Genomic DNA, 113,672 nt, shown 5'->3' with positions numbered 1-113,672 from the left:
ACTAGATCAGTAAAGAAGAAAAATGATCATTGCCACTTCCAGCCCCTCTCCTTGAGTCTCTGGGGCAAAGAGGACTGTCAGTCCAGGAGGCCGTGGCTTTTTTCTTCTGTGCTCTTCAGCGTGTTTTACTTACCCACCAAAAAGACTGCTTAATTCCAGTTGTTCTCAGGGTCAGTTGGTAAAGTGTCCACACCACAGATGATTATTTCTGCTCTCCCAGATTTAAGCAACTTGGCCTTTCCTCAAAAGTTGGAGGTGTTTTTTTTCCTTGTATCTACCACTCACTCTCCCTGTCCCAAGTACAATTGTATCCACTCCTCTGCCTGTGACAGTATTTTACACTCCCATCTCAGTGTGTGCATTATTTGATTAATTTGATTTACTTTTGCCAAAGGGAAACAGTGGAGTACAGTGTTTTCTGTGAAACCAGTTTTGCTTGAGTGAGTATTCCTAGAGTGTCACAATAGAAGCCTGTGGGTTAAGCATCACTTTCATTTATTGCACTGTGCGTGACATTAGTGTTATTTATCGAGTATTTCCAGTTTCCCACCTTCTGGATACATGGTAAGTTGGTCCCCTTGTGGCTGACTGGGTTTATATGGCTCTTACTTTGTTAGCATAGTACTACTCTAAAAAATGTAGGTGGCTTTTTCTGTCTGATTTCAGACAGTTTCATGTGCCAGTAGTTGCCCTTTCCTAGTCATATTTCTTGTGTTTGATATATTTTCTCATTCTCATGCCTCTGTAATTTGGTTATTTTTGAACTTTCAATTGGAGAGCTACACCTTAAGCCTCTCCTCCAAGTGGTTTAGTTGAACCCTTGTGGTTGGATGGGGCCATGTCTTTAGTTCTAGCCAGTGAGCTGAGTGGTAATGACTTGTGTTAATTCTACACGAGAGCATTTCAGTGCTGGAGAAACCTGTGAGGTCCTCTTTTTCTCTCTGCGCAGTGACCAGCAATGCTTCATATGGAACTGTTCCATTAGTGTAGGTCCTGAAATGATGATGCCATGAAGCAGAGCCCTTAATCTGTCCAATCTGACTGGGATGTGGGAGAGAATTCTAGACAGGTTGCTTTCTCTAGGGCATGTTCTTGTATTTCCCCTTACCCACCACCCCTCTGCAAAAGGACTGAGCATGTTTCAGGAAGGTGACTGACACCTGCACTGCAGCACAGGAATTGTGCTACTGATATCTGGGGGTTTTGTTAACTGAAGTGTAACTTAGCCTATCCTGACTGATACATTGTGTACAGCACCTATTGGATGCCAGGCATCAGCTAAGACCTCATCACTACCTGCCTCAAAATGTACAGGAGGTAGTAGGGGGAAAGCATGTGAACAAATAATGTGTCATGGTTTTATGCTAGAAATGTGTATACAGGATAGTGGGTATAAAAAGATATTTGTAAGCAGGAGGGGGATGTTCAGGAAAAGCTTCTTAGAGGATTTCAATTTTTTAAAAATGAGTAGGTTGTAGGCCTCCTGGTCAACTTAGGAAAAGGTGTCTGAGTGGAGAGAACACTGGGAGCAAAGGCATGGAGATGAGCCTATGCACAGCTCATTTAGAAAACTGCATGTACAGTCCAGGCACGGCGGCTCACACCTGTAATCCTAGCACTGGGAGACTGAGGCGTGTGGATCACCTGAGGTCAGGAGTTCATGACCAGCCTGGCCAACATATGAAACCACAACGCTACTAAAAATACAAAAACTTAGCCAGGCGTGGTCGCAGGCACCTGTAATCTCAGCTACTCGGTAGGCTGAGGCAGGAGAATCTCTTGAACTCGGCGGGGCGGAGGTTGCAGCGAGCCGAGATCACGCCATTGCCGTCCAGCCTGGGCAACAGGAGTGAAACTCCATCTCAAAAAAGAAAAAGAAAACTGCAAGTACAGGCCTGGCACAGTGGCTTGTACCCGTAACCCCAGTGCTTGGGAGGCTGAGGCAGGAGGATTGCTTGAGCCCAGGAGTTCAAGACCAGAGAACAGAGCAAGACCCTGTCTCTATTATAAAAATAAAAATTAAAAAAAAAATTTTTTTTCCATTCAGGATCTCACTTTGTTGCCCAGGTTGGAGTGCAGTGGTGCAATCTTGGCTCACTGCAAACTCCACCTCCTAGGCACAAGCAATCCTCCTGCCTCAGTCTCCCGAGTAGTAGGGACCACAGGCGTGCACCACTACCCCCAGCTAATTTTTGTATTTTTTGCAGAGACAGAGTTTCACCTTGTTGTCCAGGCTGTTCTCGAACACCTGGACTCAAGTGATCTACCCACCTCAGCCTCCCAAAGTGCTGGAATTATAGGCGTGAGCTGCTGCACCTGTCCCCGCCTTTTTTTTCAATGTTAGCTGGGCATAGTGATGCACACTTGTAGTCCTAGCTACCAAGGAGGCTGAAGTGGAAGGATCACTTGAGCCCAGGAATTTGAGACTGCAGTGAGCCATGATCATGCCACTGTGCTCCAGCTTGGGTGACAGAACTAGACCCTGTCTCTTAAAAATAAAAAATTAAGGCCAGGCACTGTGACTAACACCTGTAATCCCAACACTTTGGGAGGCAGAGGCAGGTAGGTCATTTGAGATCAGGAATTCGAGACCACCCTGACCAATATGGTAAAACCCCATCTCTACTAAAAATACAAAACTTGGCATGGTGGCATGCACCTGCAGTTCCAGCTACTGGGGAAACTGAGACAGGAGAATTGCTTGAACCTCCAGACTGGGTGACAGAGCGAGACTCCATCTATAAATAAATAAATAAATTTAAAAAGTGCAAGTACAAATTTTAAATCTTACTAGCTTGTGTCCTGAACTCTAGTGCCACCTAGTGGACTCTAAAGAAGGGAATATTTTATATGCTATATGCTGTGTAACGCTTTCTGAATTTGAATGACTGCCTCTAAAGCTTAAGATACGAGAATATTAAGGGCTGGAAGATACAATCTAGCCACGCACTGTCCACTAAAAATTTAATGCAAGCTACATATATAATTTAAAGTTTTCTAGTGTCCACATTAAAAAGTAAAAAGAAACAGAAGGTACTTTTTACATATTTAACCCAATATATTCAAGATATCGTTCCAAAATATCACACAAAGTATTATTAATGAGATGATATTTTAAATACTTTTTTGTGGTGCTAAATGTGTATACTGGTACTTATTATGTCTTTACTTGGATTTTGCACATTTTAGTTAGTTTTTGTTGGTGGTGCTGGTTTGTTTGTTGTGTCTTTGAGAGTCTTGCTCTGTCGCCCAAGCTGGAGTGCAGTGGCATGATCTCGGCTCACCGCAACCTCCGCCTCCCAAGTTCAAGCAATTCTCCTGCCTCAGCCTCCTGAGTAGGTGGGATTACAGTCACCTGTCACCATACTGAACGATTTTTTTGTATTTTTGGTAGAGACAGGGTTGCACCATGTTGGCCAGGCTGGTTACGAACTCTTGCCTTCATGTGATCCACCTGCCTCAGCCTCCCAAAGTGTTCTGATTACAAGTGTTGTGAGTCCCTATGCCCAGCCTGGATTTGCCACATTTTAAACACTCGCTGTTCACATGTGGTAGGTTAGTGGCTACTGCACTAGACAGTGCAGGTCTGGCCCAGTCTTTTCATTTTACTGAGGAGAAAATTGGCAGAAGATGACTATGTCACTTAGACAATATTACTGAGCTGATTGGTAGTCCTAGAATGCAGCTCTATTCCCTCCTGCATGCTTTTTTTTTCTTTTTCTAAAACTCTGAAATGCAGTATAACAAAAATTGTTAATAATGAGCTTTGTTTGTTACTCCTGGGACATTCTTAGGTGGGAACATGGAATTTGACTTCTTTCTTTTTTTTTTTTTTAATTAAAGGAAACCCAGTGTAAAATTTAAAATTATAAAATGGGTATTACTTAGAATGTTTTCATACTGCCTTGCCCATAGACCATCAGCAATGCCTACAGACTTGATTTGCTTTATATGGCAAAGATATGTCACATTAATCACCTATAATTAATCACTTGAACACTGTTTTTATTACTATTTTCTTTTAGACCATGTCCATACACATGGGAATTTTTTTTTTTTTTTGAGACAGTCTCACTCTGTCACACAGGCTGGAGTGCAGTGGTGAGATCTTGGCTCACTGTAACCTCTGTTTCCTGAGCTCAAGCAATTCTCTTGCCTCAGCCTCCTGAATAGCTGGGATCACAGTCATGCACCACCATGCCTGGCTAATTTTTGCATTTTTAGTAGAGATGGGGTTTTACCATGTTGGCCAGGCTGGTCTTGAACTCCTGACCTCAAGTGATCTGCCCGCCTCGGCCTCCCAAAGTGTTGGGATTACAGGCCTGAGCCACCACACAATTTGGCATTTTTTTTTCTTTTCTTTTACTTACCATTATAACCTGCAGAATCAAATAATTAATAAAAGTTAAGTAGTTCAATGTAATCTGAGGAATTCTAATTTGGAGAACATTATACTCATATAAGACCTATTATCAAAATATAATTTTAAATTTAAAAGTATTATATGAAGTTCTCAGACTTTAATAGATCTTAGGTGCCCAGGGGTGACAGAACTCAATAATTGGATGGGAGAATATAGAGAAAGCAAGACAATACATGCTGGAAATGTGCTAAAAGTGCTTCAAAGGGAAACTATTACCTAACTAAAAAGAAACCTGCTTTCCTCTCCCTTTTTATGTAAAGCTTTCCCTTCTTCTTTGTATATTTATTCTTGGTGGTGGTGGGCTGTACTTGTTGGGGTTAGTATATTAGTTGTTGATTGCTATATAACAAATACACATTAAATTAGCAGTTTCAAGCAATTATTATCACATACAGTTACTGATGGTCAGGAATTTGGGAGTGGCTTAGCTGCATGATTCTGGCTCAGAGCCAGAACCTCTCATGAGTTTGCAGTCAAGCTGTTGGCTGGGACTGCAGTCTTCTGAAGTCTCATCAGCAGCTAGAGGATTCATTTCCAAGTTAGCTCACATAGCTGTTGGCAGGCCTTAGTTCCTGGATGGCTATTGGCTGGAGGCCTTAGTTCTTCATCATGTGGACTTCTCCATAAGGCTGCTCATGACATGGCAGATGGCTTCCCCTTAGGTGGAATGATAAGGGGGCAAGGGCCAGGGCAGGGTTGGTATGGAGAGAGAGAAAACTACCAAGATGAAAGCTGCAGTGCCTTTTATAATCTAATATTGGAAGGGACATATCACTACTTGTGTCTTATTCTTTCAGTCACACAGCCCAACCTTGGTACGTAATGGATACAGACTTAGAGAGACTACTCCAAAGACCAGGAGGCAAGGATCACAGTCTTGAAGACTGGCCACCACAGTTGTCTTTTCCTTTTCAGGTCACTTACAAGGGTTTTTGTCACTATGGAGGTGGATGTGGGCATATCGAAGGATACATGTTATACAGGCCTTTATTATGCAAACCTCTCTAGTAAAACAATGAATAACACACCACTGCCAAGACAGTTATACAGTGTTGAATTGGAGTGGAAAGGGAGGAATCAGAGTTTCAAATGATAGAACACCCAAAGTCTGCCTGTGCACATGTATGAATATGCATTAGGGAGAAGTAAAAGAGTGACCTGAAAATCTTCCTAAAGTAGTATTGTCTAGAAAGTTTGAGAGGTTTAATTGTGGCCAACAAGACTTCCTGAAGATAAAATGTTCCTGGGGCCTTAATAGTTACAAGAACTTTGCCAAATCAAGAAAGCAAATATATAGGAGTCTAAAAATTATTCAATTTTGCATAATCATTTCAGAGTACCAATTATAATTTTATTTATTTTTAATTTTTAAAAGTTTCAAAAAAAACCAAGAGAACCAATTACAATATTAAAAGGAAACAGAGGAAGGATAGATTTGGGGCCAATTATATTCCTGTTTGGGTTTTTGTTACTATAAAAATGGAAATATCAAAGATTTTAAAAAACGAGTATGGTAATATAGTACAAATCTGCAAATGATGAATCAGTAATTATATCTTTATATCACACAGGATATGTTTGTGATATCGATGTTGTATTAGTGCACTGTGAATTAATTAATTAATTTTGAGATTGAGTCTTGCTCTGTCACCCAGTATGGAGTGCAGTGGTGCGATCTCAGCTCACTACAACCTCTGTGATATGATTTGGCTGTGTCCCCACCCAAATCTCATCTTGAATTCCTATGTGCTGTGGGAGGGACCTGGTGGAAGGTAATTGAATCATGGGGGCAATTCTTTCCTGTGCTGTTCTTGTGAGAGTAAATAAGTCTTACAAGATCTGATTGTTTTTGTTTTGTTTTTCAAGACAGAGTCTCACTCTATTAGCCAGGCTGGAGTGAAGTGATGTGATCTCAGCTCACTGCAGCCTCTGCCTCCCAGTTTCAAGTGAGTCTCCTGTCTCAGCCTACCAAGTACCTGGGATTACAGTTGCCTGCCACCATGCCTGGCTAATTTTTGTATTTTTAGTAGAAATGGGGTTTCACCATATTGGCCAGGTTGGCCTTGAACTCCTGACCTCAGATAATCCGCCTGCCTCAGCCTCCCAAAATACCAGGATTACAGGCATGAGCCACTGTGCCCAGCTGAGATCTGATGGTTTTAAAAATAGGAGGAGTTCCCCTGCACGAGATCTCTCCCTTTGCCTGTTACCATCCGTGTAAGACATGACTTGCTCCTTCTTGTCTTCCATCATGATTGTGAGGCTTCCCTAGCCACATGGAACTGTAAGTCCAATTAAACCTCTTTTCTCTGTAAATTGCCCAGTCTCAGGTATGTGTTTATCAGCAGCATTAAAATGGATTATTACAGTAAATTGGTACCAGGAGTAGGGTATTGCTGAAAGATACCTGAAAATGTGGAAAGGACTTTGGAACTGGGTAATAGGCAGAGGTTGGAACAGTTTGGAGGGTTCAGAAGAAGACAAGAAAATGTGGAAAAGCTTGGAACTTTCTAGAGACTTGTTGAATGGCTTGGCCAAAAATGCTGATAGTGATATGGATAATAAGGCCCAGGCTGAGGTGGTCTCAGATGGAGATGAGGAACTTGTTAGGAACTGGAGCAAAGGTGACTCTTGTTATGTTTTAGCAAGGAGACTGGCAGCATTTTGCCCCTGCCCTAGAGATTTGTGGAACTTTGAACTTGAGAGAGATGATTTAGCGTATCTGGCAGAAGAAATTTCTAAGCAGCCAAGCATTCAAGAGGTGACTTGGGTGCTGTTGAAAGCATTCAGTTTTAAAAGGGAAACAGAGCATAAAAGTTTGAAAACTTTGCAGCCTGACTGCCATAGAAAAGAAAATTCAATTTTTGGAGGAGAAATTCAAGCCAGCTGCAGAAATTTGCTTAAGTACGGAGAAGCCAACTGTTAGTCCCCAAGACAATGGGGAAAATGTCTCCAGTGCATGTCAGAGGTTTTCACAGCAGCCCCTCCCATCACAGGCCTGGAGGCCTAGGAAGAAAAAGTAGTTTCATGGGCTGGGCCCAGGGTCCCCAGGCTATGTGCGGCCTGGGGTTTGGTGCACTGCATCCCAGCTGCTCCAGCCGTGGCTGAAAGGGGCCAATGTAGAACTCAGGCCCTGGCTTCAGATGGTGCAAGCCCCAAGCCTTGGCAGCATCCATGTGGTGTTGAGCCTGCAGGTGCACAGAAGTCAATAATTGAGGTTTGAGAACCTCCACCTAGATTTCAGATGTATGGAAATGCCTGGATGCCCAGGCAGAAGTTTGCTGCAGGAGTGGGGCTCTCATGGAGAACCTCTGTAAGGGCAGTGCAGAAGCGAAATGTGGGGTCACAGCCCCCACACAGAGTCCCTACTGGGGCACCATCCTCCAGACCCCAGAATGATAAATCCAGCAACAGCTTGTACCGTGCACCTGGAAAAGCCACAGACACTCAATGCCAACCTGTGAAAGCAGCAGGAGGGAGGCTGTACTCTGCAAAGCCACAGGGGCAGAGGTGCCCAAGACCATGAGAACCTACCTCTTGCATCAGCATGACCTAGATGTGAGACATGGAGTCAAAGGAGATCATTTTGGAGCTTTATGATTTGACTGCCCTGCTGGATTTTGGACTTCCATGGGCCTGTGGCCCCTTTGTTTTGGCCAATTTCTCCCATTTGGAATGGCTGTATTTACCCAATGCCTATATCCCCATTATGTCCAGGAAGTAACTAACCTGCTTTTTTTTTTTTTTTTTTTTTGAGAGAGGGTCTTGCTCTATCACCTAGGCTGGAGTGCAGTGGCGCAATCTTGTCTCACTGCAACCTCTGCATCCTGGGTTCAAACGATTCTCTGCCTCAGCCTCCCAAGTAGCTGGGACTACAGGCGCACACCATCATGCTTGGCTAACTTTTGTATTTGTAGTACAGACGGGGTTTCACCATGTTGGCCAGGCTGGTCTCGAACTCCTGACCTCAGGTGATCCACCCACCTCAGCCTCCCAAAGTGCTGGCATTACAGGCGTGAGCCACCATGCCCGGCACCTGCTTTTGATTTTATAGGCTCATGGGTAGAAGGGATTTCCAACTTGTCCAGTTGCCTTGTCTCAGGTGAGACTTTGGACTGTGGACTTTTGAGTTAATGCTGAAATGAGTTAAGACTTTGGGGGACTGTTGGGAAGGCATGATTGGTTTTGAAATGTGAGGACATGAGATTTGGGAGGGGCCGGGGTGGAATGATACGGTTTGGCTGTGTCCACACCCACATCTCATCTTGAATTCTCACATGTTGTGGGAGGGACCTGGTGGGCGGTCATTGAATGATGGGGGCAAGTCTTTTCTGTACTGTTCTCGTGATAATTAAGTGTTATGAGATCTGATCATTTTAAAGAGAGGAGTTTCTCTGCACAGGCTCTCTTTCTTTGCCTGCTGCCATCCATGTAAGACATGACTTTTTCCTCCTCGCCCTCTGCCATGATTGTCAGGCTTCCCCAGCCACCTGGAACTGTAAGTCCAACTAAATTTCTTTCCTTTGTAAATTGCCCAGTCTTGGGTATGTCTTTATCAGCAGCATGAAAACAGACTAATGCACTCTGCCTCTCAGGTTCAAGAAATTCTCATGCGTTAGTCTCCCGGGTAGCTGGGACTACAAGTGTGCACCACCACATGTGGCTAATTTTTGTAGTTTTAGTAGAAACAGAGTTTCACCATGTTGGCCAGGCTGGTCTTGAACTTCTGACCTCGAGTGATTTACCCACCTCAGCCTCCCAAAGTGCTGGGATTACAAGCATGAGCCTCTGGACCTGGTCTGCACTGTGAATTTATAATCCCAGTGATTAGATATAGATATTAATGTTATCCGTTTTCTTTTTACCTTAAATATTTTGTTTGTTTTTAAGAATAATAATTTTTAAATATTTGAAGATATAAATATCCTTAATACTTTTAAAGTCATGTTAAAAATTCTTCTGATTTCAAAAACAATGAAATATTGATAATGTATTTGGAAATTGTAGAAATATGAGAGGGTCCTAATTTTGAAAATGAGGCACTCTGATACAGGTCAGTTGTACAAGGACATCAGTACATTAGTACTGGTGATTTCTTCATGTTTGGCAATTATAGTCAGGTACTTCTTTTATGAATTTAAAATTAGTAATTTATTTTATGACCAACTTTTCAGGAGCTGTGATTGTGAAAGTCTTTTTGCTACTGTGAGTTTTATCCAGTCAGAAACAGAAACCAGTTGTAAGCAATTACTTGTATTGCTGCAAACAATTTTTAAAACCTGCCAAATAAGCAATGCCTTACTATTTAAAAGAAAAAAAATTCATTGGTTTAACTCCATAGTTCTTTTTTTTTTTTTTTTTTTTTTTTTTTGAGATGGAGTCTCGCTCTGTCACCCAGCCTGCAGTGCCGTGGCACCATCTCAGCTTACTGCAACCTCTACCTCCCAGATTCAAGCGATTCTCCTGCCTCAGCCTCCCAAGAGTAGCTGGAACTACAGGCCTGCACCACCATGCCCAGCTAATTTTTGCATTTTTAGTAGAGACAGGGTTTCACCATGTTGGCCAGGCTGGTTTTGAACTTTTTACCTCAGGTGATCTACCCACCTTGGCCTCCCAAACTGCTGGGATTACAGGTGTGAGCCACCATGCCACGAAAGAAAAAAAATTCAAATTTCATCCCTGAAAAATTGTCTCCTTCATGATATCAACACCTGTGGAAAGAAAAGAAAAAAGAAAACATTAACTCCTTCAAACTAACCTGATAAGGTTTACAAATACAATAAATCCTCAATATTTAAAATAGTATAGTGCCAGCATGTGAATAGACAGTTCAAGGCAATGTAAAATAAATTCTGAAATTGGCCCATTGTAGTTTAGACTTTTGATTCTGAGAAAGGTGGCATTGTCCTCATGAATCTCAATGAGGCTTAAACTGACCCCCCTATTTAATAGCACAACCTTCCACCACATCCATCCCCAACATTCCTGCTCCCCCTTATCCTGTTCTTGTCTTTCTATAGCCCTTACCACCTCCTCACACACTGTATCATTTTTTTAATTGTTGGAATCCCCTTGCTTAAATGTAGGCTTTTTATTTCATTCATGATCTATTCCAAGCATCTAGGATAGTGCTCACCATATATAGCAGATACTTGATAAATAATTGTTAAATGAATGAATCTCAAATCAGTAGTGAAAGATGTAACATACTATACTATAAGTGACACTGGACAATTGATAGCCATTTGGGGAAATACAGGCAAACACATTGGTTCTAGACTTTACCTCATACACCAGGAAAAAACCTAGATGGATTAAAGACTTAAATAGAAAGATAATAACCATAAAAGTAGTTCAGGAAACCATGGGGAAATTATTGTATAATCTTAGAATGGGGAAACTTTGTCAAAATATCATACAAAATCCCAAAGCCATAAATGAAAATATTATAAAACTACAATAAACATATTCAAAGACAAATTTAAAACTAGGAAAAAAAAATCACAACTCAATCTTTCCAATATGAAAAGATTGCCTATAAAATAGATAAGAAAAAGACCAGTAGCCTAATAGAAAAATTGGCAAATGGGCCGGGCACGGTGGCTCAAGCCTGTAATCCCAGCACTTTGGGAGGCCGAGGCGGGTGGATCACGAGGTCAAGAGATCGAGACCATCCCGGTCAACATGGTGAAACCCCGTCTCTACTAAAAATACAAAAAATTAGCTGGGCATGGTGGCGCGTGCCTGTAATCCCAGCTACTCAGGAGGCTGAGGCAGGAGAATTGCCTGAACCCAGGAGGCGGAGGTTGCGGTGAGCCGAGATCGCGCCATTGCACTCCAGCCTGGGTAACAAGAGCGAAACTCCGTCTCAAAAAAAAAAAAAAAAGAAAAGAAAAATTGGCAAATGTTGTGAATTAAAAATCCATAGAATAAAAACCAATGAAGGAAATGAAAAGATACCCAATTAAAATTACATTGAGATACTGTCAGCCTGATAAGTTCAAAAGCTTGATGACATACTGGGATGGTAGATCTATGAGAAGTACAAACTCTCAAACATTGTTGGTAGAAATGTAAATTGGTATACTTGTTATGAAGCACATTACAGTGGTATCCATCAGCATATACACTATTTTTTTTTTCAAATTATTTATTTGTTTTGAGACAGGGTCTCACTCTGTTACCCAGGCTGGAGTGCAGTGGCATGATCTCGGCTCACTGCAACCTCTGCCTCCTAGGATCAAGTGATCCTCCCACCTCTGCCTCCTGAGAATCTGGGACCACAGGCGTGCACCACTATGCCTGGCTAATTTTTTTCTATTGTTTATAGGGATGGAGTTTCAACATATTGCCCAGGCTGGTCTCAAACTCCTGAACTCAAGTGATCTTGCCTCAGCCTCCCAAAGTGCTGGGATTACAGGCGTGAGCCACCACACCTGGCTCATACACATCCTTTCACACAAATTCTACTTCTTTTTTTTGAGACAGAGTCTTGCTCTGTCACCAGGCTGGAATGCAGTGGTGTGATCTTGGCTCACTGCAACCTCCCCATCCCTGGTTCAAGCAATTCTCCTGCCTCAGTCTACCAAGTAGCTGGGATTACAGGCATGTGCCACCATGCCCAGCTACTTTTTGTATTTTTAGTAGAGATGGGGTTTCACCATGTTGGCCACGATGGTCTCAATCTCCTGACCTCATGATCCACCTGCCTCGGTTTCCCAACAATTCTACTTCTAAGAATTTATTCTTGTTACCAATCAGGATTAGCTAGGTTAAGTTGAGGTAATAATCTCAAAACATCAATGGCTTAAAATTACAAAGGGCTTTTAAAAATGTCTCTCTAGGGCCATGGAAAGACTATCCTTTAAAACATATCTTAAGTGGCCTTGCCCGGTTGCTCATGCCTGTGATATCAGCACTTTGGGAGGCGAGGCTGGTGGATCACCTGAGGTCAGGAGTTCGAGGCCAGCCTGACCAACATGGAGAAACTCTGTCTCTACTAAAAATACAAAAAAAAAAAAAAAAATTAGCTGGGCGTGGTGGTTCATGCCTGTAATCCCAGCTACTCAGAAGGCTGAGGCAGGAGAATTGCTTCAACCTGGGAGGCGGAGGTTGCGGTGAGCCAAGATCACACCAATGCACTGCAGCCTGGGCAACAGGAGCGAAACTCCATCTCAAAAAAAAAAAAAAAAAAAAAGAAAAGTTTTAATAATTGCTGTGTTTAACAACTGGCTTGTAACATTCCTGAAAATGCAGCAACCAGCTCTTATGACCTCTTTTGGTCTGGCTCCAGCACGCAACTGTGCCACTGCCTTCTCCTTTGCCCATAGTTTCCAAATAAATAAGTAGGGTAGGGAAGAGGAACTCCCTTTCTCCTACCCTTAGACTTCTCTGAGCAGGTGAACAAGTCACACGGAAGTTTTGTGAGAGGCTTCACTGGGAGGCAAGAGAATGAAAGCCTCTGTGTTCCCCAGAGACTTCCTTGCATCTGGCCAGCTCACTGCTGTCTTGGCATAACTTTGGGAGGGTCATATTCCCCATTTGGGGTATGACTGAATGTTTAAAAAGTGGGATAGGCTGCATTACTGCCAGTTTGTAGTTGGTGGAAAGAGGGAGAAAAGAGCCTGGCACATCCTCTGTCCTTCCTCCCCTCTTCTTTTTTTTTTCCTTTTCTGTTGTCACCATCACATTCCTTGATGTCATTCCTGCCATTGTGAGCTGACAGGCCCTCCCGGCCCTGGTGGACAGCCCGTAAGTAAGGAGGGGAGAAAGAGCTGGGGAGGTGGGGGCAGAGCACATCAACATCTTGCCGTTGGGCTGGGTCTACGTGGAGCCCCAGAAATGTTCCCCAGCCCATTCTTCCCAAGAATCAATGAGTAAAATCAGGGGCTTCCCACCTGAGGTCAGAGAACCAGGCCCTGGAGTGGAACTTGGGGTGGAAAATGGCCTTCTTTGTCAACTAATTCATTCTCCAGAATTCAACTTGTTCTCCAACTCAGTGGTGTTTGAAAGCAACTTTATCCAGGTACCCTCGTGGCGCTCAGGGCCAGCTGTCTTTCTCTTTCCAAAACTTGTTCCTAGGGGATGGTTATGAAATGCTGTGGCCTTTAAAAGCCCTGGGGAGGACAAAGAAGCCACCAAAGCTAGAGAAAATCAAGTGTCTGGGTCCCATGTTCACCTCCATTATGTGGTATATTGAGGATTCCTGCAGGTCATCTGCTTTAAGGAAATCGATTTATACCTTACAAAAGGAGAGATCAGAGCTCAGTCTCCAGGCAGGATTCACAGGCCCTTTCTGGGCCACTTGTCCAAACTAGATGGTTACAGGGAATGAAGGTTGCTGTTAGAAACTCTGCTCTGAAATCCAACCTCCTCACTCTGGGATGGTTTAGAAACAGCCTTATTTGAAAGCAAAGACACTGGGTAAATAGGCCTTGCCCAGATCCTACCATTCCCTAAAAGGGTGGTGGTGACATGACTAATGGAAGTGAGCCTGGGATGGAGCCACAGGGAGTGGAGGGTGATCGTTTTCGTAAGTATCAAGTCTTACACAGGTGCTGCCTGCCTCCCTCTAGCGGTCTAGCCGGAACCTGTGCTTCTGCACAGGAGAGCATAACCAGTTAATAAGCCGGTAAGCACACACTAAACATCTACTGCATGCAGAGCTGGAGGTGCAGAGAAAGATCAGAGAGTGTCCCTGGCCAGGAAGCCTATGAGTTTGGTTTACCTGTTACTTGGTAACTGTCTAAGCAAGCTGTATGTCAGAGAATTTGGGCCAGCCGATGCCCCAGGCATGGCTGCAGAGAGAGTTAAAGGCATTCTTTCTGGACTTTGGCAGTTAAGGAAGGCTTTCCAGAAGGGTTGTAAGCCATTCTTTAAGAAACTGCTGAAATTTAGGTAAGTGGAAGAGCAGCGGGGAGTATATCCCAGACAGAGGGGCTTCAGAGTACCTGAGGAAAGGCAGGGAGACTGGAATGCAGGAAGGTCTGCAAGACACAGACCCATTCAAATGGAGGGGGAAAGTGGCCAGAGGTTATAGGAGAGAAGGTGGGAACAGTTGGAGTTGGGTCTTGGGCTTCATTTAGAGACTCTTTACAGAGCAGTGAGCTACTCCCTGATGGAGTCCCCAGATTTTGGAGAGCTGTGTTTATGGCTCCTGCTGCTCCTGTGCTGCCCCCAGGAGATGTGTAGTTGGGTGATCAGCTGGCAAATCTGGGGTGAGCTCATTCCTAACATACCCTTGGTGGAGACAGAGCAGTAACATGGGAAATCCAGTCTCAGGATCTAATTTCTAGTTATTTCTATTTGGGTGTAATGATTTGGCTGCAAATATGTTCTCTTAATGTGTTTTCTGTTTTTTTTTTTTTGTTTTTTGTTTTTTTTTTTTGAGATAGAGTCTTGCTCCATCACCCAGGCTGGAGTGCAGTGACGCAATCTCAGCTCACTGCAACCTCTGCCTCCCAGGTTCAAGCAATTCTCCTGTCTCAGCCTCCTGAGTAGCTGGTCTATAGGTGCCTGCCACCACACCTGGCTAATTTTTGTATTTTTAGTAGAGATGGGGATGGGGTTTCACCTTGTTGGTCAGTCTGGCCTTGAACTCCTGACCTCAGGAGATCTGCCCTCCTCAGCCTCCCAAAATGCTGGGATTACAGGCATGAGCTACAGCACCTGGCCTCTTAATGTGTTTTCTTTGGCCTGATATTAAAACTGTTTAGATTATCTGAATGGACACTAAGTGACCAAGGTAGCAGCAAACTCAGATCCTGCTGGGGAGAGGCTGACTCCCACAGTAAAGTTCAAAGTTAGATTTTTTAAAGAAATGTTTTGATAGAGACAGGGTCTCACTATGTTGCCCAGGCTGGTCTTGAACTCCTGGCTTCAAGTGATCCTCCTGCTTTGGATTCCCAAAGTGCTGGGATTATAGGCATAAACAACCACACACAGCTCAAAGTTTACTTGAAGTGATGCAATCCACATATTAGTTATAGTTATCATTGTCACGGTACAGTTACACTGCTTCCTCTCTCCCGTCTCCTCCACATCACCATCACTATCATCATCCCAAAGCAGCGTCACCCACAAACATTTATTGGGCACTTACTCTCAATGTGTACAATCCTCTGTGTTTTGCAGAGGACATGAATTTCATTCCTCAACATGGGCTCCAAGAAGTGTCACATTTTTTTTTTTTTTTCAAAATCAAAAATCACTTTTCTTGGAACACCATCTGGTCAGGCTGGTGGGAAATTACATTTCAGCCATCCCCTGGGCTTTCCCTTGTCCCCACTTCCACCAAGGACTGTGCAATGGTGTCGATGGTTTTACAAAGTCTAGAACATTAGCTGGGCATAGTGGCTTGTGTCTGTTATCCCAGTACTTTGGGAGACTGAGAGGAGAGGATCAAACAGGAATTTGACACCAGTCTGGGCAACATAGTGAGACCCCATTCTCTATTTTCTTATTTTTTTTTTTTTTTGAGATGGAGTGTCACTCTTGCTGCCCAGGCTGGAGTACAGCAGTGTGATCTCAGCACATTGCAAGCTTGCCTCCTGAGTTCAAGCAATTCTCCTGCCTCAGCCTCCCCATAGCTTGTATTATAGGCATGCACCTCCACACCTGGCTAACTGTATTTTTAATAGAGACAGGATTTCTCCATGTTGGTCAGGCTGGTCTCGAACTCCTGACCTCAGGTGATCCGCCTGCCTCAACCTCCCAAAGTGCTGAGATTACAGGCATGAGCCACAGCACCTGGCCCCATTCTCTATTTTCTAACAAAGGTGTAGAGCATTGGGAGAAGGCCCTCTGGCCTTGGGAACATAGGGGTCCCTCCTCATACATTCCTTACCCAGGTCCCTGTGGCTCCTTAGTGGCCATACCTCTGGTGCTTTTCTGCCAGACATGCACAGTGAGGTGGGGGGTGTCTTAGCTGAGACATTGTGCCCAGTGCCAGGCCACGCATCCAGTCTTTCTGTCCTGCGACAGCCTCCTGGTGCTTTCAGAGAATAGGTCCTCATTCCACTCAAGACCCAGCAACAAGATGGCCCCTTCCTCATCCTGGGATTAGTGCTCCAGACCTCCCTCAACTCAAGCTCTCTGGGTCTTCCCCACTCAACAGCTCTTTCCTCACTTTCCTCCCCTTCTGGACTTTGTTCACACAATCTCCCTTCTAGGCCACTGGAAACCAGGGCCGGCTTCTCCTACCCAAGAGTGGGGGAATGAAAACTTCAATGCCACTCAGCTTTTTCTTGCTAGCGCATCGTTTTACAGTTAGATAAAACAGAGGACACAGAGAAGGATAACACAGGGCTCCTGAGGCCAAGGACCTCGAAGTCTATTTGGGGAAACCAACGAAAAGGATCAATAGCAGGTCAGGACCCAGCCCCGTGTGCCGTACACCTGCCCCCAGATGAAGTGCCCCTTTCCAGCATCTGTATCTTTCCACATCTTGTTTTCTGCTTCTTTCTGACCCACATACCTCGGGCTGATTTCTAGGTCACTAAGCCCGGGAACTGGAAAGATGTCTATGAAAGGTCTACCACGGTGATCCTTGGGGTGACCTCCTCAGTGCCCTCCCTGCCACTCCCCAATGTCCTCCTGATGGCCAATGTTACCTGGCCCCAGGGTCCGTTTTCTACCTGGAACACACCTGGTGATGCCCCAGTCGTCACCCTCAGCAGGTAAAGGCTTGAGGGAGGGGCTGGAAGGGATGGAATGATTGACTGGGACATGCATTGCTTTGTAGCTGGATTTTAGATCAAAAGAAAGGACAGTGTTCTTTAGTACATAAACTCTGTAGAGCTCATTCATTCATTTGTTTAGCAAGTATGTATGTATGTACATATGTATGTATGTATGTATTTAGAGACAGAGTTTCACTCTTGTTGCCCAGGCTGGAGTGCGGTGGTGCAATTTTGGCTCACTGCAACCTCCGCCACCCGAGTTCAAGTGACTCTCCTGCCTCAGCCTCCTGAGTAGCTGGAATTATAGGTATGTGCCACCACAACCAGCTAATTTTGTATTTTTATTAGAGACAAGGTTTCTCCACGTTAGTCAGGCTGGTCTTGAACTCCTGACCTCAGGTGATCCATCCACCTCTCGGCCTCCCAAACTGCTGGGATTACAAGTGTGTGCCACCACGCCCAGCCTAGCTAGTATTTATTTAGTGTCTGTATATACCAAGCACTGTGCTTTGTGCAGGGATAGGGCAGTATGCAGTCTTTGTCTAGAGCCTAGTTTTTGAGAATCTTGGCTTCCTTTTGTGTAAGAGAGAGAGAGTGTGTGTATGTGTGTGTGTGTGTGTGTAAACACATTTCCATGTCTTTTAAAATCTTTTTAAATATCATTTTGATAATTTCTATTCAGTTATATAAATGAATTAAAATTTACTTGACCAGTCCCCTAATATTAGACGTTTAAAAATGTTTCTTTTTGTCAATATAGAGGGGATTTCCAAGGAAAAGGTGGGGATATGAAAGTCAAACACAACCATGAAGTGCTGAGATTAAAAAAAAAATACTAGATCTACAGGAGACATCCAGCCTTTTCCTTGCCCTTTCAACACAGTAAATCAGGATATAGGGAGAAAGAGTCCTAGAAATTGAGTCAGGAAATCTTAGTTCCAGGTCATACTTAATAAGATCTAAACTTGGGCGAATCACTTAGCCTCTCTAAGTCTCAGCCTTGAAATCTGTAAAGTGGAATTAATTATACTTATCTTGGCAAGACACAGTGGCTCACATCTGTAATTCTAGCTCTTTGGGAGGCCAAGGTGGGAGGATCACTTGAAGCCAGGAGTTCAAAACCAACCTGGGCAACATAGGGAGATCCTGTTTCTACCAAAAACTTCCAAAAAAAATTAGCTGGGTATACTGGCACACACCTGTATTCCTACTAAAGTCCTGGCAATTGGAGAGGAGTCAGTCTTAGCAATCACCTGCACTTTCATTACACGAGCTTTTTCCCTTCAGCATTCCCCAAGCAGAGAGGTAGGAGGCCAGTGATGCTGAGCCACCTCTAGGTGGGCACCCACATGGTCAATTGAAGCCACGGGCTCCCCCATGGGAATGTCCTGATTATGCCCAGGCTTCTCCCCTTGAAGTATGTGGAGCTACGAATCTATGACCGGCTCCAACGCATCCTGAGGGTTAGGACAGTGACCGAAAAAATCTACTACCTGAGGCTCCACGAAAAACACCCAGAGACTGTGTTTCAATTCTGGATCCGCTTGGTGGAAATTCTGCAGAAAGGCCTGTCCATCACCACCAAAGATCCGAGAATCGAATTCACTCACTGCCTGGTGCCCAAGATGCCCACCAGCTCCATGGAAACAACAGTAAGTGGGCCTCACTCCGGGACCTGTCGAGAAATAAGTATATATATATATGTAAGTGCGTGCGTGTGTGTGTTTATGTGTGTATAGACACGTTTCCATGTCTTTTAAAAGCCTTTGTAAATATCATTTTGATAATTTCTATTCAGTAATATGAATGAATTAAAATTTAATCAGTTTCTAATGTTAGACATTTAGAAATCAATCTTTCTTTCTTTCTCTCTTTTTCTCTCTTTCTCTCTTTCTTTCTTTTTTTTTGAGATAGAGCCTTGCTTGTCACCCAGGCGGGAGATTAATGGTGTGATCTCAGATAACTGGAACTTCCACCTCCCAAGTTCAAGTGATTCTCCTGCCTCAGCCTCCAGAGTAGCTGGGATTACAGGCACATGCCACTACGCCCAGCTAATTTTTGTATTTTTAGTAGAGACAGGGTTTCACCATGTTGGCCAGGCTGGTCTCAAACTCCTGACCTCAAGTGATCCACCCGCCTTGGCCTCCCACAGTGCTGAAATTACAGGCATGAACCACTGTGCCTGGCCTTTGTTTATTATTGTAAATAATGCTAAAACAAATATTTATGTGTATCATCTACATTTCTGGTAATATTCTCAGATTGGTTTTTAGAAGTAGAATTCAAAGAGCATGAACACTTTCAAGGCTCTTAACACATATTATGAGATTATTTCCATACAGATCATACCAAATTATACTCTCACCAATACGAGTGTCTGTGGGCCAGGCGCAGTGGCTCATGCCTGTAATCCCAGCACTTCGGGAGGCCGAGGCAGGTGGATCACCTGAGATCAGGATTTCAAGACCAGCCTGGTGAACATGGTGAAACCCTGTCTCTACTAAACATACAAAAATTAGTCGGGTGTGGTTGTGGGCCCCCATAATGATACTGGGGAGGCTGAGGCAGGAGAATCGCTTAAACTGGGGAAGCGAAGGTTGCAGTGAGCCAAAATCGCACCACTGCACTCCAGCCTGGGCGAAAGAGTGAAACTCTGTCTCAAAAAAAAAAAAAAATTAGTACCTGTGTCACTGTGTATTCTGTTACAATTGAGCAGTAAATGTTTTAATAAATTTCCTAGTATAATAGGTAAAAAAAAAGGGGGCATCTCTTTGATTTTCAATGAGTTTCAGCATTGTTATGTATATATACATATGTAACAATTGTTACATTGTTATGTATTTATAGCTATATATATATAACACAAGATTGTTTATATATATTATATATATCAATGCCACATATGTATATATATGTATATATACAATGCCATATATGTATATACATGTATATATACAATGCCATATATGTATATATGTATTTATGGCATTGTCTGTTGTATTCTTTGGCCATTTTTCTATTGGCAATCTTGTGTTTCTCTAAATTGATTTGTAAAATAAAACTTTTGATACATCAGAATTTTTGACCCTTTAATTACAAGCTTTTGCAGATATTTCCTCAAGTATTTGCCCTTCTTCTTTGGTTTATTTGGGGTATGTCTTGGACACGCATAAGGCCTTTCCAGGTCCTGCTTGGTGTAGAAGCACAGGAAGGAAGGCCAATAGATGAGACTGTCCAAAACCTTCAGATTTCAGAATCTAAATGCTTTTCTTCTCTTACTCAAGTTGTGTGCTTCACGTATGTTGTCATTGACTTTGAGGGTCAGCAGTTATACAGCCTGACAGCTCTGCCTCTGAATATTCAGATCTGCACTCTGGACAGAGCAGCCACTGTAGTTGACCAGGGAGCGTGTGTGACCCTGCCAGGGGTCCCATTTTTATGTCTGGTGATTCTGGGGGCTTAATGCTGAAGGAACAGATTCCCAGGGCTAGGCTGTGAAACTCAGCTGCGATAGGGGTTTGTGATATTACAAAGTTCTGCCCCGAGGAGGCCAAGAACACTCTCAGCAGACACCTGACTCTAAATTTCTCCATCCAGCCTGAAAACAGCCTCCTGTCAACCCCTCAGCCCAGCGAGACTCTCATGCTGCTGGCGGCTGAGCAAACCAGTGGCAGTTTCTCATGGCTCTCAGGAAAGCCCCAGCTCACAGCAGACAGGTGGGTGCTTCGTGGGGTCAGCTCCAGATCCCTTCCTCCAGTGTGAAGTCATGGGGTCAATGACACCCTCTACCAACCTAGCTCAGTTCCTTTGTATTCTAGATAGTTATGCACATGGCTTTTTCTGTCAAAAAAAAAAAAAAAAAAAAAAAGCCATGTGCATGACCATCTAGAATACAGGCTTACATTTATTGTAAGCCTGTCTTTGAAAACAAGGACTTTGGCTCTTTGATCTCAATATTCACTCCCAAGGCAATCCCCAGTGTTTTCTAATGACAGGTGTTCAATAAAAGGAGTGAGGGATGAGAAAATTAATGCAAAGAAGTGTAAGCTAACAAAGCAGACTCATGGTGGAGTTAGCTATTGACTATTTCCAATCCAAGCTCGCAAGGGTCCCTGGGGTAACACCCTAGTTTTCTCGGCCTCATCTGCCTCTTCTTCTTTTATTTTATTTTATTATCACTATTATTATTATTTTTGGAGACAGAGTTTCACTCTTGTGGCCTAGGCTGGAGTGCAATGGCCTGATCTCTCGGCTCACTGCAACCTCCGCCTTCTGGGTTCAAGCGATTGTCCCACCTCAGCCTCCCAAGTAGCTGGGATTACAGATGCCCGCCACCGTACCCACGTAACTTTTTGTACTTTTTGTTTGTTCGTTTTTGAGAAGGAGTCTTGCTCTGTCGCTCAGGCTAGAGTGCAGTGGCACCATCTCAGCTCACTGCAACCTCTGCCTCCCGAATTCAAGCAATTCTCCTGCCTCAGTCTCCTGAGTAGCTGGGATTACATGTGCCTGCCACTGTGCCTGGCTAATTTTTGTATTTTTAGTAGAGATATTGTTTCACCATGTTAGCCAGGCTGGACTCGAACTCCTGACCTTGTGATCACCAGCGTTGGCCTCCCAAAATGCTGGGATTACAGGCATGAGCCACCATGCCTGGCCATTTTTTTTGTATTTTTAGTAGAGTCTCATGTATTTCACCATGTTGGACGGGCTGGTCTCGCATTCCTGACCTCAGGTGATTTACCCACCTAGCCCTCCCAAAGTGCTGGGAATACAGGCATGAGCCACTGCACCAGCCCTCACCTACCTCTTCTGCAAAATGGACAGAATAAGGGAAACAACTGGTAGCTCCAAAATTTCATTAATTTACTAACTAATAATTATATTAGATTCTTTCTGTAACAAGTGTTAGAAACTCAAAGCAAGATAGTGCAACCAATATGCTGAACAAGTGCAACTTGTAGGGTATCATCAGAATGCAAATTTATTTTGTCTGCCCTTCAAAGCTTTTTCAGTGGGAGAAGTTTTCCTCTTGCCCCTGGATAAAAGCTGGCTTTCTGGGCAGGCCACAAGCATATGGGCTTTCTCTGAGAATATAAAATGTCCTTTGTCCCATTTAAATTGCAAAAGCAGCCTCAATTCTGAAATTAAAATATCTAATGTCTAAAAATTATCAAAACTCTGAACTTATCACACCTTCTCCTTAGCTCCCTATCAAGGTGACCTTTCCTAGAGGGGAACTGGGTTGTCACTTTTCTTTTTCTGTTTCCTGTTTAAAGTTAACTTTTTTCCTCTTAGGAGCGTCTTTCCTTCCTTCCCTCCTTCCTTCCTTCCTTCTCTCTCTCTCTCTTTCTTTCCTTCCTTCCTTCCTTCTTTCTTTCTCTTTTTTCCTCCCCTCCCCTCTCGTTTCCTTTCCTTTCAACGGTATCTCACTGTGTTGCCCAGGCTGGAGTATAGTGCCATGATCTTAGCTCACTACAACCTCAATTTTCTAGGCTCAAGCAATCCTCCTGCCTTGGCCTCCCAAGTAGCTGGGACTCCAGGCACACACCATCACGCCTGGCTATTGTTTTTTTTTATTTTTAGTAGAGACAAGGTCTTGCTATGTTGCCTAGGCTGGTCTCAAACTCCTGAGCTCAAGTGATTCTCCCACCTTGCCTCCTAAAGTGCTGGAATTACAGTCATGAGCCATCACAGCTGGCCAGGAGCTTTGTTGGGTTCTTTGAAATCTCTTTTTGACCCCTCAACTGCAACACTTCCCTTTCATCTGGCCGCCCAGCAACTACCTGCCCCCTCCCCTGGCCAGCTGTGGCCCTGCAGGGTCCATGCCGTCCCAAGCACTAGCTATCCCATCACCCCTTTAAAGAGTCCTCTTGGGTAGGGCTTACAGTGGCTCCAGGCTTGTATGTACTTTCTCTCTCTTTCTCTGGCACAGTCCACATCTGGTCCTCAGGAAACATCCCCTCATATTTTGACCAGGCACTGGAGAGGAAGACCTTGCTTCCTAGACTCAGAAGCAAATATTCTCCCAGAGCCCAGGAGCCATAGCTCAAGCTCCCTGGGTTGTCCCAGGAAGGCCCTCTCTTTCAGCTTGAGGAGAAGGAGCCAGCAGCTCTTTACAAAGGACTCTCCCCATGTGACAGCCCAAGCCCTTGGTTACCAAGGCTGGCAGTCCCTTAGGCAGCCCAGCTCACTCACATTTCCCTGATCGTAAATTTTTGGTCCCCTGGATTTTGTCTTTGAGTCATAATACGTTAGATTCACAACACATTGCAGCAATGCTTAAGGTTCGAAGAGTTGTTTGTTCCTCCAGCAGGGCAGGCCTTAGCTCCGGGCTCCCTCCTCCTCTCCTCTGTGGCTTTCTCTCCTCAGGTTGCCTTTAACATCATTCCATATACACATATTTTTACTGCCCCGCATTTCCACATTTCCACATATGTTCAAGGCACTGGCGCTGGAAAAAGGCATAATTAGAAAGTGGGTGGTTTTTTTTTGTTTTGTTTTGTTTTGAAATGGAGTCTTGCTCTGCCACCCAGGCTGGAGTGCAGTGGCACCATCTTGGCTCACTGCAAGCTCTGCCTCCTGGGTTCAAGCGATTCTCTTGCCTGAGCCTCCCAAATAGCTGGGATTACAGGTGTGTGCTACCGTGCCCAGCTAATTTTTGTATTTTTAGTAGAGACAGCGTTTCACCATGTTGGCCAGGCTGGGCTCGAACTCCTGACCTCAAGTGATCCACCCACCTTGGCCTCCCAAAGTGCTGGGATTACAGGCGTGAGCCACTGTGTCCAACCAAAAGTGATTTTTAAGTTAAATTTTAACAATGTTTTATTTTTCTTCTGTTGCTTTCAATAACCCCAAAATTCCCTGGCCTCCAACAGGAACAATGACACTGCCATTGAAACAGGCAACTGCAGAAGCTACAAGATACCCTCGCCAGTGGCATCTCCAATCAATTTGAATATACCCATGAGAGCTGCTTTGAGCCACAGCCTCTGGGAACAAGAGGACCCTCGTGAGCACTTTCTACAAGTTCCTGCAGCAAGTTCCCTAGGAGAGCACTTCTGGGGACCCTGACACCAGACAAAACATGCTCTTCCTGGCACGTGTGTACTTGCTACCACCTCTTATAACACTCCTTTCCCACTGTGGGTCAGGGGACCATGGGAGAGGTAAGATGGTGTTTCCAACAAGGTGCTTCTGTACTTCCGCCAATAAACCTGCAAGTGAGTCTCTAATTGTTGTAGGTTGTGCTATTGGGAGGCTCCAGTTTGGGAAAGGACTAACTGAGAACAGAAGCACCGTTTTTGGAAAAATAGGTGGGAAAAACTACTGTCTGTGTATCAGTCCATTCTTGCATTTTTATAAAGAAGTACCTGAGACTGGGTATTATTTATTTATTTATTTATTTATGATGGAATCTCACTCTGTCGCCAGGCTGGAGTGCAGTGGTGAGATTTCGGCTCACTGCAACCTCCGCCTCCTGGATTCAAGCAATTCTTATGCCTCAGCCTCCCGAGTAGCTAGGATTACAGGCATGAAGCACCACACTCAGCTAATTTTTGTATTTTTAGTAGAGACGGGGTTTCACCATGTTGGTCAAGATGGTCTCAATATCCTGACCTTGTGATCCTCCTGCCTCGGCCATGGTGGCGCGTGCCTGTAATCCCAGCTACTCGGGAGGCTGAGACAGGAGAATTGCCTGAACCCAGGAGGCGGAGGTTGCGGTGAGCCAAGATCGCGCCATTGCACTCCAGCCTGGGTAACAAGAGCGAAACTCTGTCGCAGAAAAAAAAAGAAAGATGAAGAGAGAGCCAGAATGACAGAACGGCAGCCCCAGGAAGCAGTCAGCTCTTACTAGAGCAAGAGACAGGACTCTGCTAAATGCATCTCCACAAAGATCAAATTGATGGAATACCTGATGTGTTTGAATGCACTAAGAGAGTCATACATATGGCAAAGTTTAGGGGTGTGTTAGGAACAGGACTATTAAACCAAGCAAACAAAAAAGAATATAACTATTTACTCCAACAGGAAGAAGTTGTACCAAAAAAAGAAATATAATTTAAGTATGTACTATATCTTTGACTATTCATAATACTGTATACATTGAATACAGATTGAGTCAAAGTAGAGGATGGTTGAAGGGCAATTTGTGGGGTGGGGGAAAGGGAGAAGGAAAAAACAGTGAAGATTAAATCCTTCTCTTCCATGGCTGGAAGTTCTGTGCCCCAGAATTCCCATGGTTCCTGCATGTTCTCCAAGCTGATCTACATCTAAGGGCTCATTGCCTCTGGTTTCGAGGTGGATTTGGCCAGTGGAAGGCCCAGGCAGGAGATCCGAGAGGATGAGGAGAATGAGGTCGGGACTACTATTCCCTCCCTTGTGGTCACATAAGGTAGGCTGTTAACAGAGGGAAACTGTCAGAGGCATTTGAACCAGAGCAACTCCATCTTGATTGGGAGCTGGGTAAAATAAAGCTGATAGCTACTGGACTCCATTCCCAGGAGGCTAGGATTTCTTAATCAAAGGATGAGATAGGAAGTTGGCACAAGATACAGGTCACAAAGACCCAGCGGATGAAACAGGATGCAGTAAAGAAGCCAGCCAAGACCCACCAAAACTAAGATGGTGATAAAAGTGACCTCTGGTCTCCCCACTGCTCATATGTGATAATTATAATGTATTAGCATGCGAAAAGGCTGCTATTCTCTAATAAACTTGCTTTCACTTTATGCACTCTCCCTGAATTCTTCTTGGACGAGGTCCAAGAACCCTCTCTTGGAATCTGGATCAGGACCCCTTTCCGGTAAGAAAACTGCTCCTCTGGTGGTGGCTTCCTCTACTAGACTCTCCTGGATCCAGTAACCACTCCCTCCCATCACCCTTCAGATCCCTTGTATGGACTCAGCTAACTGGATGCCCCCTTCCTGAATTGTGTAACGTGAGCAGGAACGTCAGTCATCTCCATGCAGGCGTGGCAGTGGGGACACCATCCTGGCGAGGCAGTTCCAGCTGTGAGACAGTTGCTGGGCTTCCCTCCAGCTTCCTGCTTTTTGGTTCTGGCCTATTCTCCGTTTCTCCGTGCCTGGTTCCCTTAATCATCAGTTGGTGTGGAGAGCTCCCCAACAGTCTTCCAATAAATTCCCTTTGGCTTGGGTTGGCTGCACGCTTTCTATGTGTAGAACCATGAAGTCTAATTGATGTGCTTCTGTGCCCAGAGATGTGGATGCTGTGTAGGGAAACATGCCAACCATATGTGTCTATTCATTGTGTATCTGCCAGTGCCTGGGTCCGTCCTCCTAGACTCACCCAGTTAAAGTGTCTGTTTCTTGTTAAATAAATCCATTTCTGCCATAGCCAGCTCTGGCTGCTCCACATCGTTTCTCCCACAAAACAAGGGAAGAAACAACAGCTCTTGCTGACTGGGCTCATCTTTGGGTGTTAATTTCATCTTCAAAGATGAAATTAACACCACACAAAGGATCAGTAAAACTTCTAATGAGCAACATACACACCATTTAAAAGAGAAAAGAAACAAAACATTGTTATCCAGAGTCAAGTAAACTCCGCCAGAACATGACTTGTGCAAAAACAATCCTCAAGACAATGTAAAAATGCTTCTTAAAGTTTCTGAGATGGAATTCAGAGAAAAGAGAAAACACCCTCAAGGAATAACACCCAAATGGACGCTCTTAAAACTGTGATGGAAATGAGACGAAAGCTTCACAAATGCCTCTGTAAGTCTTGAGAAAAATAATAAGCGGAGGGTTAATTTGGGCTGTACGGATGCTGATGAGGCAGCAGGCAGGGAAGCAGAGAAGCTGGGAGCATGAATGCATAGAAACGCGCGGTTCTAGGGGATTCATGAATGACCTCCCAGAAACACAGGTCATCGAAACACAGGGGGCCCATCTCAAGAAATCCAACATCATGGCTTCAAAAGTGGTTCCAATCACTGAGAGTGGTACAGCTTCATAATCTGAAATGAGCATTTAGAGTTATTAAGGCTGAGGCCATTTACAGAAGCTGTAACCTGAGTGGAAACCACCAGAACTACCACAAACTACATAGCCTAAGAGAAGGCGGTTCTGGATTTTGCTCTGTCTCTGATTCCTGCCTGATTTAGAACAAGTCAATTTATTTCCCCATTGGGCATTCTAATAGAAAATTAGATAATTTCCTTTCAGTAAACTATCACTGAATTTTTAAATTATATCCAAACGAAACACTGTTTCTGGTGTTAATAATTGCAATAGCAGCCAGAAACACACCATGTATCCATGACATGCAAATAAATATTCACAGTTGGTGTATTCTAAGTTGCTTTTATAACCTTTCTAAAGTCTCCAAATTAGGTACACTGCCTTGGACAAGGAAGGAAAGGAATGTCTGTGACATCCATCCCTCCTCTCACTCCGTTCGAGGGCCATATCTGGATGCAAGAAGAATGCGGTGTTTTGGGGTCCTGCCACTCTGTCTGCAGCCATCATGGTACCTAAGCTTAAGTTCCGTGAGCGGAAGCTGCTGGAGCAGGTGGACTTCCTGCACTGGGAGGTCACGGACCTGCACAGGCTGCCTCCCTGGCTGCGGAGGGAGGCTGACACGCTCTGCAACCAGCCAAGCCTCCCATGCCAGAGCGGCCCAAGCACTGTTGGACAAGCTGTACTCTCTGGGCCTGGTGCCCACACACAGCTTGCTCAAACTCTGCGACATTGTCAGGGCTTTATCCAGGCCTTGTGCCTGGATACCCACTGCCTCCTGCCCACCGTGCTCCTCAGGCTTCAGGGCTTTCATGGAGCAATGCCATGTGTGCATGGGCCCCTGATGTGGTTACCGACTCCACCTTTCTTTGTCCTGTGCCGCATGGAGGACTTTGTTGCTCATCCAAGTTCATGGCACATGCTGTGGTACAACGAGGAGTGCAACGACTTCGGTCTGGAAGACTTGCTGGTCTCCCAGTCTCCACAGCTGCCTGTCTTTTACAGATGGGAAAACTGACGCTGGAGATTCCGTGAGGGCGCTCTCCCCAAGAGTGTCAGCCAGTTGTAGGTTCTTAGATTACTCAACGGCAGGCCATGCACAGAGCCAAGGCGGGGAGAGGGCGTGGTCCCTATTTCCCAGAAATTTTTCTTAGTGTTCTTAGTACTTGGATTACTGATTATTAAATGACTGTGCCTTGGGAGACAGTGGAAAGTGATTTGGTGCTGCACTGTAGAATTCTTAGCTTGTGTTGGAAACTTTGTAGCATAAAAGCAAGAACTCCAGCCTGGCATGGTGGCTCAGCCTGTAATCCCAGCACTTTGGGAGGCTGAGGTCAGCAGTTCAAGACCAGCCTGGCCAACATGGCGAAACCCGTCTCTACTAAAATACAAAAAATTAGCTGGGCATGACAGTGTGCACCTGTAATCCCAGCTACCCGGGAGGCTGAGGCAGGAGAATGGCTTACACCTCAGAGGCAGAGGTTGCAGTGAGCCGAGATTGTGCCACTGCACCCCAGCCTGGGCGACAAAGCGAGAATGTCTCAAAAACAAAAAGAAAGCAAGAACTCCACATATCCCCCAACCCTGCCCTGCCCCACACACCCCCGTTGCCCTTCATGGTCTTGTAGCAGGACTGGTTCAATTGACTCAATTACTGCAGAGATTTGAACCCTTCTCTGATCCCAGCACGATCCCCTGACATTGCCCTGACTGACTCCAGAGGCCTTCCCTGGACAGCTGGACCTGCTTCCCATATTCCTTGATATTATCTGTTCACGTTTTTCCAAATATCTTTCACTTTCTCTCTCTCTCTCTCTCTCTCTTTGTTTTTGAGACAGAGTTTCACTCTTGCTGCCCAGGCTGAAGTGCAATGGCATGATCTCGGCTCACCACAACCTCTGCCTCCCAGGTTCAAGCCATTCTCCTGCCTCAGCCTCTCAAGTAGCTGGGATCACAGGCATGCACCACTGTGCCTGGCTAATTTTGTATTTTTAGTAGAGACGAAGTTTCTCCATGTTGGTCAGGCTAGTTTCAAACACCTGACCTCAGATGATTCACCTACCTCAGCCTTCCAAAGTCTTGGGATTACAGGCGTGAGCCACCGTGCCCAGGCTCTCTCTCATTTTAAACACCAGACAACTAAATCTTATCACTGTAAGCATTTTTTTCTTTTCTTTTTTTTTTAAGCATGCTTTTAAAGAAAATATTTGCTGGACATGGTGAATCATGCCTATAGTCCCCGCTACTCAGAAGGCAGAGGTAGGAGGATCACTTGAGCCCAGGACTTCAAAGCTGCAGTGAGCTACGATCACACCAGGGCACTCCAGCCTGGGCAACACAGCAAGACCTGGGCAAGACCCTATCTCTTAAAAAAATAATAAGATAAAATATTTAATCTTTTCCCTGAAAAATTTTCTAGAACTCAACATGTTCTTCCAGCCTTCTTAAATCTGTGTACCTGATTAAACAGCCCTCTGCATGGCCCTAACTGAATCCCTTGTTTCCAGGAAACCAGGTAAGTGCATTTCTTAAAATATTTGTAATCCAGACATAGCTCAGGCCTCTTTCCCCTTTGAAAAGGCAGATATATATTTCTCATTCCCTCCGCTGATTTCTGCCTCCAGCATCAATGCATGCATCACTGTTTTATACCCAACCATTCTGACCACAGAACTCAGTCCTTTGTTGACTTCTAAAGAAATCTATACCGAGAATTTTGTGAGTCTGGTGGACTCTATTAAAGATTAAGAGGTCACCTAAAAGGGCCTCCCTCATCTTGACACCTCCTCCTCCTACCTCCCAGCCCATCTGGCTTCCTATCCCTTCCTCCCAGAGTCCCTCCCAGCTTCCAATTCTTCTTCCTCTACCATGCAGAGAATTCAGCTCTTCCAGCTTCTATACGTAAACTAGATACACAAGCTCACCAAGGTGCTCAGCAATCAAGAGACTCACCATCAAGAAGAGCTACCTTCTTAGAAGACGTTTGAGATTGTACATACCTTTTTTTTTTTTTTTGAGACAGGTCTCACTCTATTGGCCAGGCTGGAGTGCAGCGGCGCGACCATGGCTCACTGTAGTCTCAAACTTCCAGGCTCAAGCGATCCTCCCACCTCAGCTTCCTGCGTAGCTGGGAATACAGGCATGTGCCACCACACTTGGCTAATTTTTTGAGGTTGCAAATACTTTTTAAAAGTAAAGAGGAGGGCTAGTTTCTGTAACATATTTCTAAGATTAAGTAAGTTGACTGAATAAGGATGAGAAACCAGCATGTGGGGCAGGCACGATGGCTCACGCCTGTAATCCCAGCACCTTGGGAGGCCAAGGTGGGCAGATCACCTGAAATCAGGAGTTCAAGATCAGCCTGGCCAACATGGTGAAACCCCATCTCTACTAAAAAATACAAAAATTAGCCAGGCATGGTGGCGGGCACCGGTAATCCCAGCTACTCAGGAGGCTGAGGCAGGGAGAATTGCTTGGACCCAGGAGGTGGAGGTTGCAGTGAGCTGAGATTGCGCCACTGCATTCTCGTCTGGGTGACAGAGCGAGACTCCGTTTCAAAAATAATAATAATAATAATCAGCACATGGGCTTTAGTGCACATGTAACATATAACCCATGATAATGTAAATAAACTTGAATAGGGCAATTCTATAAGGGGTACTGATCACAAGCATTTTTCCTCTCTGAGCATAAGAATTCAGTCCACCCGGTCCATGCATCTATATATAACAATACTTTGAGAGGTTATAAGCACAGGAAAAGGATTTGTTGAGAATGACTAACCTCACAAACTGAAATGGAAACTAAATATATTTCGCAAGGCAGTTAATTTAGGCATAAATATAGTCACTCAACTGTGAATACCATGCATGGAGTTCTGAAGGCTGAACTTCCAGCCTTCTTCACTAGAGACTGAAATTGGCTTTGCTCATATCTTTCCTGGACTCCTTTCTTCCCAGATCCCTTGGTCTTTGTGTACTCACATTATCTTCACAGCAAGTGGGCTTCTTGCTTTAAGGTCTGTATCAGCCTCATGTTTAGCTGCAAACAATGAGAACCCAGTCAACAAGGGGTTAAGTCACTCTATTCACTATGTCTAAACTTCAAAGAAAAAGATGTATGTTCCTTGCAGGCTGTGCGAAGTAGAAAAGTTCCCTTTCTTGTTAAAGAATAAGTGTGCTAATAACTTTGTTAAGCCCTGTCCTATGTAGCTGTTAGGCATGCCATGCTTACAGGCACATAGTACATTCTATGTCCTTGTACTTTAACCAAGATGTCTGTGCTGGACGTGTTCACAGGCACATCCCAGCTCTCCATTGCTTTCACCTGTTTAGAAAAGTTTTAAGTTGTTAGCCAATCGAGTTTTAGTTTGGATTGTGAGGTCTGGCCCCAGCCAGTGGAGATCAGACATAGCAGTAAGGATGACCACCAATGTGTAAGGGATAAATTTGTGTTTTCCTTTGTTCATTGTACTCTTAAGTGACAATGGCTAGCAAGGATACCCTTCCTGCAGTCCAGGAAATAAGAATTGTGTTGCTGAAAAATCCTTTGTCTCACTGCTAACTTTTCTTTGCAGCACTGAGCATCTATTTCCAACACAGGCCTAGCCAAGTCTTTTTTTTTTTTTTTTTGAGACAGAGTCTTGCTCTGTTACCAGGCTAGAGTGCAGTGGCACGATCTCAACTCACTGCAACCTCCAACTCCTGGGTTCAAGAGATTCTCCTGCCTCAGACTCCCAAGCAGGTGGGACTACAGGCATGCACCACCACGCCCAGCTAATTTTTCTATTTTTTAGTAGAGACAGGGTTTCACCATGTTGGCCAGGATGGTCTCTATCTCCTGACATTGTGATCTGCCCACCTCGGCCTCCCAAAATGCTGGGATTACAGGCGTGAGCCACCATGCCTGGCCCAAACCAAGTCCTTGGTAATATGCTGGGTATCTTCTCTATGCTTCTGCCCCCATCCCACCCCAGGCCAGGCCAAGCCACTCTCCACCCTCCTCCATCCTGCTGTCTGCCCCAGAGGCTGGGAACCTCTATGGACTGTGTCAAGGGAGGCCCATACTTTGCAGCTTTGGTTGGATTTGGCCAGTGGGAAATCAAGGAGGACTGGGTAGGAGAGTCTCAGGCTGCAGCACAGTTCCAAGAAAGTTTCAGCAGACTGACAAGGAACCCTCAAACCCAGTGTACATTAGAGGAATCTGCATGTCCCTGGAATGGGGTTTCCCCACAGCTGGAGGTCTGAATACAGCATCTTTATGGTCACCAAAAGAAGAAGTATAGATTATACCACTGCCAAGTCCTCCTGAACATTTTTAAATTTTATTTTTATTTTTTTCTTTGAGACAGAGTCATGCTCTATTGCCCAGGCTGGAGTGAAGTGGTGTGATCTCAGCTCACTGCAGCCTTCTCCTCCCAGGTTCAAGTGATTCTTATGCCTCAGCCATACCAGTAGCTGTGATTACAGGTGTGGGACACCATGCCTGGCTAATTTTTGTGGATTTTTTATAGAGACAGGGTTTCACAATGTTGGCCAAGCTGGTCTTGAACGCCTGGCCTCAAGTGGTTGGCAATTGTGAATAACAATTGTCTGCATGCTGGAAGAGGTTGAGAGTTTCGGAATTGACTCCATGCTAAATGTCAGTTACTAATTTGGATTGATGAAAGTGATTTTTCTGCTTTACTCCTTTCCTGTCAGAAAGGTTTTTCTCTGTGGTTCCCTTAAGTTGAGGATGAGCAGACTATAACCATGAAAGGAGGAAAGATATCAGGGATTTTTAAGTTTGTTTAGAGAGCAAACCATACTGTGCCTCTTCATCTTGACCCAGGCTATTATAGATAGTTCCTAAACATTGCTGTTCACCAGATTATCTTAACAAATAATACTCAGCTAAATATTTGCATTTAGGAATACTCCTAAAACAGATATTGCCAACTAGATACACGGCCTCAATCTTGACCAGATAAGAGAACAGTTAAATTCTCGTAGATGGGTAGTAAATTGAATACCAATCTATCAGTTTGTTTCAACACAGAGGTTTCAGATGGAAAGCCAATCATCTTATAAACTGAACAGAAAAAAACACACATTACACCTGGCCTTTTAGAAAATGAAGTTGTAGAAACAAGAAACCTTTAAATTATTAGTATGGTACTCTAGCAGACCTGTAAAGCAATCTTTACCTTAGTTTTTGAGTTGTTTTACCTTTCAGCTCAATCTGAAAAGTTTTAATAAATGCTGAGCTTATTCTTAGGGTATGATCTGGCATTATTTCCAGTGACTAGTCAGGCATTATGCCTGATCCATACGCCCCCTGTGTACCCTTCTCCAGCCTTCAGATGCCCTCCGCTGCAGGTCACCTCAGGAGATAGCATTATTAATATAGCCTCAGTCTTGTTTATAAAGATTCTAAGTTGTCTAGTAAAGAAGTCTCCCTGAATCTTTTTTTAGTTTTTAATTTTATTTTTTGAATGTTTACAGAAACTTTATTCACAATTGCCAAAACTTGGAAGAAATCAAGATGCCCTTCCATAGGTGAATGAATAGATAACACGTGATATGTTCATACAATACAATATCATTCAGTGCTATCAAGACACAAAAACACATGGAGAAACCTTAAATGCATATTACTAAGTGAAAGAAGCCAATGTGAAAAGGCTACATATTGTATGATTCCAACTGCATGACATTCTGGAAAGGACAAAACTAGGGAGACAGTAAGGGGTTGATGAGGGAGGAACAGATAATTTTTAGGGCAGTGAAAATACTCCGCATGATATTGATATTGTGATGATATAATACATATCATTATACCTTTGTCCAAACCCATAGAATGTACAACATCAAGAGTGAATCCTAATGTAAATTATCAACTTTCTCTAGTTCTCTAGTCTCTCTGTCAACACCGTTTTTTGTCTAGACTGAGACGTGTAACAAGATTATTAACTTTTTTCAGGTCTAACATTCTAAGTCGGGCCCGGTGTGGTGGCTCACGTCTATAATCCTAGCACTCTGGGAGGCTGAGGCAGGTGGCTCACTCAAGGCCAGGTGTTCAGCCTCCTGGGCAATAGAACAAGGCCCTGTCTCAAAAAAAGAAAAAAGAGAAAGGATTCTGAGTCAATGAGTCTCAGTGGGCAGAACCCCACCATAGGAGGTGTTTGGAGTTTCTTAAATGATAGGGTGTTTGGGGAGTCACCATGGCTGGAGGGCTCTAACGGCCTTCTAGCAGTTGAGGCCCATGATGCTAGAAGCCCTGCAGAGAATAAATAATGATCTCCTTATGTGAAGAACCTGTTTACAACTACTTGAGTCTAGACCTTAACTTCCCCCACCCACTCACCCAATTTTAATATACTCAGAATTGTCCAGGAATGTAATCATCATGAAAATCAAAGGAAGATGCTACTTTGAGGGGTTCTTTTGGTGCTTAACCAAAAGTTGTTCACAGTTTGGAAAAACATTACAAAGTTGCTCCTAGGACAGTAAAATCTATTTAGTAAGTGGGTTCAGATTCCTTCACAACCCTGATTTTAGCTGGGGCTTGGAGAAAAGAGCAAAGCCAGCAGGAAAAGGCAGGCCGCTCCTGCAGGGCCACTCCTCTGGGTCCAGAATTCTCCCTACAGGTCTCCCCAGATCAAACCAAGAAAACGGGCGCCAAGTAACCAGAAACTGCTGGAATCATTACCTCTGGTCGTGGGAATCCCAGCCAGCCTCAAAACCTCAATTTCTTTCTTTCGTTCTTTCTTCTTTCCCTTTCTTTCTTTCGACACAGTCTCGCTCTATCACCAGGCTGGAATGCAGTGGGCGATCTCAGCTCACTGCAACCTCCACCTCCTGGGTTCAAGAGATTCTCCTGCCTCAGTCTCCAGAGTAGCTGGGATTACAGACGTGAGCCACCACGCCCAGCTAATTTTTGTATTTTTAGTAGAGACAGGGTTTCACCATGTTGGCCAGGATGGTCTCGATCTCTTGACCTCGTGATCCGCCTGCCTTGGTCTCCCAAAATGCTGGGATTACAGGCGTGAGCCACCGCTCCTGGCCAAGACCTCAATTTCTTCACCCGGCCACGTAAGCAGAGTGGACAACTGCCACCAGGTGGCGCCACGCCACAGTTGGGACCACACCAAATTGGCCCTGCCCCTCCCAGCCCCCTGGCGGAGCCAACTCACCCCAGCATTTCATCGACTTCGCAATAACGCCACCCCACCCCGATTGACTATTTTGAACCGCACTTACCAATCTGTAGGGGATCTTTACTGTTTTTGAGTAGTAAATTCAATAAACTTTATGGGTCTATTTTTGTAACTACTGCATTCTGGATACAAGCTTCTGATTTTTTTTTTTTTTTTTTTTTTTTGACGGAGTTTCACTTTTGTTTCCCAGGCTGGAGTGCAATGGCGCGATCTCGGCTCACTGCAACCTCTGCTCCCCGGGTTCAAGCGAGTCTCTTGCCTCAGCCTCCCGAGTAGCTGGTATTACAGGCATGTGTCACCATGCCCGGCTAATGTATTTTTTTAGTAGAGACGGGGTTTCTTCATGTCAGGCTGGTCTCAAACTCCTGACCTCAGGAGATCTGCCCACCTCGGCCTCCAAAAGTGCTGGGATTACAGGCATGAGCCACCGCGCCGGCCACAAGCTTCTGATTCTATTTCATGACTTTGAATGAAGTCATGCACAAGCATTTACATATTGATTTATGCACTGTTTTATATTTTCCTTGTATATACAGTTGGGGCAGGATATCAGTTTTTAAAATTTATATGTATCGGTAGGTTACAATCACTGCGATTTTTATTTCAGGCTGGTGAAAGGGTGTGACAAAATATTTGTCATAAAAAGAGGACTTGGGTCTTGATAGGGTTGAGAACCACAACACTGGAGGAATGTTGACCTCCCCAGTACTTCTCTGTTGACTTTGGTGGCACTTAGACAGTTCCTGCACCATCTCTGCCTCCCCTCCCCTCCCCCAACACTGGGGCTGCTTCTCTAGGCTCCTCTGCTCTGCTCTTCCCACATCCTCTCCCCAGCTCTCAGAGCAGAGAGTGCTGGGCAGCCTCTCCTGCTCCCTGGTTCAATCCCAGTCATGGCATCACCCACACCTCAGTCTCTCCCGCCCCTCCCTTGTCCATGCCACACTGACTCCAACTAGGTCCTATAATCTTCAATTTCTTCTGGGCTGACTGTGGGAGGGACGGTTCCTGCCTAGATTCCTGTCCTGTTCATAGGATCAGGTTCCAAAGCCCCCTCGTTTTTATTTTATTTTATTATTTTATTTATTATTTTTGGATGGAATCTCGCTCTGTCACCCAGGCTGGAGTGCAGTGGCACGATCTTGGCTCACTGCAACCTCTACCTCCCAGGTTCAAGCAGTTCTCTGCCTTAGCCCCCCAAGTAGCTGGGACAACAGGATTGTGCCACCAGGTTCTGCTGATTTTTGTATTTTTGGTAGAGACAGGGCCGTGTTGGGCAGGCTGGCTCAAACTCCTGACCTCAGGTGATCCACCAACCTCAGCCTCCCAAAGGCTGGGATTACAGGCATGAGCCACCATGTCCTGCCAATGCCCCCTCATTATACAGCCCCTGCTCCAGCCAGCTGAGCCCTGGGGGTTCCCTACCATGGTCCTGTCAGGGAACAGGGGAACATCCTATACCAGTTAACTTACTGTCTTCTCCTGAGGGCTCAAATCCTGAAATCCTGGTTTCTGTCCTCACCACAGTATTCCAGGGCAGCCAGGTTCCAGTCCTCATAGCCATCTCTAAGTCCTTGTCTCACACTTAGCAAGGCACCAACTGAATTAAACTCATGAACATTTCAATGAATTTTTTAATAAAAATTTTAGATATGTATTACAAAAAGATTCCAATAATTCAGAACTAAAGCAATTTTGGGGCCTGTTTATCCCCTCTGCCTCCCCCGCCAAAAAAAACCACTTCATTGAAACAAACACCTCGATTGCTTTTTATTTAATAATTCATTTGTTCTTGTGTAATGTGAGGGTGTCAACTTCTGTAACCTGCTAAGGTCACTGATTCTTTTATTATCTAAAGGAGGTGACTCAAGCCCCTAGGCCACTCGCTGTCATTCCTGAGCATTTTCGGGGATGCTTGCACTCTCCTGATTTACAATCACTTTGATGTCTGAATCCTACTGAATCCCATAGTCTAGTAATTTTTTGTGTGCTTTCTAGCTTAAGGGCATTGTGGTCTAGATTTGAATATTGCCTTTATTGCTCATAAAGCATTTTTTACTTGTAAATTTCCCTATGTACTCAAAATTAAAGCATATTCCGCAATTGTTGGGTGTAGTGTGCTCTGCCTATGGTCTATTAAATCAAGTTTGTTAATCATGTTTAAATCTATATCCTTACTGATCTGGTCTGCATTCTCTGTCAATTACAGAAAGGCATTAAGGTCACCTTCTGTGATTACAACTTTGTCCATTCCTACATGCAGTTCTGTCAGTTTTGCTTCATGTAGATTGAGACTATTATACATTTAAGATTTTTTTAATGTTCCTAGTGAATTGAACTTTTTATCGTTACACAATAGTCCTTTTTCTTTTTAGCAATGGTTTTTGGCTTAAAGTGCATTTGACTGGGCCAGGTACAGTGGCTCACACTTGTAATCCCAGCACTTTGGGAGGCCTAGGCAGGTGAATCACCTGAGGTCAGGAGTTCCAGACTAGCCTGGCCAACATGGAGAAACCCCGTCTCTACTAAAAATACAAAAATTAGCCAGGTGTGGTGGCGGGTGCCTGTAATCCCAGCTACTAGGGAGGCTGAGGCAGGAGAATCGCTTGAACCTGGGAGGCGGAGGTTGCAGCAAGCCAAGATGGCATCATTGTACTCCAGCCTGGGCAACAAGAGTGAAACTCCATCTCAAAAAAAAAAGTCCATTTGACTAACATTTATGTAGCTCACTAGCTTTCTTTTGTTGGCACTTATATGGTATATTTCTCTTTCATTCTTTTACTTTCAAGTTTTCTTTATACTTTTGTTTTCCTTTTTCTTTTGGAGATGGGGTTTCTCTCTGTCACCCAGGCTTGAGTGCAGTGGTGCGTCATACCATATTTTCCTTTTGACTAATTAGCATGTGAATTGCAGTTATATAGAATTTGTAATTTTCAATTATTCTTGCTTTCTTTAATACTCCCATTTAGTAAGATTTTTTGTTTCGTTTTGTATTTTTGGGGGGAGTGTTTTTGGAGACGGGGTCTCTCTCTGTCACCCAGGCTACAGCACAGTGGCACGATCTCAACTCACTGCAACCTTCGCCACCAGGGTTCAAGCCAATCTCCTGCCTCAGCCTCCCATGCAGCTGGGATTACAGGCATGCACCACCACACCTGGCTAAATTTGTATTTTTAGTAGAGACAGGGCTTCGCCATGTTGACCAGACTGTTCTCGAACTCCTGATCCCAGGTGATACCCCCACCTCAGCCTCCCGAAGTGCTGGGATTACGGGCATGAGCCATTGTGATGTTAAAATCAATATTAAAACATGAGCTTGAAACATACACACATAGCTGGAATCCCAGGAGAAGGGAAGAAATATTTGAGGAAATAATGGCCAAGAATTTCTCAGAATTAAGGACAGACATCAAACCACAGATCGAAGAAGCTTAGAGAGCATAAAGCAAGATAGACGAACACAAGCATGCACACACACACACACACAGTACTACCTACACATTTTAAGTTCATATTGCTGAAAACAAAACAAAAAGGACATCTTGAAGGAGCCAGAGAAGAAAGAAACACATCCACAGAGGGCTTGGTTCCCCCACAGATACCAAAATCCACACATTCCTAAGTTCCAGTGGAACCCACTGATAGGAAATGTGAGCCCTCCATCTAGGCGGGCCTCACATCCAGCCAATACCGTGTTTCACCGTAATGAATCCTGTGATACCCTTCCCCTCCCCAAAATAGATAACCACCTTTAACTGACCATTTGCCCCAACCTATATAACCAGTCCCCATTCCTACGCCCCTTGCCTAACTCATTTCTCAGACTTGGCCCACTTGCACCCAAGCGTGAAATAAAACCGCCTCGTTGCACACACAAAGCCTGCCTGGTGATCTCTTTACCCAAGCAATGCAACTAACAGAATCTAATGCCGCTGCTGATCTGGCAGGAGGCCGAGCTCTGGTGATAATGTGAGCAATGGGCAGAGGCTGTAAATACAGATGAGGGCCACTGTCGGCCACTCACCTCCTGCTGTGTGACCTGGTTCCTAACAGTCTGCAGCAGTCTGGGGGTTGGGGACTCCGCATTAGTTGGTAAATTTGTTTCTCACACAATATGGGTTAGCAATTCTGAAACTACATTACATTATAATGGTCAACATATTAGGATGGAACAAATAAGGAAACATCATGAGAGGCAGCTTTCTCACTGTCAGAGGAAGGAGTTCAAAATAGGTCAATGGAACCCTGTGATATGGAGCCTTCTGTCTTCTTTCACTTAGCCTTATTGTTGCATGAATCAATAGTCTGCTCCTTTTTGTTGCCAAATGGTATTCTACTGTGTGGATGTAATGCGGTTTCTTTATCAACTCACCCGTTGAGGGACATCTGGGTCGTTTCCAGATTGGGTGATAAAGCGGCTAGAAACATTTCCCTCGGGAATATACGTGGAATTCGGTTTCCATGTGTTGTCAGTATGGTCTTCCCCTCCCCGCTCATCCCCCAATCCCGAATAGTTTCCTGGCCTTTCCTTGCCTTTCTTGTTCTCTTAGACAGCACAGACTTTATGTTTTCGCCTGGGTCTGTCTGGTGTTTCCTCATGATCAAACTTGGGTCTTGTTTTCTCGGCAGGAGTACCCTGGGAATGGAGCTGTGCTGTCCTCAGAGCCGCACATGGGAGGACTGATTTTGTTGTCTGCCAGATTTTTCTACCACAATATTATCATTTCTCCCTCTGTAATTCAGTAGATTTTTCCAAAAATATGTCCCAAGATTGCATTCATCAAACCTCCTCTATTCTCTAGCTTTAGCCTCTATTGAAAACTTCTGCCTGAATCAGCTGCAACTCTGATGGTGCCAAATGGTGATTTTTTTGGTGTTTTTTTGTTTGTTTGTTTTTGAGACAGGATCTCACTCTGTCACCCAGGCTGGGGTGCAGTGGCATGATCATAGTTCACTGCGACCTCCACCTCCTGGGCTCAGGTGATCCTCCCACTTCAGCCTCCCAAGTAGCTGGGACCACAGGCGCACACCACTACAACCCGCTAATTTTTGTAGAGACTGGGTCTTGCCGTGTTACTCAGGCTGGTCTTGAACTTTGTGCTCAAGTGCTCCATCCACTTTGGACCCCAAAATGTTGGAATTACAGGTGTGAGCCATTGCACCCTGCCAAATGGTGATTTCCTACTTCCATTATCCCTTCTACTATGAAGAGTTGGCATTCTACTGTAAAGAAGAGGTCCCCCCACCATCAGTATGACTCATAGGTTCCAATTTTATTCAAGAGTTTGTAACTCCTTACTGTCATTATCTGCTTTGATATTCAAACAGTCCCAAATTTGGCCAGTGGGGGCACCTTCAGGCTGTCTTCTGCATTCTTTTGACTTGTCAGCTTCATTCTTAGAGCACTTCCTTCCTTTCTGGCAAACAAGAGGTTCCACTCTTATCTTGTTCTTTTCCTGCCCCGATCTTGGAATCAGCATTTCTCCACGAAATCCTGGTAATTTAGAGTGGAAGATGGTATTTAGAAAACCAACCTACACACTTAATGCACTTCCTACTGTGATGTCACTGCTTCTAGGCCCTCTCAATGAACAGAGTTAGAAAAACACACACACATGCAGACATGCACACACAGGTTGTTTTTTTTTGAGATGGAGTCTTACTCTGTGGCCCAGGCTGGAGTGCAGTGGCACGATCTTGGCGCACTGCAAACTCTGCCATCCGGGGTTGAAGTGATTCTCTTGCCTCAGCCTCCCAAGTAGCTGGGATTACAGGTGCCTGCCACTGCACCCGGCTAATTTTTGTAGTTTTTAATAGAGACAGGGTTTCACCATCTTGGCCAGGCTGGTCTTGAACTCCCGACCTCGTGATACACTCACCTCAACCTCCCAAAGTGCTGGGATTACAGGTGTGAACCACCGTGCCTAGTCGCACACGCATTTTTATATACTCATGCACCTATAACTATATATCTCCATCTATCTATTTTTTTTTTTTTTTGAGACAGAGTCTGACTCTGTTGCCAGGTGCCAGGTTGGAGTGCAGTGGCATGATCTCGGCTCACTGCAATCTCCTCCTCCCGGTTTCAAGCAATTCCCCTGCCTCAGCCTCCTGAGTAGCTGGGACTACAGGCGCACACCACCACACCCAACTAAGTTTTTTTTTTTTTTTTTTTTTTTTTGAGACGGAGTCTCGCTCTTGTTACCCAGGCTGGAGTGCAATGGCGCGATCTCGGCTCACCGCAACCTCCGCCTCCTGGGTTCAGGCAATTCTCCTGCCTCAGCCTCCTGAGTAGCTGGGATTACAGGCACGCGCCACCGTGCCCAGCTAATTTTTTTGTATTAATAGAGACGGGGTTTCACCATGTTGACCAGGATGGTCTCGATCTCTCGACCTCGTGATCCACCCGCCTCGGCCTCCCAAAGTGCTGGGATTACAGGCTTGAGCCACCGCGCCCGGCCCCAACTAAGTTTTGTATTTTTTTAGTAGAGACAAGGTTTCACCATGTTGGCCAGGATGGTCTCGATCTCTTGACCTCGTGATACACCCACCTCGGTCTCCCAAAGTGCTGAGATTACAGGCATGAGCCATCGCACCCCGGCTCTCTCTCTCTTTATGTATTTTAAACTGAGTTCATTTTGATATCTCCAATTTCAGTCTACCACCTCTGGGTTCTTTCTAGCCTTCCCAATCTTGCCATGCTTATAAGAACCTTCTCCCACAGTGAGAAACCTGGCTACCATCATCCTCAATATGCTTACTCATTTGCTCATGTAACCAGTCTCCCAACTACACTGGCTGACTCCCTCACCTGCCACTGCCCCTACTGAGCAAGCCCTCTGTCTTTGAGAAGCTCTCGGATCTGCCTTATCCTTCATCCCTGGGCATCCTGCGATCTCAGAGCCTAATGGGCTCACCTTTATCTTCTTCCCTGCTTGCTGCCACACTGCAGGCAGTAAAGCAACGCCTCATGGGAAATTTAAAGGGCTACAATGGGGTTGGAAGGCTGCAGGTTGTGTTATTGACATTCATTCTTCCATAGGGTGAAGGTCCTGGGGTGATGAGGACTCAGAGGAATGACTGAAATGTAAAAAGCTGTGTATAGTTAATGTATACAACTTGATGAGCGTGGGGATAAGTATACACCTGTGAAGCCAACTCTACTACCATCAAGGCCATAGACATACCCATCACCTCCTGAATTTTCCTCCTGCCCTATTATTTTGTGTGTGTGTGCACGTGTGTGTGAGTGTGAATAATATTCAATATATTCAATGTCTACCCTCTTGGGAAATTTTTTTTTTTTGAGACAGAGTCTTGCTCTGTTACCCAGGCTGGAGTGCAGTAGCACGATCTCAGCTCACTGCAACCTCTGCCTCCTGGGTTCAAGCGATTCTGCCTCAGCCTCCCAAGTAGCTGGGACTACAGGCACATGCCACAACGCCTGGCTAATTTTCTCATATTTTTAGTAGGGACAGGGTTTCACCATGTTAGCCAGGATGGTCTCAATCTCCTGACTTGGTGATCCACCTGCCTTGGCCTCCCTAAGTGCTAGGATTACAGATGTAAGCCACCACGCCCTGCCTGGGAAATTTTAACCATATAATACAGCATTGTTAGTGGCAGGCATAATGGCGTATATTAGATCTCTAAAACTCATTCATCTATCCTACAACTGAAACTTTGTACTCTTAACTATCATCTCATCTTCACCCCCACCCAGGCCCTGGCAACCACTGTTTTACACTCTGCTTCTATGAGTTTGACTATTTTCTTTTCTTTGAGACAGGGTCTCTCTCTGTCACCCAGGCTGGAGTACAGTGTGGCACAATCATGACTCACCGCAGCCTCGACCTCCTGGCCTTAAGCAATCCTCCTGCCTTAGCCCAGGAACACAGGCTCCGCTAATTTTTATTAGTTTTTTTTGTAGAGATGAGGTCTCACTATGTTGCTGAGGCTACTCTTGAACTCCTGGTTCAAATGATCCTTCTGCCTTGGCCTCCCAAAAGTATTGGGATTACAGATACGGGCCACCCTACCTGGCCAACCATTTTTTATTCCATGTATAAGTGACATCATATTTGTCTTTTTGTGTCTGCTTTATTTCACCTAGCATAATATCCACCAGGTCCACGCATGTTGTTGCCTATGGCAGGATTTCCTCCCTCCCTCCCTCCCTTCCTTCCTTACCCCCCCTTCCTCCTTCCCTTCTTTTCTTTTTCTTTTGAAACAGGATCTTGCCCTGTTGCCCAGGCTGGAGCGCAATGGTGGGATTACGGCTCACCGCAGCTTTGCTCTCCCAGGCTCAAGTGATCCTCTTGCCTCAGCCTCTCAGGTAGCTGGGGCTACAGGCACATGCCAATACCCCTGGCCTTTTTTTTTTTTTTTTTAAATTTTTAGTAGAGACAAGGTCTCACTGTGTTGCCCAGGCTGATCTCAAACTCCTGAGCTCAAACAGTTCTCTCACAACCTCTGAAAGTGTTGGGGTTACAGGTGTGAGCCATTGAACGGAGCCAATTTCTTTCTTTTTTAAGGCTGAATTGTCTCCTGAAAAATTTTTAAATGCCCTCTTTTCTGTTTGTAGATGTATCCTATTCTCATGGGATAATCCTTCAAATCAGCCTGAAGAACTAAACAATGGTGAGCCCAGCTGGGCTTTTCTGTCTCTAATGAGACAGTGCTGTGAATGATAGGGGATTTACAAAGGTTTTTCTTGAATTATTTTATTCTATTCTTGAAGGGTTTTCTTGAATTGTGTCCCTGAGCTGATTACTCACTCCTTGAGACTGCTCTTCTCCAATTTGGGGAGGAGGAGGGAGTAATTTGTGAGAACTCTGCACAGCGTTTTTTTCTCTATTACCAGGCTATCTCCAGATTTTATGTCTTCCCTACCCTTAGGCCACCTAACTTAACCATTTTCTTTGTTAGGTTATCAATAGTTAATCTTTTGTTATTTAAAAAATGATATACCTAATGTGCATGGCAGGGGAGTCATTCTATGACAAAGCTTCTTTGCACAGGTTGCTAATTGTCCATCAATAGCTCTCATCCTTAAATAATAAATAATGCTCCAGTTCTAGGTGGGCTCATGGCCACCCAGTGAAAAGTCACATTTCCCAGCTTCCCTTGTACCTGGGTGTGGCCATGTGTCTGAATTCCGACCAATGGGATGTGAGCAAAAGTGATTATGCCATTTTCAGGTCATAGCCTTAAAAGGAATGAGTGTGCACTCCCCTTTCTTTTCCCTCTTCTCACTGGCCAGGATGCAGACATAATGGCAGGAGCTGCAGCAGCCACCTTAGGACCCAGAGCTCAAAGTCGCATGTTGAGAATGGCAGAGATACTGTATCCGCTCTGGACTGCTGACCTTTGAACTATTACGTAAGAGAAAATCAAAATTCTATTTTAAGTCACAATATTTTGGGGTCTTGGACTACCTGGACTACATCTTAAGTATTATAGCTTCATGCCACTACCTTCACCCAGAAACCTGCACCTCCCCTTTATTTGCACATAGTTATGTTTTCTTATTTAATGTTATATGTCCATGTTTTCACAAAGTAAAATGTTTAGTGAGCCAACTAATTTTTTCCAAAGAACCAGCCTATGGATATATTTTGGTGTGCTTAGTGTTTTGAGATGATTTTTGCTACATTTGGATGAATTTTAAGCCATTTATAGAATTATGGGGTCACATACTTTTCTTCTCAACATTCTTTCTCCATTGTTTCACTGTCCTATGCCGTGTAAAATTGCTGGAAAGAGGTCTGAGGCCAGTCTCCTTTTTTCCCCTGGGTAGACTGTCAGCTTCTTCTATCTGGATGTTTGTAGTACAATGCTTTTTTTTTTTAAGTATGGGGTTTTCCAGTAGAAACTGGAAAACCTGCTAGACAAATTCTTCTTTTTTTTCTTTTTCTTTCTCTGTCACCCAGGCTGGAGTGCAGTGGCATGATCTCAGCTCAGTGTAGCCTCCGTCTCCGGGTTCAAGCCATTCTCCTGCCTCAATCTCCTGCGTAGCTGGGACTACAGGTGCTTGCCACCACACCTGGCTAACTTTTGTATTGTTTGTAGAGACAGGGTTTCATCTTGTTGGCCAGGCTGTTCTCAAACTGGCCTCAAGTGATCCACCCACCTCAGCCTCCCAAAGTGCTGGGATTACAGGAGTGAGCCTCCACACCCAGCCCTGCTAGATAAATTCTAAAAGAGTAGTAACACTTAGCTAATGCATTCTTTATCCCTAAGATTTAGGAACTTCACAAGAGCTAGACTGGTCTCAGTGGCTTCTTGACTCGCTTTATCTGCAATATAGTGAATTCTGTTCTTTTGTCAAATCAGGTCTTTTTTTTTGTTTGTTTTAAAAATGGCTCTTTCTTTTTATGTTTTTTATTACTTTTTTGAATTTCATTTGTTCCCTAATCGCCAAGGACTCAGTCTGTGTGTTGGATCAACATAACTATTTTCTATATCTGTAATTTCATCTCTCTCCCCAGCTTTATTGTATGATTTTTTTTTTTTTTTTTAGATAGAGTCTTGCTCTGTCACCCTGGCTGGAGTGCAGTGGCATGATCTTGCCTCACTGCAACCTCCACCTCCCGGGTTCAAGCAATTCTCCTGCCTCAGCCTCCCGAGTAGCTGGGACTACAGGTGTGTGCCACCATGCCTGGCTAATTTTTGTACTTTTAGTAGAGAGGGTTTCACCACATTGGTTAGGCTGGTCTTGAATTCCTGACCTCAGGTGATCCGCTTGCCTTGGCCTCCCAAAGTGCTAGGATTACAGGTGTGAGCCATTGTGCCCGGCCAACTTCCAGATCTTTAGTGTCTTTTTCTTGTTTCTTTGCTTACCTCTTTTGGTTACCATTTCATGGTTTTATCTTATTTTGGGATCTCTATGTTTTTCTTTCAGAGGGCCCATATTATATTTAATTTTCTTGAGAGTGCAGAGAAGAGTTTTATCAAATATTTTCCTCTACTTCCTGGGATCATTATGCTTTTGATATGCAGTCGTCATGTGTATTTTCCTCCTGGCATTTTTTGGGGGAGAGAAGAGTGGTATCTTACAGAGATCCTGTGATAGAGCTTTACTAAGAAATAGTGACTATTTTAATTTTTTTTTTTTTTTTAAAAGATGGGGTTTCACCATCATGGCCAGGCTGGTCTTGGACTCCTGACCTCAGGTGATCAACCCACCTCGGCCTCCCAAAGTGCTAGGATTACAGGCGTGAGCCACCGCTCCCGGCCGACTATTTTAATTAAAAAAAAATTGTCTACCTTGAATCCAGTAACCCTTCAGATAGAGCTTCTATTTCACAGGAAATAAGCAGTAGAGAATCAAGCTAAACATCACCCCATGGAAGCAAGCAGACAAACCTAGAAGGTAGGGCATGCTGTAGGACAACTCATTCAATTGCATTCACTAATAAGTGTCCTAAGAAGGGAAATATATCAGATTAAAATAAGCTAAGGGAACACACTTGGTCCTGGATTGGGTACTGATTTGGATAAAACAGCTATAGTAATAATTTTGGTTAACTGGAGAAAGTATAATATGGTCTGAAAATTAGGTAAGAGGAAAATACACAAAGGCAGAGAGTGTCAACTAAATGAAGCAGCTTATTAAAAAGTTATAAAACAATATTTAAAGTATGATCTCATCACACACTTCTCCAGGAGGAAGGACTATGCTGACTTTTATTAAACACTTGCTGTATTGCTGGGTGTGGTGGCACATGCCTGTAATCCCAGCACTTTGGGAAGCAGAGAAGGGTGGATTGCTTGAGGTCAGAAGTTCAAGACCAGCCTGACCAACATGGTGAAACCCCGTCTCTACTAAAAATACAAAAATTAGCTGAGTGTGTTGGCAGTCTCCTACAATCCCAGCTACTCAGGGGGCTGAGGCAAGAGAGTCACTTGAACCTGGGAAGCAGAGGTTGCAGTGAGCTGAGATCGCACCACTGCACTCCAGCCTGCGTGATAGATCATGACTCTGTCCCAAAACAACAAACAAAAACCTTGCTGTATTTTCCAATATTCTTCAAAGGTTTGCACTGCTTATGTAATAATAAAGTGTTTTAAATAGTGACATAGATTTAAATGGGACAGACTTACCACAAAGATAATAAAACTTAAGCTTCAGGGCCTCTAAATCATATGGGCCTCATGAGGCCCTAGGAGGACCCTAGCAATTTTATTTCATACTTTTGGGGAGGTTTTAATTTTGTTTCTTAAGTTCTAGTGTCTTTTCACTGTGGTGACATATACACAACATAAAATGTACCATTTTAACCATTTTAAATATACAGTTCAGTGGCATTCAGTACATCCCCATTGTTTTGCATCCATCACCACCATCCATCTCCAGAACGTTTTTATCTTCCCTAAATAAAACTCTGCACCCATTAAACAATAACTCCCTATGATCCCACTCCATCCAGTCTTTTTATTTTTAAGAGTTTCTAAAATTTTACGAACTCTTAGCTTCACAAAACCTGGGTCCAGCCCCAACTGACAACCAGATGTCCTGATAATCCCTGGGAAAGCTATGAAATGACAACTTGCCCTGCCAAAGTGGCTTTAGCCTCAGACCAAAGGACAGTCAGCATGGTTAAGGTTGTCACCAAAGTTTTCATCACTAAATGTGCAAACAGTAGTATTTGTGTCAGCATCAATATTACTGAATATGCAAGGAGGAAAAAACAATTTTTTTTGTCAAGTTATTGGAACCTACATTTATATAACTTTCCCCAGAAGCTACAAGCTTGTTATTCCTACAGTCCTAATTTCCTGTAAATTAACCATATTTTCTTCGTTGCTTTAAATTCTTGGTAAATAATTTTACATCTCCTTTTCCAGAAGGTAGTCACATGGCCTTACCTAGCTGTAAGGGAGGCCAGGAAATGTAATCTTTCTTATAGGAGACCTGTGCCCAACTAATCAGTAAGTATTCTATTACTAAAAAAAGAAAAAAAAAAAAAAACGGAATTGGCCAGGCATGGTGGCTCACACCTGTAATCCCAGCACTTTGGGAGGCCAAGGGGAGCTGATCACTTGAGGGCAGGAGTTCAAGACCAGCCATTAGCAGAGATGGTGAAACCCCATCTCTACTAAAAATACAAAAATTAGCCAGGCATGTGGTTCATGCCTGTAATTCCAGCTACTTGGGAGGCTGAGGCAGGAGAATCACTTAAACCCAGGAGATGGAGGTTGCAGTGAGCCAAGATCATGCCACTGCACTCCAGCCTGGGCCAGAGTGAGACCTTGTCTCAAAAAATAAAAAAAATAGAATGGGTCTTAGGACAGACAACTAATAGACAACTAAGCATCTCTCACATAGTTTCTAAAAAGATTCAATATGCTTGTTTTTGAAGTTTGGTGGGGGGAGTAGGAAGGATTGCACATCTTTTTTTTTTTTTTTTTTTTTTAATAGAGACAGGGTCTCATTCTCTGTGCAGGCTGGAGTAGAGTGGTGAGATCACAGCTCACTGTAGCCTTGAACTCCTGTCCTCAAGCGATCCTCCCGGGAGCCTCAGCTCCTCAAAGCACTAGAATTACAGGTGTGAGCACCTAAAGCACCATTCACACAACTGCTTAGCATCTTGTTTAGAGTGAAAAATTGACTTGCTCACAATCAGCTTTCTAGATTGGGCGCTCAAGCCTTCTTCCTCTGAGGGTTGATGAACACCATAGAAGTGGGCTTAACAGACTTGCGTGGAAAAGAGAAGTCATCTCCCCAACTGACTCTTGGGTGTCTCAGTGGCCAAGTATATGCAAACCGTATATCTAAACCAGTGAGCTTTATTGTTGTGGTTAAGCTTTAACTGTGAACAGCAACATATGAATTTACTAATTACTACGCTTCTGTGCTGTGTGTTCCCTTTCTAGGTTATTTCCAGGGAAATGCAAACCACAGGGCATGGTCTCTGATCCGATCCTTAGAGAATGTGACCACGAGGACACTTTTCCTACCTGGTAAACAAAAGATAATGAGAAAAGTGAGATCAGAAGTTGCTTCACTGACCCGGGAGCTGTAACAGGTGCTTGAGCAGGGGTGTGATCTGAACGACCAGAGGGAAGGACTGATGGAATTGGATGGGCCCTTTAGGCCTCTCCCTGACTTTGTGATGAAATACAAGAGTCAGCCTCCATGCTTGTCCTTCGTGTTTAATGGTTGTCAGACTCCTTTTCTATATTGGTCACATTTGACCTTGATGGTTAATTCATTATGTAATAAATTCAGAATTTGGTCCAAATTAGGAAACAGTTTCTCCCAGGAATGGCCTTGAATAGTGTCAGCCTGCTTGGTTCTTTCCCCCTGACCTAGCGGCCCATGATTTGGGCTCTTTCCTCCTTTGGCTTAGGAGTGAGGGACGCTGTCACTCTTCAAGAGGGGAAACGGCTTGTGGACCTAGCAGAGCTGCTCGTCCGGGGTTCTATTCCTCCCAGCCAGCGCCCTGACAAATCCAGCCTCTGGACAGGAAATGAATTGCTTCTCCTGCTTCTTCAGTTTGACCTCCGAAGGGAAATAAGTCCTGCAGAAGTGACCAGCCTGCCATGGCGGAACACAGAGCAGGCACCAACTCCCCTGCATCTGCCTCCATCACCTGCAGATCCACCAGGGTGTCGGGGGCCCACATGATGCAAAGCTTAGGAAGACGGGGCTTTCAGTGGACACACAGCTTTTAAAGTTGTGTGAGATAGGTTGCATTCAGAGTAAGGAAGGGTTAAAAGGCAGGAAGGGCATTTTCCTCTTAGCAGTGGAAGGAGCTTCCTGACAGCCCTCCTTCCTTGCTTCCTGCCTGGCTCACTGCTTTCTCAGCAAGTTATGGGAGAACTATGTCCTGGGGTTCCGCAAAGGGCTGGAGAATGTCAGGGTGTGGATAAGTCACACAAGCCCTCTGGAGGAAAAGGGAGGCTCCTCTGCACTTCCCCTTCCTGGAGGTCTGTCCTGGTTTTTCATGATGTCATCCATTCATCATTGTGAGCTGACTGGCGGTCCAGGGCTTGGCCAGCTGCCCGAGGCCAGGAGGGGAGAGAGAGATCCCAGGACAAATGTGCAGCAGGCCCCTGAACATGAGTAGAAATGTTGTCATCAGTTCCACATAGAAAGACTTGGAAGAAATCAAAGAAGACAGTAAAAGTCACACGATCCTATCCAACCTTCCCTTCCCTGAATGCCTGGGAAGAATTCAGGGGCCTCTTGCCTGTGGATGGGGAACCAAACCCTGGAGTGGGCCTGGGTGTGGAGGAGGGACTGCTCTGCCAGATGCTTCATTCTCCAGAATTCAACCTGTTTCCTGACTCCGTGGTGTTTGAAAGCAACTTCGTCCAGGTACTCTTGGGTAGTGCAGAACAGCACTTTTTGATTCTTCTAAACCTGTTCCCACGATATGACTGAGAGAGCCCATCCCTGAAACTGGGGCAGAGTGAGACTGAGGCAAGGAGAAGCTAGTGGACCTGGAATGCAAGGCCATCCCTATTGACCTGGGCTTTCCAGAGCCCCAGACAGGGCTTCTACCAACAGCTGTCACCTGGGAAGAAAGGTCAGGGGTCCTCTGCTCTGAGTGGGAAATTTGGTATTCAAATCCCCCAGTTTGCTTCAGCACCCGGGCTGTCACCTGAAGCAGCTGAACAAAAGAGGCCGTGAAAAGAGATGCTTCTTTTATTATTATTATTATTATTATACTTTAAGTTCTGGGGTACATGTGCAGATTGTGCAGGTTTGTTACATAGGTATACACATGCCATGGTGGTTTTCTGCGTCCATCCCCCCACTGTCTACTTCACGTATTTCTCTTAATGTTATCCGTCCCCAATCCCCCCACCCTGCTATCCCTCCTCTGTTCCCCCCACCCCCTGAAAGGCCCCACTGAGTGATGTTCCCCTCCCTGTGTCCATGTGTTCTTGTTGTTCAACACCCACTTACGAGTGAGAACATGCAGTGTTTGGTTTTCTGTTCTTGTGTCAGTCTGCTGAGAATGATAGTTTCCAGCTTCATCCATGTCCCTGCAAAGGACATGAACTCATCCTCTTTCTTAAGAACAAAAATGTGCGTTGGAGAAAGAACAGCACCTGGGGACCCAGAGAGAGCTGCTCTCAGATTCCAGTCCTCTGCCTTCTCCTTGGGAGTTGACTGTGCAGGGACCTGCGCAGCCTAAATCTGGCTCCTTTCATGTAAAAGGGTTGAACTGACCGAAGATGAAATGAAAATACAGCAAGCGAAAAACCTGGTCTAACAGGCACTCGATGCACGTTTGTCTCCTTGCCTGGGCTCCCCTCTGGTTGGATGGAAGTGAGAATAAACAGCACTTTGGAGTTAGAGAGGATCTTCCAGTTCAGTGAAGGTGCAGGAGGTAATAGGGCCCCTCGGGGAAGGACCAAGAGGATACATTTTTCAAAGAAGGCCAGGAAACAGTCCAGGGAGGACTGGCAGAAATGTGACAGATGCCAGGGAACTCCTGGGTTATAATTCTTGTGGGCAATTGTTAACAGCAGGTCATTGAAATATTGTTTAAATACTAGTAGTTGTTTAACCAACATAGTGGTTCTCAACAAGAATTGATTTTTGGTCCCTACTGCCAGGGAACATTTGACAATGTTTGGAGACATTTTTCATTGTCACAGGTTGGCTGGGAGTGCTACTAGAACTAGTGGGCAGTGGTCAAGGATGCTACTAAGCATTCTCTAGTATGCAGGGCAGTGTCCGGCCCTCGGCGAAGAATATCCAACCTAAAACATTCATAGTGTGGAGGCTGAGAAACCCTGGGCTGAAACAGACTGCGGCTTTTGCCAAATGCTCAGGTTGTGCCTGGGGGCTGTGTTGCAGGTCAAAGGGGGCAGGAATTGGAGAAAGATCCACACAGCCTCCAACACCACAGCCCTGGGGGTGACCTCCTCGGTGCCCTGCCTGCCCCTCCCCAACATCCTACTCATGGCCAATGTCAAATGGCACCAGGGGCAGAGCCAGACATGGAACAGACCATCCACAGCCCCCAACATCTTCCTGAAGAGGTGAGCAATGCAGATGGGAATGGAGGACAAGAGGGGTGAGGGGTGGCTGCAAAGCAGAGGTTGCTGGACTGCTAAACTCAAGAAGATAGAGCTGTCATCAGCAGTGACATTAAATCTTGTTAGACAACAGTAACCTAAGACAGGTGGTGCACTGGAAGAACAGAGGCCAAGTGGGACAAAGGGAGGCATCATGTGGACAGGAGTGAGGGCCAGTCTACCTGCCCACTTTCTCTCTCGCTGCACAGACCCTGCTGAATTCATAGGAAATCTCTCAGCATTTGGCCCAAGGGCAAGGAGGCAGTGAGGTCCGGCAGATGGAGCACTGGTTGGGGGAGGGAGATTATTTCTAGTTCTTGGTGTGCAACTAACTGGACTCAATTTTTAAAACCACAAGTTATTTGCTGCTCCTCAGTTTTTCTTTTTCTTTTCTTTCTTTCTTTATTTCTTTTTTTTTTTTTTTTTTTTGAGACTGAGTCTCTCTCTGTTGCCCAGGCTGGAGTGCAATTGGTGGGATCTCGGCTCACTGAAACCTCAGCCTCCCAGGTTCGAGCAATTCTCCTGCCTCAGCCTCTCGAGTAGCTGGGATTACAGGTGCCCCCGACCACGTGCAGCTAATTTTCGTGTTTTTAATAGAGTCAGGGTTTCACCATGTTGGCCAGACTGGTCTCGAGCTCCTGATGTCAGGTAATCCACCCACCTCGGCCTCCCAAAGTGTTGGGATTACGGGCGTGAGTGACTGCACCCGGCCAGTTTTACTATCAGTAAAATAAATGGGACTAAGTCTCACTTAGAACTGTAGCATGTAGTGACATCACACTTGTCTGGGATGAAGCAGCCTTTTTTTCATCTTTGGGCCTCTTTAAATAATCTGTAGGATGTCTCATGAATCTCTAGATATTCCCAGAAGTCCAGGAAAACCTTTCATTTCTCCATGCTACCTCAGTGACACATCTCTCCGTGATGTTCTTGGTACATGTAGCAAGTACAGCCCAGTCCCAGCTGACTCATATTAGGTCCAAAGCCAGCTCCTTGAACTTGAACTCCCTTGGGAAGAGTAACTGTGGCATTAAACTCAATAAATGCATAACCCAGACAATGGGGCAAGCTCCTTTGGTGTTTTCAAGAAATTGCAAAATCCTATGACTCCAGCCACTTTACCTCCTAGGCTGTCTCTCTCACATAGAGTCTAGGACACAGGAGAATATGGCAGGGTGGGTGGAAGTTACAATGCAAATTCCAGGGCCACACCCGACTCCTACTGAATCAGAATCTTTAGTGGTGTCTTCAGGCGTCTGCATTTTAAACAAGCTCCGATCTCCCCGGCATTTGAGCAGTCCTTTGCTAAAGCACCCTCTTTCCTACCTCCAAAAGCTTTAGTCCTAAAGGAGATCTTCCTCTTTTTGATGAAGACAGGGTCAGATCAGATGCAATAGGGCTGTTAATGTGTGTCTTCCCTGGTGGCTTCAGGATTCTCCCATTGAAGTTTGTGGAGCTCCAGGTATGTGACTGTCATCAACGTATCCTGCAATTGAGGACAGTCACTGAGAAGATTTATTACCTAAAGCTCCACCCTGACCATCCTGAGACTGTCTTCCACTTCTGGATCCGACTGATTCAAATTCTGCAAAAGGGGCTGTCCATCACCACCAAAGACCCTAGGATTCTTTTTACTCACTGCCTGGTACCCAAGAACTGCCACAGCCCCTCAGGAGATTCCAAGGTAAGTGAACACCATTGCCAGCCTCCAGCCAAGGCCAGAGCAGCGAGGTAGAGCTCACATAACCCAGCTGGTACGTGAGCACCCTATGCAGGTGATCTCAGCCCGAGGCTTTTTCTAAGCAGCTTTATTGAATATCATTTAGAACCATAAAATCTACCATTGTAAACAAGTGTACAGTTTCAACACTTTCAGTAGATGTATATAGTTGTGTAACCATCACCACAATCCAGTTTCAGAACATTTCCATCACCCTAAAAAACTCCCCCTCGCCCATTGCAGTCATTCCCTGTTCCTACTCCCAGCTCTAGGCAACCATTATATGTTTTTAGTCTCTACGCATTCATCTTAGACATTTCATATAAATGGAATCTTACAACATATAGTTTTTTGTGTCTGGCTTCTTTCACTTAGCATGACATTTTTCAGGTTCATCCATGTTGTAGCATGGGTCAACTCCAGGGCAGAGTGACACAGTATTTGTAGTTTTTTTGTTTTGTTTTGCTTTTTTTTTTTTTGGAGACAGAATCTCACTCAGTCACCAGGCTGGAGTGCAATGGTGTGATCTCAGCTCACTGCAACATCCATCTCCCGGGTTCAAGCGATTCATGTGCCTCAGCCTCCTGAGTAGCTGGGATTACAGGTGCACATCACCACACCCAGCTAGTTTTTGTAGTTTTAGTAGAGACGGGGTTTCGCCATGTTGGTCAGTCTGGTTTTGAACTCCTGACCTCAGGTGATCCACCCGCCTTGGTGTCCTAAAGTGCTGGGATTACAGGCGCAAGCCACCTCGCCCAGCCAGTTTATTCCTTTTTACTGCTGAATAGTATCCCATTGTATGGATAGACCACATTTTGTTTCACCAGTTGATGGACATTTGGATTGTTTCCAGTTTTGGGCTATTATAAATAATGCTGCTATGAACATTTGTATACAGATTTTTCTAGACAAATGTTTTCATTTATCTTGTGTAGAGTTCAGTGAATAAAATTACTAGGTTATTTGGTAAATTTATGTTTAACTTTTAAAGAAACTGGCATTGTTTTCCAAAGTGGCTGCACCATTTTACATTTTCTTTTTTTTTTGAGACGGAGTTTCGCTCGTTACCCAGGCTGGAGTGCAGTGGCGCGATCTCGGCTCACTGCAACCTCCGCCTCCTGGGTTCAGGCAATTCTCCTGCCTCAGCCTCCTGAGTAGCTGGGATTACAGGCACGTGCCACCATGCCCAGCTAATTTTTTGTATTAGTAGAGACGGGGTTTCACCATGTTGACCGGGATGGTCTCGATCTCTTGACCTCGTGATCCACCCGCCTCGGCCTCCCAAAGTGCTGGGATTACAGGCGTGAGCCACCGCGCCCGGCTTCCATTTTACATTTTCACTAGCAACACGTGAGGGTTTCAGTTTCTCTGCATCCTCACCAAAACTGGTATTGCCTATTTTATTATAACCATTCTAGCAGATGTGTAATGATTTTACTGTGATTTTCCCTAATGACTGATGATACTGAGCAACTCTTCATGGGTTTATTCGTTGTTCACATACCTTCTTTGGTGATATGTCTATTTAAATCTTTTGACTATTTTTCCTTTTTTATTATTATTATTATTTTTTTGAGACGGAGTCACTGTCGCCCAGGCTGGAGTGCAGTGATGCAATCTCGGCTCACTGCAACCTCTGTCTCTGAGGTTCAAGCAATTCTCCTGCCTCAGCCTCCTGAGTAGCTGGCATTACAGGCATGCAGTACTGCACTGGGCCAATTTTTATGTTTTTAGTAGAGACAGGGTTTCGCCATTTTGGCCAGGCTGATCTTGAACTCCTGACCTCAGGTGATGAACATTCTTCGGCCTCCCAAAGTGCTGGGATTACAGGCCTGAGCCGCCATGCCCAGCCTTGACCATTTTTCAATTGGGTTTTTCTTATTATTACATTGTATGCATTCTTTGTATATTCTGGGTACAAGTTCTTCATCAGATATATGATTTGCAAATATTTTCTCTCAGTCTATGAATTGCCTTTCATTCTTAATGATGTTTTTGAGGAGCAAAAGTTTTTAATTTTGATAAAGTGCAATTATCAACTTTTTCCTTCTTTTTTTTTTTTTGTTGTTGAGACAGAGTCTCACTCTGTTCCCCAGGCTGGAGTGCAATGGTATAATCTTGGCTCATTGCAACCTCCACCTCCTGGGTTCAAGTGATTCTCCCACCTCAGCCTCCCAAGTAGCTGGCACTACAGGTGTGTGCCACCACACTCAGCTAATTTTTGTATTTTTTGGTAGAGACAGGGTTTCACTATTTGGCCAGGTTAGTCTCAAACTCCTGACCTCAAGTGATCTGTCATCCTCAGCCTCCCAAAGTGTCAGGATTACAGGCATGAAGCTTTTTCTTTTATGGATCAGGTGTTTAATGCATATCTAAAACTCTTTGTTCATTCCAAAGTCACAAAGATTTTATCCTATGTTTTATTCTAGGAGTTTCATAGATTTGGCTCTTACATTTAGGTCTATGATCCATTTTGAGTTAATATTTATGTATGGAATGAGGTAATGGTCTAAGTACTTTTTTTTGTGTATGTGGATATGCAATTAGCCCAGCACCATTTGTTGAAAAGACTATTCCTTCCCACATTGAATTGTCTTAGCACCTTTGTCAAAAATCAATTTACCGTAAACATAAGAATTTATTTCTGAATTCTCAGTTCCATTCTGTTGATTTGGAGTTTGCCTATTCTTGTGTGAATACAACAATGTCTTGGTTAATGTAGCTTTTTATTAAGTTTGAAAATAGGTGATATAAGTCTTCCGATTTTGTTCTTTTTCAAACTGTGTTGGCTATTCTAGATCTGTTGCATTTTCATATAAATTTTAGAATCAGTTTGCTAATTTCCACAAAAAAAGAAAAACTTTTAGAATTTTAATAAGCACATGTTGAATTTATACATCACTTTGGGGAGAAGTGCCATCTGACAATATTGAGTCTTCCAATATATGAATATAGAATGTCTTTTCGTTTATTTCAATACTTAGTTTATCTTAGCAACGTTTTGTAACTTTTGTTTTGTTTTTAATAGAGATGAGGTCTTGCTAGGTTGGTCTTATGGGAGAACTCCTGGGCTCAAGCAGTTCTCCTGCCTCAACCTCCCAAAGTGCTGGGATTATAGGTGTGAGCCACACACTTGGCCTGTAGTTTTGTAGTTTTTAGTAAACAAGTTCTGCATTTCTTTTTTTAAATGTTTTCCTAAGTATTGTTGATGCTGCTGTGAACTGAATTATGTTCGTGTTTTCTTAATTTTGTTTTGGGGTCATTCATTGATAGTATTAGAAATACAATTGGTTTTGTAATATTAACCTCATTATACATTATAGCAGTTTTACAGATTCCTTGGGATTTTCTACATACACACCACACACACACACACAAACACACACACTCATGTCGTCTGCAATAAGTACAGTTTCACATCTTCATTTCCAATCTAGATTTGTTTATTGCTCTATTGCACTAGCTAGAATCTCCAGTACATGTTTAATAAAAGAGGCAAAAGCAGACATCTTTGTCTTGTTACTGATATTAGGGAAAAAAATTTCAGTCTTTTGCTATTAAGTATGATGCTTATTATGAATATTTATAGATGCCCTTTATCTGGTCGAGGAAGTTTCTTTTATTCCTAATTTATTAAAAGGTTGTCTTTTTTATCATGAATGAGTATTAGATTTTGTTAAATGCTTTCTCTGCATCTATTAAGATGATTATATAGTTTGTCCTTTATTCTGTCAATATAACATATTACATTAATTGATTTTTTCAATGTTAAACCAACTTTGTGTCCTTGCAATAAAATCTGCCTGGTCATGGTATATATATTTCTTTTTTATATCTTTCTAGATTCAGTTTGCTCACATTATGTTAAGGAATTTTGCATCTATGCTCATGAGAGATAGTGGTCTGCAATTTTCTTGTGATACCTTGTGATACCCTAGCTTCGGTGTCAAGTTAATATTAGCCTCATTGAAGAAGTTGGAAAGTATTTCCTCCTCTATTTTCTGAAAGAGTTCATGAAGCATTGCTATTACTTCTTTAAATATTTGATAGAATTTACCAGTGAAGATACCTGGGCCTTTTCGCCCCAGAACATGATGAGTATAAGTCTGACTTGAGCTACAACAGAAACTCCAGGAAGGCAGGGGTTTTTGTCTGTCTTCTTTACTGCTATATCCCTGGTATCTGGTACCTAGTTGGCATTCAATAAATATGGAATGAATGAGTGACTATGGACAGCACGCACAACTGGAGCACTTTTGAGTGTCATAGGCAGCAGGAAAGAAATTAATTTTGTTCAGATGTAAAAAGCAGCTCACTACAGGATATTTCTTAGAGAAATTAAGTTTTAAAACACTAATTAAATTTCTATAACAAATATATTATTCCCCTATATTTAAGTATAAAACCAAGTAGCATAAACTTTATTAAAGCTTATATTAATAAGCTATTAATACATGATATTAAGGTATATTAATAAGAATAAATATCTGCTAAGTTATGTTAAAAGTATGTAATGAAGATATTCAGAGGACATTTTTACCAATACAAAGAGTGTAAACTAACAAATATGGCCTCAGAATTGCCTTTGTGAGCAGCTGGTATGGCTGCACCTTGGAAAATTTTGATTCTAACACTTTAGAGTCTGGACCATGATATTAGGAAAATGTGAAGTCCCTAAGGCCTTAACCACCTCGTTCTGCTTTTTTTCTCCATATAGTTAGAACAGAAGAAACTCCAAGCCTCCCAGCCCAGTGAGAGTCTCATTCAACTAATGGCCAAGGGGGAGAGTGAAGCCCTCTCTCAGATTTTTGCTGACTTACACCAGCAGAACCATTTGAGGTACATGACTTAAAACAGGCCAGCCTCTGACATTCCTTTCTGCAACCCAGATGGTCTGAGCTGTGAGATCCAGAAACCAAATATCTTGGTTAATGAGAACAGGGAGAGACCCTGAAATACTGCCACTCACTATGCAGTCTTTTCTTCTCTTTTCTTTTTGAGACAGACTCTTGCCCTGTCACCCAGGGTTCAAGCAATTCTCCTGCCTCAGTCTCCCAAGTAGCTGGGATTACAGATCCCAGTAGCTGAGACTACAGGCATATGCCACCACATCCAACTAATTTTTGTATTTTTAGAAGAAACAGTGTTTCACCATGCTGGCCAGGCTGGTCTCAAATTCCTGGCCTCAAGCAATCCACCTGCCTTGGCCTCCAAAAGTGCTGGAATTACAGGCATGAGCCACCATGCCCAGTCACGTAAAACCTAATTTCTAATCCAGTTTCTAGTCCTACAGAGAAATAACCAAAACATTGTTTAAAACATTGTCAACTTACTGGATTTGCTTACGTACTTACTCGGTCTCTGCTTGGACTTTTTGGAGCATCTGTGGTCGTTTTCTTAAAATAGAGTCTGTTCTGGAAAGCTCCATGGTACAGATCTATCTTCTTCATGACTGAGGAAATATCACTGTATGCACAGATGACTTAGCATTAAGTCTTGGTATAAAACTGGTTGATTTAAGAAACACAGGAGTTGGGCTGGGCGCAGTTGCTCATGCCTGTATTCCCAGCACTTTGGGAGGCTGAGGCGGGCAGATCACGAGGTCAAGAGTTCGATACCGGCCTGACCAATATGGTGAAACCCTGTCTGTACTAAAAATACAAAAATTAGCTGGGCGTGGTGGTGCACACCTGTAATCCCAGCTACTCAGGAGGCTGAGGCAGAAGAATCGCTTGAACCCGGGAGGCAGAGGTTACAGTGAGCAGAGATCACGCCTCTGCACTCCAGCCTGGGTGACAGAGCAAGACTCCATCTCAAAAAAAAAAAAAAAAAAAGAGAGAGAGAGATAGGAGTTGAGAGTACTTAGACCAGAGAGTACCACAGAGTATCCAGTCCCAGATAAAGTGGGATCCAGGGTCCTAGTGTTTGTTATTTACAGTTTAATAAAAAAGGGAGAACAGAAATAAATTAGTAAATGTCACCAGGAGAGAAAAATGAGGTGTCAGAGAGGAGAATTTTGTCATAACAGTAACCAGTTGGACGAACATCTCAGAGGCGGAACAAATCCCCTTTCTTTCTGAGCACTGGTAATAGACTGAAAACCTGTAGGGCTCGGAGGAGGCAAGCGCTTAGAGTGGTGGAGAGCTCACATAGAGCTGGGCCCGAGTCACTGCTCTGACTGCACCCTTGAGCATACTGAAACTTGAGGGCTCAGTTTTCAGATTTGTAAAATGGAAATGAAAATAGTGCTAACCTCATTCAGATGTTGTCAGGATCAATAAGCTCATATGCATCAAGCACTTAGAATGCTCCTCAGCAGATTTAGAGGCAAATTATAAGTAAGCTCTCAATAAGTATGAACTTGTATTATTAATTCTAACTTGGCTGGAAGTAGAAAACTATTAACACAAGAAAAAGACTTATCTGTTGCCCAGTGTGAAGAATATACCCTGGAGATTTTCCTTCCATATGCCATAAAGAGATATGTAATTAAAGAACTTCTCAATGAGTTATCATATTGCTGAGCCCTGGACTCTAATAGAGCAAGGTATTTTGAAGCTACTTTTTGGCTGTCTCAAAATATCAAATCACTGATTTTTTTTTTTCTTTCTTTCTTTCTTTTTCTTTTTTTTTTTTTTAAGATGGGGTTTCACCATGTTGGTCAGGCTGGTCTTGAATTCCCGACCTCAGGTGATCTGCCCACCTTGGCCTCCAAAGTGCTTGGATTACAGGCGTGAGCCACCACACCTGGCCCTCTTTCTTTCTTTTTTGAGACAGAGTCTCGCTCTGTCACCCAGGCTGAAGTGCAATGGCACAATCTTAGCTCGCTGTAACCTCCACCTCTCAGGTTCAAGCAATTCTCATGCCTCAGCCTCTGGTGTAGCTGGGATTGCAGGTGCCCACCACCATGCCTGGCTAATTTTTGTATTTTTATTAGAGACGGGGTTTCACCACGTTGTTGGCCAGGCTGGTCTCGAACTCCTCCTGGCCTCATGTGATTCACTTGTCTCAGCCTCCCAAAGTGCTGGGATTACAGGCATGAGGCACTGTGCCTGGCCAAATCACTGATTTTTAAATTACTGTTTAAAGAACAGCTTCTGTTTATATCTCATTGGCCACACTCAGTCACATGGCCTTGCTCAGCTGCAAGGGAGGCTGGGAAATGCATTCCCTGTTTTGCATAGTCATATACCAACACAAAATTAGTCACTCTGCTCCCCAGGGAGAAAGGAAAAAGGGTCACTGGGGACCTACTCTGCACTCTCTGGCACAGACAGCTTTTTATATTTCCAGAAGTTGAGAGGAGGCTAAGATCTGAAGGAGAAAATGGGCAATAGACTGCTAAAGAAAGGGTGAAGAAGGGCCAGGCAGGTTAAGGGAATGGACAGGTGCAAGGCTGAGACTTCCACAAAAGAAGAAACTTGGTGGAAAGGAAGAGCAGGTAGTGATGGAAGAGAATAAGCAGAAGAGAGCAGAGAGCGAGCCAGGCAGGGCTTGGGAAGCCATGCGAAGAAATCTAGACTTCCAGTGTCATGGGAGCTTTAGCAGCATTTTAAACAGGGAAGTGACGTGATCCAATTTACATTTTGAAAAGGTCATGCTAGCTGTTGCCTGACAGTTAATTTGAAGGGAAGGAGAGACATGGAAAAAGCAGCTAGGGAGCTATGGCAACCTAGTCTGGGCAGATGAGAGGGATGTAAGAAATGAGGGAGGAAGGGATTCGTTTTTGCTTCACTGCTATCTCGATAATTGCTTTGTACAGACATTTAGTTCCTTCTCTTCAGTTTCCCAGAATGAAGCCCCTGAGTGATGATTTTTCTCTGATTCGGGCTGGTTCTAGCCTGGTTGCAATTATTATCAATTTCTGCACATTTGGCAACAAGATGCAACTTAACAGCAAATATAATAAATGGCTGAGATGCAGAACTGAACAGATGGAGTCACCCCCTCCTCCTCAGCAAAATCAGCAGCATGGGCTCTGCTCCTCACCTCCCACCCCATTCCACCTCCCCTTCCCTGTTTTTTTTTTTCCTGGAACTTTAATATGCGTCACACCCATCCAATATAGCCACAGCTGGCTTTTTTCATATTTATATCTGTCTCTAAAGCTTTGCATCAGGAACTTTGGAACAAGATCTGAAATACAAATTTAATGTTCTTTTCCTTTACTTTCAACTTTCATTTCCTTGATCCTGAAATGGCTCGAGTTTCAGGAGCAGCAAAAAGGTGGAGACCAAGAAGAACAGCTCAGGTAAGGGAGGGCACAGAGTACCATGCCTCAAAGAGCTTTCCACTCTGGATATAAGAACAAGATCCTCCCCAGCTCCCATCCCAGTTGTCCTGGTGCTGTCAGTGTTGCCATTGTCCTTCCATGCCTTAGTTTGAATTCCTTTAGGCTCTCTGGCCACCACAGTTAAGTTGGCACCAAGTCCTAGTCAATTTCCTTCTTTACAATGTATCTTCTATTCTTTACTTCACTTTTACACCCACAGACCCTACCCTAGCCCAGCCCTACTCATCTCATGCCTGCAGCACTGTTCCACAAGTTCATTTATCCATTTATTCACTCAAAAACATGCACTGAGTACTGTGTAAGTGCCAGTTACTGTGATGGGCTTTAGAGTCATCATGTAGAAAGACACCATGTTCTCTCAAGAAGTTTAAAATTTGGTGGCATCAGATGGGGAAATCTCCGAATTACAGAATGTCTCCTTCCAGGAAACATTCAAAGCTTATGCCTAGGGGACCAAAGGAGCATAAAGAAGGGGGTCCCTTGTTCCTGCCAGGAAGCTGGCCTGGGAGACATGGTTTCTGAATTGAGTCATAGACTATGAGTGCAGGTGAGCTGGCTGGAACAGATAAGGCAGGACATTTCAGGAAGAAGAGACAGAGTCTGCATGAGGGAGTATAATGCATTCTGGGAAAAGCACCCAGTTCTCTATTTCCAGGTTCTAGTTAACCCCAAATCCACTCAGTGCGGCATGCATGGCCCTGCACAAACTTCCCCCATCTCACCCATCTCATCTGATCACTCACTCTGCCTCTAATAGGAGCCCTTGGCCTAATCATCTTCTCCAGACCAAATCTTTTGCTCCAGCAAACCGTATCCATCCCATGCCTCCTTCATCTCCATCCACTCCCTCCCCCCGATGCTTCCCTCTAAATCCTCCCTATCCTTCTAAATCCTACCCTTCACACACCACCTTCCTGCTCAGGCTAATCCTTCCTTGGTCATAACCTCTCTTTCATTATTCCCTAGTTGTTTTATAAGTTTATAAGGCACATTTCTTCAATGAATACTAAATTGTTTTCATGCTTCTCAATTATCCACAGCATAAAATAGAGGGCTGAGAACACAATGTGAAGCAATAAATATCCATACACCATGCCACAAATAAATTCTTCCTGCTGGCTCAGTAGGCAGGCAGAATATCATAAGGTATCTATAAATTTAGAGAAGGCTACAGGTCCCAGGGGAACTCTGCTAACCTTCGTCTAAATCAGGGATTTCAAATGCATAGGTCTGCAGGTGATATAAATGGGTAAAGGGCTGGGTGACATGGATGTAAGAACAGGTTAACTTTTCTCTAAATTCTGTTATAAATAAAACAACTGCTGGCAGCTGACACTTGGTGTCAACACTGAGAAGACAACAGGGAGTGGTGGGGACAGTGGCAATGAGAAGGTGAAAGCTTCAATTAAGACTTCCATTAATTGTTGCCATGCTGGAATCCAGGCCAAATGTTCTGATTTTTTGAGAGAAGCCAAAAATCTGGACATATGTGGCATACCACCTTCCCACAAAATATTAAAGCATAGTATTGGCAAACACTTAGTGGGCAAACAAAACATATCTGCAGACCACATTCAGCCTGGAGGCTGCCAGCTCACAGCCCCTGTTCTAAATGGTGATCACAGCTGTGGCTGCTTCACATTTTGTCCAGGCCTAGGAAAGTTTTCTCATGTTGTGCAACTAATGACACGATGGTGATTCGTTTCTCTGTAATTCAGACACACATACATATAAACATACACACTCAAAACACACCCCATGGCATTAGGGTTGAGGAAAACAGATGTGAGAAATATTTCAAACATTTCTGGGACTCAAGAAAACAGCTAAAATTTTAGGATCACAGGGTATCTGGCATCACAGGAGCTACCACACCCAAGATGTTCCTAGGCTGAAATTAAGTTGAAATTAACCATCCCAGGTGGCCTCCAGGCCCTCTTTTCTCATTGGGTGAGGTAGTGTACCCTCTCAATTTAAAAGGACTGTTAAACCCCAGCCTCTTGGAACTTTTGGATGAAAAAGAGAGACTTAGAGTTGGAAAAACCAGAGACCCAACAGTACCTGTGTGGCTGAATCTTTCCACTCCCCTCCAGCAGGCGGTGTGGCCCATTACCGCAGTGCTTCCCAACCTTTAATGGGCAAACAGTCCCCCATAGATCTTGTTAAAAGGCAGATTCTAATTTCTGTGTCTAGTGGGCTTCAGACTGCTATTCTAACATGCTCCCAGGTGATGCCAAAGGTGCTGGGCTATGGGCCATCCTTTGAAAAGCTGGGACCAAGTGGACCAAGAAAAGGCTCTGGCTTAAGGCCTTCTGGGTTCAAGGCCATTGCTATGTCAGCTAGATGAGTCTCCTGGAGAAATTCACTCAGTTAACCCTTCTGAATCATATTGGGTCTCTCCTTTTACTGGTGCTGTCTTGTTCACATGACATAGTGGTAAGAACATGGACTCGAGCCGGGCTGCCAGGCTTGGAATTCTGACTCTGTCTCTCCTTGTGTGCCCATTGGTAAATTACTCACCCCCTCTGACCTCACAGAGTTGTGATGAGGATTAAAGGACCATGAATGCACGTAATTGTTTAGAATGGTGCCTGGCACATTATAAGCAGCCCCCAGATGTCGGTTGTAACCTGTGAGTGCTCTGGGAACCAGCGTACAAGCAAACACATTTCTTTACTTGACTTAGAGAAAGATTCTTCCGGTGAAGACAGCATCCCTTGCACCTATGACCTACGTTGGAGGGCTTCATTCACATACGGAGAGTGGGAAAGAGAGAACCCCTCCGGGCTGCAGCCCCTCTCACTCCTCAACACTCTGGCGGCCTCCACCGGGCCACAGCTGGCCCCACCCATAGGTGCGGCAATGGGAGTAATCTCCTGCCATTGTGTGGCAGCCCTGGTGTTTAGCCTCAGGGCTGGGTCAGGTCCTGGGGTCCTGAGGGTGATTCCAGAAAGGTGTGGGGTGGGGTCAAGTGATGCTGGCCACAGAGACCTCAGCCCTCTTTTTCCAACTGGGTTGAGCAAAACCCTGATGTGTGGCACCTCCAGGACCCCCAGAGTTCCCCAGATGCTGTTGACGCTACAGCTGCTTTGTTTTGCTTTGTGGGAGGCATAAGGGGTCTCCTCTGCAGAGTCCCCATGTGCTCCTTCCTCTCTTTTCCTTTCCTGGAGCTCTTGAAGAGCTTTCTTACTACTTTGGTTGGGTGCAGAGAGTGAACAGGAAGGAGGCTAAGGGAGCGGGGGTGGGGTCAGAACTCCTAAGGTCCCACCCAGTCCTTCTCTTCATGCTCAATGCCCATTCGTCCATCCACACATTCATCTAATGAACATTTGTGAAGTACTTCCTATGTGCCTCTGTCTGGCCAGAGATCGATTTCCTAAAAAGGGAGTGTCAAAACTGAGACGACAACAGGGAGTGGCGGGGACGGTGGCAACGAGAAGGTCAATTGTTGCCATGCTGGAATCCAGGCCAAATATTCTGATTTTTTAAGAGAAGCCAAAAATCTGGACATATGTGGCATACCACCTTCCCACAAAATATTAAAGCATAGTATTGGCTAACACTTAGTGGGCAAACAAAACATATCTGCAGACCACATTCAGCCTGGAGGCTGCCAGCTCACAGCCCCTGTTCTAAATGGTGATCACAGCTGATTTCTGCTTTCTAAAGTAAAATATTGTTAATGAACCACCAACTCTTTTTTTTTTTTTTTGAGATAGAGTCTCGCTCTGTCACCCAGGCTGGAGTGCAGTGGCATGACCTCCACTCACTGCAATCTCTGCCTCTCAGGTTCAGGTGATTCTCCTGACTCAGCCTCCTGAGTAGCTGGGATTACAGACACCTGCCACCACGCCCAGCTGATTTTTGTATTTTTAGTAGAGGCAGGGTTTCCCCATGTTGGCCAGTCTTATCTTGAACTCCTGACCTCAGGTGATCTGCCCACCTTGGCCTCCCAAAGATTACAGGAGGGAGCAACTGGGTCTGGCCACCACCAATTCTTATAAGATACCTATTATGAATAGTTGACAATTTTTTAAATTAGCATAGTATCTATGTGCCCACAAAAGAGCTTTTTAGGTAATTTATATCCTATCAAACACTTGTCTCTCCTACACTCACAGGAAATTCTATTTGAGCCACCCTTCTGCACTGGGGAGAATCTGTGCAAGCCTTATCGACACTACTCTGCAGCATTCAGCTTCTGAGGGATTATTGGGATGGAGGGGAAGAGAAAACTGCAACTAAGGAAAAATAGAATCATCTCACGGTGACAGCAGAGCCTTTCCAGCTGTACGTAACCATGTCCTCATCACAGCACCTTGCCACTCCCTACCTCCATGCCGCTGCCAGAGCTGGCCTAGCAAGATGTGCGCTCAGAATGGCTGGGACCGAGCGATGGAGGAAAGGAGTGAGAGGGAAGTAGGAGCAGAGAAGAAGTGGAAGGGAGCAAAAAGGAGTGGCGAGAAAGGAGGAAGTCAAAGCGGATGAGAGACACGAGACAAGTGGTAACAGGAAACAGAAGAGACTTGACAGACAAGATAAAGAGGACAAGAGAAGAGGCACACCCCTGAGAGATGCTCACCAAGCTTCTATTTATCTAATTTAAAACTTGAAAGTAAAGCCATAAACCAAAAAACGAAATACGTTTTCTTCCCTGCTCAGACCACTCTGGACAAGTGTGAACTGCCAGACTCCTTCAGTTTCCCTTTCTGTCTGTTTTCCTTGCTAATTCCTCTCGTCTGATTAAAGCTGTATTCTTTCTTTGTTGGCCTGTTCCCTAACTTGGACTTGCTAGCCCAGCCTTGGTGTTCCAAATAGAGGTTTGGGTTTGAGCTGCAGAAAGTTTCCTGTAGGAGGCAGTAAGACAAGGTGTGTAAGGTAGGGCGAATTTCTCTTTTGTGTTCAAATTCCCTAAGTTCGCTATTATCTCAGTGCTGCAAACACTGGCTTAACTTCTTTTTTGTATAATACTCCTTGAAATACCGGACATACATTGTTAGTGCTTTTTAAATTAGAGATTCCAGAGATAGGAAATAAAGGCTCAAAGTATAGGCTGATCAGAGGTTTATCAATTATAGATGAAGAGTGTCACTAAGGAGTGTTTGTCAGATGGTCTATGGACTGGCCTCTTTGTTTAAAATGTGCCATATCGTCAGGTTCAGTAGCTCTCGCCTGTAATCCTAGCACTTTGAGAGACCGAGGCAGGTAAATCGCTTGAGCGCAAAAGTTGGAGACCAGCCTGGGCAACATGGCGAAATCCCATCACTGCCAAAAATAGAAAAAAAAAGCTGGGAGTGGTGGCATGTGCCCATAGTCCCAGCTACAAGCGAGAGGCAGAGGTAGGAAGATTGCTTGAGCCCAGAAGGTCGAGGCTGCAGTGAGCCATGAGTGTGCCACTGCACTTCAGCCTGAGTGACAGAGTGAGATCCTGTCTCAAGAAAAGAAAAATTTCACATTTAATGAGAAACAGACTATGAATATTTCAGGAAACCTGCCCATCCTCCAATTGGGCAGGATATTTTGGGAGGTTTTGATTTGACTTAAGATATCCTAGTAGGGTCTTTTTCCTCAGTAAAGTAGTTTTCAGACTGAAATGGTTAGAGGGCTAAAAAACAAGCTCCTGGATCACCATTACTCCAAGGCTGAGTTATGCAGTTATGTCCTAATTCTTAGTAATTTCAACATCCACATAGATGATCCTTCCCATACTTTGATCTCTGTTTCCTGAACTCCTGCCTTCCAATATTACTTTTTCCACCCTCCTCAACCACTGTCTCCCTTGATTTTACCCTAGTATTTGTCATTAATAACTGTACATAACTCCATTATTCCCATTCCCTAGCTATATCCATCTCCTATTTTTTCCCGAGTCCAATAATGCATTGAACCACCAATCCTACAAGTTATTGCTTCTACCAGGTTTTCACTGTCCCTCACTCTCTTCATGTTGTCATTTCCTTCCCCTGTAACTGAGATTACCTGTGATCAGTCATTATTATTTTCACTTCCTGGCATCTTTGTGTCTCTCTCACTTTCTTCCCTTGGCTAAATCCAGCTCTCTACCAACTCCATGCCTGTGTGATGCTGCTGAACTTGCCACTGAACCGCCCTGGAGAAAATCACATGAGATACTAACCAGTCTCACTGCAAAGTCATCATCGTAGACTCGAGGGTCCTGGAAATTATCCTACATTCCCCCAAGTCTGTTCACTCTGCTCAATGGCTATTTCACACCTTCCCTCTCCTCTAACTGCCAATGCCCCCTAATGACCAGGCTTCCTAGTTCACTGAGAACATAGTCACAATTGAAAGAGAATTTCAGGCTTTCATATCTGCTAATTACCTAGATCCAGACCCATTGACTCTGGCTTCTCTCCTTGTTACTATGGAGTAACTGCCTCTCCAAGCAAAGTCCAGCTCTTCCCCTTTCCCCCGCAAGGATGTCACACCAGCAACTCTTCCTTTTTCTTATGTCATCAGTTTGATCTGTACTTCTAGATCCTTCCCATTAACAACAAGTATACTGGTATGCCTCCTAAACATACTTATTTCTTCCATTAAAAACAGAACAAAATAAAACAAAACCTCTCTTGGCCCCTCTGCCTTCTTGCTCCAGTTTTCTCCACCCCTTTACAGCAAACTCTGTGAAAGGATCCAGCTTTTTGAAATCTCCATTGTCTCTTGAAGCCCTTCAATCAGGGTTTTGCATCCACTACCTTGACAAACCTGTCAAAGATTCCCACATTGCTAAAGCCCATGGCCAACCAGGCCCCACCTCGCTGTCAGCAGCCTGCTTTCTCCCTGAACCTTTTCTCCAGGACACCCTCCTGCCTTTCCTCCTCTCTCATTAGACTTTTTCTCAGTTCCTTTGCTGATTCATTTTCATCAACACCCCCCCAATCATATCTGAACATCAGAAATTCCAGGATTCAGTCCTTGAGTCTCTTGCAATCAAAACGCATGGATTTCATTCCACCAATATACTCCTAAATTTATATATTTAGTCCAGACTGCTATGAACTCTAGAGATACATATCCAACTGCCTAGTTGAGATCTGTACTTGAATGTCTAATATGTATCTCAATATGCCCAAAACAAATCTCTCAGTATTATCCGTTAAATTAGCCAGATGTGGTGATGCATGCCTATAATCCCAGCTACTCCGGAGGCTGAAGCACAAGAATCACTTGAACTCAGGAGGTGGAGCTTGCAATGAGCGGAGATCATGCCACTGCACTCCAGCCTGGGTGACAAAGCAAGACTCCATCTCAAAAAAAAAAAAACAAAACAACAACAAAAAACAATTATCCCTCAAAACTTTGTTCTCTCTAAAGTTTTCTCTATCCAAATAAGTGGAGGCTTAATTTTTCTACTTGCTCAAAACCTTGGTGTCATCCTTGACTCTTTTTCTCTCCACTCTATTTCCAATCCATTAGGAAATCCTTTCAAACCACTTTCAAAAGTGGTTATCATACTCAGAATTTTATATTCTTAGTACTTCCACTGCTACCAAGCTGGACCAAACCATTATCATCACTCACCTAGATTGCTGCAAACCACCTCCTAAATACACTCTGTTCCTTAACTTCACTCCCTTTCAGTCTAATGTGATCCTTTTAAAATCTTAGATCATGTTACTTCTCTGCTCAATGGCTTCCCTTCTGTATTAGTTAAGGCAATGCTATCTCTGAAAGAGATAAATCCTAATATGTAATGGCATAAAATAGCTAATAGAAGTTCTACCTCTCAGTCACAAAGAGTCCAAAAATGGTGTTGCTGCTTCAAAAACTGAGTGGTAGTTTCACAGGAAACTGGGCTCTGCCATCTGCAGTACACAGCTTCTAGCCACAGAAAGAGAATGAGCTTGGAGAACTGCACATGGCAGGTCTGTATGGCCAGTACTGGAAGTAGTGTACAACATCTCCACCCTCCTTCCTTTGGTCAGAGCTCAGTCATATGGCCACACTGCAAGAGAGGCTGGGAAATGTAGTCTAGCTGGGTTCACAGAAAGAAGAAGAAACAACTTAGCAAATATCAGACTTCCATATCCTCTCCCTCATCGTAGCAAAAGCGAAAGTCCTTGCAATAGCCTATAGCCCTACCTGGTGTCCCTCTCCCCTCCCCGTCCCTGCTACTCCCTCTCTGACCTCATATCCTCTACTCTCCTTGCTACTGTACTCCAGCCACACTGGCTTCCTGTTGCTCCTCAAACACTGCAAACATACTCCCAACTCAGGACCTTGCCTTGGTGTTCCTTTTCCTGGAATGTTCACCACCTTCAGATGTTCACTCATGTGTCACTCTCTCATGAGCTTCCCTGGCCACCTTTTCTGAGATGGCAACACCACTCCTGAGAGTCCCAACCTTCACTGTTCTCCTTTCCTGCCTTATTTTTCTCCTTATGTAAGCAGACAGAGAGGGTCTGTATTAGTCCATTCTTGTATTGTTATAAAGAAATACCTGAGACTGGGTAGTTTGTAAAGAAAAGAGATTCAACTGGCTCACGGTTCTGCAGCTGTACAGGAAGCATAGCAGCCTCTGCTTGGAGGCCTCAGGGAACTCACAATTATGGCAGAAGGCACAGGTGAAGCAGATACGTCTTACATGGCTGGACCGGGGGTGGGGGAGGTGCCACACACTTTAAATGAACAGATCTTGTGAGAACTCACTCACTATACAGTCCCAAGGGGGGATGGTGCTAAACCATTCATGAGAGCTCCACCCCATGATCCAATCACCCCAACCAGGCCCCTCCTCCAACACTGGGGTTTACAATTTGACATGGAGATCAGAACCAACCCATATCAGGGTCTCCAAGGATGAAAAGAATTCAGTAAACTTGAGCAATCAGCCTGTTTTATAGCCTCCTGCCCTGCAGCCTGTTTTTCCCCAAACACTGCATGGAATGTGGTCACCTTATTGGTTTGAACCAGCTCCTGACAGACCCTGGTAATTTATAGATGAGCTGAGTCAACTTTTCTCTTGACCATGCCAAAGTCTCCACCCTGGGAGGAGCTATAGCTTCATTACCATAACATGCCACCTATGAGCTGGCATAATGACTCACTCATCTGTGCCACTGGGACACCTCCTCTACATGTGATTTTGCACCCTCTCCTCTCTCCATCGCCTCATAAAACCCTCTTGTCACTTTCCTTTGGGAAGACACTGCTTTAGAGAACACCCCCAGCATCCTTCTTACATATGCCAAGTAATAAAACTCCTATTGATCAAAAACTGAGTTTTGCATTGTTTGGTACTTGCCAAGAGAACAAACCCTGGTTTTTTGGGTGACAGCACCTGTCACCACCTCTCATTCTATGTATTTTGCTTTTTTATCTTGTTTATGGGCTGTCTCACCTACTTCTACATACCAGAATATAAGCACCAGGACAGACTTAATTTTGTTCACTGCTGTTTCCCCAGTTCCTAGAACAGTGTCTGCACACAGGAAACATTGAAGGTTCAGTAGCACCCATGCACAGAGCTGGGAGACAAACGTCAGCCTTTTGTGGTGACACCATCATGCTGGCCACAAGCAGTCTTTCAGTGCTGCTTTCACTAGATGGACTTAGGTGCAGCTGATGGCAGCATTTGTAACGTATGTTGTCCCTCAGTTCTTATCTTCCTTCCTCCAACTACTTGCTAACTCTAGAGCTCCCATGAGGCTTTCGTCTCCTCAAAAAGTTCATCTGTTCTCATGGCTCCATCAGCCATCTCCTGGCTAACAACCCCTCCCAGGTACTCCTCCAGGCTCTTAGTCTTTCTCTTTAGTTGTTCTGCTGTCATGTAGACTTCCTATGTCTTGAAATCAATTCACTTCCCTCATTCCATGAATCTAGCTCATTCTCCCAGTTTTCCATGATTAAACCTTTTAATTTTTGAGTGCTCCTTCATTTTTTTGGTTCAAGTGATCACTAAGCTCAGGGCTTATTTCTACTTTCAAAATCTGTCTTGTATATAAGGGTCCCTTTCCATTTCCCTTGCCCTTGCTAGGCCAGGCCCTTCTCCCTAGGGAATCTCAGGGTTGGAGGGCCCCACTCTGGCACTCTCACTGTCTGTTTAGACTTTACTAGGACAATTCCAGGATGGATGGCTCTGCCATCAGGCTGAGTTCCTTAAGGACAGAGATGATGTTCTATTAATTTTGGGTTCACCAGCACCTAACACCAGTGCCTGACTGAGGAGTTATTATTTTATTTTTATTTTTTTTAAGAGATAGGGTCTTTCTCTGTTGCCCAGGCTGGAGTGAAGTGGCACAATCATAGCTCACTGCAGCCTCAACCTCCTGGGCTCAAGGAACTAGCTGGAACTATAGGTGTGTGCCACCAAGCCCAGCTAATTTTTAATATTTTCTATGTAGAGATGGGGGAGGGAGGATCTCATTATATTGCCCAGGCTGGTCTCGAACTCCTGGCCTCAAATGATCCTTAAGGAGGTATTTTAAAAACTGTTTTTCAAACAATGCGTCCTGAGGCAGCCTGTTTGTATTGTTGATACCCATTACATATGCTTCCCTGAAAGAAACTTTCAGTTTCATTCTCCCCATGTAGGTACAAGCTTAGAAACTTTCCCAGGAAGACCCACAATTCCCACTGCCTTCAGTTCAGGCTCCTCAAATTGACAAACTTACCATCCGTGCTTCCCTCTCATCGCTTCTCTCCAACCCGCCCCCCCGGCCTTTTTTTTTTTTTTTTTCTTTTTTTAAGACAGTCTCACTCTGGAGTACAGTGAGATCTCGGCTCACTGCATCTACCTCCCGGGTTCAGGCAATTCTCCTGCCTCAGCCTCCCGAGTAGCTGGGATTACAGGCGCTTGCCACCACGCCCAGCTAATTTTTGTATTTTTAGTAGAGACGGGGTTTCACCACCTTGGCCAGGATGGTCTCGATCTCTTGACCTCGTGATCCGCCCGCCTCGGCCTCCCAAAGTGCTAGGATTACAAGCGTGCGCCACCGCACCCAGCCTTCCAATCCCCCCCCTTTTTTTAACCTTCCTCATTTGCTACCTGGCCTGAGAAGTTACCTCCCACTCTGCCCCTCCACTTGTCCTTTTTCCTATTACTCTTCTTGCTGAATAGTTTATTTGGGACTTCCTTAGTACAGCCTTAGTCATATCTTCCTCTGAAGCCTTCTCTGACTACCACCAAGGGTCACTGACACTCTTTTGTCTGAATGCCGGAAGCATTAGTTGTAAACCTTTCACCCTGACAGTAACTAACTTGCTATCGTGAGCGTAACTGTTTCATGACCTTACTACTTGCCTCAACTTGATTTTAAACTATACAGGCTATACAGGCTTTATGTGCTAAGAACTCCACAGGTTTATATTCCATTTGTGTTGAAGCTATAGTAGCCTTTATTTGACACTTGTTTTAATTTCATGACACGAAACGAATAAATGGATGATTTCCTGTGTTCCTCTTAAACCAGGGACATGCAACGGGTTCTGCCCATTCCATTCACTTAATATTACTGAGCTGGGCAGTAAGCTCAGAGCTGCAGATATAGATGAATAAGCACATCTCTACCCAGGAGCTTACTCTAGAAGAGGACAGATGGAAAAGCGACATTTTAAAGCAGAATTTGGCAAAGTGTACTGAAGCTATATACAGCTATGATGGTAAATAAGGTAAGAATTATGCCTAGTGGGGTCAGGGAAGGCTTCTAGAGCTAACATCAGAACTGGGACTTCTATTAGCAAGGCAGAGAATCAAGAAAACGCACTTATTCCTGGCAGAGGAAGCCTCTTGATCAAAAATCTTAGAGATGAAAAAGGACCGGCTGTCAGGAAACACAGATGATGGTGGCCAGAGCGCAGGATGAGGGGGAGTGTTGAGAGATGGAGCTGAAAGATACACTGATGCCAAAGACTCAAGAGCCTCCTGTAGATAGTACAGGGCGCAGCGCTGAAGGAAAATAAAAAGTTGAGATTGTTCAATAAAGTTGGTGACTGATGCAGTCGAATTAATTCCGCCCCGGGGGCCTTGTGGGAATGAAGATAACTAGCAGGATAGTCTAAGAAGCACTGTGGAGGCAGAGTCATGAGCTGTGAATGGGAACGTGGCGGCCACACGGCCGCGCCCACGCCATCCGCAATAGGGGGCTGGGGCTGGGGCTGGGGTTGGGGCCCGCCGTCCGAACAAGCCCGGGTACTCGAGTTGGGCGGGAATCCGGTCCACGCAACTCGGCGCGGTCGCGGGGACGTGGCGCTTTCGAGCCAATCCTGACTATGAGATGGCTGTACCAATGGCAGCTCGGGGAAGCTATGCGTCAGCGGCGGGTTTGCTGATGATTGGTCGGGAGGCCGTGACAAGCCGGATGAGGGCGGGGCGCAAAACCGCTTCCGGTTGGGCGGTGCTTGCGCGCATGAGCTGAGCCGGTGGGTAGGCTGCGGCCACGGCATCCTGTGCTGTGGGGGCTACGAGGCCGTAGGGGCTACGAGGAAAGGTAAGTACGGTGATGCCCAGCCCCTTCACCACCGCCTCATCTTTATTCGTTTTCTTTTTGTCCCTGGTCTTGTTCTGGACGCAGCAGGTGCCTACTTCACTCCGGGCCCGTGTCTCTGCTGGCGCTGGGGTCCCAGGCCTGAGCTTGCTGGAGATCCTGGGGCCCTCGGTGTGCAACCTGGGTTGGAGGCCTCCGCTTGTCTTCCCGCGCGCTCTGGGAAGGGGGCTAGTCCGGCCGAACTCCGTCCCGTTGGGTACCGTTCTGTGCCTGGCTTACCGCGTCCTTGTCCGTCTCTGGGTCATGCCACTCACCGAGTCCCCAGAACCAGAGGGTCACTTTTTGCCTCCGGAAGATCGGAGGGCATTTGGATAGTATTATTGTCACAGCTCCCTGCAGCCTCCCACTCACCAGCCTGCTTGTATCTGCCAGCCCCGCCCCAAGGCCACATCCCGACTGTAGGGTGCATCTGCCAAGAAGGTCGTGTTCACTCACCTAAATGGTGCAAAAACAAGGGAGGAAAGAACAACTGAAGACACTACGTGATATGTACAGTTTTAAAGAAAAGCTGAATATTTAGAGCTTCCATGTTTGGCTATGTACTTCAGTTAGCGACGGAAAATAGGTTTTAAAGCTGTATTGGGGAATTAGTTGTTTTTGTTGTTGTTTCTAGCCCCGTATCCTACTGATTTTTGGCGTGCTGAGGTCAGAAATAAACTTAATTCCTTTCAGCTGCCCTGATTAAGCGTACAGTAGAGTGCCTTGCAATCAGTTTCGAAAGCTGCTTTTGCATCAAGGCAAAAGCTCCCTGGGTCTCCTGCTAAAACTTTTGAGCCTGTGATCTGAATCCCTAAGTGTGTAAAATTCTAGAATAGTGTCTTTGAGAATTGAATTGCATTCATTTTCTGGCATGGACCATAAAGTCAACGTTAATGAACTGGGAATAAGGTGGCTTCAAGTTGTTTCTTGTTCTTGTAGTTTATTCAGTTTGGAGGCAAAGAACCTTGGAATCTCTGTTAAATTAGGCTTTGCCATAGAATGGAACTTGACACAAGACAAATGCAAATTTGACCTCACTCAGATTTAATTAACCAAATACCAAACGACAGTCATCACTGAAGAATTTCTATAATATCCAAATGAGGGACCAGATATAACCTCTAAATTGTATTTGTCAAGAAAGTAAGTTTGTCAAGGCCTAATCTGAGGTTTTACAGTGATTCGAAGGTTTCCAACAGGATTCTTTTGAGAATCACAAGTAGGAGAGCCATAAGCTCACAAAAATATATTGAGTGTGCCTGAGTGAATAATACTCAATATAGCTTTGAAACCAACTCATTGTCACTTTCAATCTACTCATCTCTTTCATTCATCCAGTGATGTGTCAAGAGATACTTACTGATAGCACTTTATACCCATTAGAGCAGTATTGTGATCTATATATTGGTGTTATTTTTTAAAATTTACTTTAGAGTTGAGGATCTCACTGTGTTCCCCAGGTGGATCCTTGAACTCCTGTGCTCATGCAGTCCCCCTGCCTCAGCCTCCCAAGTAGCTGAGACTAAAAGTATACAACACTACACCCTAGTACGTTGGTGTTAACAGATTTTGTGTAACGTAGATATGCCAGGGATATTGGAAGGACAGAGGTGTAGCCAAGGATAGCCGCTGGAAATGCTAGCAAGGCCATAAGGCCCTAGATTCTGTCTCTCTGAACTCTTAAGTATGGATGTTGCTGATGCTGTAATTTATGTATTCAAGTTAAGACAGCTGAAATAATACTTTTGCCTGTTGCTGGCTGATAGCCAGGTCCAGTAAATGGAATTGGAGGTTGGAGAGCACAGGCAGGCAGGAACCACATTGCTGTCAAGTACCGCCCAATTAATTCAGTAAGATGTATTAATCCAGTAAAATGTATTGGTATCAAAAAAGTGCAAAACAGTGTATTAGGGAAAATATAGGGATAATAATTTGTACTAACTAATATGTAGACATTCTTCCAGAAATGTAGATTTTAAAGAGGAGCTAAGGAGACAACTTGAAGTAGCCTATGGTCATTGTTATTGAGTGGTGCAAGCGAGTTTTGTAGAAGTTTAGATTGGATCATACCCTTTTTGTCCAAAAAGAAAAAAATATCACAGATCACTTCCAGCTAGAGTGATTATAGTAGGTAGGTCTTTTCTTCTAGGATCTTAAAATTATTTATAGACATCTGGCACTGAAGGAAGGTTGAGCTAAAATAACTACCAAATTCTCAACAATGTCACGCATGTTACACATGCACAGCAAAATTAAAACTAGAAACCAAGGCTCCTTTCCTACATTTCAAGTAGCATTTCTTTCGCAATTGATTATGTATTAAGACTTGTTGACCAAAAGGAAACTTGTTTTCTCTCAGAATTTCTAGAATTTTTTCTTAAAAAAAAGTTTTTTATTCTGTAGCCAGAAAAATTTAAAGTTCGTGCTGGGTTGCTTTGATTATAGAACTAATGAAGCTTGAGTAATAGTTTCAGACATTCTCAGAGTTTTTTTTTCTGCAGCCACATTTTACACTTTTATGTCTCAGCTGTCTTGTAAATGTATTCCCTCCATCACATAGTTAGAATGTGTTGATGAACCGATGTAACTTCATCGCTAGACGTTAAATAAATTGTGTGTTGGAATCATGACTTATCAAATCATGAAGGATGCCATCACTTTTATGTGATAGTCCATTGGTAGTACTTGTACTAAAGTTTGTAAGTAAAGAATGTCAGAAAACAAGATAACTTCATTTTCTAGATCTCATAACTTAGGCCTTACTATAATTAAATTGCTATCAGGCTATTCCTTGTAATCTCCAATTGAAGTAGACAGTTAAACAATGAGATCCTGCTTTTGCTGTATTGTGGAGAAATGCCTTTTCTGCTGAATATCCATCCAGCTCAGAGAACTGGAATTTTACTGCCACACCCATTTCTCCCAATTGTTAACATTGAGCAATGGGTCTTTGGTCAACCAGAATAACTGTCGAATCACTCAGTGTTAACATTCTTGTGAAGCTGAATTTAAACATCTCAATTTCCCTGAAACAATTTAAGTATTCTGTGATCAATGGCACTTTACCAAAAGTGAAAGCTTGGGCCGTATATTGATTACAATACTGGTCCAATGGATACACAATAGGCACAAAAATTTCCTTGAAAGCTCTAAGTTCTTACCTGAAGGGAGGAGTGGTAAGAATTTAGAGCTTTTAAGGACATTTTTGGTTGGATCTAAGAAACCAATTCTTAAGACTCATTGTTATTAAAATCACTTAACCCTGTTAATTTTTTCTCTTTATAAATTACTGGAACGATTCATGAAAACAACTTTATAGACCATTTTTGATGACATACTGGTACTACAAAAGGATGATAGCTATTGGATAGCTTTTCTGTTCTAATCTTTTGGTTTGTGTCTAACATGATGTCCAATAAAAATGTAATACAAGCCACATATGTACTTTTAAATTTTCAGGTGAAAATCTAAAATAGGTGAAAGTAATTTTAGTAATATTTAATCTAATAAATATATATACAATACCATTCTTTTGATGTAAAATGTAACACTTGTGCCGATCTCAATTCACACTAGCCACATTTGAAATGCTTAATAGTCACATATGACTGGTAGCTCTTGTACTGGGCAGTACAGGTCTAGATTTCTTTTTTCCAAGAAAAAAATACTAGATGTTACCCTTGGTGGAAGAGGGACAGAATTTTAGAGAGAGAAACTCATTTGAGAAATGCGAGGTGGGGAGATGAAATTTTCACAACCACTGGTTTACTTTCTAGGTCATATGATTAACGCTCATACAGCTAAGTCTTTTGTTTATGTCTATCATATTTTTCCTAATATTATGTTGTCCATCGTGTCCATAGTATATCCATTGGACCAGTATTGCGATCATTATATATAGCCCAATGGATATACAAAGATCTTTCCAGCTGGAAGTGATCTGTGATCTATACCTATTCATCTAAACTTTCTTTTACTTTTTGGACAGAAAAGGTATCCAATTTAAACTTTTTCTTGAGACAGGGCCTCATACCTTCACCAAGGCTGGAGTGTGGTGGCACGATCATGGCTCCCTACAACCTCTGTCTCCCGGGCTCAGGCGATCCTCCCACCTCAGCTTCCCAAGTAGCTGGGACTATAGCCACACTATCACACCTAGCTAATTTTTTGTATTTTTGGTGGAGATGGGGTTGCCTAGGCTGGTCTTGAACTCCTGGACTCAAGCAATCCACCCGCCTTGGTCCCCCAAAGTACTGGGATTACAGCTGTGAGCCACTGCTCACAGCTCAATCTAAATTTTTTTCTTTTTTTTTAGACAGAATATCGCTCTGTCACCCAGACTGGAGTGCAGTGGTGTGATCTCGGCTCACTGCAACCTCCGCCTCCCAGCTTCAAGCTATTCTCCTGCCTCAGCCTCCTAAGTAGCTGGGACTACAGGCGCACACCACCATGGGGTTTCACCATACTGGTCAGGCTGATCTCGAACTCCTGACCTCAGGCTATCCACCCGCCTCGACCTCCCAAAGTGCTGGAATTAGAGGCATGAGCCACAGCCGGCCTAAACTTTTATAAAGTGTTAAAGTGGGTGAGGAAAATGAGAAGGGTCATTAACTTTGTATCATTTGGTTTCAATTTGGTTGAAAGACAAAGATGCTTCAGAAATGAAGTACACTGACCGGTCATGGTAGCTAATGCCTATAATCCCAACACTTTGGGAGGCCAATACGGGATGATCACTTTAGATCAGAAGTTTGAGACCAGCCTGGACAACATGGTGAAATCTTGTATCTACTAAAAATACAAAAATTATTCAGGTGTGTTGGCACATGCCTGTAATCCCAGCTACTCAAGAGGCTGAGGCAGAAGAATCGTTTGAACCCAGGGGTGGAGGTTGCAGTGAGCCGAGATTGTGCTACTGCACTCCATTCTGGGCAACAGAGAGAGACACAGTCTCAAAAAAAGAAAACAAAGTGCACTAATGTAGTTTTTCAAATGCTGTGTATGGAGTTATTTTATACTGTTCTTTTTCACATCTTCCCACATAAAATATCCTTTGTCTTGGATATCCTTTGTTCTGCTTGAACATATACACCCCATACCAAAAACCGTATGGTTTTAGATAAATCTAGTACAGTTTTTGGTATAGGTGGTGTTTTTTGTTTTTAGTGTCTATATTCATAAAACAAGAGGCCCTTTGTTAAAAGTTTCTCATAGCCAGAAGTTGGTATATTTGGGCACAAAAGGCATTTTGTTTTTTTTAAATAGAACTTAAAGTGCAGATTTTTCATTCCTCCCTGTAGAAAGATAAAGACATAAAGATGGACCACTGGTTTTGTCCATCAGGTGGTCCTCGATGACCCTTGCAGGCAATTTCATCAGTAGTAAGGAAGCCAGGTTTCAGGCTAGTATTGGATGGTGAAGAAGCAGAGGCAGCAGGATAGACAACTGTGTGGGTGAGGGAAGGGAAGAGCAAACTTGAAGGAGTAGCCCAGTTTGGGAAAGACTGGGTTGTGAAGACCTGGGAAGCCCTGATTGACAGAATGGAAGGGACTGTTTAAGGGTGAGACTGGAAGTTTAGTCGAGAGAGGGGAAGGAAGGAGAAATGGGTGAGTGATAAAGCTAAATCGCTTGCCTTTTACTCTTTGGAATTCTTGTATCCTTGTATCAAGATATTAAGCCTGAAACTTAAATGTAGTTTTCCCTCTAAATCACAAAGTGAACCAATCTATTACATTTCTATCTGCTACATGTCTCAAAACTTGGTACAGCGTCCTTTCCAGGACCTGATAGCGTTAGAGTGAGTAAGCATTTATTCATATTGTAATATTTGGGGTTGGCAAGAGTTTTAGGGTATTATGTTATATTTTGAGAATGTAATCATTTATAAAATTTTGCTATAAAGCCCCCTTAGACATAAGGAAAATCCTTTGTTGTAGTGACTCTTGATTTTACTTGATTCTGCAAGCCTCTGTCATTATATATATTGTTGGGATGTATCACTAAACATCAACAACATATCCTGTTTTTTGTTTCCAAAGTTTTGTTTATCTAATGAATTATTTGTTTATAGGCTGGGTGTGGTGGCTCACACTTGTAATCCCAGGACTTTGGGAGGCTTAGGTGGGAGGATTGCTTGAGACCAGCCTGGGCAATATAGTGACTCTACAAAAAAATTTTTTTTAATTAGCTGGACGTGGTGCTCATCTGCATTCGCAGTTACTTGGGAGGCTGAAGTGGGAGGATGGTTTGAGCCCCAGAGGTCCAGACTGCAGTGAGCTATCATCACACCACTGCATCTAGCCTGGGCGATGGAGTGAGACCCTGTCTCAAAAAAGAATTGTTTATAGTTTGATATAGAAGTTTCATTTTGCCCTAAAGTAAAGGCAAACTCACTTTAATGTTGTATTTAAGGAACCACTAAATCTCTAATTTTCTGTTCACTCTTAACTAATTTGATCAGTTTAATTATTGGAGGGTCAGCCAGAGTGTTATTCATTTAGAACAATATTTTACAAGTAATACACACAGAAAGCTAATAAACATGAGAGTGTGCTGTTTATAAAAATTAGATGATACAGCAGGATACAGTATTAAAGTTCACTTTCACACAAATCTTACCAACCCACTCCAATCCTGTCTCTTCTCCCGTGAGCCTTGAGGTTACTACTGTTTACACATGGGTGTTTGTCTCTCCATACCATTTTTGTGCATGTTATGTTTTATACAAATAAAAGGCTAGGGAGATTGTTTAATTTGCTTTGCTTTTTACGTAAATGAGATCTTGACGTTGTTTTGCACCTTGCTTTTTTGTTCACTTGACATATTTTGGTGAGTTCTCCATTTCACTGAAGATAGATCCATCTCATTCTTTTCTTTTTCATTTTTTTTTTTTTGAGACAGGGTCTTGCTCTGTCACCCAGGTTGGAGTGCAGTGGTGCAATCTTGGCTCACTGTAGCCTCCACCTCCTGGGTTCAAGCACTTCTCGTGCCTCGGCCTCCTGAGTAGCTGGAACTACAGGCATGCACCTCCATACCCAGCTAAGTTTTGTATTTTTAGTAGAGATAGGGTTTTACCATGTTGCCTAGGCTCTCGAACTCCTGACCTTGAGTGATCTGCCTGCCTCAGCCTCCCAAAGTGCTGGGATTACAGGCATGAGCCGTCATGGCCTGGCATTATTTTTTTTTTTCCTGAGACAGGATCTTTGTCTGTTGCCCGGGCTGGAGTGCAGTGGCACAATCTCAGCTCACTGCAACCTCCACCTGGCGGGTCTAAGTTGTCCTCCCACCTCAGCCTCCTGAGTAGCTGGGATTACACAGGTGTGTGTGTCACCAGCTAATTTCTGTATTTTTAGTAGAGACAGGGTTTCGCTATGTTGCCCAGGCTTGTCTTCAACTCCCAGACACAAGTGATCCACCTGCATCAGCCTCCCAAAGTGCTGAGATTACAGGCATGAGACACCATGCCTGGCCTCACGTCATTCTTTTTAATCTCTGTGTATTTTTCCATAATAGAGATTTAATATATTTTACCAGTCTCTGTTTTCCCATTTCTTTTTTCACATAGTCAGTTATAATGGTCACTGTTGTTTGTTTCTTTTTTCAGACAGAGTCTTGCTCTGTCGCTTATGCTGGAGTGCAGTGGCACAATCTCAGCTCACTGCAACCTCAGCTCACTGCAACCTCCTCCTCCCAGGTTCAAGTGATTCTTCTGCCTCAGCCTTCCGTGTAGCTGGGAATACAGGTGCACACCTCCACTCCCGGCTAATTTTTTATATTTTTAGTAGAGACGGGTTTTCACCATATTGGCCAGGCTGGTCTTAAACTCCTGACCTCATGATCTGCCCGCCTCGGCCTCCCAAAGGGCTGGGATTACAGGTGTGAGCCACCATGCCCAGCCTTGTTTTCCAGTTTTTTAATCATTATGAACTGGCATCATTGAACATCTTAACACAAGTATCTTTGTCTGTAAATGTGGGTATTTTGATGAGATTGAAGGAAACAATGTTGAGAAACATAGTGAAGTTCTAACATTGATAGGAACAGAGTAAGAAAAGTACCACCTTCTACCCCTTTCTCTGTGGGTTTCGTGATCTTGTTTTCACATTGCTTCCTCTGGTGGATTTTCAGAAGTCTTAACCTTCACATCATCAGTAACAGTACCTTTTTTGAGAGTGAGGCACATGGGACAGACTCTCTCTCCCCCGCCCTGCCCCATAATTTCCTTAGGTACATTTCTGTTTGTCTTAGTGCGTTGTCATATTTACTCTAGAACACTTTCCACTCTCCACTGATGTGTCCTCCTCCGCCATTTCAGGACCTCCCACCCTCCCCGCTGCGCTGCTTTTCTAGTGATGAAAGAAAAAATGTAAAAGCCTGAAAACCCTCTCCTTGATTTTTAATTTTTTTTTCCATCTAAGACTTTAACCACTCTGGCAGGACTGTAGGGTATCAGTAGAGCGTGCTAAACAGATTTCTACTGCAGCTTCTATGCAGGTTTTTTTGTCACATTTTTCTGTCAAGTGTTCCAGCTTTGTGCTTATTCATTAGAATCACCTATGACTACAGAGATTCTGAAAGTTTGAAGCAGGGCCTGGAAATCTGTACTTTGAACAGTACTCCAGGTGGTCTTTATGCCTAGGCAAGTATGAGAAACAACTGTGCAGAAGGATAAAGAAGTTCTTATCTATGACCAGACCATCTGCATGATTTAGCATTTGAAGGTGACTCAAGGTTGAGCCTGGATGTCGGAGACTCGGTGCTATAGACCAAGGAAACTGCCAAGTATTTCATTAGTTCCTAATCTGATGACCATCAGAATCACCTGAAAAACACTTAAAGCTCCAAATGTCTGCATTCAGCTTCAGAGATTCTAAATCAATAGGAGAAACTTAAAGCTTCCTTGATGATTCTAATAACCAGCTGTGTTTGAAGACCAGCCCACTGATGCGTTACCAAAAGTAAAAGATTGGGAGTCAGCATTTAAATGTTGGTTCTTTCACTTTTAATGTTTATGAACTTGGGCAAAAGGATTAAAGTTCTACTTTGTTATCTTTTGAAAGAAAGGACAAAGTGGACATTTTAACTATAAATTTCTTAGCCTACAATCAGATGAAGGAAACTGGTAAAAATTTCTCACCATAATAATTGAAGAGTCTGATATTCCACCAGACTTATTTTAAGTATTAAGTAATATTTGGGATAATATAAAAGACTTGCATAGATGTGTACATCAAATTAATAATTAACCGGGATGTGAGCTTTTAATTTCTTATTTAGTTATTAAGCATACTGCCTCCTGAATTAACTGCTTTTCATTTTCTTTAAGATCTAATTATCATGGACCTGCGACAGTTTCTTATGTGCCTGTCCCTGTGCACAGCCTTTGCCTTGAGCAAGCCCACAGAAAAGAAGGACCGTGTACATCATGAGCCTCAACTCAGTGACAAAGTTCACAATGATGCTCAGAATTTTGATTATGACCATGATGCCTTCTTGGGTGCTGAAGAAGCAAAGACCTTTGATCAGCTGACACCAGAAGAGAGCAAGGAAAGGCTTGGGTAAGGTGCCAGCTCTCAGGGGACTAGTATGTGTAATGACATTCTTTACAAAGACTATTCTTTTCTTCTTTTCTGGCTCAGTCATGAGTAAAGTTATATTGAACTATTAATACATCTTCTGAAAGCTAACCATGGAATTGCTACGTCTAAAATTTAATTAAGTGCCTGCTTTCATACATTTTTAATTGAGTAACAGTTTGTGCCTCATTCTACAAAGCATCATTTTTGCATAAAAGTACCAAGTACTGCGGACCCAACTTGAACTGCATTATCTTGCTCCCAGAAGAACACTGCATGGGAAGACTTCTCATCTCTGCTGCTTTTAAGTTTTAAAAACCATCTGTGACCTATTGACTTATTGTACAAGCCAGGTCTTTGATGGGCTAATAAACTGCATATTGGGTCCCTATAAAATTTATGATTTCCCAAGGTGTCTTTCACCCTCTTTATTTTCATTCTCAGATATTTGCTTAATTAAAAAACAAAAATCAAATCAACTTTGTCTTTTAGAAAATCGTAACAAGTGATAATCTTGTTACCTCAGCCTCCAGAGTAGCTGGGACTACAGGTGTATGCCACCACAGTAACTCATACTGAGTTACTGTTTCAGCAACAGTGGGGCCATAGGTTCTTTGGCTCTCTTGGTAGGCAGCTTTTGACCTGAAAAATGGGTTTGGTAGAATCCCAATTGATTATTTCTAATTGGGGATCTGAGAATATCTTCTTTGGCCCTTCCAAAGCCTTCTTTTTTAAGAAAATGCAGGTCAATTTTGTAAAAATATTCTCAGTGAGCACTGTTGGTGCAACTTTCTGAATTGTATTCAAGAGATTTGTGTGGGAAGTTGTGCCACACATAGCAATTTTCCCAAAAATATTTTGCCTTGATCGGTAGCGTTTTGATCATAAGACACTTGTAGAATTTGCTTTGGAAGATGCTGCAGAATAAATTTATTTTTTCACTGGGTTATCTACTAACTGAAGAATACAATGTTTTATTCTTCAACATTGACAAATTATAAAAGTACTTTGCTATGTAGAATGAGCACTATCCCATTTGAAAGTAGATATAGATAGATACGCATAACAGAGTTTTCTATTAGGTTGCTTTCTTTTGAGAGACCATCCTCACTTTCAGTTTTAATCTAATAACTGTGCTAACATTCCAGGTTGAAAATAGAAATGCAGAGGGTATTGTAAGTCTTCATGTCACACCCATTAATATTCTGCATGTCCAATCCACGTTTTGGTCTGCACGTATTTTTTTCACAAAATTACTCTTAAATAATGAAAGTTCCTTAGGTCTGGTGTCATTTAGGGTAGTTAATACTTCAGTGAGGATGTTCTGGCTCCTTGCAGGTAGGGATAAAGCTCTGCTGGCAGTTTTCAGTAGAAGGTATTCCTTTTTGTGATCAGTGAATGTTAAAAATTTAGCACATGCACAGATAGATTCTGTATTAGAATAAGATGATAAAATCATGTTTTTTATGGAATGTATGAATAGACTGTTTGCTTCTCCCAAATTTTGTCAGTAGTGACAAATATCCCTACTTTATACAGTGACATACTGTTGGGAGCAAGAATTCCATGTAAACCTTTTTAAAAAAATATATTTACTATGGCATTTCCAAACATTGATTTGGTAGGGTACTGTATACCAGAGCTGGTAACAACAGATTTCCCCTTTTTTCCATCTGTCTGTAAGGCAAGTAATTATTAAGAGATAAGTCATTGTTTATACCTTTAGTTGCAAAAATTCACTACTGTTTTTAAAATCTTTAATAATATCTAAAAGAACACAGGAAGCATTTTAAAACAATTAAATGTGCAAGTTTCAGGTTTTTTTCTTATTAAGAATGTTGACAAATAGACCATTTTATTTGTCCTTCAAATGAAGATTTGAGATAGTGGTTCTTAATATTTAAAAAGTTCTCTGGCCAGACGTGGTGGCTCACACCTGTAATCCCAGCATTTTGGGAGGCTGAGGAGGGTGGATCACAAGGTCAAGAGTTTGAGACTATCCTGGCCAACATGGTGAAACCCCATCTCTACTAAAAATACAAAAATTAGCTGGGTGTGGTGGCATAAGCCTGTTGTCTCAGCTACTCTGGAGGTTGATGCAGGAGAATCGCTTCAACCTGGGAGGCAGATTTTGCATTGAGCCGGGATCATGCCACTGCACTCCAGCCTAGTGATAGAGTGAGACTCTGTCTCAAAAAAAAAAAAAAAAAAAGAAAAGGAAAAAGAAAAAAAACTCATCCTTGATATATTTACTATAGAAGTAAATTTTGCATACTGAAAATTTCAGGAATATTATTCACCCTTCTGGAGCCGATTTATTGATCCAGATTCTTAAACAACTGAGGGGTTTGCTTTATGCTCCTTGAAATGTAGAGGTATGTGCTACCTCCTAAAAGAAATAACATGAGGTGCACTAATGCACTGTGTCTATCCTAGAATAAAGGCCTATTTGGTGGCATCTATAGGATTCTCCACTATCAGAGGACTGTGACACCATTAGCTTTGTAAATTTACACAGGCATTTAAAGATGATAGTTTAAAGCATTATGCCTAAAATGAGATGTGCCCACTTCCAGTGTACTTACACAACTGCCTACAGGCTTCATGATCAGCAAGATAAGAATGGCTTTTACTTTTTGTTTTTGAGATGGAGTTTCGCTCTTGTTACCCAGGCTAGAATGTAATGGTGCAATCTAGGCTCACTGCAACCTCCACCTCCTGGATTCAAGCAATTCTCCTGGCTTAGCCTCCAGAGTAGCTGGGATTACAGGCATGCACCACCACACCCGGCTAATTTTTTGTATTTTTAGTAGAGACAGGGTTTCTCCATGTTGGTCAGATGGTCTTGAACTCCCAACCTCAGGCGATCTGCCTGCCTTGGCCTCCCAAAGTGCTGGGATTACAGGTGTAAGCCACCACGCCCGGCTATGGCTTTTACATTTCTTAGAGGCTTGTCTAAAAATACACACACATACACGTGTGTGTACTCTCTAGACCATATGCGGCTCACAAAGTCAGAAATATTTACTATCTGTCCCTTTTTTTAAAAAGAAGTTTGCCTTGTAAACTATTTCTGTTTAAGTAAAAAAAAATAATAAATTTTTTTCTTAAGTTTTCCAATCCCTAGATTAAACCACTTGAGATATTTGCATTGAATAGAGTGCTCTTCAGCCAACTTCATTAAGAAAAGCCCGTCTTGAATAGTCATATGTCTTTTTTTATCTGGGCGATCCTTCTCTTCATGCTATTTATAATAGTTTAAAAATACCTTTCAGGGATTGGAGGGGCTCTTATTGCCCTTTTGTTCCTTGGCCTTTATTTCTGAACTGTACAGTGACACTATTGGTAGCCAGTATCTTTTGGGCCCAAACTGCATCCCATTATAAATAATGTAGAAGTTTTCAATATTTGTATAGTTTAATCTGTGAATAGTGTTAAAATTCTACAGGACTAAAGTTACAACAACAACAACTGTCCTTCTGTCTGTGTAGATAGAAGAAGATATTTAAGAGGTAACTTTTTTTTTTTTGGAGATGGAGTCTCGCTTCGTTGCCCAGCCTGGTGTGCCATGGCGGGATCTCAGCTCACTACAACCTCTGCCTCCCAGGTTCAAGAGATTCTCCTGCCTCAACCTTCTGAATAGCTGAGATTACAGGCATGCGCCACCATGCCTAACTAATTTTTATATTTTTAGTAGAGATGGGATTTCACCATGTTGGCCAGGCTGGTCTTGAACTCCTGACTTCAGGTGATCTGCCTACCTTGGCCTCCCGAAGTTCTGAAATTACAGGCGTGAGCCACCACACCTGGCCAGAGACAACTTCATACTGCTTTACCTTTCCTGTTAACATTTTAGAGCAAGATTACACATTCTCTGAAGGAAAATGTTAGTTACTTACAGGATTTAAGTAATAGTTTTGTCTAACTATTGATACCTATCAGTATCAAGATGAGTCTCTTTTCATAGTGTCACTATTACTCTGCAATTCTGATCTCTTTCCTATGTTGTATTCATGAAATGAACACAAACTGGGGAAAGACATCATTTGCTACCAAGTGACAATCTTTTCGGTCCTGCGAATAATAGAGCATAGGAGTATGCCAAGATTTCGCTTCTATTGGAAGTTTTGACTTGAACTTCATATTCCAAACTGGGCTGCTTACTTGGGTGACATTACATAGGTTGACTTTGCCTCTATAGTTAAGTGATCGCATCTTTAAACAGAAGTTTTCATATCATGCACATTATTTTAAATCCTTAAGGTGACAGATCTGGAAGAAAAACGCTTGTAAAGGAAGATTCATAAAGCTACTGATTCTTTAGCTTTGTTGTTTTGCTTTATAATCTACGTACTAACCCTCTCAGCTTATTAACATTCTCATAATCAGATATACATTTTTACCACATCATTTCCTCAGAGTTTTGTTTTCATGTGAAAACCAATTCAGTATAGTATTTAAAAGCTGCTAGCCATTTTTTAGATAAGTATCTTCCTGTCTTTTTACCTGTTTTTTTAAAGATAATCTTGCCTTGAGATAATGATCCAGAACTTTTTTGATATCTTTGTATTTTTATCAAAAGTATTACTTTTTCTAAAAGCAGCTAATTTTTTAAAAGTCCGATGTAAATATTTTGAATTTTTAGAAAACCATGATTATTTGCCAAGAAATGGAGTTTCTCTTCTGTAAGCAATAAAGAAAAAGTTCAGCCACATCTTCACTAGGGAAAATAAAAATGAAAAAAAGGAAAAACAAATTTTTACATGTTGTTTGATGCAAGGAGTGGAGAACTCGGATAGGAGTGGGTATTCACTCCTAAATTCTAACCATAGGCTGAAATCTACTTCTAAAGAGATATCTACCTCCATAGGCTGAACACAAACTGGGAAAAGACAGTTTGCTTTTGGATCCAAGTGCACCAGCCATGACTGTGTTGACCTTATTCATGTGGCTCATTACAGACCAGTAATGGACCATTTTTTTCAGCTGCTGGCCTGGCAGTTTTGTTTTGGAGACAATTTTTTATTTCTGTGCATTAGCCCTGGGCACACACCTGGCTAAGTCCAGAGTTCTGTGTCCTTTTAACCTTTTGCTGGATTTCTCTGCATTTTCTACAGAAAGATTGTAAGTAAAATAGATGGCGACAAGGACGGGTTTGTCACTGTGGATGAGCTCAAAGACTGGATTAAATTTGCACAAAAGCGCTGGATTTACGAGGATGTAGAGCGACAGTGGAAGGGGCATGACCTCAATGAGGACGGCCTCGTTTCCTGGGAGGAGTATAAAAATGCCACCTACGGCTACGTTTTAGGTAGGTCCCTACTATCTGGGGGAAAAAGCCTTGTGGAGCTGGCACCTTGAAACGTAACTGTTTTGTCTTGTAGAGTGATTGTAGATAAAATAGACGCGGATAAAGATGGGTTTGTGACGGAGGGGGAGCTGAAATCCTGGATTAAGCACGCCCAGAAGAAGTACATATATGACAATGTTGAAAACCAATGGCAGGAGTTTGATATGAATCAAGACGGCTTAATCTCCTGGGATGAGTACAGAAACGTGACTTATGGCACTTACCTGGGTAAGGGGCAAGATGTCAGCCTGGCAGAGACCGTGGTCTTGAGTCAAAGAAACAAATGGGTCACACAGTAAAGGAAAGGAAGCTTATCTTAAGTAGTTCAATTCAGTGCTAAGCTGATTTCCCTTTATTAATTTTAAATTTACATATTATGTATTTTTAAATTTGTTTAATTGTGTTTTTCTGAATTCTGGTATCTTTTACATCTTTAGCATTTGCATATATTTTACCATTTTTTCTGTATGTCATCCTTCATAGAGACAATTTTTGGAGTAGATTTCATTTAAAAGGATATATTGGGCCGGGTGCTGATAGCTCACACCTATAATCCTGGCACTTTGGGATGCTGAGGTGGGAGGATTGCCTGAGCCAAGGAGTTTGAAACAAGCCTGGGCAGCATAGTGAAACCCTGTCTCTACCAAAAAAAAAAAATTTTTTTTTTAAATTAGCCAGGCATGGTGGCGCGCACGTGTAGTCCCAGCTACTCAAGAGGTTGAGGTGGGAAGGTCACTTGAGCCCAGGAGGTTGAGGCAGCAGTGAGCCATGATTGCACTGCTGTGCTTTAGCCTTGGGGACAGAGCGATACCTGTCAAAAAAAAAAAAAAAAAAAAAAAAAGGCTTTTATAAAGCTGCATAGTTCCAACAATGCAAAGCAAGGGGCTTTGAGATGTTTGTTGACGTGGTCCCAATAAAGTGTTGGACCTAAAATTCAAACCAATTGAGATTTCTTTGTAACTGGTGAGAAGTCTTTCTTAATAAAATAGCTTTCCTTGATAAAATTTATTTCAGTATGTTTGCTTACTGAAGTTTAGAAATGAAAATTTCCCATTTGTTTTCTTTGGCACACGAGTTTATCAGCCTGCTTTGCAAATGCTTCAAGGCAAATAAATGTTGATTTGATTGCTTTTTGTTGATTTGATAGCTTGTATGCTTGGGCCACTTGTTAGTCATTTTCTTTTACTCGTAACACTTGCCTGCTGCTAAATACTAGGCAGTGATCTTACTGAGTTGATGACCCAAGGTGTTTTTATTTGTGAAATTCCTCTATTGTACGTGGTTACAGTTTAAGACAAGATTATATATTAATATAAATGGTACTTTGTGCATTTTTGTCCTGGAAATTAGGCAACTTTCTGGGTAAAAGCAAGCGTTCTCCACCACTGACTAACAGTGAGTGTATAATAGATCTGTTTCCCCACTGGACAGCCAGCTGTCTGCATTAATTACAGGATGGCATGCATTTCTGGTGAAGAGACTTTTATTTCGGTGTCAGGCTTGTTCTCATTCCTAAGACTAAAGAGGCACTCTCTCTCAATGCTTGATACTTAGCCAAGAACCAAACATATCCTTCACCCAATTAAGAACACATGTATTAAACAGCACAGATGGAGAGGCATCCTGCTTCTTGCTGTGACTGAGACCCAGCACCTTCCTGATTTATTTGGAATTAATTATAAATATAAAGCAAAGAGTAGGCTATTGGTGATCTAAACAAAATGGTGTGTAAACAAATCTCAGCTCTGACCTAGGCACTCACTTGCTGCCCAGAATGTTTCTTTAACACTGTGTATGATTATGTGCATAAAAATCTGTTGAGAGCTCTGTTGCCTCACAGGGCAGATGATTCAACGTTATGGGTATTTCTACTGCTTGAGACTGCATAAGCTGAAGCACTGGCTGGAGAAGCAATGTCTTTATAAGGCATCTTTCCCCAGAGGCATGTGGGTGGACAACACTGAGGGGGTCATGAGTCGGCTTAGAGAAATGAGGAGGAGTTTTTGTTATTGTGTGTTCTTGATTCAATTTGGAGTTCAGGTATAAACTATCCATGAGATAACACTCTCTCTGCCACAAGTAAAATATGAACTACTAAGATCTACCCTGCCTATAGCAAAACTAGATCAAGAGCTTACATAAAGCTGTATACGGGCCAGCTGAGGCCAACACTAGTGCTTAGGATAAATACAGCATTCCAAGCAGAGTTATAGGCATATAGGTTTTGTCATTAAAAATAAAGTTTTGACCGGGCATTACAGTGGTTTATGCCTTAATCCTAGGACTTTGGGAGGCCGAGGTGGAAAGGTTGCTTGAGCCCAGGAATTCAAGACTAGTTAGGGCAACGAAACCAGACCTCATCTTTATTAAAAAAAAATATTAAAAATTAGCCATGAATGGATACTTGTCGGTAGTCCTAGCTACTTGGGAGGCAGAGGCAAGAGGATTGCTTGAGCCCAGGAGTCCAAGACTGCAGTGAGCTCTGATTGCACTGCACTCCAGCCTGGGCCACAGAACAAGACTCCGACTCTAAAAATTAAAAAAAAAAAAAAAAAAAAAGTTTTGCATCTTTGTATTTCCATCCTTATGTATATATGTGCATGTTGCTATTAGGCTATTTGAGTCCAGTCACCATGTTTTATCCCAAGGTGGAGAGGAGAGCGCTTATGTTAGAATCTAGTCTTAAAGTATAAGTTGTCTTCTGTTATGTTTTTTATTTATGTTATATAGTATACACACACACACACACACACACACACACACACACACACACACAAAATATACAGGACCCCAATGCCTTATGATTTGTTAAGCTATTTTACTGAATTTTTGACACTCAATAAAGAATGAAGCTTCCAGATGCTCAACTCTCAAAATAGTGCAGTAGTTTTTGCTTTTGTTTCTTTAAACTGTGCTTAAAGTGTGGAAAGATTGAACAGTCTCAAAGGTCAGCAGTAACGATGTTATTCTTAAAGGGCCCGTGGGTCTTTTTTATGAAACTGGTGCCATATCCTTTTTATGTAATCAATATGTTGCGGAAACAATCATTTCTTATCATTAATGTAGTGTCTTTTACTTTTTAAAATATATTCACAAAATCTTCGTGTATTATCTTCCTTGGTTTGTACAGCAACTCAGATTGAAAAAAATTTTTATTTTCTGCAGTTAACGCCACATTTTTCAGCTTAAAAACTAAATTTCAGTTTTCTAGATTCTTATATAGAGTTTAGATACCTGCTGCTTGTGTAGCTTGATGTCATAACAGATGGGTAGTTTCAAATTCAATTTGGTTGTAATCTAAGGTGGGTTTTTTTTTGGTAATAAAAACATAAAATGTTATTGACATAAAATGAACTATATGTATTTAAGTGCACAATTGATGAGTTTTGACATATGTATTTACTAGTGAAACCACCACTGCAATCACGATAATGAGCATATCCATTACCCCCCAACATTTCCTCATGTTCCTTGGTAATCCTTCTCATTCTCCCCATTCCCCTGTCCCTAAGCAATCACTGATCTATTTTCTGTGACTCTAAATTAGTTTGCATTTTCTAGAATGGGGATGAACAATACCTGTAACTCTTGATAGATTTCTGCGTTGACAGAAGAAAAAAAACCCAGAATGTGACCTTTAAAGTGGTGGCATTCTATTGCTTTAATCCAAGTGTCCATTATATGAGGTAGAAGGCCTTTGGTATCTGTCTTCTTAATGAGATCCTAATGTTTAATAAAAATGCAATAACTGACATGTATTGAAAGGCAGCTATGTTCTAAGCATTGTTCTAAGCACTTAGATATATTTTCTCATTTAAACCTCATAGCAATCCTGTGAGGTCAGCACCATTACTATCTGTATTTTACAGATAAAGAGACCAAGACATGGTTAAGTTACCTGCCCAAGGCCAAACAGCTAGAAAATGGTAGAGTTCAAACTCAGGCCACATGGGATTTTAGAGCTACCACTGCCTTCCACATGTGACTAGGAAATTCAAGCCTTCTAGTAGCCTTAATACCAATAGTGCAGCATAACAGTGAGTTACATAGTTGAAGAGCCAGAGTTCCATGTGAACTTGGACCTGATGCTGAGATCTGATTACTGGAGCTGTAGCCCAAAACTAAATGTCTTTGTACTGCTGCAATTTTACCTGTGTAGTCAATTGTGTAATCAGTTATTTCTTCATTGCTTGGTTTATCTTTGTTGGAAATTGATTGCCCACCCCACACATTTTTCTGTTTTCTGAAAGCCTTTTAAGTTTTGACATAAATTTTTGTTTTCTAGATGATCCAGACCCTGATGATGGATTTAACTATAAACAGATGATGATTAGAGATGAACGGAGGTTTAAAATGGCAGACAAGGATGGAGACCTCATTGCCACAAAGGAGGAGTTCACAGCTTTCCTGCACCCTGAGGAGTATGACTACATGAAAGATATAGTAGTACAGGTGGGTGAGATAAGGATTCTGAACAGGGACTCAGTTTCTCTTTTTGTGGCTTATTCCGTCTTTCCCCTTTAGCTTTTTTGGTGTATTTGGCAGAGTGATATGCTATATAAGTACTGGCCAGATTCAGAATCCAAGGTCTGTCACTGTTTTTCTGTGACCTTGATAAAGTCATTTTTCAGGTGCCTTAGGCATTCTGTTTAGTATGATAATACCTTCTATCATATAATATATGCCATTTCATTGGTAGCTTCATACTGTAAGAATGGGAGGAAATCCTATTATTTAAAATATCCCATGACCAGTGGTCAGACATTGAGTAATAACAGTGATGCAAAAGAACTCTCACAGAAGGCAGTTACTGATAACATAGACTATCTATAGCTATATACGCAATCACTAGTCACATCTCCTGTTCGTGTGACTTTAGCATGACTAAGGCTACCAGGTAGATCATCATGGGCTTGTTGAGATAGTTTGTCATTAAGCAGTGTCAGTGTTCTGCCAAGAAGACTCAGATATTTTGGATTGAAGCATAAGAAATTGCTCATGTTTTACCATTTCCTGGCTAGAAATTGTTTTAACCATACAGACACACATACGTACATACATGCATATGTGTGTGTGTTTAATGAATAATAAATGTTTGCCTAAACTAGATACTATACTTTGTTCTGGCATATTCATTCAGAGACTAACTTAATAGTCTCTTCTTATTCTTTCCTGTTTAGGAAACAATGGAAGATATAGATAAGAATGCTGATGGTTTCATTGATCTAGAAGAGTATATTGGTAAGTCTCTGCTTCTAGTGTTTTTCTTAAAAGAAGCTGAGAAGCTTTGAAAGACATATTTGCTGGCGGGTGCAGTGGCTCACGCCTGTAATCCCAGCACTTTGGGAGGCTGAGGCAGGCGGATCACCTGAGGTCAGGAGTTAAAGATCAGCCTGGCCAACATGGTGAAACCCCATCTCTACTAAAAATACAAAAATTAGTCGGGTGTGGTGGTGGGCATCTGTAATCCCAGATACTTGGGAGGCTGAGGCAGAAGAGTCCTTGAACCCAAGAGGCAGAGGTTGCAGTGAGCTGAGATCGCACCATTGCACTTCAGCTTGGGTGACAGAGCGAAACTCTGTCTCATACACACACAAAAAAGATGTATTTACCTGTAGAAACAATTTACCCCAGGGGTCAACTCTCCCTAGATCATTAACTGTCACCAGATCATTAACCAGACCAGTGTGATAGTGGGTTGTGATAAAGTGTGAGAAGCCACACTCCCCAATCAAAATATGTGAGCCATATATGCAATTTAAACTTTTAGCCACATTAAAAAGTAAAAAGAAACAGATGAAATTAATTTCAACAGCATGTTACTTAACCTAATATTCCAAAATACTATAATTTCCACTTATTAATATAAATTGAGGGTTTTTTTTTTTTAATACTGATAGCACATCCCAGCCACATTGCAAGTGCTCAGTAAGCACCTGTGGCTACCATCCTGAATAGCACAGATACAGTGTGTCCTGCATGCTCTATAAAACTGATGTAGAGTTGCAGGGAGCCCAGACTGACATTGGGAAATCCAGGGAAAGGAGATCAGGAATAGATTAAGAGATGGGTGAATAAATGACCGGGAGTTGTTGATCCCTTTTGTAACTATTCCTTTTTATTGCATTCTGTTCATATTTTCTGTCCAATTCTCTGACTACTTTCCGTTTGTTTTTTAAGTTTCTCCCTTTTGACATTTCTGTTTTTAGTTGTCTAAATTTTTTAAAAAAACATTCTTATGGATGTTACACCTTCAAGGCTAATTTCTCCCAAGTAAAGCTCTGTTTTATTACCCTCAGACTAATTTTAAGATTTTCCCATTGCTTTAAAAAAAAAAAGAAAGAAAAGAGCTGTCTTTCTTACCAAGTAATTGAGCAAATTGTTTCCCAATTACTGTGATGGAAATTAAAATGAGTAAAGGAGCTGGGTGTGGTGGCATACCCAGCTACTTGGAAGGCTGAGGCAGGAGGATCACTTGAGTCCAAGAGTTCTGGGCTGTAGTCAGTCACAGATTTATCATCAATATGGTGACCTCCTGGGAGCAGGGGGTCACCAGGTCGTGTAAGGAGGGCTAAACCGGCCCAGGACAGAATTGGAGCTGGTCAAAACTGTGCTGATTATTAATGAATGATTGTGCCGTGGATAGCAACTGTACTCCAGTCTGAGCAACATAATGAGACCCCATCTCTTTAAAAAAAATGAGTAAATATGGAAAGTATGACTGTTACTATCTTTAGAAAGATATTAGATATTTTAATATTTCACATACTTATTTTCATTTGTAATAACTTACTCTAGCACACCATTGGCTTTGTGTTTCATATAAGCTTGTTTGTGTTTAGATCTTTTAAGCCTGAAAGGAAGACTTAATCTTTACTTCTATCACCTGTCATTAAACTGTGTGGCTGTGTAGGGCAAGTCACTCCTTTACTTAAGTGTCGTCTAATCATACCTGTTATTTACATGCTAGAATTATTCCAATTGAATTACTCCTTTATTGGTTACCTCCCTTTTCTTCTAAGGCTCAGTGATTTTTTTTTTTTTGGGGGGACATTGTTTCACTCTTGTTGCCCAGGCTGGAGTGCAGTGGTGTGATCTCAGCTCACCGCAACCTCTGCCTCCCAGGTTCAAGCAATTCTCCTGCCTCAGCCTCCTGAGTAGCTGGGATTACAGACATGCACCACCACAGCCAGCTAATTTTGTATTTTTAGTAGCGATGGGGTTTCTCTATGTTGGTCAGACTGGTCTCGAACTCTTAACTTCAGGTGGTCTGCCGACCTTGGCCTCCCAAAGTGGTGGGATTACAGGCGTAAGCCGCCGCTCCCGGCATACTTTGAACTTTTTAAAGAAGGATGAACAATGTTTTCCTAAATTGATTTTTTTTTTTTTTTTGAGAAGTTTATCAGGACAGTGGATAAATGCCTAGGTGCATTTACTGATCCCAAGTTGATGTTACTGAGCTAAGTTGATGTTAATAGGATTTAAATAATTTACTTTTAAATAATTTATCTATTTATTCTTGGCTTTTGCCATTTTATTGCCATTGCTAAAACTGAGGAACTCATTTGAACCTCCCAAGGAGAGGAATTTTTATAACTGTTAACTACATCACTTATCAAGCATTGAGGCCAAATAAGGAGATATTTCTGTCTCCCTGTGTATCATATACATTCAAGGGCAGAGGAGTTATATTTTGAAACTACCAAAACTATCTTGTGCATGTGTTTTTTTTTTGCTAATCAGTAACTAATGCAAACACTTTTACATCTGGGATGCTGGGCTTTGTAAACCTAGAATTCTCCAAAACAGTCTCATCCAGCTTCTAGTGCCCTGTTGAAGGAGATCATGAAGAAACAAAGTTATTTGCCTCATAAATTTAGTATGAAAAAGAAGCCCCTATCAGTGCCTATGGAAGCATAGGGAAAGAAAAAAAATACCCAAAGTTGTGCTGATAATTCTTTTTATTTTAAAAATTTATAATAGAGCATTTTAGACATACACCAATTTTTTTTTTTTTTTTTTTTGAGACAGTCTTGCTGTGTCACCCAGGATGGAGTACAGTGGTGTGATCTCTACTCACTGCAACCTCTACCTCCCAGGTTCAGGCGATTCTTGTGCTTCAGGCTCCTGAGTAATTGGGATTACAATCATGCACCACTATGCCTGGCTAATTTTTGGTATTTTTTTGTTGTTGTTTGTTTGAGACAGAGTTTTGCTCTTGTTGCCCAGGCTAGAGTGCAGTGGTGCAATCTCGGCTCACTGCAACCTCTGCCTCCCAGGTTCAAGCAATTCTCCTGCCTCAGCCTCCCAAGTAGTTGGGATTACAGGCATGTGCTACCATGCCCAGCTAATTTTTATATTTTTAGTAGAGATAGAGTTTCACCATGTTGGTCAGGCTGGTCTCAAACTCCTGACCTCAGTTAATCTGCCCACCTTGGCCTCCCAAAGTGCTGGGATTACAAGTGTAAGCCACCACACCCAACCTAATTTTTATATATATATATATTTTTTGAGACGGAGTTTCACTCTTATTACCCAGGCTGGAGTGCAGTGGTGCGATCTCGGCTCACCACAACCTCCGCCTCCTGGGTTCAGGCAATTCTCCTGCCTCAGCCTCCTGAGTAGCTGGGATTACAGACACGCGCCACCATGCCCAGCTAATTTTTTTGTATTTTTAGTAGAGACGGGGTTTCACTGTGTTGACCAGGATGGTCTCTATCTCTTGACCTCGTGATCCACCCGCCTCGGCCTCCCTAAGTGCTGGGATTACAGGCGTGAGCCACCGCGCCTGGCAATTTTTATATTTTTAATAGAGACAGGGTTTTGCCATGTTGGCCAGGCTGGTCTTGAACTCCTGGCCTCAAGTGATCTGACCACCTCAGCCTCCCAAAGTGCTGAGATTACAAGTGTGAGCCACTGCCCCCACCCAAAAATTAAAATAGTATGATGAATCCCCAGGTACCTATGCCTGAACTCAACAATGATCAACTTACAGCCAGTTTTTCTTCAGCCACATCCACTTCCTTGCTTCCTTCTTACTTTGAAGTAAATCCCAATCATTATCTCATTTCATCTGTAAACATTTAGGTATATATGTCTAAAATATATATGTTTCTAAAAACATTTTTTTAAAAGATAATGTCAACCCAAGAAAATTAATAATCCCTTCATATCATCAAATAGACTGAGTCTTTTAAAAATAGAAATTTGACTGGACACAATGGCTCGCACCTGTAATCCCAGCACTTTGGAAGGCCAGGGTGGGTGGATCATGAGTCAGGAGTTTGAGATCAGCCTGACCAACATGGTAAAACCCCATCTCTACTAAAAATACAAAACTTAGCTGGGCATGGTGGCACATGCCTGTAATCCCAGCTACTCAGGAGGCTGAGGCAGGAGAATCACTTGAACACGGGAGCTGGAGGTTGCTGTGAGCCCAGATCACACCACTGCATTCCAGCCTGGGTGACAGAGTAAGACTCTGTCTCAAAAATAAATAATAAATAAAAATAGAAATTCAAATAGTTTATCATCTTTATTCATCTAGCTTTAAAATGCGCTTTATATTGTTTTGTATATTCTATCTTATTTTAAAACTATATTTTTTATTTTTATTTTTTTGAGATAGAGTCTCACTCTGTCACCAGGTGCCAGGCTGGAGTGCAGTGGCACGATCTTGGCTCACTGCAACCTCCACCTTCTTCCAGGTTCAAGCAGTTCTCCTGCCTCAGCCTCCCAAGTAGCTGGGACTACAGGCGTGTGCCACAACGCCCAGCTAATTTTTGTGTTTTTAGTAGAGGGGGGGTTTCACCATGTTGACCAGGATGGGCTCGATCTCTTGACCTCGTGATCTACTCGCCTTGGCCTCCCAAAGTGCTGGGATTACAGGCATGAGCCACTTTGCCCGGCCTTAAAACCATATCTTTTAAGCATACATCTATATTCTAGTTCAGAAGTTTCCAGCCTGCATATTGCAAATCAGTCCTCTTGGCACTCAGGACAGCTTGAGCAGGGCCCTGGTCCAGTGGACCATACAAATAACTACATTTTCTGGATGTGCTGTAGCATGGGCAAAAATTGGCAAATCCTGCTCTGAGGATTTAAACTCACAAGAGAAGTCTCTTGTGAGTTTAAGACAGAGGAATACTTCTACCCTTAACCTTCAAGGTCAGGAAAATGGCAGTACTGACTAAATAACTACCTTTGCTTAGAACTTGTAGGAACCGTTTAGACTTCTCTTTAGGTGTGTTCCCATACCTTATATGCAGTGCAGGTACACTTAACTTAGATGTCTTATAACTCAAGCATTTTCAGACTTGTTCACTCACATAACTCCTGAAAGAATTTGACAAACAGCATTCCCTTATGTGTTTTCAAGTTGGCATCTAAAATATTTAATTAAGAAATTTAAACAGTTGTAAAGAATAGTCTCTGTTGGGCCGGATGCCGTGGCTCATGCCTGTAATCCCAGAATTTTGGGAGGCCGACGCAGGTGGATCACTTGAGCCCAGGAGTTTGAGACCATCCTGGACAACATGGCACAACCCTGTCTCTACAAAAAAATACAAAATTAGTCGGGCATGGTGGCATGTGCCTATAATCCAAGCAACTCAGGAGGATCACTTGAACCTGAGAGTTTGAGGTTGCAGTGCGTTGTGATTGTACCACTGCACTCCAGTGTGGGCAACAGAGCAAGCCCCTGTCTCAAAAAAAAGAAAAAAAGAATAGTCTCTGTTGGTGAAGAGCACTGACATTTTGAAAGTAATTCTGAAAGAAATCTATACAATTTAAATAGAAAATACCATAATAACTTCTTAACCTGCCATCATTCATATGAATGATTTGGACACGCCAACTTTAAAAAGATAATCAGGAAATTTAAATTCAGGCTGGGTATTAGATGATACCAAGGGATTTATTTTGTAAAATATGAAAATGGCATTATGGGTATATACAAAAATACTGATAATTTTTAGAGATATATTCTGAAATATGTAGGGATGAAGATGTCGAGATTTGCCTTAAAATAATTCAGGGGGGAAAAAAAGAGCTGAAGCATGTATGTCAAAAATTTGATTGAGTTTGATAATGGCTAATAGGAGTTCTTTAGACTGTTTTCTACTCTTGTATGTGTTTGAAAGTTATTTCTTATAAGTAGAATATTTATATCATGATGTTTAGAATATAGTAAGCAGTCAATGTTAGCTGTTATTTTTGCATTTCATAATAGTTAAGGAAATTTTTTTGGTACTGTATTTATTTTTTAGTTGTGGTGTTTGTTTAACAATGAGACCATCGCTTAATTACCCTTTTTTTATTTAAATTTATTATAGAGAATTGGGGATATTTATACCACTTATCAGTCACCACATGGTATTGTCTTGAAAAAAACAATTGAATAAATTGTTCACCAAAACTTGGAAATTTTACACTCTTCCTATTTCTTCTTCTTCTTCTTCTTCTTTTTTTTTTTTTTTTTTTAAGACGGAGTCTCCTTCTGTAGCCCATGCTGGAGTGCAGTGGCACAATCACAGCTTACTGCAGCCTTGACCTTCAAGGTGGGGAGATCAAGTGATCCTCTCACCTCAGCTGGGACTGCAGAAGAGCAGCTAATTTTTTTATTATTCTTATAGACATGGGTCTCCCTATGTTGACCAGGCTGGTCTGGAAATCCTGGGCTCAAGAGCTCTACCTGCTTTGGTCTCCCAAAGTGCTGGGATAACAGACGTGAGCCACCTGGCCTCCTATTTATTTTTCTTTTTGAGAAAGGTCCTCACTCTGTCACCCAGGCTGGAGTACAGTTGCATGATTATGAATCACTGCAGCCTTGACCTCCTGGGCTCAAGCCATCCTCCCACCTCAGCCTCTGGAGTATATAAGATATAGGTGTGCACCACCATGCCTGGCTAATTTTTGTGTTTTGTTTTGTTTTGAGACAGAGTCTCGCACTGTCGCCCAGGCTGTAGTGCAGTGGTACGATCTCAGCTCACTGCAATATCCGCCTCCTGGGTTCAAGCAATTCTCCCGCCTCAGCCTCCGGAGTAGCAGGGACTACAGGCATGTGCCACCACGCCCAGCTAATTTTTTTGTATTTTTAGTAGAGTCAAGGTTTAACCGTGTTGGCCAGAATGGTCTCGATCTCCTGACCTCGTGATCTGCCCACCTCGGCCTCCCAAAGTGCTGGGATTATAGGCGTGAGCCACCACCACGCCCAGCCTAATTTTTGTATTTCTTGTAGAGGTTTTACCATGTTGTCCAGGCTTATTTTAAACTCATGAGTCAGCCTTCTATTTGTTAGATTCATTTTCAGTTTACTTCCTCAACAGAGTTATATTCTGCCATATTTTGTCTTGAAAGCCTTAAGTCACTTTGACATTCTTATTTGCAAGAACATTGTGTATGTAAATTGAAATATGGAAAATTGTTTTCTGTGATATGGCCCTTAAGTGTTTTTAGAGTCTTCTGGGTTAAGTTACTATTAGAATTATTAATACGCCATTGAACAAAATAACATTTATTGCAAACGTTTTGTTTATGTATTTTTAAATGCATTTCTTTGATAACTTTTTTTTCAAATAGTTTCATATCCATGGATGACAATTACTTATCGCTAGAGTGAAATGAGATTCAGCACCAATTCCTAATTTTTATTTTTTTAGAGGAAGTACTAACAGACCTTGTTTACATTAGTAAATAAATTGATGGGAATGGAAGATTTGTCATAGCAATGTCACTTAGTTCTTGGTAACTCCTTTTGAGTTATATGCCAGAAATCATGTACTCTATCATCAAAAATTATGTTTTCTTTGTTTTTGCTTTTTGTGTGTGTGTGTGAGGTGGAGTCTTGGTCTGTTGCCCAGGTTGGAGTGCAGAGGCATGATCTTGGCTCAGTGCAGCCTCTGCCTCCCAGGTTCAAGTGATTCTCCTGCCTCAGCCTCCTCAGTAGCTGGGTTTACAGGTGCAGGCCACCACACCTGGCTGATTTTTTTTTTTTAGTAGAGCCAGGGTTTCACCTTGTTGGCCAGGCTGGTCTCAAACTCCTGATCTCAAATGAGCTACTGTGCCTGACCCAAAAATTATGTTTAATGATCCCTTAGGTAAAACTCAATTAGGCCATTTTTTAGGACTTTTTTTTTTAAACAAAGAATTTAAAACCTTTTGGCATCCAAAAGAATTTATTCATTTTTTTCAGACATCTGCATTCTCAAAACTGACACCAGTATTTCTTTTTCTTTTTTTTTTTTTTGAGACTGAGTCTTGCTCTGTCACCCAGGCTAGAGTGTATTGATGTGATCTCGGCTCATTGCAACCTCTGCCTCCTGAGTTCAAATGATTCTCCTGCCTCAACCTCCCGAGTAGGAGATTATAAGCACACACCACCATGCTCAGCTAATTTTTGTATTTTTAGTAGAGATGAGGTTTCCCCATTTTGGCCAGGCTGGTCTTGAACTCCTGACCTCAGGTGATCTGCCTGCCTTGGCCTCCCAAAGTGCTGGGCGTGAGCCACCATGCCCAGCCAGACACTAGTATTTCTAGTTGTCTCTTTTTCATTATCTTGGAGCTTTTTACACTCTAGTTTCAAAATGAATGAAAATATGCCTTTCTTTTATAAAGTGGGAGAAGGGCGGTTGTGAAAGCGGGGAGATGGAAAAATGCACCTTGATGGCCAGAGGTGCATTCTTATGAAGATCAATTTTTAGAAAAACTATATATGGAACTGAGTATCTGGAATTTGATTCTCTCTTGACTGACCTTTCTCAGTGTACTCCTTGACAGTGTTCCTAACCCCCAGGGGTATGCTTGTCCCAACTGAAGGCCACTGGTATAATGCACTCTTTGCAGTAACTGGTTGGTAGACAGCTTGCGCTTATCCACTTCCAAGATTTCCTTGAGAATGTAAAACTGCACCTTTCTAAAACCAGTGGTCCAGTTTAATTAGCTACCTTAGGGTGAAATGAAATGTAGGGAATGAGTCTAATTCTTGATGGTGGTAATCTCCTCTTATTTCTGCATCTATTGAGGTATAGGATTCTTTGCTCTTATGTGACTTAAAATCAACAGCTGGAAATATTCTTGTTTCCAGATCAGTAATTAAGCCTCAGGAAAATACCTTACTTTCTGAGGTCTCTCTGGCCTAAAATACCCTTGCAGCTGCTATTGGGTTCCAAACAGATGGATGAGGAAAAAGGGTTAGGCCAGATTAGCATGAGGCAGTTTTTGGGAAAAGACAAACCCTTCTTTTATATGTCTGTGTACGCAGGTGACATGTACAGCCATGATGGGAATACTGATGAGCCAGAATGGGTAAAGACAGAGCGAGAGCAGTTTGTTGAGTTTCGGGATAAGAACCGTGATGGGAAGATGGACAAGGAAGAGACCAAAGACTGGATCCTTCCCTCAGACTATGATCATGCAGAAGCAGAAGCCAGGCACCTGGTCTATGAATCAGACCAAAACAAGGTAAGTCTGGCCAGGCCCACACAATCTATCCTGGACTGAAGTCTGCTTCTAGGGGATCACCTAAACAGTTTCTGTTAAGGTGCGTAGAGCATTCAAAGTATTAATTCGTCTAAGCTAAGCATCTGAATTTGGAGATTAAAACCTTTCAGGGCAGCACTAGCTATCTGATCTCATTTTAGAAATCCCTTTGCCCAGTGCTCATAGCATTGTAGGAAATTTGGCATCAGAAAAGAGCCTCTGTGTGTAGCCTGTGCCCAACATGCATCATCTGGTATTTTTAGATCCCCAGGATTTTTTTTTTTTTTTTTTTTTTTGCTTTGTTACTTTATTTGTTCCTTTTCCTATTACAGGCCCATTCTGCCTACTCAAAGCTAGTTGTTTCCTTCTTAAATCAAATATGCTTTTTTTTTTAAATTGGGTCCTTTGTGTAGGTTATAAATCAGCTTTTCTCTGGAGCCTGTTCAAATTGTCCTTGATCAATTATCTTAGGTATTTTGGTGTCATTATCCCTAAGCCCGGTCATCTGTTTCAGAGATTTGAATGCCCTGCTTGGAGTAAGCTGAAAACCAGCCTAAAGATGGAGATTTTTAGTGTTCTGAGTATACTTTTATCTAGGCTAATCTTCAGTTTCAAATTCAGTTTTTTAAGTGTTGATCTGCTTTGAGTTCTTGCTTAAAGTCACTTTAATAGCCTGGTGTTGTGTCCTAAGATGTATGAGAAAAGAAGATGCATGTAGTCATCCCTATCTGGGAGATGTTCTATATTTTCCTCTAAAAGGAGAGTTTTCTTCTCATGAAACAAACCTTTATTTCTAGCATTGAGTTGTCAGGTTATATTATTTCCACCCTTCCACTTTTAACTTTCTTGATAAAAGAAATGTGTAATTGGCCCAACACAGTGGCTCACACCTGTCCTCCCAGTATTTTGGGAGGCCAAGGTGGGTGGATCACCTGAGGTTGGGAGTTTGAGACCAGCCTGGCCAACATAGTGAAACCCTGTCTCTACTAAAAATACAAAAATTAGCCAGGCATGGTGGCACATGCCTGTAATCCCAGCTACTCGGGAGGCTGAGGCAGGAGAGTTGCTTGAACCCGGGAGGCAGAGGTTGTGGCGAGCCGAGATTGTGCCATTGCACTCTAGCCTGGGTAACAAGAGTGAACGTCCATCTCAAAAAAATAAATAAATAAATAAAAGAAAAACGTGTAATTGCTGTTTTCTTCCCTCTTTGTATGTATGTAGGGGGAATGAGAGCTGAGTTCACACTTAATTTAGTAGGAATGAGAATCTTAACTCCTGATTAACCCCTATTTTTCAATAACAGTGTTTCTGAATTTTTAATGGGAAATATCTTTTGCTTCAATTCATTGCTCTCTCTAATTTCAGGACGGCAAGCTTACCAAGGAGGAGATTGTTGACAAGTATGACTTATTTGTTGGCAGCCAGGCCACAGATTTTGGGGAGGCCTTAGTACGGCATGATGAGTTCTGAGCTACAGAGGAACCCTCATTTCCTCAAAAGTAATTTATTTTTACAGCTTCTGGTTTCACATGAAATTGTTGCGCTACTGAGACTGTTATTACAAACTTTTTAAGACGTTAAAAAGGCGTAATGAAAACCATCCCGTCCCCATTCCTCCTCCTCTCTGAGGGACTGGAGGGAAGCCGTGCTTCTGAGGAACAACTCTAATTAGTACACTTGTGTTTGTAGATTTATACTTTGTATTATGTATAACATGGCGTGTTTATTTTTGTATTTCTTCTCTGGTTGGGAGTATGATATGAAGGATCAAGATCCTCAACTCACACATGTAGACAAACAGCTCTTTACTCTTTCTCAGCCCTTTATATGATTTTTGTAAATCTTACTTAACTAATTTTGTGAGCCTGAGATCAATAAGAAATGTTCAGGAGAGAGGAAGGAAAAAAATATGTACCCCACAATTTATATTTAGAGAGAGAACACTTAGTCTTGTCTATCAAAAAGTCCAACATGTCGCAGGTAGTAGGGGTCACATATTACATTCAGTTGCTACAGGTCCAGCAACTGATCCTGCCATTAACTGGGCAAGGAAAGATCCCTTTGATGTAAGAAAGCTTGGCCCAAATTGATTTTCTTCTTTTTCCCCCATAGGACTGGCTGTTGGCTAATTTCGTCAAGCACAGCTGTGGTGGGAAGAGTTACGGCCAGTGTCTTGAAAATCAAGTAGTGAATGTGGTCTCTTTACAGAGCTATAGATAGAAACAGCTGGAAAACTAAAGGAAAAATACAAGTGTTTTCAGGGCATACATTTTTTTCTGGGTGTGCATCTGTTGAAATGCTCATGACTTGATTAATTGCCTGTTGAAATCACTGTAAATGCCCCCATCTAGTTCCTCTTCTTCCCCAGGTATGCCAAGGAATTAATCTTGGTTTCACTACAATTAAAATTCACTCCTTTCCAATCATGTCATTGAAAGTGCCTTTAACGAGAGACATGGTCACTGAATGGGAATTCTCTTAAGAAACCCTAAGATTAAAGAAAGATTATTGGGATAACTTATAGGAAAGCCTAGAACCTCCCAATATAGTGGAGGTTTTTTTCTTCTTCCCTTTCTCTTTTGGACAATAGTTAAATTAGCAGTATTAGTTATGAGTTTGGTTACAGTGTTCTTATCTTGTGGGCTGATCCCAAAAACCACATGCTGCTGAATTTACTAGGGATCCTCATACCTCACAATGCAAACCACTTACTACCAGGCCTCTTTCTGTGTCCGCTGGAGAGCTTGAGCTCACACTCAAAGATGAGAGGACCTACAGAGAGGGCTCTTTGGTTTGAGGACCATAGCTCACCTTTCCTGCCTTTGACCTATCACACCCCATTCCTTCCTCTTTCCCTCTCCCCGCTGCCAAGGAAAAAAAAAAAAAAAGGAAAAAAGTTTATCATGGATCAACAGATTTTCAGTCCTTATCAAAGAGAGAGATGTGGAAAGAGCTAAAGAAACCACCCTCTGTTCCCAAATCCACTTACCCATATTTTATGCAACACAAACACTGTCCTTTTGGGTCCCTTTCTTACAGATGGACCTCTTGAGAAGAATTATTGTATTCCACGTTTTTAGCCCTCAGGTTACCAAGATAAATATATGTATATATAACCTTTATTATTTGCTATATCTTTGTGGATAATACATTCAGGTGGTGCTGGGTGATTTATTATAATCTGAACCTAGGTATATCCTTTGGTCTTCCACAATCATGTTGAGGTGGGCTCCCTGGTATAGTAAAAAGCCAGGTATCATGTAACTTCACCCCAGCCTTTGTACTGAGCTCTTGATAGTGGATATACTTTTAAGTTTAGCCCCAGTATAGGGTAATGGAAATTTCCTGCCCTCTGGATTTTTCATTTTTTCTGTTAAGAAGACCAGTGATAATTTAATAATGCCACCAACTCTGGCTTAGTTTTGTGAACTGTGTGGCAAGAGAGCCTCACACCTTACAGGTGCAGAGAGCCCAGGCCTTATGTTAAAATCACGCACTTGAAAAGCAAACCTTAATCTGCTAAGATAGCAACTTCTGCATGCTGAGGACTCAGCAGCAAGCATTGTATGCTAATCTTGAATGATCCCCTTGGATTATTTTTTTGGTTTAAATCAAGCCTGAGGCTGGTGAACAGTAGCTACACACCCATATTGTGTGTTCTGTGAATGCTAGCTCTCTTGAATTTGGATATTGGTTATTTTTTTATAGAGTGTAAACCAAGTTTTATATTCTGCAATGCAAACAGGTACCTATCTGTTTCTAAATAAAACTGTTTACATTCATTGTGGGGTATGTATGACCTTCATTTTGTAAGAAATACAACTCTAGCTTAGAATTATGGATTCTATAAAATGTCAGAAAAGGAACTCTGCTAGAAGTTCTCCCAAACTCAGAGAAAGCACTACCTTCTTCTAATTCTTTGTATTTTCTGGCATCCTTCTCACCACAGCCACAACCCTTTTTTACTTCCCTTAGGCTGTATAACTGGAGAGACCAGCTGCTCATTTACCAAGCACAAGCGATTCTGAATGTACACACACGTTTACCTTGATTTTTATTTCAAAAATGCTCTTTTTTGGGGGCCTGGAGGGAGAGTAGAGCATAAGGTGAAACAATTTTGTTTAACATTTTTGTATTGTTTACAAATGGTATTAAGATATACAAATTCATTTTGAGAACCCCAAGAGAATTAAAACTATTTAGTAAATACACAGTTTAAGACAAATATAAAGGTTTAGCCGAATGCAACGGGGAGGAAGCCTCTGGAATAATTTGTGCTTGCTCAGGGGCTTGTGGACGTGGCTGTTCCTGCCAAAGCTGTAGCAGTTACCTTTTTTGAGACGGAGTCTTGCTCTGTCGCCAGGCTGGAGTGCAGTGGCGCGATCTCGGCTCACCAAAACCTCCGACTCCCTGGTTCAAACGATTCTCCTGCCTCAGCCTCCCGAGTAGCTGGGATTATAGGCATGTGCCACTACACCCAGCTAATTTTTGTATTTTTAGTAGAGACAGGGTTTCACTATGTTGGCCAGGATGGTCTTGATCTCCTGACCTCATGATCTGCCTGCCTCGGCCTCCCAAAGTTGTCTCTCCCATTTCTAAGGTGTTTTCTTAAGTTTGTTCTAGTTCAGCATACATCATCTCAGAATGGATCCCCAGCAGGAAAAAGAAAAGTTTCTAAAAAGGAAAGTATCCATACACTGAAAACTTAAAGCCATATTCCTTTATAGTTGCCTCGTATGTAGAAATCAGTTCCCCAAGTGCTCTGAATGGTGCCATGTAGGAGTAGAAACTGATAATTGTTGAAATGGCCTTTCGGTGGTCTGAAATAGACCCACTGGAAACAGTAGCTTTGTAGGCAAGAAGGAAATAGTAAGAAAATGAAAAATTGACTCCCCAAACTGCCATCACTCCTTACCACCTTTTTTGTGGTTTTAGTAGTTTGGTTTCTGATGGAGACAATAGAAACTTACTTAAATGTAAAATTTAATTCTAGTTGCTGCAAACAGGCCAATATTGGGTCCTCAGTTGGGGCCAACTTGGCTAGACGAGACAGTAGAAACTTCTGTTTTCTGCGAGCTGCTTCTGTCGGATTCGTCTGTCATGGCCTTCCCACACACCATCTCCATGATGCAAGCTCGGAACTGGAGAGAAAGGCACATTTGGAGATAACCTTGGCAGACAAGGAAGTATGGGGAGAAAACCCCTCATTCTCTGTATCATCGAAGCCTTACAGGATGCTTTGTACCCAGAATGTCCTTAGGTGGTTTTGAATATACTTTTCCCATCCTGAAAACTAGCTAGATTCCAGTCTAGAATGACTCCTGGGTCTACAATAATGCTAAACATTCCGGTCAGGTCTGAGACCTCACTGTTGGTAAACTTCACAAACCATCCTGCTTCATAAAAGCACTGTCATCAGAGGCCCCTTCATTGCTAGCAGGTGCTTCCAGCTGGAAAGGACTGCCAATTCTGTTCTATCCTGGGAGGTTTCAAAAGTAGTTTTGTTTCCCTCTGGAATTGCCGAAACACCACCATCTGAAAGTAGGGTTCTTGCTACTTAGGGTTTGGGGTTTATTAGCTTGGATTTCAGACAGGGGATAGGAAATACCCCAGTACCTTCAGATGATAAGACATTTTAGAGATTTATGCATGTGGTGTGATTTCTGTGCTTCACACATGCTCGTGTAAGCTAAAAGTTGGCAGGGAAATGATGAACTCATTAAATGGAAGGACTGGAAATTCAGAGGAATTTGAGTTTTAGTTTTACTTAAGTTCCGGGATACATGTGTAGGTTTGTTACATAGGTAAACATGTGCCATGGTGGTTTGCTGCACGAGTTTTTCAATAAAATGTTTTCACTCATCCTGTTCTGTGAAGCAACTTGATTTTCGTGACTCAAGCTCTTTCCTCCCAGGGTTCTATGTTCTCGTCTTGATAACTGTGCCTTCCTCCCTGTGCTTACCAAGGGCTTCCCAACCTACTTGGGGTTTTCGTGGCTTCCCTTGTCTACTCCCAGAAGCCTGAATTGGGTTGAGGGTGCTCTGAGTTAAAAGTCAATGGTGAGAAAAGAACCCAGGTCTTCTGGACCATAGCAATGTGAATAGAAAGCTTTACCTGCTTATTCATGAAGCAGTAGATGATGGGATTGTAGATGCAAGAACTCTTGGAGAAGAACGAAGGAATGGTGACAAGCCGTAAGTCTAGCCCATGGTTACGGTTATTGACCATGTACATGGCCAGGACCGCGTAGGGCACGTAGCAGACACAAAAGGATCCTACCATCACAACCACCATGCGGCTCACCTCCCGTTCAGCCTTCTGGGTTGTAGCTGACTCCTGCTGCTGAGCTGCAACCTGGGGTGGAGCACGAAGAGCATCACATCCCTCTTCTTCCTGGCCCTCAAATCCCAGATCTCGAGAGATTTTTTTTTTTTTAGACAGAGTCTTGCTCTGTTGCCCAGGCTAGAGTGCAGTGGTGCGATCTTGGCTCACTGGACCTCCACTTCTCAGGTTCAAGTGATTATCCTGCCTCAGCCTCCTGAGTAGCTGGGATTACAAGTGTCCGCCACCATGCCCAGCTAATTTGCATTTTTAGTAGAGATGGAGTTTCACCATATAGGCCAGGTTGGTCTCGAACTACTGACCTCAGGTGATCCGCCCGCCTCGGCCTCCTAAAGTGCTGGGATTACAGGCGTGAACCACTGCACGATTTTCTGTGGGATGGGGGAGGGGGCGTCCACTCTAATTGCCACTTTTCTGTCGCATCTCCTGGCTTAGTTCCTTTCTGTCTCCATCATTCTCCCTTCCACTGCTTTGCTGCTTTTAGATACCCTCTCTGGCTATGAACGTTTCCAGTCATCTTATGTTCCAGAGCACTCTCTTCTCATGTGGAGCCCCGAACCGATTCCTCCCTGACTCTCAAATGCCACTCACAGCTTTCAGGGTCCTCAGCAGCTGAGCATAGGAGAAGCAGATGAGGGAGAGAGGCATGATGAAGCAGAAGATGAAGAGGAACCACGTATAGTACTCGCTGCGATATTTGGTGCCCACGGTGTACCAGTCAGGACCACATGAACACTGCAGACCCTCAACAATGAACCTGCAAAGGACCAAACACTTGCTCACTGGGCTCTCCACAAGAGTTAGTGCAGTGGGAGCTGAGAGGCCTGGATTGTGTTCTCCACTTAGAACCCAGAGAATGCCCAAAGGCTTCAAGCAGGGGATTTTCTGTCCTGACTGGGAGAAGCTACAGCAATTCCAACTGCAGAGTAAACATTAGCACTCATCTCCCACTGCCTTTTCGCCTCAAGTATTGCAACTCGAGGTCAAAGACTTAAGTGGTTATACCCAAGCTCTCTTTCCACCCACATCAACCTGAGCTCCTAGTTAAGTCAGCACCACTGCCCTGCACTCTCACCGGCTCCAGCCAAAGAAGGGTGGGATGGAGACGCCAATACCAATGGTCCAGGTAGTCAGGACCACCATCAGTGCGTGCTTGGAGCTGAAGCGGAAGTTGCCGAAGGGCTTACAGATGACAATGTAGCGCTCAAAGGCCAGGAAGGCCAGTGACCAGCCTGTCACCAGACCTGTGGTGAAATGTGAGGATAATGGGATAGACAGAGCCCCACCCAGCCTGGGGGCAGAGTGGCATATAGATTGGGTAGAGCAAGTACAGGGAGACAGAGGGCTGGACTGACATTGGAGTGAAGACTCAAACATCCTGTTTTGGCCAAACGTCTAGTCTGGGTTGCTTTGTATCCCAGTATTTTAAAAAGCACCAGACTCATTTTGCCAAGACTCCTCTTTAGGGACCCCGTCTAGTGGAGTAGCAACCTTTGCCTTCCCCTAATCCCTTTCCCCTGCAGTACCTGCTACAGTGCCCAGGAAGGCCTCCAGAGCACAAACATGGCGGCCAAAGACGAAGTACCCATGACAGCTGGTGACGAATACAGGGAAGACAGAGAAGATGCAAAGAAGGAAGACTCCCACGGACACGTTGACCAGAACGTAGTTGAGGGGATGCCGCAACTTTCTGTAGCACACTGTGGCCACCAGCACCATGGCATTCAGTGGTAACCCTGCAAGAAGGACAATGCCCATGAAAGCTGCCTGGAGGTAGAAGGCCCAGACGGGCAATGTGGTACTGAGGCCCATCTCACGGCCCCACCGAGGAGATGTTCTTGAACAGATAAAACTCCTCTTCCTCTGACATCTTGCTCATGGATACCCCACACCCCTCTGAGTCCTCTTATAGCTGATCCACCCCACAAAACCCCTCCTCTAAAAACACTTGGGCTCTGTGAATGATGAACACTAATCCTAAACCTCCTAAGGACAAAGTTTGGGATTAGAAATCCCTAAACCACTACCTAAACCTTTTGTGGTCCCAAAGCCGATTGTGTTCTTCAGAGGATAAAAGATCGGGCTCAAATAATCTGGATATGCAATGTTGGGTGCTGGGATGAACAGAAGTGAACCCCCTGAGGTCTGGGAGGTGCTAGCCCATGTTCATTGAAGATGCTTCCACCTTTTTGCTGTTCTTTTATAATGGGGCTATAGAAAGGGCACCTCTCTGATTTTGGCTTCTGGCACAACTGTGTCTGTAAAGTTTTCCTCACCTCATCTGCCCGTTTGTGGAAGGTGCTCATCTTAAATCTCCTGAGAGGCTGGGAAGCAGCCTCGGGCTGCAGGAAGGTACTGGGATCGGGGAGTGCCCTGGAAGCAGGTCAGTAAACAGCCTTGATGGAATAGGACATAGGCAACTTGACAATGCCTAGAGGTCTAGGGCATCCCTGAGCCACACTGCCTCTATTTCTTTGTGTTGAATCTACTCAGAGTGTGCCTTTCCTACTCAGACCCCCAGCCAGGGAGGCGAGTCTGCTCACTGTCCTCACACCATGTTCACGCCTACCCCTGCCCTTAGCTCAGCAAGTCACCACAGTCTTCCTCCTGTCTGTTCATCGAAGTCTTACCTAGCCCTCACAGCCTACCTCGCAAAGACCTCTTCTTTGCAGCACGCCCCCGACCAGTGACACCAACTGTGCTCTAAGCTCCACCTGCACTTGTACTTTATGAATGACTCTTAGGCTTTATGAATGAATCTTCTCCACCTCAGCAGATCATAAACCTATAGATGAGTTAAAAGTGACACACTAGGTATAAATAAGTTAAAAGTGAAAGGATGGCCCAGTAATGGCAGAATAGTTTATTAGATGAATGCCCCCTTAGGCAAAAAATTTATAACTGGGCACAAGAAGAAAAAAACTTTTTGAAAGCACCTAAAACATCTAAAGCAGGTAGAAACTGAAAGGAACTCAACTCTTCAATGAAAAGAGCCATCTACATTGATTTTTTTTTTCCCAAGTGTACTCTCAAGTATAAATGGCACAGGATAGCTGGAACTTGAGCAGAAAGCCCCAGCCTTTTTTGGCTTGAAGAGTCAGAGGATGGAGGACAG

General features: G+C 43.1%; 4 protein-coding genes and 2 pseudogenes across 7 annotated transcripts; 3 read left to right on the top strand and 3 right to left on the bottom strand.

The window, feature by feature from the left end:
* The first annotated feature begins 13,295 nt into the window (after window positions 1-13,295).
* Window positions 13,296-24,174, top strand: GARIN1A (golgi associated RAB2 interactor 1A). The gene is made up of 5 exons (XM_012473962.2): window positions 13,296-13,448; window positions 16,916-17,100; window positions 18,506-18,755; window positions 20,701-20,819; window positions 23,979-24,174. Exons 1-5 carry the CDS (start codon window positions 13,296-13,298, stop codon window positions 24,172-24,174), a joined length of 903 nt encoding a protein of 300 aa, XP_012329385.2.
* A 20,955-nt stretch (window positions 24,175-45,129) lies between these two features.
* Window positions 45,130-45,173, bottom strand: LOC135274402 (U7 small nuclear RNA; annotated as a pseudogene).
* A 250-nt stretch (window positions 45,174-45,423) lies between these two features.
* On the bottom strand, window positions 45,424-45,491 carry LOC135274413 (U7 small nuclear RNA; annotated as a pseudogene).
* Window positions 45,492-50,299: 4,808 nt separating this feature from the next.
* Window positions 50,300-67,092, top strand: GARIN1B (golgi associated RAB2 interactor 1B). 3 transcript variants are annotated; one of them, XM_064362584.1, is made up of 7 exons: window positions 50,300-50,599; window positions 52,094-52,278; window positions 53,746-53,998; window positions 58,752-58,873; window positions 62,248-62,285; window positions 65,014-65,181; window positions 66,449-67,092. In XM_064362584.1, exons 1-7 carry the CDS (start codon window positions 50,351-50,353, stop codon window positions 66,460-66,462), a joined length of 1,029 nt encoding a protein of 342 aa, XP_064218654.1. In that variant the 5' UTR covers window positions 50,300-50,350; the 3' UTR covers window positions 66,463-67,092. The 3 variants fall into 3 exon arrangements, 2 of the variants coding, with proteins under 2 accessions (XP_064218654.1, XP_064218628.1); XM_064362558.1 differs by having other exon boundaries at window positions 62,242-62,285; XR_010337386.1 differs by lacking the exons at window positions 50,300-50,599; window positions 52,094-52,278; window positions 53,746-53,998; window positions 58,752-58,873; window positions 65,014-65,181 and having other exon boundaries at window positions 62,177-62,285.
* Window positions 67,093-74,670: 7,578 nt separating this feature from the next.
* On the top strand, window positions 74,671-110,077 carry CALU (calumenin). Of its 2 annotated transcripts, none has more exons than XM_012474066.3 (7): window positions 74,671-74,776; window positions 84,138-84,369; window positions 89,772-89,965; window positions 94,023-94,189; window positions 94,918-94,978; window positions 103,998-104,197; window positions 105,581-110,077. In XM_012474066.3, the coding sequence occupies exons 2-7, from the start codon at window positions 84,149-84,151 to the stop codon at window positions 105,683-105,685; spliced, it is 948 nt and encodes a 315-aa protein (XP_012329489.1). In that variant the 5' UTR covers window positions 74,671-74,776; window positions 84,138-84,148; the 3' UTR covers window positions 105,686-110,077. The 2 variants fall into 2 exon arrangements, with proteins under 2 accessions (XP_012329489.1, XP_012329488.1); XM_012474065.3 differs by lacking the exon at window positions 89,772-89,965 and adding an exon at window positions 89,505-89,698.
* OPN1SW (opsin 1, short wave sensitive) lies at window positions 108,701-112,436 on the bottom strand. The gene is given in 6 exon segments (XM_012474067.3): window positions 108,701-109,356; window positions 110,330-110,569; window positions 111,149-111,314; window positions 111,633-111,801; window positions 112,084-112,349; window positions 112,351-112,436. Coding segments are annotated over 6 exon segments (1,047 nt in total). The 3' UTR covers window positions 108,701-109,236.
* Between the last annotated feature and the right edge of the window lie 1,236 nt (window positions 112,437-113,672).

The sequence above is a fragment of the Aotus nancymaae genome, unplaced genomic scaffold (genome assembly GCF_030222135.1).
Source record: "Aotus nancymaae isolate 86718 unplaced genomic scaffold, 86718_ANA_hifiasm-v0.15.2.pri h1tg000002l, whole genome shotgun sequence".
Lineage (NCBI taxonomy): Eukaryota > Metazoa > Chordata > Mammalia > Primates > Aotidae > Aotus > Aotus nancymaae.
This window is presented reverse-complemented; position numbering and strand designations above follow the sequence as displayed.

Coding starts and splice junctions, on each gene's coding strand:
- GARIN1B (XM_064362558.1), top strand. CDS start 50,351: ATGTTGTCATCAGTTCCACATAGAAAGACTTGGAAGAAATCAAAGAAG. Junction 52,279..53,745: donor CCCAACATCTTCCTGAAGAG/GTGAGCAATGCA, acceptor TGGTGGCTTCAG/GATTCTCCCATTGAAGTTTG. Junction 62,286..65,013: donor GACCAAGAAGAACAGCTCAG/GTAAGGGAGGGC, acceptor TACTTGACTTAG/AGAAAGATTCTTCCGGTGAA.
- GARIN1A (XM_012473962.2), top strand. CDS start 13,296: ATGAGTAAAATCAGGGGCTTCCCACCTGAGGTCAGAGAACCAGGCCCT. Junction 13,449..16,915: donor TTGAAAGCAACTTTATCCAG/GTACCCTCGTGG, acceptor GCTGATTTCTAG/GTCACTAAGCCCGGGAACTG. Junction 20,820..23,978: donor CCCCAGCTCACAGCAGACAG/GTGGGTGCTTCG, acceptor GGCCTCCAACAG/GAACAATGACACTGCCATTG.
- CALU (XM_012474066.3), top strand. CDS start 84,149: ATGGACCTGCGACAGTTTCTTATGTGCCTGTCCCTGTGCACAGCCTTT. Junction 84,370..89,771: donor GAGAGCAAGGAAAGGCTTGG/GTAAGGTGCCAG, acceptor TTTGTCTTGTAG/AGTGATTGTAGATAAAATAG. Junction 89,966..94,022: donor GACTTATGGCACTTACCTGG/GTAAGGGGCAAG, acceptor TTTGTTTTCTAG/ATGATCCAGACCCTGATGAT.